At 41.8% G+C, this 144,179-nt stretch overlaps 1 protein-coding gene across 1 annotated transcript; it reads left to right on the top strand.

Moving 5' to 3' along the window:
- Window positions 1–60,931: 60,931 nt before the first annotated feature.
- LOC126474429 (trypsin-1-like) lies at window positions 60,932–127,383 on the top strand (the record flags this gene model as incomplete). Its single annotated transcript, XM_050101900.1, has 2 exons — window positions 60,932–61,240; window positions 127,012–127,383. Coding segments are annotated over 2 exons (681 nt in total), but the record flags the coding sequence as incomplete, so codon positions are not given.
- Window positions 127,384–144,179: the final 16,796 nt, after the last annotated feature.

Below are 144,179 nucleotides of genomic sequence, written 5' to 3'. Positions count from 1 at the left end.
GTACAGCATTTGAGAGCACAATAACCAATTTAATTACCTTAATCAGTATTGCTAACAATAGGCTCCTTACAATTTCAATTTTCTATCTTGCTGGCTGTTTCTTTAAATAAAGTCCTTTAACATCTTCGATATTTCATCTTAGATGTACACATTAATTCTTACGTAGCACTGAACAATAGTAATACTTTATAATAACTAATTAGTGAATGCGTACAGCGCCACATACACGTCCGTCGTCTTTAAAAAATATATCAGGACTGTGGTAATAGAAGAGGAGTGCAATCCTTCAGTTGTCAAAAAATTAGAAACAAAAAATGTCGCTATCGATACAATTTATGAACAATTCGTATTCTGCACCGTGGTGCGTAAGATATTCTTTGAAATATCAGGTGGTCGCTGCTCAGCGACGATCTAAGAAATATTTACACTAATTGTATCGCTTTTACGAGCCTGCATGGCTAGGTTATCAAATGCAAGTTGATTTAAGCTATCGAAGCAGATACTAATATTACACTGTTTCCCATGAGGAGGGGAGGAATACCGGAGGTATTACTTCCGTCCTCATGTCACTCGTAATATTACTGGCTTTTAATACATGTCTATTGCTGAAACTGGGTAGTCATATAGTAATATACACTTGGCGATTCATAAAGTTACCATAATAGAGAAAATATTCATTGTTAAGACCATTAGTAAAAGTTGTCTTTCTGCAGTTCATCTGCATCTGTGTTTTGGTCACAGGGTTTCTTAACATCTACAACAACACGGAAAGTATTACTATTCACAATAAAGTCCTATATACATTAAGTGGAGATGACAGGCATTGTCGCATAGAAAAATAAATACATGTACATAGAAGTACCTATAAAATCCTAAAATGCTTACAAACTATGAAATTGACACGACATTTTCATTATTCTTTTACATGTTTTACAAATTTTGAATGTCTCTACAAGCTCGATAGGCTCGTGTTTATTTCATCGTAACATTCCTTCTTATTTTACACACGTTGTACATTGGTTCGTGGACCACACTGTGCCGTCGAATTGTTTGTCAAGAACCGCTCACGATGGGAGTCCCTTTTCTAGCACTTCACTGAATGGAATTTGCCATTCTTCGTCAACGCATGGAATATGGAACATAAATAGGGAATACTCTGCATTAGAATTACTGAAATTATCGGTTTATTTACAATGGGTACAGGATGGGTAAGGTTCATTTCTTTCTTTCTTTCATTTCGCACTGATTTCTGCTCTCGTTTATTCCGGCCGAGCGGTTCTAGGCGTTTCAGTCTGGATGTCCTTAGGTTAGTTAGGTTTAAGTAGTTCTAAGTTCTAGGGGACTGATGACCTGAGATGTTAAGTCCCATAGTGCTCAGAGCCATTTTTTTGCTCTTGTTTACGACAGCGGTTAAGGCAAATATCAACCTCGTTCTGACCGTGACCGAAATTTGTTATAGTCGTGACCATTTTATTCTTTGCTTAATACAAATCCTACTCTTTCAGTCTCTAAAATATGACGTTTGAAGAACATTGTTCTATACGTACATAGCAAAGTAGTATGAAGTCACAATTATACTGTCGGAGCGCGCCACGCTGACCCGGCCATTAAAGTTTCAAATATTTATTATTCCGTCATACGCCGCTGCCTGGCCATGTTAGCAGACGAACACCGGCCAGTATCGCGCGCGCAGTCGTAGATTTCTTGTGTGTTTTGTTGTCCGCCGATAACGTGCTGCGTTTAAAGCACGTTGTTTGAGGACTGCTGCACCTGCGTCGCCGAGGAAGCCTGCACGAAGTCATCTCGTCATACCACTTATCAACTGTCCGTAAAGGACTCACAGGTAAGTGAAAAGAAGTTATTTTACTGACTTGCGAGGGCTGCATGGCGAGCGATACTTATTCACTTACCGTTGCACACGTTAAAAATAAAACTGATACACACAAGGTGTAGCATAAAGAGTCGTGACACAGACTCTCTTTTCGACGCATAAATTTTTCACTTTCACATTGACAGGCGTTCGTGAACTAAACGTTGTCCATCATCTCACTTTCTCTTTGAAAAAATAACACTTTCACAGAAGGATAACAAGATACCTTGACTAATAATATTTACATGGTTTGCTTATACATACATGTATATTCTTAATCTGATGGTCACGTCCGGTAAAGAACTGCTTTCGATCATTTTCTTTGTGGCTGTCTCTTGCCTACCAGTTAAAATTTACGTCTTCCACTTATGACTATTTTTCAATTTCCTCTTATAAACTCACCTAACAGTTTCATTTATTCTTTACCGTCAAATTCTTATTACATCTTTCACTGTCTCAAAGACAAACTAATTGACTGCCTCTTTGAGAACACGCCTCTTTCTATCACTCTTTTCATTTATGTGTCCATTAACTTGTGTTTACTGTGTTATTTTAATTGAGGACAGTCTCGAGACAGAGAGACTGCCTCCTTTACCATGCGGAATACTATTCGCTTAAAAATATACTTGCGATGATTAACTAACCGCTCGTTACAAAGACAACAAACTCAATTGCATGCCAAACAAGTGGCTTGACTCTAACTGGCATCAACAAGCAAAATTTAACTGATCTCATAGCGAACCTAAATGCTTTTCATATGAGTTGCTTCGTCCAGATAGTACAAGTAAAGCTCTACGAGCTGATCCTCGGAATAGGATGTTTGAAGGATTATCAAGGGTCGGTATTATGGATAAGATTTTATAAAGGAACACAAAAACCAGCATTTAAATAATCTGGCCATTACAAAAATTTTCATGCTAAACAAGAAACATTTATATGCGAGCACTTATGCTGCTGCAATTGCTCTTTACCTGTCATTCACTTATTAATCGCTACACTTAGTCTTGCGGCTGGTATTTCCATGGAACTTAAAATATGGCGTTATCTCTACCCCTTCTTTTACTTGCTACACCTTCGAATATGCGTCAGCACAACGTATCTGTCATAGACTTTAAAACTCTGTTCCTAATGAAGATTTTCACATACATTACTTCATCTAATCTTCGGATCTTACACATCATCCTTAGCAAATTATAATTTATTTATTTATTTTTGTTTGGTAATGTGTCTCTCTTATTACGATATCCTCTGTTATTCTTTGATTCTAGTCACGAAAAGTTATGAACTTTTATTTTACACAGGACTACAACCTGTCCTCTGAGAGACTTTAGTTTCTAAAAAAAAAAAAAAAAAATCCTTAATTATAAGACCTGAGAGAAAGGCACTGATCACTGCTTCCTCTTTGATTTATACATCTCGGATGCTGATTGCCAGGCGAGCATGCATCATATACTTATATACTAACTTAAAACTAGTGCTAAGTTCTCTCTTTGACATTTTCTTTTACCTGTATTCAATTAACAGATCGCTACAAACTTTCCTCATACAGTCAACAATGTATGATGACCTCCAGACGTATTAACTACTGGCTTGTCATTAGATTAGAGATTAGAACACATTCAACAATATATGATGACCTCCAGCCGTATTAACTACTGGCTTGTCATTAGATTAGAGATTAGATTAGAGTAGTACTTGTTCCATAGATCATGAATACGACACTTCGTAATGATGCGGAACGTGTCAGGTTAATAAAAGGTGTCTATACAAGATATTACATTACACAAAATATTACATGACACTTAATACTTCAATTTTTTTGTGGGTGTTGGGGAAATTACCCACTTACTACATCCAAAAATTCATCTAATGAGTAGAAGGAGTTGCCATTAAGAAATTCTTTTAATTTCCTTTTAAATGCCATATGGATTTCTGTCAGACTTTTGATGGTATTAGGTAAGTGACCAAAGACTTTTGTGGCAGCATAATTTACCCCCTTCTCAGCCAAAGTTAGATTTAAACTTGAGTAGTGAAGATCATCCTTTCTCCTAGTGTTGTAGCCATGTGCACTGCTATTACTTTTGAATTCGTTCGGATTGTTAATAACAAATTTCATAAGTGAATATATATATTGTGATACTACACTCAAGATCTCTAGCACTTTAAATAAGTGTCTGTAGGTTGAGCTCCAGTAATTATTCTGATTACACGTTTTTGCGCAATGAACACTCTTTTACTCAGTGATGAGTTACCTCAGAATATGATGCCACACGAAAGCAGAGAATGAGAATACGCGTGGTAAGGTAATTTACTCAGATGTATATCGCCAAAATTTGCAATGACCCTAATAGTATAAGTAGCTGAACTCAAACGTTTCAGCAGATCTTTTTTCCAGTTCAACCCCTCATCAATGCATAGACCTAGAAATTTGGAATATTCTGCCTTAGCTACCGATTTCTGATCGAAGTCTATATTTATTAATGGTGTCATTCCATTTACTGTGTGGAACTGTATATACTGTGTTTTGTCAAAGTTTAATGAGAGCCCATTTGCATAGAACCACTTAATGATTTTCTGAAAAACATCGTTTACAATTTCACCAGTAATATATATTAAGAACAGCAGACGACCCAAGACCGAGCCTTGCGGCACCTCATTCTTGATTGTTCCCAAGTTTGAGAAATCACCAGTTTTTTGCATATTATGTGAACTGCTTACTTCAACTTTCTGCACTCTTCCGGTTAGGTATGATTTAAACCATTTGAGCACTGTCCCATTCATAGCACAGTACTTCAGCTTATCTACAAATATTCCATGATTTACACACTCAAAAGCCTTTGATAGATCACAAAAAATCCCAACGGGTGACTTCCGGTTACTCAGAGTATTTAATATTTCATTAGTGAAAGTATATATAGCATTATCCGTTTTCTTGAGTTATCATTCGACGTCGAAGACTTACCTTGTTCTCTGATGATGCTTTGTAATGGCCTCGTACTACTAACACCTGTAAATTTTTTGTGTTACCATTGTGGAATTTTCTTAAGTCACTATGGTGGAAGAGACCTTTAATCCTTCCAGTCACGGGGTCGGCTAAGAAGTAACTTCCTGTGTGCTGCTTCCTGACAACAACATATGGGCCTTCGTAAACGGGCTGCCACTTACGATTTTTGTTTCGTAGCTTCGATGGCTCAAAATGAGTCCTTAGTAAGATTCTCTCACCTTCTTTATATTCAATAACCCTATTTACCTTTTTGTCAAATGCTTTCTTACGGAGGTTTGCACACGTTTCAGTGAAATCAACGCCTACCTGATTTTGGTGTATAAATTAGTTTCTTGGCCTTCCACATTAGGAAGAGGATTGATCCATTCATTTCGTTCTTTGTTGGATGACATGAGTTCATGCGGTGTGAAGCCTGTTGACAAGTGTGGGAGATTATTAATAATCTCTTCAAATGTAGTAACAAATTCGACCCACTTAGTCTGCCTGTTAGGAATATGGGTCCTGATGAATAGGTTAAATTCCTTGAATATTCTCTCAGTCGAATTCGATTGAGGTCGATAATAGGGTATCAAAATTTGCTGAATGCCGTGGCGTGCGAGAAATTCACACCAAGTACGACAAGGGAAGGTCGAGCCATTGTTGGACAGCATCGACTCGGGTACGCCGAATCGTAGGACATAATCACTTTCTAAACGCAGTACAATTGGCCTGACTCAAGAAGATTCTGCTGCATACAATCTAGTGTGTTTTGTGAAATTGTCGAGAGTGACTATTAGTTACTTTTCACCTCCTCGTCCAGACGGAAATGGTCCAGCCAAATCAATACTCAGCAGTTGGTTCGTTTTTCTTCGGAAGAATAGGATTGTGGGGAATCAACATAGAAATATTTAGTGCTTTTGCCTTCTAGCAGATGATACAATCTCTTAGTAACTTATGTACTTGGTGATGCAGATTTGGAACATTGCAATACAAAGAAGTTTTTCTTTTACATTTCTCCGGGCCATAGTGACCCAAGGAATTGTGTGTGTGCCACAATAGATGTTCAACAAAACCTTTTCGAATACATACTCACCATCTTTCGATCGGTCCGGAAGTTTTGCGAAATACAACCTGATTATGAAATTTCTAAAATCTCGATACTTTATGATTAGGCTTTTCTGTGAGGATTCGCTTAACTTTTCTCCATTTTGGATCAGTATCTTGGAAAACTCGGATATATTTACACAACCGAAGAAAATATTTTCTGTGCATCGGGTCTCTCATTAAGATTATCCGGAAACTAGAAATTTGTTCCACTAACTCGCTGGTTTCAGGCAATCCTTCTGGTAATTGGGATAAAGCATTTGAAAATCATAATCCTGTAGAAACATACACCACCTGGTTAAGCGGGGATGTTGAAGCTTACACGTTTGAAGAAAAGAGAGTACCTGATGATCAGAAAAGACTTTGATCTTCTTACCGTAGATGTAGTAGTTAAATCTTTTAAATGCCCAGATGGTGGCAAGGACTTCTAGCTCCGTAACAGAATACGACTTCTCACATTCTGATACGACTCGACTAGCGACGCTGATTACTTGAACTCGCTCACGTCCATCAACGATGTCGATTTGGAACAAATAGGATCCAATGCCCACAAGCGAATCATCGGACATAATACAAAATTATTTATCCATCTTAGGATGATGAAGGATATTGCTGTTAACAAGACTATTTTTAATTTGTTCAAACCCTTTCTGACACTCAGAATTCCAATTCCAATACACATTCTTTCTTAACAGATTATGAAGAGCTTCACTGTTCATTGCCTGACTCGATATGAAACGTCTGAAAAATGACGCAATGCCTAAAAAACCTTTCAGTTGTCTTTTTGTTGTTGGCGTGGGAAAATTCTTAATCGCTGCCAACTTCTCAGGCTCGGGCCTAGTCCCTTCTGTTGTGACCATATGTCCTAAGAACTTGATCTCACTCTTATGGAATTTTGACTTTTGAAGACTGGCCGTGACTCCATAATTTATAAATCTTTTAAATACTTTCTGCAGTATCTTCACATGGTCTTCCCATGTTTTCGAAGCTATTAGGACGTCATCCACATACACCGTTACTTCATCCAATAACTCTGGTCCTAAAACATAGTCTAACGCTGAGATAAAAACTCCCGGACTCACATTCAGTCCAAAGGGCATGACTGTTAAGTGATAAGATTGGCCTGCAGATATGAATGCGATATATTTTCTTGACTCAGGCGCTAATCTCGCCTGCCAATAACTGTTTTTAAGCCAATTGCGCTGAGGAATTTAACTCCATTAAACTTCTGCAAGTGTTCTTCCAGGGCTTCGGGTCTCGTTCGAATCGGCACTATTATTTTGTTTATCAGCCTTGCGTCTAAAACTAATCACACTTCCATCAGATTTTAAAACTGATAACAAGGGACTCAAATACGGAGAAAGTGATGGTTCAATCACATTCCAGAGTAACATTTTCCTAATCTCACGTTTGACAGCTTCACGTCGTGATTGGGGAACTGCGTAACTCGTTCTGCAGTAGGTCTTATGGGGAAGCACGTCTATACGATACTCATATCCCTTTATTACTCCAGGTTTGTTGGAGAATATCGGCACATGACTAATTAGCAAGTCAAGAAGCTTTGATCCTTAGTCAAACCAGTCGCTCCAAAAGCTTTGTTATCTAACTCAGTCTTGTCAGGTAGTAAGTCAACATATCCGTCTTCACAAATATCTGCAGGATTTGTTTCGTCATCTACCCGTCCGTAACTTTGTCTGTCAGTGAAGTACCACACCTTAAATTGACATTTGTTAATCACTGGTTTCACTTTTCTGTGTAACTATGTTATTGTTACCTCCTGCTGGTTCACCGTTAATCTACAAGTCCCATTTTCAATATCAATTTTTGCTTTTGTCCGTCTGAGACACTCCATTCCAAGGAGGCATAGTACCGATAGGTTCTTTACTACAAGAAAATTGCACGTAATAGAAATGAAGTCAATATTTACTTGAAGTTGCGCTTGCAAGATTACACACTGTGTCACAGGCTCCAGACACTGTACAGCCTTGTCTAGGGAGCGATAAAACTTTACTCGCTGAAGAAATTTGCTTAAACAAACATAAAACATTAATATTGGCTCCCTTATCAATAATAGCGATGATGGGCATGTTAACTATTGAAATCTTGGTAGAGGCCTGATTTTGTTCGTCCCATATGTCGTCATTGTCCTTATTGTCAGTCTCTTGCAATAAGTCATCACGTAAGTCGGTGCCTTTGTCGTATCTTATTGCATCTAATTGAAATGAGTTGATAGATTCCGTGCCCCCATCTCGTTCTGCAGCATTCTTGTGGAGGCTAAGAAATGCTGTTTCTAGTTTTCCTGATTGTGGAGGTTCTCCCTATCGGATATCGCCCTTAACGTCTCCTCCGTTTCGTGTTGGTGTTGTGACTGTGGCACGAAGGGTGGTGGACAAGGATCTTGTCCCGTGTACGATCCACTTTGCGCATAATAGATTTGTGCAGTCTTTTGCCGTTTCGGCTTCGGATTTCCTGCATAATCGTTTGAGTGGCCGGAAAAATTTATATTTGTCGGAGGTCGGAACGTGTTCTGGGTCATGTAGTGTATTGTGTTGTCATTATTAGCAAAGTAATGTTGTTCTCCACTCGTCCGATGGCATTTATTTGATTTCCACTCACGCGTCCTGTTAAAGGCTGGTGCGCTCTGATAATTTCCCTGCTGTGGGGGCTTGTTTCCGTACTGATTTTGTGGATAATCGTGTGTTGAGTTTCCGTACTGTGGCCGTTATGTATTATCCATTGGATTGTACCGTTGTTTATTATTGTCCTCAGGTCGAAATTGTCCATTTCCGTGCGACACCTGTTGATTCTTGTAGCCGCCGGACGATTAGCAGCAAACGTCGCTACCGCGCGCTCTTCCCTCATTGCAATTGTTGACCGCGTAACCTCCACTGCAGGGCCGGCACAAGACACGTGCGAAACGTGCGGCCGCACTGGGCGGCAGTTTCAGAGGGGCGGCAAATCTGCCGTCCTTCACTTTTTTTTTTTTTTTTTTTTTTTTTAAGGAGAAACTCAACATTCATGTCCAGGAGGGGATTCGAAACCAAACTTCGAAATCTCGGGAGGGAGCGGCTTCGAGAACTGTAGCATGGCGCCTCGACTACCTGCCGGCCGCCCCTGTTGAACAAGGGGAGGGAGGAGGACTAATTTCTTCCTCGCCACTGTGGCATCACCGTCGTGTTTACGCCGGAGGAACAGAGAGGTGGAAGCAGTCTGGCGTACACGCCAGTATTCTTATGAGTGGAGCGTTGCGAGCCTGTTACACGCTGTGCGTTTACTCACAACTAATTTTGCAGAAGACGAAATCTAATTTGGAAATTCGAATGTAATACTTGATAATGCGGTTACATGTTAAGCCTGAAGCAATTTTGCTAAGCACTTCAATGGCAGTTTCTGAGCGTTTCATTCTTCCCGCATTATGGAAAAAATGGTTTAAAATTACTACAGTCAAACATGTCCAACACCTACAATGACTAGAAGTATTCTGAATGGGTAAATACGCTGCGAGTAATTACAAGGGATAAACACATTGCTAATAAACCTGGTATAAGTTGGGTTTCGTCAAAGTTTTGAAAATTTTTGCTATCCTTTTCTGAGTGATAGTCGGACGTTTTGGTTTTTGAGCTATGAAACACCTGTCTCCGCCTGCATGAACAACAATTAAACTCTGACCAGCACCTCTGTTTGACAATACTACCCTCACACTTATCACTTTGCCAACATTTATTTGCTGCATATTGCGTGTGAATCCATGTTTCATCTTTGTAAACTACTGGTCGCTTTGATTCTGATGAAAACCTGAGAAAGTATGGTCTTTTAGCAACAATGCCGTCTCGTCCGCACAAAACAAAACGTTAATTTTGACACCTCCTAAAACGAAAATCCATAGACAGACATTGCTTCTAAGGGTTTCCGTGCTAGCCTTGAGGCTTATTTCTGTTTGACAAAAGTTGTGCTTTTTTCGGAAAGTTCGTATTTCTTTCTATTGTTCGTAATGCCATAGTAATTGCTGCATGATAATACATTTAACCATATCATTGGTCACATACTTATTGTGAGCTTCTTGCGTCTTCTTCTTGGGCGTTAGTTTAACAATAGCCTCGCTGTACCTCCTCATGTGACCTAGTTCCTGGCACTGCCGCGTCACCACTTTGCCCTTCCAGGCAATAGGTATTGTTGCGTTCTCTACAACGAAATCTATAGAATTCGTTTCGGTAGTTGGCTGAGGGAGTCAAGATTGGTCAGAAGCACTTACATTGCGTTTCGTAAGAACATAAGAATTAGTGCGTCCGAATTTGTTGCCACTTGGGATGTAATAGGCAAGTGCTTTTCATATAACGTACAATTAGTATTGCGCATGCATGTTACTCATAAGTTAGAATTTTTCTCCTTCAAGATTGCAGAATAGGAAAATTTATTTTTCTTACGATATGTCACTTCAAAAATTGGCAAGTTGGCAAATAGGCACGCGTCGTCCCAATAGCTAGACTCAAAATGGCTCAAATGGCTCTGAGCACTATGAGACTTAACTGCTGATGTCATCAGTCCCCTAGAATGTAGAACTACTTAAACCTATCTATCCTAAGGACATCACACACATCCATGCCCGAGGCAGGTTTCGAACCTGCGACCATAGCGGTAGCCTAATAGCTAGAACGAAAATAAAGCGAAGAAAAGTGAAGTGATTACGGCGATGACTAATTTGTTACCCCTTATTCCATAATCAGACACGAAAGAAGTGAGATATGGAAATTACGACAGATGTCGTGTGTCAGTTCCTTGAAATGAACATCCGCAGTGCAGTGAGTTAATATATTTCGACTAGCATTAGTACCCGTCGAGGCCCGGGTGTGTATTTATTGCATTATTATGTTACTCCATCTCCTTATTCTTCCTCTCTCCATTGTCTTCCGCCCCCCTCTTTGACCGTTTCACGTGCGTCTGTAGTGAAATTCGGCCTGAAATTCAATTTCACGCGGATCAATTCTTATGACTTCATCTCCTGATCAGTGTATCCTACAGTAACATAATTTTCCGTTTACGTGCAGTGGAATATCAGGAAGTTGCCTGCGAAATATGTTGCAAATAAAGTTGGTGCACTGACATTAACAGTTAGTTTCACGTAATCGTTCTTTACAGGCTGGATCGAATCATGTCCGACGGTGGAAAAACAGTGTCTGGCAGTGAATATAGGAAAAGACGGGCGCCGAAGGAAGATGACGATAAGAAGCAAAAGGATGCACTACAACGATATTTCAAGCCAAAGGGTCAACGACCTAGCAGCGGCAAGGGTGGAAAAACAGATCCTGAAAGTACAGAAACTAGTGGAGCTACTGCAGCTACATATTTATCTTCAGGACATGACCAGAGAGTTGACGAACACAGTACTGCGACCAGCGCATACAGTAGCAATGCTGACGGTGGACCATCCACAAAATGTTCAACAGACCTTTGTAACGAAAGCTCCGAGATTGAAACATCAGGCACAACTGAAACTAAGCGACCCGATTCGGAAAATACCGGAGGAACATCAGCCGAGGTACTCCCCACCGGAGAAGGGGCTGAAGGCGAGCCTAAACTGGAAGACGCAATTGACTCAGATCCCAGCAGATGGACGGAAATTATTACCGACTACATTCGAACGACTTTGGTCATGCGAGGTCCTCCCGAGCCCTTTAAGGAAGCTGGAGAATGTCCTAAAAAATCGGACAACCGGCGTTTCAGCCCTGTGCACTGCAGCTACTCTTTCAAGAATTTAGAAGAAGCAGATAGACATTGGTTGGTGTACTCAAAGAGCATGGATACTGTGTTCTGCTTTCGTTGCAAACTTTTTTCGTCATCTACAGTAAAAATTGCAAAGAATGGTATAAGCGACTGGCGACACCTTGCTTCGTATCTCGAAAGTCATGGGAAGTCTACCGAGCATTTGAATTCGCATAAAAAGTGGATCGTGTTTTCTGAGGAACTGAAAAAGTCACGAACTGTCGACGCCCATCATCAAAGGCTTCTGAATACTGAAAGCGAACATTGGAAAAATGTTCTTGACCGCTTAATAGCAATAATTCATTTCCTTGGTCGGCAATGTCTTCCTTTGAGAAGAAGTACAGACACTCTCTTTCTACAGATACTCCCTTTCAGCCTGAAAACGGAAACTTCTTGAAACTCGTTGAATTATTCGGAAAGTTCGACACTGTGATGATGGAGCACCTGTAAAGAACAAAGCAAGGTGAGAACAAGGGTCATCATTATCTTGGAAAAGAAACACAGAATGAAGTAATTCATCTTATTGGATCATCTATAACCGACAACATTCTATTACTGATGAAATCTGCGAAGTATTACAGTATCATTCTGGACTGCACATCATATATTTCAAAAGTTGAGCAGATGACAGTTGTGGTACGTTTCGTCCAGGAGACAAGACTCGACGGTTTATACGATGTCCGAATTCGGGAGCATTTCCTGGGATTTCTTCCAGTGCCAGATTCATTCAAGCTCCACTTTGACGCAGGTAGTGCTCAAGTTCTTGGAAGACAAAAAAATCCTATTGTGTCATATGAGAGGCCAGGGATACGACAATGGAGCAAACGTGAAAGGAAAAAGGTCTGGTCTCCAGAAAAGAATTTCAGATATGAAAAAGAGAGCATTTTATGTACCATGTAGCAGTCACGCATTGAATCTTATTGTAAACGATGCTGCTATGTCTTCTAAATATGCTGTTTTCATGTTTTCGACAGTGAAAAACTTGTATGACTTCTTCTCGTCCTCCGTTCGACGTTGGGATATCTTGAAGAAATATCGGCCTAACCTGTCGCTGAAGCCACTGAGTGATACTAGGTGGGGAAATCGCATCGATGCACTTACTCCCCTGAGGTTTCAAATTTAAGGCGTTTATGATGCACTGGTTCAGATATCAGAAGAATTCGATGGCATGACCGCTCACGAAGCAACGTCACTTGCGAATCAATTAAAAAAATTACACCTTCCTCACTTCTCTGGTAATCTGGTACGACGCTCTGCTTCACATCAGTGTAGTCAGTAAGACCCTCCAGACCACTGACATAAATGTTTCTGAGGACGTGGAAATGCTTGAAAAAACGAAAGCATATTTTGAGACCTGCAGAACAGAAGAAAAGTTTGTGTATTTCTTGTCGGATTCCAAAGAATTGGCTACAGAATTAGAGCTAGAAGATCTAACGTTACCACAGATAAGTGTTCCCCGGTGACGAAGTAAGAAGCCAATACACTTTACCTATGAAGGAAGGGATGAGACAATAGATGACCCAACAAAACGTTACAAGCTTGAATTCTACTATTTTCTTTTAGATATAGTAACCACATCTTTGGATGAGAGATTCTATCAACTGAACTCTCATTGTGATTATTTTGATTTTCTCTACGACATCGGCGAGCTGAAGAATGCACCTCCTGACAAACTGGACAGAAAGCGTAGAACCGTCGCACTCATTTTGCAAGATCATGAGTCAAGCGACATTGATCCACTGGAGTTGAGGAAAGATCAAAAAGTGCTTTCAACATTGTTGAAACCTGGAATAGTTCCAAAAGAGACTCTGAGGTTTATAGCAAGACATAATTTTTGCCCTAATGTTAACACGGCCCTGAGAATTCTCCTAACACTCCCAGTGACACTTGTGAGTAGAGAGAGGAGTTTCTCAAAACTGAAATTGATAAACACATGCCTCCGATCAACGGTGAGCCAAACTCGTTTCAATGATGTTGGAACAATATCGATTGAGCACGAGCTTGCAGAGGACTTAAATTACACAGATCGTGTGAAAGAGTTTGCACAAGCAAAAGCCAGGAAGGTTCGATTTGTCTAGTATTTTCTTAAATTTTTATATTATGATCAGTGTCCTGGTTATTTACTGTGTTGTTTCTTATTTTGTTCAACATTAAATAGTTATTGTAGATATTATTCTTCAAACCAAATTATCGTTAAATTGTAAATATATTTTGTTTTCCGTTGAATACATTATCTGTTCACAACCATTGAAAAATGTTTATTTACGGTAACTGTAGGTTCATGCTGCGCAGGATTAGCCGAGTGGTCTACGGCGCTGCAGTCATTGGCTGTGCGGCTGGTCCCGGCGGAGATTCGAGTCCTCACTCAGGCATGGGTGTGTGTGTTTGTCCTTATGATAGTTTAGGTTAAGTAGTGTGTAAGCTTAGGGACTGATGACCCTAGCAGTTAAGTCCCATAAGATTACACATTTTTGTAAATTCACGAGGCTTATTAAAATTAGCTAGATTTCTTCAGTCAGGTTTGACTCCATTTCTGAGCTGGTGGCCAGTGACTTTTTTTTCAAATCTGTAGACAATATCACCAATCAGTCGCAATTGTTGTTTTTATTTTCCAGATCTACATAGATCTCGGGCACAGTGTGGCTATTCTCAACGCTCTGAGTTATGTTTACATCTATACCGTCATGCTGAACGTAGCTGTCAACATGACGGTTTCGATGTAATGTAGGCTCCCCGGTGGTCCCGGTCGCCTACGGTGGACTGGATGGCCGAGCGGTGACCTCTCCAGTTGTCAGGATGCTAGGAAATGACTGTGGAAGCGTCAGAAACGCCAAAGGAACATTATTAATTCATAACAACTTTATTCCTGCCGAGTACAATGTGGCTTGGTGATATCAACGACCTTCCTCGAGTCCTCGCTGACTTGTAGCGATGACACCAGATCTGGGCCGCGCAGTCTTGCTAGCGCAGCGCCGCGTGCTGTGACGTAGCGGAGGAATGCCCTTACTTCGACCGCGCGTGGCTGGTGGCGTCCAGCTGACCAGCCGGCTCGGCGGCGGATAGCAGGCCGTTGCACATAGAGGCTCCGGGTTGGAGTCCTGGCGCTGTCGGCACGAGAAGGGTTCTTGTCGTGCGGAGTGTATCCCACCCCGTCTTCTTCCCTGCTCCTCCTGGTGGCTCGTCCGCGGTGGACGGGCGGAACGGGCTGCAGTCCCCCAGCGTCGTCGGTTCACCCGGTTGTGACGGCGGATGCGCAGGGCCTAGGCCCCGCACGATCTCGACGACGGCTCACTGATATGGTCAGCACTGGCGGCGAGCGAGTCTGCCGCGATGTCTGCTAATCCTGGGATGATGTTGACAGCGGCAGCAGAGAGGACCAGAGCTGGTACTGTCCCCTCACGTCTGCTGTTGGATGGGCCACCCTTACTACAACATCTCCTTAATTTAAGATTAACATGTCGATCACCGAGCTGAGCGCTACGCAGCGACCCAGTACACATCTAACTGCAAGTCTAACTGCGAGTGCGAGTGCGAGTTCCTTGTTGCTATCACAGCTGGCGTATTTAAAGGAAGCACGAGCGACATCCTGGCGTCATGCTCGTTTGTAATGACCGCATTCGTTCCACTTATACTGCTAATCATCTGTCGTACTCGCCCCTTAGGTGTTCTTGCGACAGAGTTACGCGTTGTTGTGGCAGACTTACGCGAAGTTGTGAAATGCAGTACAGATGACGCTATACCTCTGTCTTGCGCTCTGCGAAAGTCTCCGTCTAACACAAACCCGCGTGCTAAGCTATTCTCTCTCGCCTGTTGAGAGTAACCAGGCCATTTCCCCTGCGTGACGACACATTCCATACATGTGCAATCCTCTTAGCTCTTGGCTAACCTACTGCCTCTGGCTCTCGGCATAGGCAACGAAACTTTGACAATATTCCACGTTTCCAACTCTTTACTATTCCGCGCCGCTACAGTAAGCACATATTAAAAAAGCTTTGAGACTGGCCACTCAGTGGCCGAAACCTAGGTAGATCTGAAAATCAAAAACAAAAATTGCGATTGATTGCTGGCATTTCCTACAGATTTGTTTAAGTTAAATTCCACAAACGTTTCGGGAAAAAAACAAGGGGGGCGGGAGGGGGTGAGGCGGCAATTTAGCAGCTCGCACGGGGCGGCACTTAGGCTTGCGGCGGCCCTATTCCACTGTTTCGCCTGCTCACGTCATTTGGAGCACTACCAACATTTGCTACCGCGTCTTCGCGAATCAAATCCAGTAAGTCCAATATAGAGAGAAATGCATCGGTGTCGTCCTCGGAAACATTAATTAATTTCTCCCTTATAGAGATGGGCAATTAAGTTTTCAAAATCATGATCGCGTCTTTATTTGTAATTGCCTAATCCCAGAATTAAATAGTTGCTAGTTATTTTCCGAAATATCTTCTGAGACGGCCGCGTTTCCAATTGAACATTACAGCATTGAACACTTCTTTTCTTCAGGTCTGCTGAACACCATCACTCCAAAATTTGTTCAGAAACATCCTCTCGAACTCATTATACGTCCTGCACTTGTCTGTCATTCCTATTCCCCATAATGGGGCATCTCCTGTTATATACCCCGTTACAAACTCCATTCTATGCTTGTCTGTCCAACTGTTCGGAAATACTCCAGAGAAGTTTCGCAAAAATAGGATCGGATGTATGTCATGTCTTTGCGGGTGAAAGGTTGGAAATGTTTTGTGTTTCAATACACTTTCTTCCTGCATTTGGGTTATGAGTGTTGGTGGGCTGTTCACTTCAGCGTGGTTATGCACTGTGTCTGTCGGACTGTGGTATGACGTGTGATCAAGTGGAGTGCTGTAATGAATTTGCCTATTGCCGTTTGGGTATGGGGAGTGATTCCATTCGTTACCCATCGGATGTGAGGGACTTTCCTCTTTGTTCTTTAGTGTCTGCACCTCTTCAATGACCTGCTGCTTCCATTGAGAAAGGTCTTGTGCCAGAGTTTGCCTTATCTGTCCTAGCTCAGATAATTCGGGGTCTCCCGATTTTCCTGGTTCCGCCAAAAGATCATAAGTAACTTCCGTCACTGTTTCCTTCAGTTCTGTCTTTACCTTTTTTTCTATCAGATAGTCTTTGGTTTTTCTCCACTCCTTGTAGTGGTCGGATAACGCTTCGGCGTGAGCCTTTACCATAATTTTTCCTGCTCCTCTATGTCAAGTGATGCTACTTGTTTCGTCAAATCATCTATCTCCTTTCCCATATTAGTGACAACCAGTTTCACGGCGCTGATCTCCTTCGACATGGTTTCACAATGACCCTTTAATGCTACAGTTTCGCTGTGGTATGCTTCTACCGTGGCATTTGTTTAACCCATGGCAGCTCCTACTGCTGCATCAAATTTACTAGATACCTGCTTGATCGCAGCCTCAACCTGTTTACGGATCTCTCGCCCAAATGGGTATTCAGATCAGTTTTCAAGTCGGTAGTTATTTCAGTTTTTACTGTGTCAAATTTTCCATTTATCACTTCAAATTTTTCATTTAGCCTATCAAATTGTTTCTTTTCCCTACCATTACTTGCCATCCAAGTTTGGATTTGAAGGAGCGTTGCATTCGTATCTACAGTTGTGTTGCTACCCGCGGGAGTCGTTTGAATTGTTTGGTTTGTGTCAATCATAACCGGCGTTAGCATCCGCCTCCATTCCCATGCTAATTGCACGTGCGCGCAACGAATATTGAGTGATGTTCACCTCGTCACCATCACCTGCTGTCGGGATTGATTTCTGTTTACCCTCCACCATCTCGCGGTGTCTGTTTGTCAACAGTATTACGTCAGCTGCACGTGGTCTGCAACGCGGTTCGTCTGTTCTTTGGTTGTGACCGCAGGTCACGTGCTGTTTGTCCTGTTGCACTCGCCTAACAAACGGCTGTGAACTGAAGCGAAGAAGACAAGATGGAAGACGGGCACACTAAACAACTGAATTAGCACACAGAGCTAGCATTTTATATGTGACATGACGCCATATTCACACGTTGAAATCAAGACTCTACAATAGGATTTAGACACTACGTTGCAAATTCTACTAAATTTTTACTATTAAAATAATTTTAAACCGATTTTTTAAACGTGCAGATGGAAATAAAAGGAAGAATGGTAATGTAGCTCGAAACACAACTGTACTACTAAAGCGTCGCAACTGCATATGAAAATTTTTTCGTAACTTACGTTTGATATCTTGAAAGTCCTCAAATGGATATAAAATTTCTCCGTTTTCCGCCGTCGGATCTCTTCGCTCTTTGAAATTTTCGTCCACAATTTTTTAAGGTCGTACACATGAAAAATAAATATGGTCTTAGATACATCTATATTAGGAGCAAACACAAGAGGACTGATTTTCGTGATTTCAGTCAAGTCCCTATTCGGGCGCCAAGTATGGTGTTTTCTTAAGAAAAAATACTAAGATTTTGATTAAATTACTATTCTCATGTGAAGATTCTGAAATCTGTTGTCAGTTTTGCACCACCTCTTGGCGGGAAGAGCAAAGACTTTTCAAAAACTTAAGTACAGTATGTGATAGTTTATATGTCACTTGAAATCGTTTGCAGAAGGCGTAGCGTTCTCAAGATTAAGAACAGAGTTCGCATTGCCACTTAATTTATTTGTGTCGTGTTCATGTTCGATCACGACTGGATATGAAACATAGCACCTACGAACGGGGAAACCTAAGGGACCTGACAGAGCTGGAAATTATCTTTCCTATACTACACCACAAGTCAAACGAAATTGGATTTAAATCACAAACAAGGTAAATGGCAATGCGCCTTCTGCCTTAACTACGACGTTTGCCGACATGCAGTCGGTCCCTAGTAGCTGTATGAAAACTATAAAAACACCGTTACTTCTGTTGCCATTAATAGGAGATGGATAGCATGGAAATACTTTAACGAATATGCAGGCAGTACAGCATTTGAGAGCACAATAACCAATTTAATTACCTTAATCAGTATTGCTAACAAAAGGCTCCATACAATTTCAATTTTCTATCTTGCTGACTGTTTCTTTAAATAAAGTCCTTTAACACCTTCGATATTTCATCTTAGATGTACACATTAATTCTTACGCAGCACTGAACAATAGTAATATTTTATAATAACTAATTAGTGATTGCGGTCTGTGACGGTACGTCACATAAATGGACATTTGCTGAAAGGGGAAAGAAGCTTTTGTTGTGACACGTGTGAATTATTAATTATTTCAAGACTGTGCACGTGTTCGCTATGTATAACAAATAGTAAATAACGTAAGTTATTTTTATCAAAACGCAAATATCGATGTAATTAACAAAATACAGTTTTTTGGTACAATTTCTGTGTAACATAGGCCATGGGGATCAGAGACAATGCTTTGATTGAACTATTTCTCCTGTTTCTGTTTCGTCTAGCGGTAGGCCTCCATTGTAGTGCTGTCTGATAATTAACGTAAGTTTTATCTGAATGTTTGAAAAATATAATAGAAATTTTTATTAGTAAGAATGTATTATTGACTTAGTTGTCACCTCTCATGATTGCAACCATTAATTACAATTACCAAAGTTTTTACAGAACTTCGTAGTGCAGGGAGTTCATCTCCCCTAACAGGATTTAGTCGGCCATTACGCTGATTGTATTACTTAATTAAAATTTCAAGTCATAATATTAAATGTAAATGCGAGAGACTTCTCATCTTTCATTAATTTTGAAGTTAAAATTAATTTCAGTTACCGAAGTTCACAGCACTGAATGAGTTCAGTATGTTTCATTTTGACCGCCTAACGGCAGACGAGATTCTCTCAAGTTTTGCCTTGCAAATAATGAACAAGAAATATTGAAATTCATTACATTCCGCAATATCTCAGTTAATCTTTATGTAATTTGGTACATAAATAGCCAATATTAATAATTACATTACTTTTGAATACGTTATCGGAGTGGCAGGGATCAATGCCTAACAAATATTTATTATTAAAAACAGTCTTGATCACGATTTCTTTACCAAGGTGACCGGTTTCGACCACTACTGGGGTCATCTTCACACCTATAAGTTGTGTACAAAACTTTAGAGGGCTACATACATTAAAGAAAATGCATACAAATTATAAAGCTATATAACGATGAATTACCATTGAGTAGGAACCTCTTTCTGCTGTAGAATCACTACTGCAGTAACCAGAGCACGTCTTACTACATATAATGGAGGCTCCGCCCTCTTCTGACGGCATGATGTCATTACTAACCAATGAGTTACAAGTGGAATAACAATTCAAAATTTATTAGTTAAAAGAACATCGTCAAGAATTAAAAAAAATTACACACTAAACTTAGCTTATTAAATAGCTATCATCAATTAAGAAGCGTTAAAAATATTTAAGTATGTAGGATAAATTAACTTCGGTTTGGCAGTACCTGGTGTAACCTCCCCACAGGAAAATAATATGAATAATATTCACATTTAGTGTAACCTCCCAACAGAAAAGTTCCGAAACCTCCCAACAGTAAAAAATATAACTATAACATTGACATTTTGCGTAACCTCCCAATAAAGAAATTGCGTAACCTATCAATAATAAAATGTGACTAATCTCTCAATAAAAAAATTGTGGCTCACTTATAACCTTTCAATAATTGACTGTGAATTTAAACTGGTAAATTTTGGATGTCAGCTGGGCTGCATCATGGCCCTGAAAGATCATTCTGAATAAATTTAAAATTCTTACCTAAATAAGGTCGCCGGATAACGCATATATATCTGCTCCTATAAGAAATTTTTCTGGCACAGCCCAGTGCCATACTGGCTGATCGATTTGTTATGTATTAAAAGAAACAACTGATTTTTCTCTACAATAATCGGGATGACCATGGATTGGAGAAATTAGTAAATTTCTTAAATTGAGATGAGTGATTGTCAAAAGTTACTTTTTATAAGAAAGATTATTATTAAGAGAGTCATTTAGAAACATTTACATCGTACTTGATATAACAATACTTCATATGCGCGAGGCTGCTTTTACCTTATACTACAACGCTCAGGCTCCGCCATCACTCCCCGCGACCGGCCCAGTCAACTCGACACACACGACTGCTAGCTACTTACTCTTACTACCACACAGCTCCTGCAGCATACAAAACTGCTCTCTGGTCTGAGATTCTCTTACAGCTTACATATCGCAGGCAGCGTGTGCGCAATCCATCGAAATTACATCTGCTCGAGTGTGCTAGCAACAAATTCCTTAATCATGGACCTCTTACATAACCCTCCACTGGGGAGGGGGGGGGGCAAAAATTTGGCAGCGATGGTGAGTCAATTGGACTTGCCATGAGCAACAAATTTTTCTATAATCTATTTAGTATGCTAAGGCTACAGTCGCAGAGTATATACATTATTGATAAGTGCAGAACATATTAAGAAATGAAACAGGGTGCACATGCACTGAGTTCAGAACATATTAAGAAATGACAAAATGTATAAGCAATGAGTACAAAATATATTAACAAATGACATAAAGTGCACATGCACTGTATAAGTCCTCACCATTTTACAAGAATTTAAACATATTGAGAAATGAAATAAAGTGCACACATACTCAATAAGTCTTTAACATTTTAACATGAACTGATCACATTAAGAACTGAAATAAAGTGCACACGCACTGTAAAAGTCCTTAGCATATTTAGCAGAACTGATCATGTTAACAAATGAGATGAAGTGCACATGCACTGTATAAGTCTTCAGCATTTTATAAAAATTAAACACATTGATAAATGAAATAAAGTGCACACACACTGTATAAGTTTCTAACATTTTACAAGAACTGGGAAAGGAATGGGAAGGGTAGCATCATGCTTGTAGCACAGTGGGTTGCACGTAGCTACACTGAAAGTCCATATCTTTCTACAGAAGCACAACACCAAGTGAGACAATCTGAAGTTCTCTTCCCTGAAGTATTTATCAGTGTAGCCAAGACACTGAAATGTTGTATTAATATTCAATGTTATCATTTTGGAAGTACATTAGGTACACCAAACAATAGGACCATAGTAACATCTCCATCGTTCAAGGTGGTAGACAGCTTGATATGTCAACACCACATTCTTGCAGAATTCATACTCTTACATCAACGTAGAATTATTGCAAAAACCAAATATAGTGCTCCATGATCATGAGGATGGACAGGACATACGGATATTGCAGTAATTGCTTGTAATTAGGTCAGAAGGTGAAGGACATTAGGTCTTATGCTAGTCATCATTCAGAATTACACTAGTGTATCAACCAATTTGAATAATTATTGGCACTCATTGGCTAATTACTAAACATTTATGTGGTATGGATGGAGTATTACAAAACATAACTCATAAGTCAACTAATTACAGTAACTATTGGCATAGCATTTATGCGTAAGTCATCTCATTACAGTAATTATTGGCATTCATTTATACAGTAGAACAAAATATTATTTACAGAAATTATTGGCATAGTATTAATGCATAAATCATCTCATTACAGCAATCATTGGCATAGCATTTATAGAGTGTAACAAAATATTATTTACAGAAATTATTGGCAGAGCATTTATGGAATGTAACAGAACATTATTAATAAGTCATCTCATTACAGTAATCATTGGCATAGCATTTATGCATAAGTCATCTCATTACAGTAATCATTGGCATAGCATCTATGCATAAGTCATCTCATTACAGTAATTATTTGCATTCATCTATGCAGTGTTACAGAACTTCAATCATAAGTCATCTCTTTACAGTAATTATTGGCACAGCATTTATGCATAAGTCATCTCATTACAGTAATCATTGGCATCCATTTATGCATAAGTCATCTTGTTATAGTAATCATTGGCATAGCATTTATAGAGTATAAAAAAAATATTATTTACAGAAATTATTGGCATAGCATTTATGCATATGTCATCTCATTACAGTAACTATTACAGAACATTATTCATAAGTCATCTAAATACAGTAATTATTGGCATCATAAGCCTTCTCATTACAGTAATTATTGGCATAGCATTTATGCATTATTTCAAAACATAATTCAGTATTATTCATAAGTCATCATTCAAAACAAGAGTCATTGTGTGTAGCATCAAGCTGTTAGTCTTTATATATGATATCATGCAAGTGACATAAGACATATTTAAAATGTAACACATTGTAACTATTTCTCAAGGTCTGTAGTCTAATAATACATAGATATAATGGATTTAATACATCAGAGACATTTGCATTATATTTAGGACTAGAAATATATCTTAAACTGGTAGCATTATTTAGTTGTATACTGGTAATAGTTAGGACTGGCAATATTTTTTTTTTTTTTTTGTGCTAGCAATGCATTGCGTAGCGATCGATAGTCAATTGCTGGGGCATGAAAATTATTTAGTTTTGACTTATTGCTGGAAATAAGGATTAATAACGTCATTCATCATGAGTCAGCTGTAGGAAAGTTATGAAACAAGTGCAGTATATGTGATCACATTCATGAATGATGCACACAACTGGGTAAAAATGCAAGTATTAGAACAGGTTTCACAACTAAGTGCCTATGGCATATTAATATGATGAAAAGCTTCTCCTGCAAAAAATACAAAATGGATTATTGACCTGAAAGAAAAAAAATGTATATTATGCTGAAATGTAGTAAACTTCGAATTAACAAGTAGTGAAACGTGTACTCAATATGTATGTACTCTAGCTGTCTTTCCCAAAACATTCAGTCATTATACTATGTGACATAAGACATACTGTCAAAAGAAACTGCAACAAATACTTAAATAACTACATAGCATTTCTTAACTAATAGAAAATATATAAACTTCACCATTATCATCAGCTGCAAAGAAAAACTTCATTATTCATATAACCACATCCTTCATATAACTATTCATCCTCATTTATTATCATCTGCAAAAAAATAGACACTTCATTATCCATATTCAGATTACCATTTACTTCATACAACTATTCATTATCATTCTTTACTTCATATAGTATAGAGTTTCTTACTTCTAGCATATTTCATCACTAAAATTAACATGTGTAGTTCTGTCTGACAGCCTGCATCAATCGCCTCATATTCTGAAAGAAAAATAATTAGTTAAGACTGCTATTATACAGTGTGTATAGTATATTCTTGATAATGCTTGTTAATTCTCATCAATTTACTCTTCATGACAAGGTATTGCATTTTCTTTCGTTCATTCCGATGGTGAAATTTCCATTTCATAGTAAACAACTGTGGTTGTATAATTTATTTCTTTTACACGGTATTGCTTTCTGAAAACGATGAATATGGATTAATGTCTTGCATTTAAATCATATACCCACTAAATGAACATCTATTTCTAGTGATATGAGTGAGCATACAGCATTTCATGACAGAAAACGTATTAGGTCAAAACCATAGATAGTTTTCAAGTGCAAAAAATGTACACACGGTATCATAATGTAGTACCACAAAAAGTAGAACAGTCAAGATAATGGGATATCATAACGCAAAAATGTCAAAGTAAACTGGTGTTTGTTATATGTTGCAGATTTCATATGCATACAGACAAAGATTCTACTTTCGATAGGAAAACAATCAGTTATACACCAAAAAGTGGAAAATGTGCACGGTCTGATGTAAGACGACAACAAAAGCGACCTGATAACCTTACCTTGCCGGGCACTTGCCAGGAAAAAATATAATCATCATCAGTAAGCGGTCTTACGAATATCTGGGAATGGCATTACAGTGTGATAAATCATCAAGTATAATCATTCAATAAAGGGTTTAATATTGGAAATATGGTGATTGCCTTTGCTTTTTCTGGTTTTCAAAGTTTCGACGTGTACTACATTGGGGTGAGGAATGTTGCGAATTCTATATGGACCTGCGTGTAGAAGCTCAAATTTACTGCATCTACTCTTTCCTCTGTTAGATAAATAGTGTCTGCGTACTAATATCTTCTGTCCAATGTGAATGTCACGACGTGTACAAACCTGCTTTTGCTGTTTTTTCCGGCGCTCTGCGCCGCGTTTGATGTGGTGGAGCGCAATGTCAATTATTTCATGGTGGCGTAGTCGTCGAGATGTAGAAAAGATACTAATTCTTTAATTTTGTTAGGTGGTTCTACATTTTTCAATATAACAGTCGGAGATAGCATAGTAGATTCATTTGGTATGGAGTTAATTACATCCTGGAATGAGAGTATGCGTGAATCCCAATCAATATGTCTTTTATGGCGGTATATTCGATATAGTTTACCAATTTCTTTCTTTAGTCGTTCAGAAGGATTCGAAGAAGCGTGGTACCTGGATATATTTATCGGAGAAATGTTTCTTGGTCGTAACATACGTATCCATATAGTACATCGAAATTGTGGTCCATTGTCGGAAATTACTTTCAATACATGCCCTACAAGAAATAAAAAAATCTTTTACAAATACATTAGAAATAGATTTAGCAGTAGCTTTGCGTAGTGGAGTGAAGGTAACGAATTTCGAAGTGAGTTCAACAGCGACAAAGAGGTAAGAAAATCCTCTATTAGATCTGGAAATTGGACCAAAAATGTCTAAAGCGGCCAAGTGTCTCAATTTAACGGGTACAATGGGATGTAACTGAGGAATATGTGAAGTCATGTCTGATTTAGCTTTCTGGCAGATGCGTTTCTCCATGCTGGCAAAATAACAGTTCTGTCTCAGTATAAGAAAACATTTTCTGGCTCCATAATGTGCGTAACTTAAATGAGTATACCAAATTAATTTGCTAACAAGTTCGTCAGGAATACATAATAACCAGTTGTTGGTGTCAGGGTGAGAGCGGCGAAACAGACTATTATTGCGTACAGTATAATGGTTTCTAGTGCTAACATTATTCCTATCTTGCCAAAGGTGTTTAATTTCTTTCCATACGTTGTCTTTGCTCAGCTCTTGTGCTATGTCTCGTAATGACGACGAAATGAAATTTTCAAATGCAACTTGTTGAATATACATGACGCTAAAATTTGCTTGGCAGAAGTTGTTTGCGATGTCTTGCTGATTGTTGCTGAGAGAACGGGATAGTGCGTCTGCTACAACATTCTGTGTGCCGGGAATATGAACAATTGTAAAGTTAAATTCCTGCAGATAAAGTTTCCACCTGCTTAACCCGTCGAGTGTAAATTTAGCGGAAAGTAAAAACTGAATAGCTCTATGATCTGTGTAAACGGTAGTATGTATTCCATAAAGAAAATGCCTAAATCTGGTAAATGTCCATACAACACATAATGTTTCAAGTTCTGTAACAGAATAATTGCGTTCAGCAGGTGACAGAATGCGACTTGCAAAGGCGATGTTTTTAATTACTGTAGTACCGTCTTCTTAAATTTCCTGAAAAATATGTACGCCTAAAGCGGTGTTAGAACTGTCGCTGGCAATGGAAAAATTTCTAGTAAGATGTGGATGTGATAAAAGTGGTGGATTCAACAAGGCAAGTTTCAAATTAACAAACTCAGACTGCGCTTAGCTATCCCAGGACCAAATAGCATTTTGACCCGTCAATTGACATAATCTAGGAGTGTCTAAAGCAGAGTAATGAATAAATTTACGGAAAAAGTTAATTAAACCCAGAAAGCTGCGTAGTTGTTTCTTCGTCGTTGGAACCTTAATGTCACGTACAGCTTGAAGTTTTTCTAGAAGTTTTGCCAAAGTGCGATTTGCTAAGATTAACTGTGAGTCCTTGTGCACGAAAAGTTTGTAACAGTCGTTCAAGAATCAAATTGTGTTCAGTCCAGTTAGCTTCTGCATTAAAGACGTCGTCTACATACGTTGTGATTCTGTCTTTCAGTTCTGTCGGAAGTATGGTATTCAGACCGCGAATAAACGCTGCTGAAGAAATTGATAAACCGAACGGTAATTTGCAAAATTGATAACAATCAGCGAAACATACACTCCTGGAAATGGAAAAAAGAACACATTGACACCGGTGTGTCAGGCCCACCATACTTGCTCCGGACACTGCGAGAGGGCTGTACAAGCAATGATCACACGCACGGCACAGCGGACACACCAGGAACCGCGGTGTTGGCCGTCGAATGGCGCTAGCTGCGCAGCATTTGTGCACCGCCGCCGTCAGTGTCAGCCAGTTTATCGTGGCATACGGAGCTCCATCGCAGTCTTTAACACTAGTAGCATGCCGCGACAGCGTGGACGTGAACCGTATGTGCAGTTGACGGACTTTGAGCGAGGGCGTATAGTGGGCATGCGGGAGGCCGGGTGGACGTACCGCCGAATTGCTCAACACGTGGGGCGTGAGGTCTCCACAGTACATCGATGTTGTCGCCAGTGGTCGGCGGAAGGTGCACGTGCCCGTCGACCTGGGACCGGACCGCAGCGACGCACGGATGCACGCCAAGACCGTAGGATCCTACGCAGTGCCGTAGGGGACCGCACCGCCACTTCCCAGCAAATTAGGGACACTGTTGCTCCTGGGGTATCGGCGAGGACCATTCGCAACCGTCTCCATGAAGCTGGGCTACGGTCCCGCACACCGTTAGGCCGTCTTCCGCTCACGCCCCAACATCGTGCAGCCCGCCTCCAGTGGTGTCGCGACAGGCGTGAATGGAGGGACGAATGGAGACGTGTCGTCTTCAGCGATGAGAGTCGCTTCTGCCTTGGTGCCAATGATGGTCGTATGCGTGTTTGGCGCCGTGCAGGTGAGCGCCACAATCAGGACTGCATACGACCGAGGCACACAGGGCCAACACCCGGCATCATGGTGTGGGGAGCGATCTCCTACACTGGCCGTACACCACTGGTGATCGTCGAGGGGACACTGAATAGTGCACGGTACATCCAAACCGTCATCGAACCCATCGTTCTACCATTCCTAGACCGGCAAGGGAACTTGCTGTTCCAACAGGACAATGCACGTCCGCATGTATCCCGTGCCACCCAACGTGCTCTAGAAGGTGTAAGTCAACTACCCTGGCCAGCAAGATCTCCGGATCTGTCCCCCATTGAGCATGTTTGGGACTGGATGAAGCGTCGTCTCACGCGGTCTGCACGTCCAGCACGAACGCTGGTCCAACTGAGGCGCCAGGTGGAAATGGCATGGCAAGCCGCTCCACAGGACTACATCCAGCATCTCTACGATCGTCTCCATGGGAGAATAGCAGCCTGCATTGCTGCGAAAGGTGGATATACACTGTACTAGTGCCGACATTGTGCATGCTCTGTTGCCTGTGTCTATGTGCCTGTGGTTCTGTCAGTGTGATCATGTGATGTATCTGACCCCAGGAATGTGTCAATAAAGTTTCCCCTTCCTGGGACAATGAATTCACGGTGTTCTTATTTCAATTTCCAGGAGTGTAGAAATGCTGTGTACTTTCTGCAGTTCGGATGGAGCTGAATTTGCCAAAATCCCGATTTCAAATCTAATGTGGAATAAACAGCAGTACCATGAAATTTCTGTAAAGGTTCTTCTAGTGTCTGTGGGCAATCTGTTTCACTAAAAATAATGTCATTGACATGACGCGATTGAAGTATGAGGCGAAGTGATCCATCCTCTTTCTTAACAATATGGCGCGGGTTTATGTACGGACTAACTGCCGTTTCTATAATACCTTGGTCAAGCATAGCTTGCAATTCTTTCTCAACTTGTTCTCTGTGAATATAAGGAATTGGATAATGCTTGGCTTAAGACGTGTCGTGCTGTTTAACTTGAAATTCACACATGAAACCGGACATAGTACCAGGGATGTTGTAAAAGAATTTTGCGTAGCTCTGTACGTTCGTCGTCTGTATTTGCACTGCTTTGCTTTACTTTCTCAGAAATCGTTTGCATAACGTCATAGTCGGCTTCGCCTGGTGTATTGTAGTTGTGTACGTACGTATCTGTGAACAATGTTGAATGACAGTCTATATTACGCGATGTCGAAATGACCTCTGTTCGATTAATTGCTTGTTCTTCTGCAGATAAAGCGTGCTGAAATTCTAATGCCAGTTGTATATTTTCGTCCTTTAACATTAAACAGGAATTTTGAAAGTCAATAATTGCGTCATCTTGTACCAGAAAATTCGTACCTAAATTAACGTCTGTTGTCAATAAGGGAACAACCCAAAAATTTGAGTGGAACGTATGACCTGCAATACAAAATGTTAAGTGTGTCTGTATTTTTACATCTACTCCTTTACTAGATACCTCCTTTTACTTTAGTTTTGTCTAATGGTAACGTAGGGTAAATATTATCTTTGTTACATTCGTTGAAGGTTTCTTCATTTATAACTGACATAGGTGATCCAGAATCGATTACTGCTGAAAATAAGGATGATCCAATCTTCACTTCAATGACAGGGTGGGAAATGATTTTTTGAATAACTGGTTTTTCATGCAAAAGAGTGTCTCGGGTGTCGTCAAAAGTAATAACATTTTCGTGAACAAGAGTCTGTGTGTCAAAAGTATTGCTTACGTCCCTGGAAGATGCAACCTGTACTGTATCTAGTCAAATTCTTTCTGACGTGCTGTTATTTGCTGGAGGATGCTGTGGCCTTTCGACTATTTGTACTGTTGTGTTATTTCTTCCTGACGTATTAGGTTCGGGATGATACTGACCGTCTGGTTCATTCAGTATAATCTGTTGTTGTGGTTGATTATGCTGCCGGTAAGACCGACTGTTATTAAACGTGCGCTGAAAACTGTGCTCTTTATTTTTACTTCTGTTGTAGTAATCGTTACTATACGGCGCATTGCGATAGGAGTTGAAATGGTGTGTTTTGTGTGCGTAGTGATTTCCTTGTTGCTGTGCGTTACTATTTGGTGGAGCCGACGCTATACTTGTAGGCGGCGAAACATTAAAGCTTGGTTGACCTTGTTGGTTAGGTATGATAACCGACTGGTTTTGTTGCTATTGTGGGGAAAAGCCTCTATTGTTGCCAAACTGTCTTTGCTGTTGCTGATAACTATGAGGATACTGATAATTAAAATTTTGTCTGTTATTAAAGTTTTGGTGGTTGTCATTCCTGGACCGTCTATCACCTTTGTTATTAAAATAGCGTGGCTGATCGTAATTTACGTATGCTTGCTTGTTGGTCTTGGCAATGAAGTGAAAAGTTTTTGTTAATGACGGAATAGTCTGATTGCTGAACTTCCAAAAGCTGTAACAGATCTCTGAATGCCGAAATATTTTCTTTCTGCTGACCAGTCAAAAGTAATACTTTTAACGATCGTGGTAATTTAGAAATACATAATTGGATAAGTGCTGATTCACTGTATGGCTCACTTAAGTATTGGTTTTGTTGGACCATGTGCTCAAAAATTTGCATGACAGTGGGAAAATTTGAGTTCTCATAATTCGGCAAACTAATTAATTGATCCTTGATTCCGCGCTGTGTCGTCTTCGACCAATACGCTGACAGAAAAGCAATCTGAAATTCTTCTACCGAATAGCATTGTCTCGCGATCGGTCTCATTCGAGTTGCCAGTTCGACTTCCAAAAAACTGCAAATAGATTCAAGTTTGTGTGTTACGGGTCAAGTTGGTGGAAAAGCAAAGCTGAACTGTTGTATCCAATCCAAAGGGTGAATTTGTGTTCTGTCATTTTTAAATACCTTAAATTTCCTATCGGATAGAAAGTGCTTGTTATCAAAATTTTCGTCTCTGAATGTCTGAACAGGTTCTGAATTGTATGACAATCTGTTTATCTGTGACTGTTCGGAATTTAAGTCACGTACTCTCTGTAAATTACCTAAATTATACTGGCTGTGTGAGTATGAGAAATGTTCGGAGAGTGGCGTATGCTGTGTCGTGTTAGAGGCTGAGACATTTTTCGTCTCTGTCACTTCTTGCTGTAAAGATGATAATTTTCTACGTAATATATTATTGCACGAACCTATCTCACTGATTGTCTGCTGTATGTTTTGGAATTCGGGTGTTTGATTAAACGAAACTGGTGACGTATCGTCTGATTTGGTGTCATTGTTATTTTCGATAACGTCAATACGACTGGCCAATTCATCAAATTTTTCAGTCAGTGCTTTTACCTGATCGTCGTTTTTAGTGTCACAAGCATTAATTTGTTCCTACATTTTACGTGTGGTTTTGTTTAGTTTCTTAACGTCTGCTTTAATGGCATCGGGATCCTGTATTAATTCTAATTGTTCAAGTCTGTTGGTCATTGTCTGAAAGTCTATTGTATATTTATTTTCCCAAGTCTGAATATTAGTATCTGTTTTTGTTTTTAGATCGGATGTTTCACCATGCAGTTGAGTGTTCAACTGTTTAATAGTATTGATTTCGTCTAATACTGTAGCAACGATGTTGTCTACGTATGTTTTTGCTTTCGTAAATAACTTACGCTTATCTTCCTGTCTCTGTACAGTAATTGTTTCCATGACTTGTTTCTTTGTTCTGTTCCTGTATAAATTTACGGTAACGCGTTTCACTGTTTCGTAGATGGTGATTAAAACGTTCGTCAATTTGGCTGTTCTGTTGGTCAAATTTCGTGTCTACTTCGCATCCAGTGTGCGCGAAGGTTCTGATGACATTAATTTAAACTCGTCGCGTAACAGTGTTGCGTTTTCAAATGGTTCAAATGGTTCTGAGCACTATGGGACTCAACTGCTGAGGTCATTAGTCCCCTAGAACTTAGAACTAGTTAAACCTAACTAACCTAAGGACATCACAAACATCCATGCCCGAGGCAGGATTCGAACCTGCGACCGTAGCGGTCTTGCGGTTCCAGACTGCAGCGCCTTTAACCGCACGGCCACTTCGGCCGGCTGTTGCGTTTTCAGAACATTGTTTAACGACTGCACTGATTTCATCTCCAACTAATTTAGTTGTGGCAGCATGTGTATTGCGTATCTCTTCACTATTATTCCTGGCGCAGGCCTTAATTTCCTCACGTAATTGTTTTTTAGTTTCATTACATTGCTCCGCAACGGCTGTAATCTGTTCAGTAAGCTGTTCAATAGATGTGTCAAGTTTTTCATTAATTTGTTTGAACGACCTGTCGTATTTTTTATACAACTGTTTGAAACTTTCGTTAAGGTTGTCGTGTTTTCCATTCAACTGTTTGAGATTTTCATTAAGTTTTTGGAAATTGTTGTCTTGTTTTTCATTCGACTGTTTGAGGTTTTCATTAAGTTGTTGTTTGAGATTTTCGTTATTTTCATTAAGTCGGTTTTTGATATTTTCATTAAGTTGTAGCAATAATGCCATAACTCTATCCATGCCAAAATTAGCTGCTGTATTCTCTGTGCTGTGTGATGGCGTATCTGCATGGGTCACGTTTTGTGTAACCATTTGGTCATTGTCTGATTCACAAAGAGGTTTGCCAATCGGATGTGCACTGTTGGTCACTACATCGGAATCAAATAAATCTCACATATTTTGACTACATAGTTCATCTTCGTTAGAAACAATTGTCTGTTCGCTACGTAAATTTTGCAAATCAGGTGTGTAAAACTGGGCAGCGTTCATTGTAACGGAACGTGCCGCGTCATCAATTGTCGTTAAATTTAGTGCGAACATAACTGAATTAGTTTGTCCATCATTAGGATTAAAATCATTACTAGTGGCCGGTACGCACTGATTATCTATAATTAGAGGATTATCACTATTACACTGAGTGTCGCTAGTATTATCGGTCAAATTATTCGAGTCGGCGTTTTCACTCATTGTACATCGCTATGTACTGTTAGCAGTTTTTCGCAGCATTTTCACAAATCAAAGTTAAGCACAAAATCAAACAAAGACAAAGCAAAAATGGAACAAATACAATTACAACAAAGAGCAATAAATTGCCCATGATCTGTGAAAGAAAGAGTGACAAGTTAGTAAATACGTTGCGCCAGATGCAAACTCAGTGTAACATTAAGTAAGTAAGAGCAGATATATAACTGACCACTTCTCAGAAATTCACAAAAAAAATACGATCCTGGCCGGCTGTCGACAAGTGTAACCTCCCCACAGATAAATTCTATAATAATCTCCCAACAGCAAAAAATACAATTATATAATTCACATTCAGTGTAACTGCCCAACAGATAAATTCCGTCACCTACCAATAATACAATGTGACTAACCTCTCAATAAAATTGTCGCTCACTTATAACCTTTCAGTAACTGAGCGTGAATTTAAACTGGTAAGTTTTGAACGTCAAAAGTGCTGCGTCATGGCCCTGAAAGATCATTCTGAATAAATTGAAAATTCTTACCTCAATAAGGTCGCCGAATAACGCATATACATCTACTCCTAGAAGAAATTTTTCTGGCACAGCCGAGTACAATGTTGGCCGATAGATTTGTCATGTATAAAAAGAAACAACAGATTTTTCTTTTCAGTAATTGCGATGACCAAGGATTGGAGAAATTAGTAAATTCTTTAAATTGAAATGAATGATTGTCAAAAGTTACTTTTTATGAGAGAGATTATTATTAAGAGATTTTTTAAAACATTTACATGGGACTTGATATAACAATAGTATACATGCGCGAGGCTGCTTTTACCTTATACTACAACGCTCAGGCTTCGCCAACGCTCCCCGCGACCGGCCCAGTCAACTCGACACACACGACTGCTAGCTACTTACTCCTACTACCGCACAGTTCCTACAGCATACAACACTGCTCTCTGGTCTGAGATTCTCTTACAGCTTACATATCGCAGGCAGCGCGTGCGCAATCCATCGAAATTGCATCTGCTCTAGTGCGCTAGCAACAAATTCCTTAATCATGGACCTCTTACAATGGGTTGCCCTCTCAACGCGTGTTAGTGAACCATTTGGAACCACTGGATGCCATGGTGAAATTGGACGCCGTACCAAAGATGAGACAGCAGGCTTCTTTCCACTGAAGTTGCTGTAAAGTCGATAGGAGAACTAGTGGTTGCCATGGTGAGGACAAACGCCAGTGCAAAGATGTGGCAGCAGGCTTCTTTCTAACGAAGTTGTTGCGAAAGTGGAATGGCAAAGACTGTCACGTCAGACGATGTATTATTGAGCAGCAACATGTCTTTATTGAAACGATTTTTCAATGAGTAGGCTGCAAAAATCTTTAGCTGACATGTATACTACATCATGGAGGAGGAGGTGTTGGTGGAGCTCAAGGTGCATCCCACGCTGGAGGTGCAATCGGTCCGCCGTTCCCCTCCTCAATCCCTGTGCTGCCAGAGGTGTCTGTGCAATAACGCACACCCAACAGCCGAGTGCCGCGAGGCCCCCACCTGCCCGCATTGAAGGTAAGCGCACTTCCTCCGGCAGTGCCCTAACCTTCAATCGCCTCCCTCCTGCAATACCTGCAATCTCCCCATCCCACCTACTCCCAAAAGTCTAAAGCCCGACCCCCTCCGACCACTCCTGAACTCACCATCCCTGTCCGTCCTCTGGACGCCCCACTCCTCCTGGCAATTCCCTTCTCCCCCCCCCCCCCCACCGCTGAGGACATCATCAGGTTCTTCACCATTCTCCTACAAAACATCCACCCTTTCCAGCGCCTTCACACCCTCCAACAGGTCTCCCTCGCTGCCCGTTCCATTTTCTACTTAAAAATGTATGCCACCTACTCCAACAACCAGGTCCATTTCTCCTTCTCCCGTCTTGACACCCTTGTCTAATTCCCTGTCATGGCGCGACAGCACCGTATCCTTTTCAACAACATCCACTCCCTTCCCCCCAACAAGAACCTCTTCCTGCACACCCTTGCCACAAACCGCATGGATGTCTTCCTCCTCAATGAACCTTCCTCCAACCCCACCACACCGTCCACACGTCGCCCTACCTCCTTCATCGCTGCAATAATCCCCTCCCGACGGCGCGTGGCGGAGTTGCCATTGGTCACCACCGCCAGATCCCAGTTCGTCTCCAACCTCTCCTTCCCGACCCCATCGAACACTTGATCCTTAGTTTCTTCTTTCCCGGCTTTACCGTCACCTGCGCCACCATCTATGTCCACCCTAACGTCCCTATTCCCTTCAATTTCCTCTCCCACATTGACGGTACCTTCTCCTCCTATGTGATTGCCACTGACCTCAACATCCATAGTCGTTCCGCCGCCCAGTTATGGCGGTGGCATCGGTTCCTCTCCTCCCTTCAAGGCGACCTCATCCTCATCCCCCAGCACACCCGTCCTGAATCCAATTCCACTCCCGATGTTATCCTTTCCTCCCCTAACCTCCTTGGCTGCATAACTGTGGATGTCCTAGAGCCTATTGGTAGCGACCATCTCCCTTTCCTCCTCACCATCTCAGACGGTCGTCGCCCCTGCCCTGACCCTCGTAATGACCCTCCGCCAAAGTTCATCCATGACTATTCCCATGCCAACTGGAATGCCTACTGGGATACCCCCTCCACCCAGGTCGATAGCCACCCCTTCACCTACCACCACCCTGACGATGTAGCCCATGCTGCATCCTTTCTACAGCAGACCTTGTCTGAGGCCTCGAGGCCCACGTCCCTACTGTCGCCATCCACCCCCACCGTCCTACCTTACCCCCACAGGCCGTCCTCCTCCTCTGTGAATCCCGCCATCTCTACCATGCCTTCCTCCACACGCATGACCCGGACACACTCCGATGCCACCTGCAACTCCAGCGACACATTCGAAATTTGCTCGCGGCTTAGAAACGCTGGGACTGGCGACAGACATGCACCCGTTTAAATGCTACTCTACCCATAAACTCGTCCAAGTTCTGGTCAGCCTTCCATCGCCTTACCGGAACTAAACCCTCCCCCTACTACCCTCTTCTCCATGATGATCACCCCCTTCCCCGACACCCTTAGTAAGGCCAATTACTTTGCCTCTAACCTCTCTAATGTCTTTACCAACCCGATGATCCCCAGTTCGATTACTTCCTCTTCCCAGATGTCCGCGATTGAAGTGACACCTCTGTCCCTCCCCCTGCACCTGGTTTCCAGTACTTGGACATCATAGCACACACAGAGCTCAATGCCCCTATCACTACACAGGATCTCATTGCTACACTCCGCACAAAACGCAACACCACTCCTGGTCATGATCGTGTCACCTACCGTCACCTTCGTGAAGCTCCTGTCTCTTTCCTCTCCACCCTGGCCAGGCTCTACAATGTAGTCCTGTCCACCGGCTACTACCCCGACCCTTGGAAAACCTCCCATATCCTGACATTCCTTAAACCTGGTAAACTGCCATCCGCCGTCTCCTCCTGCCATCCCATCAGCCTTGTGTCGGTCTTCAGCAAGGTCCTGGAAACTATCCTCACCCGCCGCATCCACCAGCATCTCTGCCAGCACCGCTTCCTTCCCGTTATCCAGTGTGGCTTTCGGCTGTCCTTCTCTTCTGACGACCTTCTCCTTCACCTCACTCATCTCCTTTCTGAACAGCTTAATTCCTGTTGCTCCGCAGTCTTCCTCTCACTGGACCTCGAACATGCTTATGACCGCGTCTGGCATTCTGGTCTTCTCTTCAAGCTCCAAACCTTCGCCCTTCCCATTACCTACGTCCGTCTGATCGGCTCATTTCTCTCCCACCGTCCTTCCTACGTCACCATCCATAACACGGATTCGTACACCTTTTTTCCCTCCACCGGTGTGCCCCAAGGCTCCGTCCTCTATCCCCTTCTGTACCTTTTATATACGGCGGACATGCCGCTGCCATCACCCCCCATCCACCTTCTCCAGTTTGCCAATGACACCGCCTTCCTTGCCCTTGTCCCCACCCTGCAGCGCTCCCAACACCTTCTCCAATCCCATCTTGACCGGTTCACCGCTTGGTGCAACCAGTGGTTGCTCAAGGTCAATCCCTCCAAAACTCAGGCGATCATTGTAGGCAAAACCACCCCTTCCTTCCGCCTCCTTGATTTCTATCTCACCATCTACGGCTGTCCTGTCGCCCTGACCCCCACCCTTAAGTACCTTGGCGTCACCCCTGATCGTCGACTCTCCTGGCCACCCATCTCTGGACAATCCAAGCCAAGGCACGCTCCCAACTCCATCTTCTCAAGCTCCTTTCCGGTGGACCTCTCCACCATACTCCACACCTATAAATCCCTCATCCGCCCTATCCTTTGTTACGCCCATCCGACCTGGATCTCCGCCCCCCCCCCCCAACCTTTTATAAATCCCTTCAAATCCTTGAGCGCCATGCGCTCTGCCTCGCCTATCGCATCCGTCTCCCCTCCCCCATGTGCATCCTGTACGATCTCATTCCGTTCCCCCACCTCCTCCTTTTCCTTGAAAGGATACGGATCCTGTACACCTCCTGCAAACTCGATCCTCCTCACCCGCTTGTCTCGCCTATCCTCTCCTGCCCCCGCCCACTGCCACGCCTGTATTCCCACGTCCCACCCGGTCTCCATCTCTCCACCCTCCTTACCCTCTCCCAAGGTGGCTTCTGCCAGCGCCCTCTCCCTAATGATACCCTCCTCCCCTCCATCTACCCCTCCTACCAACTTTGATCCTCCCTCCCTCTTCCTTTGCTCCTTTGGGCACCCTCCCACCCTTCTCTCCCTCTCCCTCTTCCCTCCCTCCTCCATTACTCCCCACTCCTCCCCAGGGCTCTCCCTCCCCTGTCCCTCTCCTCCTCCACCCATCTCCTCGGCCATTGGCATCTTTGTTCACCCTTCTCCCCCACCTCACCCTTCTTCCCCTCTTGGCAGGTCCCCGGACTCGGACACGCTAAGTGGACATTCGCGCGCCAGAGATCATCGCCATCAGTGTCTCGTGTGTGCCGTCGTGTTAAGTGTTCAGTGTTCACCGTCACACTCCATCTTTCACCCGTTCCATCGCCATCTTCAGTGTTAGTGCGTCGTGACAACAGTTCGTAGTGTGGATTATCGTCGAGTGTGAACGGCTCCGTGTTTGTCTTTCTGTGTCTACTGTTTTATTACCCACCGTTATGTCACATCTGTGTATTCTTTCTACTCTTTGGCTGAAGAGCGGCGTAACATGCTGCTGACAGCCTGCCTGTTTGTACGGGTTTGAAAATAACAATAAAGAAAAGAAAAGCATTGGTTACTGCAGTAGTGATTCTCCAACAGAAAGAGGTTCTTAGTCAATGGTAATTCATCGTTTCATAGCTTTATAACTTTCGTGTATTTTCTTTAATGTATGTAGCCCTTTAATTAAAGCTTTGTATACGACTTACAGGTCTGCAGATAACCACAGTAGTGGTCGAAACCGGTCACCTTGACAAATAAATCGTGATCAAGACTGTTTTTAATAGTAAATATTAATAGTTACTGATTGCGTAAAAATACGCATCTTTTCTTTTCTAAATAGCAGCGGTCACGCAAACTGTTTATTAGAAGGCGGTGAGTCGCGCGCTATGCGATGCCCGTACTAGTGTTATCGCTGTATAAGTTAATTAAAAGTCTCATGCTAGCCAACAATATTTAAAGCCACACCAACCAAAATGATAAAATATATAATTATAAAAATAAAAATATACACTTATACCGTGGTAGGACCGCACCAGATAAACATCCGCCGTCTTTAAAGAATGTATCAGGACTGTGGAAACAGAATAGGATTACAATTATTCAGCTGTCAAAAAATAAGAAACACAAAATATCGCTGTCGATACAATTTATGAAAAATTTGTGTTCTGCGCCGTGGCGCGTAAGATATTCTTTGAAATATCAGGTGGTCGCTACTCTGCGACGATCTGAGAACTTTTTACACAAATTGTATGGCTTTTATGAGCCTGCATGGTTAGATTGTCGGATGTAAGTTTATTTCAGCTGCCGCAACAGTACTAAATTCTCTTACCATCTACAGATGAAACTCTGCTATCGACATTTTACGACCTGTTAGTGACCTATGTAGGACATGAGCATTTAAAACACACAGATCGAGAACTTGAAAAAGGAGTTTCTTGTCCCATGTCATTGCTTTTCGTATTCATCCGACAGAGTTAAGCAGCATATCAGAACGGTCAACTGCTCCATATTCAAGATGTAATCTACAATACTTATAGGTTTATTAATTTCCTCTCCAGTATTCCCGTCAGCCTTTCCCGTGTCAATCATTTTTGTGGTGTTACATGTGGCCAACATCAACACTTCCCTTTTGTCACACCGCTTGCTAGCAAGAATTGTATTAGTGCACATAAACTGAATATCTCCTCATTACACTTTCTAAAGTTTCACCATGTTGCGTCTGTTCTTATGGACAGTACTATTTGCGTTCGTCCCATGTCTCTGAAGCTAGGAAAGTCTGGGCTTGAGTACCAGTTACCGAGGTAGATGGTGCGTCCACGCTCTAGACAGGGCTTTATTAGTGTATCCACTACGTCACTACTCTTCCCCACATTTTGAAACTCAGTTTCTGTTGCTGTCCCTGTATAAAAATAAACCTTAGTCTTAGCTGGTCTTAAGATCACACAATTCAAATGTTTTTATTCCGAATCCACTCCGTTTCAATGATATGAACTGTCTGAAATATTAGCGTCCTTTGAAAATAACAAACTTTTATCAATGCAGTGTTTCTGATGTGGATTAAGTGCGCAACGGAAAGCTGTACGAACTTTATCTGCAATGTTCCTAATATTGAATAATCTGTCTCCTCCAGTATTTCCAGAGTTGTCACTGAAATGTAACATTCCCATAAGTAATGAAAAGCGGTCTTTTTGACATCAGTTCACTAAGTGTTTGACTATTCTGAAGAACATCTTTGGGCCAGTATTCGATAATTTTCAGTTTTTTCACGCGAGGCATCAGAAGATAAACAGCTATGAAACAATACATATCATCAAATGCAGTATCTTTCCACTTTGATATTTGAGACTGCACTTATTCTAGAGTATTCTCCTTGGTGAATAAATAAAACCGATTCGTTTCGTCAGCTATGTATTTCATCAGTACTTCTGTAAAGAATAACATGAAAACTGACAGAATACTTGCCTCATTCCCTATTTGGCGCACATGTGCCGGTAGGTTATCATCAAATGCGTGATTAGCTGTCCGAAAATCATTTTTTTCCAGTCTAATTTATCGCTAAGATGTGATTTCTTCGTAGACGTTTCACTGTCACTTTCTGAGTCTTCAGATTAAGAACAACTAACATCTCTTGTTGAAACATGATACTGCATTGACAAGCATGCCGATGTGGACGGGTTATGACTACAGCTTTCCGATTCTGTGGAAGAGCTACCATTTCCGTAAGATCGAGTAGTTCATCTTCACTGTCGCTTCGTGTAAGAACATCCATGATTTCCCTCAGTGCACCCACGACGTCTTGCCATTTTCTTTGTAAAATACAGGACGGTAAGACTACTGAAGTAAATTCCGATGAACAGTGAACTGTAGTGCGAATCCTAGGCACATAACATACAGAGAATCGGAGGACAAGTTAGCAGCCAGAACTGCAAAAGGCTACTAAGGAATGCGGCTAAGTTGCGCTGTGCGAATTGTCTCGTCATCAGCACTCTGGTAGCAGCGCGTTCATGCTTATCATTGGCGCCGGCAAACGGGAAGCCGGCGGCTGCGACTTAACTTGTCATCAGCACCCATGGAGCGGCAGGCAGCATGCCGAGTGAACTCGTCAACAGCAATCAAAGGGAGAGGCCTAGGTATGTAACCCATGCAACACAATACTAACGTCGTATTCGAAATCCGAGGGATTGTTTTTCCTACTCATCTGATTTAAATTACATTTCTCTACCATTAGAACCAGCTGCCGTTCATCATACCAACCAGACATTTTGTCCAAGTCATCTTGTAGCCTCCTACACTCATTTACTGTAGACACCTTGTACTGGCTGCCCTGGGGAGAACAATATTTATTCATATGGAATGACGAGCAGCGTTATGAATTCAGATTTTTATGCTTGTTGAAAGACGTACAAAAAGTGTACAGAAAAACATTTATCATTCAATGTAATTGTATTTAAAAAGAATATCGATTTATTATGCACATTATTCTTTGTTAAAAATGTTAATAGCTGTGAAACAGTCGAATGATTTTATGTAATTAACTACTCTGGTCTTGAGAAACATTGTAAGTGTACGTACGTTGCATTTCGGTTACATATCTGTGTTTATTTGCTCTTAAAACCTTTGTTTGTGTATTTTAGCATCTCTACATGTTAGAAAACTAATGTCTTATTTTTTCAGACTATCAGAACGTGCAATACAGCGCGAGCCTATGACTGATTGTAGTCGGCCTTTTGCACGACCACAAAGTCTTATTCGAATATTGCCAACATTAAACAGCACACAGCCGAGGCAATAACTGACAAAGTTTGCATTTTAATTACATTGTTTAACATTAGTGTGTTTTTAAATTATTTGCAAAGATTAATAGCGGTTTTAATTAAATTCTTGTGGTTGTCGCGTAACGACTATCTTTTAACTCAGCTACGTAAATCCACAGAAATTAACTTACTCCGAAATGATTAGCGATAAATACACCACACAGTAATATTTCTCTACGAGTACCCATGACATTAAACCAATATTAATTTCAATGAAATTGCAGTCGAAAAAGAACCTGAAATGTTGTGTTAACGGACGAGCTAGTACTGTGCTTCACACTGCTCTTTACATGTTTCATGTTTCAGGCATTAAACCTTCAAATAATATTTCCATAAAAAAATGTGTAATTTGCCCGAGATAATTTGTGTTGTCACTTTAGTATGTGTTGCGTAATTTGATGTGTAACTATATGTATATGTACCTACAAATCAAACAGTTTAATGAACTTCACATGTACACACAATTAAAGCGCACCACTTGACATGCAGAACGAAACACCCGGAACGCAAAACACATAAAACAATTGGCACTCTGCCGCGTGGCCAGAAATATTTAGGTGGTTAGTTTATACAAGATTTGTTCTTCCTTGTAATACGCGTTATATATTTTTTTTCGTGTAGTACGTCGAATACAACGAGATAAACATTGACTGGCAATGATTCTACAAGGGAGAGGAGGCATTGGTAACACAGATTCTGAGAAAGTTTGCTATACGATAGAACATTCAAGGTAAGGAGACGTTTGTAGACCCACCAAGCTTCAATCACATACTTATTCAGACAGTGCGTTGGTGACATACAGTAAATGATTAGCGTTTGTACATGTTTTCTAAAAGTATTTGTTGTTGTTGCACATATTGCAGCGCTATGGGAGACAGTTTCACCCACAGATTTCTTTCAGTAGATTGTTAGAGAGTAGGTTTAGTAAAGGGGAAACATTTTTTATTCAGTTTATAGCAACATTTTCAGTGTCATATTATTTTTTGTGTTTTGTGTGTTATATTTGTGTATATCTAGTGTGTACATAATACTTAGTCATCAAGGATGGGTAGGCCAAAGAGAAAGAACAGAGCGGAAGATGACAATACAGGGTGTATGAAAAAGAATCATCCGATGTAATAACATCATAACTAGTATGTTATTTGAGATACATGTGTGAAAGCCGTACTGTTTGAAAGAGAAAACTCTCGAGTTTAGCATGGTTCCCGCTAGGAAGGACTCTCCAAAATTTAATGTGTTTTGCGTAGTTTCACGGGAAAAGGTGTATGGTCCAATTTTCTTTGCTGAGAACACTGTTACAGAAACTCATACCTCTATATGCTTGAGAACTTTCTTTTCCCACAGTTGCAGACTGACTCGAAAGCCTTCATTTACCAAAAGGATGGAACAGCGCCACACTGTCATCGGGAAATGCGGATGTGATTATTTCTTGTGGAAGTTTGATTATTCTGTGCCTCTGTTGCCAACAACAATGAATGAACTAAGACATCGGATAACAACAACTGTGGAAGATTTACAAATCTTTAAAATATTGCAGCGTGTCAGCAACTGTGAAATGTACAGCAAATAAACAATTTTTTCAGCCTTCAGTTGCAAGGTAATTTTACTCGTTTACCTAGGTTTCGATTCCAGTAATGGGATCTTCTTCAGAACCTATAAATTAAACAACATACGGACATATATTATTCACTAAAATGCATTATCTGTCTAATGATTGAATATTAAAGAAATTGTGTTTCTTACAAAAAATTAAATTATTTTGTGAGCCAAACACTGGCCATGTCACAGATTAAAAATTTAAAACAGTAAAGACGCATAATCATAAGATTATGTCAGTCAAAATTAAAACCATTAAGGCGAACGTAGACGGAGCAACGCCGGCCAGAAATCAGGACCACACGTAAGCGGCTCGAAAACTAGGCGTTGTGAGCAGTTACGCGGCGAGGCTCGGCCGCGGCCAAGCGCATGCGCAAGCGCAGGGGCGAGAGACAAGCTGTCTCAAAATTACTTAGAGCAAATATACATATAAACAAAATGTGACTAAAGCCGTCCTACAATTGGACAAACCTATCTATTGGTATAGCAACATTAAACAATTTACCTGAAAACAAACTACAAAGCCATGGTATAATTTTTTTTATTTTTTTTCCTTTAAATATTATAGTAAGAGGGCGTAGCCCCGCTACAGTAACTAAAAATTAATGTCAAAACCATGCGTGCTAAGCATAAAATGTCTTCAACATAAAAACGCCTTAGCAACTATGTGTCATTACCAAGCATATAACTAAATACAAAGACACACATGTACAATCGCATTATAATAAAGAGACAAAGCAGATAGGGAAACAGCATCGGCCATTCGAGGCGGACTGTTGGTCAACTCCACTGGAGTAAAGGTTGAAATCCTTCGAAATAACTTCTATTTTTTAATTGCAGCTGATCATTAAGTAAGTTGTCTCTATCAATACTAAGATGTTTAAAAATTTGCAATTCTTCGAGGGTGTCTAGCCTACATCCCTTTACTTCATTATGCAACAGCTCTGCGTCTTTTAGAGGCTTGGGAGCATGCGTCTTTTGGACCAGATGTTCAGCAAATGTAGATCCTCGAGTTCCATCACCGCTTTTTGTCGGCAGATGCTCTTTAAACCTAACAGACAGGGCCCTTCCTGTCTGGCCAATGTAAAAAGAAGGACATTTAGCACAGGTGATTTTATACACACCTGACAGCGATGATTTATCATTACCTTTATCCAGGGAATGAACTAAGTTCTCTTTGAGGTTGTTGGTGGTAGAGTATGAAACTTTAGACCCTAGGTTTTTTAATAAACGACCTACCTTATAGGATATGTTACCTATAAAGGGAACTGATATGTATTTCGTTGCCTGGTGTTGATTGTGAATATCTGAACTGGAAAGGGTGGTAGTCTTCTTTCGTGTTTTTTTATTGAACAACTGTCTCACTATACTGGGATTATATCCATTATTCTGAGCGACGTTTTCGAGGACTTTTAATTCGTTCTGTAAGTTGACTGGCGAAAGTGGAATGGAAAGAGCTCGATGGATACTCGAGTGAAAAAAGGCCATTTTTTGGGCCTGAGGATGGGTGGAATCAGCTGGGATGATGATGTCAGAATAGGTTGCTTTCCGAAAAATTTTGAAATCTATTTTGTTGCCAATAATGGATAGAGTCAGATCGAGATAGTCTGTCCTATCAGCTGTCTGATTTCCTTGCGTGAAACAGATTTTTTCATGTAGGTTATTGAAAGTGGTAAATAACAGTTCTAGCTCTTCATGGGAACCTTCAAACACAAACAGCAAGTCACCTACATATCTCGCATAGAATATTATATTATTTGCTATACCAATAGATAGGTTTGTCCAATTGTAGGACGGCTTTAGTCACATTTTGTTTATATGTATATTTGCTCTAAGTAATTTTGAGACAGCTTGTCTCTCGCCCCTGCGCTTGCGCATGCGCTTGGCCGCGGCCGAGCCTCGCCGCGTAACTGCTCACAACGCCTAGTTTTCGAGCCGCTTACGTGTGGTCCTGATTTCTGGCCGGCGTTGCTCCGTCTACGTTCGCCTTAATGGTTTTAATTTTGACTGACATAATCTTATGATTATGCGTCTTTATTGTTTTAAATTTTTAATCTGTGACATGGCCAGTGTTTGGCTCACAAAATAATTTAATTTTTTGTAAGAAACACAATTTCTTTAATATTCAATCATTAGACAGATAATGCATTTTAGTGAATAATATATGTCCGTATGTGGTTTAATTTATAGGTTCTGAAGAAGATTCCATTACTGGAATCGAAACCTAGGTAAACGAGTAAAATTACCTTGCAACTGAAGGCTGAAAAAATTGTTTATTAACTGTGGAAGACGTGACTCAAGACATGCTCACTGCAGTGTGAGAACAATCTGAATACCACATTGACATATGCCGTGCACCTCAAGGAGTCATATTGAACACTTATGGAACGGTATGAAAAAAAGTTTTTGAGTTTCCCGTTCATCAAAAAACAAAATTTATTGTATATGCTTAATAGTCTCAGAAACATAGACGTTCCAAATCGGATGATTGTTTTTGATACAGCCTGTATTACAGATTTAGAGGAGACCGAGAACACCAGAGAGTTACCGTGTACTGATGCAGATGAATTCTGTCCTGAATTCCAAGCTTTGGAAACCGAAGAGTCTGAATTAAGGAAGTTAATGTCTGGTTCTAAAGTGGAGACGTTAGAACCACAGACAGATCAACGATGGCCAAAGTACGTACCGAACACGCAATAACGACAGGAAACGTGATACTCCCTAAGGACGTAGGAAATGACTTTCTCTCTGCATGAATCCATTGTATAAAGGAAATGTTAAGGGGCTATAACACGAGGACAAAGAGAAGGCGAAAGAAAGAGAAGAGAGGGAAACGATTAAGGAGCTGGTACCTGAAGCAAAATAAAGGCTAAGAGAAACCGAAAGAGACAAGAGGTTAGCAGAACAGCTCAATAAGTACCTCGAGGCGTGAGGTAGTGGATCGTTACCATGTTAAAGATGAAATAAATAAAATGCGCTCCCAGGTCGAAGAACTCAGCGCGTAAGATAAAGATTTGGTTAACAAAGTGAGCGGACTAGACTCACGAGTCACTCACTACCTTAGGAAAAGCGCTTCAAGCACTTGAAGAACAGGTTAAAATATTACGACGACTGTAGACGGTTTGAAACCGAAGTAACGGCGACTCTGCAGCGTATGAATATTGTAGAGCGAGTTGGGAGGAAAACGAACATAATAGACGATTGCCGCAGGATGGGCATGAAGAACCGCAGCCTATACCTTGGACAGAGCGTCAGAATAACGACAACAGGTATCGAAAAATTACTGAGACTCCAACTACAAGTTATCATATGGAAATAGTCCAACCAACGCTACGAGTTGTGAGAGTTTGAATCACAGTGCCGGTGTTAGGTATAGCACATGTAGCGAAGAACGGATTGTTGGCGCAGGGAGCGCTGGAGCTGCGGTGCCAACGTTGGCACACAGAAAACGTGAGGAGTCTTTAATAAAACACCACCAGTTCGAAACCTTCTCGGAAAAGAAGAAAACTGTGCATCCGGTGATATTTATTAAGAGTTTCCGGAATGTAATGGCTACGTCATTGACTGAAAGACGAAAGATCCAGTTCGTGATATCATTTATGACTGGCGACGCAGCTCTGTGGGAGATGGAGATCGCTGATAGCTGCCAAACATTTTTCGAATTTGAGAAGGCGTTCTTGGGTCGCTTTTACTTGAATTGTGCACAAGAACGCGTAAGTAAACAAATTTATAAACCTGAGTCGTGCACTCAAAGCCGGGAAATGTGCGAAAGTACTTTGAAAAGTACTTGAACAAAACGGTGTAGTGGGATGAACCCATGTCTTCGCGCGACTTGTTAAGAATTTTAAAAGGTAGATTACCGATCGCTATACGAGAGAAACTATTCCACATCCCTGATACACACATTTATGGTCACAGATTACTCGCTCGATCTTATCCAAGAGGATGCGAAGCAGAGCGGAGCAGTGAACAGTGGTCAAAACAACAATTAAAAGAAAAAAACCAGGACAGCATCAGTGCACATAACAGCGGTCTAAAGAGAGCTAATCTACATCTAGTACTGTTTTTACTATTTCTGTCATAACTGATTCCAAGTGTTAGATTCCATTCTAAATCTAAGAACTTTCGTAACACGTATGTCGTACAATAACGCAGTAATGAAGTACTAAAAAATGCCTATTAGATGTAACTTGCCACGATTAATAAACGGCCGGCCGGAGTGGCCGTGCGGTTCTAGGCGCTACAGTTTGGAGCCGAGCGACCGCTACGGGCGCAGGGTCGAATCCTGCCGTGGGCATGGATGTGTGTGATGTCCTTAGGTTAGTTAGGTTTAATTAGTTCGAAGTACTAGGCGACTGATGACCTCAGAAGTTAAGTCGCATATTGCTTAGAGCCATTTGAACCATTTGATTAATAAACAAAATACCAGTTACTGTTATTATCAACAATCACAGAAATAAATAGTTTTACAACCAAACAAAGTAGGCCTACGTAGTGCAAAAGATATGCCTGACATTCTCCTGGCGCTATTTTTCAGAAAACTACCCATGTTAGCCTACGTGGCTGTTAGGCTCGTTTCATAACTACGATACGCTTATTCGGCACATATATTTAGTGCCGAAAGGCATCTCCAAAGATACACGCGGTAGTCGAGCCTAGCTCACGATGGACATTGCTCCTTCAGTCTACACGCTGCCACGCGACGCTAATATCTTCGGAATGTCTCACTGTGAACCTTCCTCTTTGCCGTGAACAGGCTGGTTGGTTGATTAGGTTCCAAGCACTACGGGACCCAACATCCGAGGCCACCAGTCCCCCAGACCTAGAACCACCCAAACCCTACCTACCCAAGGACATCATACAAACCCACGCCCGAGGCAGGACTCGAACCCGCGACAGCAGAAGCCGCGCAGCCCCGGACCGAAGCGCCCAGAACCTCCCGACCACAGCGGCCGGCGGTTGATTTGGGGGAGGGGACCAAACAACGAGGTCATCGATCCCATCGGATTAGGGAAAGGTGGGGAATGATTACTGTACATGGAATAACAGTAATCAAGCAAACGGGCATGTAAATCAGCAAACCTGTAACAAAAATCATAACAACCGATTGAACAGTTACCAGTTTCGCAATGGAAACAGTAATATTAATAGGAAAAGGGGGAATGAAGATGGTTATAATGCCCAGTTCCAACCTAGATACTTGCGTGACATGAGTGAGCCTGGACGAAGAACATGTCCAGTAACCTGACAGTCGAATCCACCACAGGATAGACACTAGTCTGTAAATAATGTCAATGTAATACCAACGCTAACTCCTCCCCAGCAACAAAGGTGGATACCGACACAAAATGAGATCCGGCCGCACATGCAGCAGCAGTCTCATGGCGTTAGGATTGTTGAGGTTGTTGGCGAACCCAGCGTAGCGCGTCACAAGCGTCAAACTCCACACCACACCCATGTAAGCTCTCCGGGTGTGGTCGTGGAGGCACAGCGGGGAGGGGGTGGCGGAGGGGGGGAGGGGGAGTTGTCAAATACATCCAGCCAGAGGCTGGACCTGAAGGAGGAATTGTGCACTGATACGCGCAAATAAGGGCAATGGAAGAGTGAACTGGAGCAATCTGCGATTAAGAGAACTGCCCATGGAATGCCCGTGAATATTACTGACACTGGTCCAAGTGTATCCGTGATGATTATGATTCATTCAGGTCCACAAACCAGGTACGTAAGTTACTGTCATTGTCGGTGCAAGACAGCAAAATTGTCGACATCGTACGTGTGGGAATGCAACGAATCAAGAACCTGGTGCAGGCCATTATACAAGTGAAAACGAAGCGATTACATTCTCATTCCCACTTGTAAAGAATTTGGCAGTTGCCTCAATGCTGGAATGAGAATTTTTGAGAGAGAGAGGGATGCAAAAACAAAACTTTTACGCCTCTCTGTTCACTATGGAATGAAGGCAGAATTGTAGAACTGGCAATGATATAACCTCCCTGCACGCACAGTATTTAGAGGGTTAAAGATTACTTATGACCGGCCGGACTTACTGTACATTTCCTGCGAGTATACGCGTGAAGACTACCCACTTATATGTAGGTACGACGAGAATGAGATAGTCGTCATAAAAAGGGACGTCGATACTATGGTTACCGAGTCAAATTTTCTCGACGGAAGCCAGCAGCATCAACACCCACAGCTGCTAGAATATTATGCAGCGGTATTCTAGGAGAAATTGGGCATAATACAATTGCCAGCCTGTATGGCCGAGCGGTTTTAGGCGCTTCAGTCTGGAACTGCGCGACCACTACGGTCGCAGGTTCGAATCGTGCCTCGGGCAAGGGTGAGTGTGATATCCTTAGGTTAGTTAGGTTTAAGTAGTTCAAGTTACAGGGGACTGTTGACCTCAGATGTTAAGTCCCATAGTTCTCAGAACCATTTGAACCATAATACAATTATACATTTATGACAGGCAAGTTTAACCGCATGAAACATACTGCCGACTAGCTACTCTGTTCCTTGAACCAAGCAAGACGTTGTATCCAAAAAGCGAGGGATAATAGAGACTCCTTATCCTTTTACAGGAGCCCTTTGGTCACAGTCCGAAAGTCGGACGATAGCATTCACCTTGTGATTGACGCTCATGACACGAACGAGATAATCATTCCTGTGCGAACACGACCGGAAAACATGGGGGAACAAACATCAAAGTCCCAGAGAGTGAGATACCTTACGAGCATGGAGATACCAAGACAGATGACGATAGACGAAAAAAACGAGCAAGGTTAATATCATTACGCGAATATGGGCAAATCGGAAGTCACCAACGCAAGAAACAACGGAGCGCTACTCATGAGCACCGAGAGGGCAATCTTGTCTTCCTGTGGACTCACCCAATAAAAAGTGGCGGTTTTTACACACAGGGCCACACTTGATTGTAAAGATACGGTACGAAGGTTGCTGCGTCCTCGCAAACCCAAAAACTTTAACGTTGAATGAATTATAATTGCACCGTGATTTGAAACCTTTCACTACTGCAGAATAACTGAACATTAGTACGCCATGTCGTATGACAGAAAAAACAAAATTTTTGCTCAAGAAAATAGCACTTTAAATACGATTCCTATGTTTTATTAATTGATGTCTATGTATGTATGGCAGTGGTTTTAAATTTTTCTGTTTGTGTATATGTACGTTTGTAACGTTTTGTTTGATTTTGAGATGGTAACGAAAGTCACTGACATTTGAACATTTTTGACCACAACGGTATGGGAAACATGTTAACAGTTTTAAGTCAAAGTGTGCCCTCAGTAAGCAACTATCGCATGCTCCGGAAACACTTTTATGATTTCGATTTACTATACAGACCTTTCTGATTTTTACTTGCTCGTAATTGCGTCTCACCCAGGATGAGACATGCCCTTATTGTGGAGATTTGTACGCTTTATACGTATGTTCTTAACTGTTCATTCACGCGCGAGAGGATTCTACACGTTATAGCGAAGCTTGGCAGGATGCAGCCGTGTTCTGTAGGTAACAGTATTTGGCAAAATGCATCAGTTTGAATGAATGTAAAACCACAAGAATTAGTCCAAAATGACCAAATGGTCAAATTTTCGGCGTGAAGGGATGTTAAGTTACTTCTGATGTGGTCATAAGGAATGAAATATCGAAGTATTGTTAATGAAAAAATGTAACACGTAAATCTATGTCACATTTTGTGTCTATGCTCATGAACTGCACGAATTTATAAGCTTATAGCGCTTCTATCTCATCACCTGCAATGTATGGAATGAATGATGTGAAAGAGAGTCTGAGTATGAATTTGTGAATATAAATTGTGCTTTAAGTCCAAGAACGCTCTATTCTAGCTCTAAACTGTGTGTGACGCAAATAGACAAAAACTGCGCAGTCACAGTTATCATACGACTGATATAATTATCAGTAATCATCAGTAATGTACTTGAAAATGGGCTTATAACCCGAAACCTAAGTTGTGCAGTAACATTAATAATAAAATTGTGAAACAAGACAAAACAACAGTGTATGTCTAATTACAAAAATATTATCAGTGAACTCAATGATTCAGTAAAATATTTAGTTGAGTGACGCTTCACTCACACTTGTATATCTCTAGAATTGTACAGTAAGAAAAAGAGACCGTTACTGTGTCATGCGAGTGGAAGGCAGCTGTGTTTACTCGCGAGGCGGACGTTGTCAGTTAAAAAGAACGTATCTGAACGCTGCAACACAAGTTGCACCAACCAAGAAAACAATAAACACTTGAAACCGACAAAACTGTTACGAACGCTCACCATAGTGTGTACAGACGATGCGGGATGTCAGAAGTGCTGTGCCATAATAAAAAGTGATTCTTTGTGTAGGATCTTGAAAACATTGAGTTCATACGATCCAAACGTGTACGAAACCTGGAATGATATACATCTTTATATAACGTACGCGAGCATTTATCCACACTCAAGAAAAACTGTGGAAGGAATGCAGAGTAATATAACTTCCTTACATCTAAATCACCATTCCTGTGCTGCCTCGTGATGACTGGGTGTTGTGTGATGTCCTTAGGTTAGTTAGGTTTAAGTAGTTCTAAGTTCTATGGGACTGATGACCATAGATGTTAAGTCCCATAGTGCTCAGAGCCATTTGAACCATTTTGAACCATTCCTGTGTCTCTGTGATCGGGGCCATTTCGTGTACTCTCGAGCCGTCGCACCGCACCGGCCAACCACACGTAGAACCATGAACTTCTGTTCCAGTGCAGCGCACGCACACCGCCGCTACCAATGCAACTAACGAAGAATTATATATTTATTCATCAACTAAAACAGTAAAAATATTATCAGTATGAACTGTTTACCAAACCTTTTTTGGCAAAGACTTTTGAATTCATTCCTGTTTCTGATATGCAAATGACAATCTTGCAAACGAATGTTGTAATTTTCTTTATATTACAAATATGTTTTTGTAAATTTCGTAACCATAACGAAATTATTCATATTTCTTACTGCATTCTTAATCATTGGAAGAACGTGACCCGTAAAGGATTTGGCAATTATTATGTAAAGTCCAGTCATTCCCAGTCTGAAGACTCCAGGCAGAGTTTTAGTAGTACGAGGTTTTCCCGTTACCTCTAACCCAAATGGACGAGTCAGTCAATATCTTTACGGGGAATGCAAATTTGCCACACTGTATTCAATTACTGTAATGTATAAGGCGGCCAAATAACTATGCAAAGAATGTATAAACCAAACAATCAAATTTCATCTGACATCTAAGAAATTTTAAAAACTTTGAACACACGATCAGTATAACCATTATTAACTAATGATGAACGTGCTGAAAAGGAGATGATGCAAACTGCAATAATGAACTCAAACTAATTTAAAGTGTCTCGAGGGCAGTGGACAATAGGCGCACGGATACCAAAACAGGAAACAATACTATGGTCATTTCCTCGCTCGAAGAACGTTTCCAGGAACTTAAACCAAACAGCAGTTACGGTAATCAAGATCGTTTACCCCGTGACCGTGGCGAACAACAAAACCACAACGTGCCTCCGGGAGCTGACATTGAAGTAAGGTCAGCCGATCCCTGCCACAATCGGGCGAACAACAGACCGCACGCGCCTCAATGATACTTGCCAAATGCGAAGAGCGTCGTCACTAGCCACAACATACTGGAAATCTGCAATGTGTAGCTTATTGCTAAGGAAGATATGAGGTAAGAATTACTGCGCGAAACAACCAGTATGATGGTCCCACACGTTAATCCGGTGGTTATCATCTCAATTTAAGAAGTGTCTCTTACGTGCGTAATCAACACTGAAAGTCCCTTCAGCATCCTGACCGAAATGACGTTTCTAAGATGTGAGAAGACGGGGGCTTAACCCACCCTTCCGTTGCATGGAGCAATCTATGGAAAGAGTATTGAAATCAGGAAGCAGACTCGCATTATATTTATGTGTCAAGGTAGAGAATTCGAATAAAATTTCCTAATCGTGCCCCTGCTAAATGTAGAAGCAATCTTGGAGACCGATTTTCTGCATACCCACCAGGCAGTAATTGACCCGACGATGACCGTTAAAATTGGGGAAGGGACCGCTGTACTTGGTTTTGCTGAGTGCGTACTGTGGGACGAGTCGGAGGTGAGCTGCTTAAAATTTCGTACTCGATCCCGATTGCGACCCGAACTGCAGTTCCTCGTGAACTACGTTAGTGAGATGAGCTATCCGTCTGATGAGCGTCAAAAAGATGCCATTCTCACAAAGACTGCGAAGCACTGTAAGCAGACCGGCAGAGATTGTACCATATTTTGCGGAGCCATGCGCGGGTATTTTCGGACGCGCCCGGCGCGATCCAAGGTTTCATCTATCAATTTCGGTTGCATGAGAACCACCCATTTATTGTAAAGCCATACCCGATTCCCCTCACATGTAAAACTCAAGTTGAAAAAGAAATCAACGACATGCTGGACAAAGGTGTGATTGAACGGGCAGTGATATCGTACAGTTCACTACTCCTTGTAGTTCCTAAAGGTGATGGGTCTGCGCGGTTAGTGTTACACTCAAGACAGGTGAACACCATTATTATTCCGGAAACAGATAGACCCCAGAGACTGAACGAGCTTCTACAACGTTTCCATGGAATAAAAGTATTGTCGTCGATCGATTTATACGAAAGCTTCTGGCAGATAATTTTCACCTCTCATGTTTGCAGACTTACGATCACGTGTAACACCCTATGTGGATGACATTCTCGTGGCAGAGAAGTCGTGGGTAGACCACAATGAAGTGGTGCATCGTTTATTGTAAGCCTATGAACATGCTGCAGTGACTGTGAACTTAGACAAGTCACAATTCGGCAGAAAGAAAAGAAAAGATTCGTGGTACACATCGACCTGGACATAATTAGTGCGATTGCGGAATGCGCAACTCCAACCAGTTTTCTTGGACAACGTAATTCCTACAAGCGCTTTGTGAATCTAAACTTGACCTCCACACCACATCTTTGTGCCCTGACTGGAAGAAACGCTCCGTGGATCTGGGACCAGCGAGCACAAGAAGAATTCACGAAAGTTAAAAAGGCATTAGTCAAGGCACCGCTTTTTGCACACCCCTACCTCTGTCAAGATTTCTGTTTAATCACTGACTGCTCATTGTCAGGTTTGGGTGTCATTTTATTCCAAACAAAGAACTTCATCGATCCATTCTCTTGGAAAACGATTTCCTTCGCAAGCTGGGTGCTCACTCACTGTGAATGAAATTACTCGGTCGCGTAATTGCATGCGCTCACATGGTGTGGGCATTTATCACATTCCATTAGTACCATTTTGGTCGAACGAAAAGGGTATTCACCGATCATCGAGCTGTGCAATTCTTAATAACCAGGAAGTTATCCCACAAAACACTGATGCGGTTGGTATTTTACCTCCAAGAATTCCGGTTTACTGTGGAGTCCATTCCCAGGCACAAAAACATCATTACAGATGCCCTGTCGTGTGTACTTGTAGGATTACTAAGTCCAGAAGATGGTTATCATGGAGAAAACAACTTCAGCACCCTGTATCTAAAAGGAGTGGCTGGAGAAAATGCTGTTACAGCCTCTCTCAGGAACAGGACAGAGCAGGCCAGAGATGAGGTGTTGAGAGCCATTAGACGAAAAGGGGACGATTGCGACGATGTGGCATTCGTCATTTCTACTTCTTAAAGGACGGCGTTCTTTTTAAAAGACATGGTCCAGACGATACAAGCTGGCTACTCGCAATTCCGGATTTACTCGTAGACAAAACTGTGAAGAAATGGAGAAAGAAATGATTACTGATAGAACGTTACAACAGGAGGAATTGCATGATGGCGTGATAGCTGAAGGAATTGGGAGACAAGATAGAAAACAAAGGGGATCAAGTATTAGAGGTAAATATAGATTTTGAAGGCTAGCCGGCCGGTGTGGCCGTGCGGTTCTAGGCGCTTCAGTCTGGAATCGCGTGACCACTACAGTCGCAGGTTCGAATCCTGCCTCGGGCATGGATGTGTGTGATGTCCTTAGGTTAGTTAGGTTTAAGTAGTTCTAAGTTCTAGGGGACTGATGACCACCGATGTTAAGTCACATAGTGCTCAGAGCCATTTAAACCATTTTTGGGAGGCTTACGACCAAATAAAACAAAAAGAAAAGATTTTGTACGATATCTTTAATCATTTTAAGATTGTTCAAGTTGGTGTTGTGGAGTCTTTGAGATCGGAGACGTACATCAGTCTTCCAGAAAAATATCATCCACACAGTTGTGTAGCGCGAGGAGGCAGACAAGTGTGAGAATTAGCACATAGGCCGGCTGCGGTGGCCGAGCGGTTCTAGGCGCTTCAATCCGGAGCCGCGTGACTGCTATAGTCGCAGGTTCGAATCCCACCTCGGCAATGGATGTGTGTGATGTCCTTAGGTTAGTTAGGTTTAAGTAGTTCTAAGTTCTAGGGGTGTGATGACCTCTGATGTTAAGTCCCGTAGTGCTCAGAGCCATTTAAACCATTTTTGAATTATCACGTAATCAACTACTCATGCTTGAACTGGCCGACAGGAATGATATATGTAAACATGGAAATGAAAACTGAGGAGCTGTCACATGACGATCAGCGTGACATTCGTAAAGGGAGGAACTCTGACATTGTGCTTGATAAGGGAAGAAAGGATTAAAAAGAAAAAAAAACATATATAAGAAAAGGATAGGAAAAGTTTATTACTGTCGTTAGCCGAGAAAAATATTTAGGCAAAGAAACCTTTAGGGAGAAGGCGGGTCATGAACAATATTTTGAAGGAAAAAAGAGGAATGAACGAAGTATGTGGGTTGGTTCAAATGGCTCTGAGCACTCTGGGACTTAACATCTATGGTCATCAGTCCCCTAGAACTTAGAACTACTTAAACCTAACTAACCTAAGGACAGCACACAATTCCCAGCCATCACGAGTATGTGGGTTAGAAAGGATTGAGGACAGGAATGCACTCTCCCACTCCCCCTCCCCCCCCCCCCCCCCCTACTTTTCAGACTGCTGGCTATTTAGACTTTCGCTACCTGACACTGTATAGACAGAAAGTTGTTTAGCGTATGTTAATCATATAGCATAAATAACGTCCAGACTGCGCTGCTGGTTGTGTGTTGTTAGTAGTGTTAGTGTCATGACCTGCGATTAGACACCTGTTACGGTACGGCGACTTAAGGCCGAAAAAAAAAAATTAACATCAGTGTGCAACTTATTTCCAACCAGCATGGGTCTTGACAAGATGAACAAACATTTACTAGTAAAGCTTTGTTATCAAAACGACAGCAACAGCTCTACAGCGCTCCACGAGTATCGACTCATTAAAGGAAAACGAATTGGTCATCTTTTCGTACCGTGGTTGAAGAAACCAAGACGATTTGGGGATTGCACCAGGAAGACTCCGATGGCATGGCCAGTTGTGCCACAATATTTTGACGAAATTACAGCTGACATGGCTGAGAATGCTGAACGCAATGTGTGATCTTCAATCAGTGTACGAATTGTGTCACGACAGCTATAGATTCCATGGTTCACAGTTCGAAAAGTGCTGCGAAACATTAGGAAATGGTATCTGTAGTGTGGATGCAACGGTCGCCTCAATGAGAAACGTTTGTAGCCAGGAACGTAAACATTGTGTGAAATTGTGAAATATTGCCCTCTCATGTGGAAATTATGAAGCCTTTCATTCAATGGTTAATTTGTTATTTCTTTTCCATGTGTCCATACAAATGTCTCCTTTGAGTTTCGTTGACCTAAGATCCTTCGTCCTTTATGGGGGCTATCTCAAGCAGCTTAATTATAACCACTCAGCATATTTCGACGAAGCAATGCCGAAATTCACAGAAATTTTAGGAGTGGAATTAGAATAGAGGGTGGAAAGATGTCACTGTTAAGATTCGCTAATGACGTTTTTAACTTCAGTGAACGTGAAGAATTGCGGAATCTGTTGAATGGAATGAACACTGTAGTGAGTCCCTTTTATGTATTAAGAGTAAACTCGAAGAAGGTGAAAGTAATGAGATGTACCAGAAATGAGATTGGCGATAAACTATACGATGTGTGGATGTAAAACAATGGGTCTGCGAAAGTGACAGAGTAAGGACGCATGCGCCAACGGTGAACAACGAATAACTGTGCAGCGTTAAACCATCACAGTCAAATGCAGCATCTCTGGTGTCTGCAGACAAATCAGTGTGGCCGTGGCCTTCGTTTACGTAAGATATGTTGTTCTGTTTTCCCGGAAAGATCATAAGTATTATAGTAGAGCAAATAATTGGTATGAAGTTTCACACAAAACTTGGAAAAACTGCCACTGAAACCTATCTTTTATTGAAAGAAGTGTACAGCGACAATTTTTTATCACTTTCTTGAATTGTTGAGAGTTTCATTTCCAAGATGACCGAGAGTATGCTGGAAGATGATTCACGCACGGGACGCGCTTCAACATCAAACAGGGATGAAATATCGGAAAAGTAGATAATCTGATTCGATGTAACAGTCGGTCGAGCATTAGCTTGTTTCCTGGAACTGTAGGACTTGACAAAGAATGCGTAAGACAAATTTTACGTAACCAGTTTAACATGGGAATATTACGTCCAGAACTGGTGGCAAAAATTCTCACGGTCGAACAGAAATAATCTGGTGAAGACGTTTTAGTGACACTTTTAGTACGACGGAAAGTGATTCTAATATCTTGGAAAGAGTGATGAATCTTGGTTTTTCACTTATGATCAAGAAACTCCACTGGAAGGGCCCCAAGTTCAGCGAGACCGCAAAAAGCTGGAAAGAGCAAATTAAGATTAAAAGCGATTATGATTATTGTCCCGAAATTAATGGAGTTGTGTATCTTCACTGGGTTCCTGAAGCTCAGCCTATTAATCAACATTACTACCTTGACGTTCCTGCTCAAATCCGTGAACAAATGAGGAGAAAACAACCTGCATCACGACAACGCACCGGCTCACACCGAATGTCTGTTAAGAAGTTTACTGCGATGTACAGCATCACCGCGTTAGACAACACAGCTCATTTGCCTGACTTAGCACAATGTGACTTTTATCTGCTCCTCAAGGTCAAATCTGCATCAAAAATAACAACGTTGCAGTCAGCTGATGCAGTGAAAGCAAAAGCGGTAGGCGTCACAGAGGGAGACTTCCAGCATTGATTCCATCAAAGGAAAATTCGCATGAAACGTTGAATGGCTAGACGAGGGAGTGTATTGGGAGTAACAGTAAGTAAATAAATATGTTATTGAAATAAAATCTTTTATAAGAATAGTTCCGTTATTTTATAGCCACACCTTTCACATCAGAGTTGGTGCCCATGCTGTTGACGAGGTCAAGGAATTGTACTGCCTTGGAAGCGAGTTATCACATGATGGACGCAGGAAAAAGGACTTAGAAAGCAGTCTATTACAGGCGAAGAGGGCATTAATGATCAAAATAAGTCAACTATTATGAAACATGGCCCTTAATTTGAGGAAGAAATTTATGACCATCTAGCATTGCAGCTCAACGTTGTTTGCAAGTGAATCATGGGCAATAGGAAAACCGGAAATGAAGAGAATCGAAACGATTGAGATGTGGTGCCGTAGGAGGATTTATAAATTAGTTGGACCGATAAGAGAACGAACAAGGACATTCTCTGCAGAATTGGCAAAGAAATGAAAACATGGAAAAGACGTCACAGGGTGACAGAACATGTGTTGAGACATCAGAGAGTTACTTCCAAGGTACTTGGGGGAGCTGCAGAGGATAAAAGCTGCAAACTAACGACTTTGGAGGTAAGTACAAAAGCAAAAAAAAAAAAAACCGAGGATTGTTAGATGACGATCAGTTTGGCTTTAGGAAAGGTAAAGGCATCAGAGAGGCAGTTCTGGCTTTGATACTGAAAACAGGAGTGAAGAAAAATCGAGATACGTTCATAGGATTTTTCGACTTGGAAAAGACGTTCGATAATGTAAAATGGTGCAAGATGTTCGAAATTCCGAGAAAAATATGCCAAGAGGCAACAACAAGACTGGAAGACCAAGAGCGAAGTACTCCAACACAAAAAGGTGTGAAGCAAGGACGTAATGTTTCAACCCTACTGTTCAATATGAACATCGAAGAAGCAATGATACAAATAAAAGACAGGTTCAAGGATGGGATTAAAATTCAGGTGGCAGGACATCAGTGGCAAGATTCGCTGATGAGATTGCGATCCTGAGTGAAAGTGAAGAATGTGTTGAATGGTTCAAATGGCTCTGAGTACTATGGGACTTAACTTCTGAGGTCATCAGTGCCCTATAACTTAGAACTACTTAAACCTAACTAACCTAAGGACATCACACACATCCATGCCCGAGGCAGGATTCGAACCTGCGACCGTAGCGGTCACGCGGTTCCAAACTGACGCGCTTAGAACCGCACGGCCACACCGGCCGGCCTTGTTGAATGGAATGAACAGTCTAATGAATACAGAATGTGCAAGAGAGTAAATCGATAAATACGGAAGAAATGAGAAGTAGCAGGAATAAGAACAGCGAGCAACTCAATATTAGAATAGTGGAACAATAAGTCGACGAAGTTAAGGAGTTCTGTTGCCTAGGTAGGAATAAAATCATAATGGACGGAGCAAGGAGGACTTAAAACGTAGAATAGTACTGACAAATAGGGCATTTCTGGCCAAGAGAAGTCCGCTAGTAACAAACATAGGTCTTAATCTGAGGAAGAAATTTCTGAGAATGTACGTTTGGTATCACAGCACTGTACGGCAATCAAGCATTGATTATGGGGAAACCAGAGCAGGAAACAATCGAAGCATTTGGGAAGTGGTGCTAGCAAAGAATTATGAAAGTAATGTGTACTGGTATGGTAAGGAATGAGGAACTTCTCCACTGGATTGGCAAAAGAGGAAATATACCGGGTGATCGAAAAGTCAGTATAAATTTGAAAACTTAATAAACCACGGAATAATGTAGATAGAGAGGTAAAAATTAACACACATGTTTGGAATGACATGGGGTTTTATTAGAACAAAAAAAAACAAAGTTCACAAAATGTCCGACAGATGCGCTTGGCCTCCCAGGTCCCCAGACCTCAGTCCGTGCGATTATTGGCTTTAGGGTTACCTGAAGACGCAAGTGTATCGTGATCGACCGACATCTCTGGGGATGCTGAAAGACAACATCGGACGCCAATGCCTCACCATAACTCCGCACATGCTTTATAGTGCTGTTCACAACATTATTCATCGACTACAGCTATTGCTGAGGAACGATGGTGGACATATTGAGCATTTCCTGTAAAGAACATCATCTTTGCTTTGTCTTACTTTGTTATGCTAATTATTGCTATTCGGATCAGATGAAGCACCATCTGTCGGACATTTTTTGGACTTTTGTATTTTTATGGTTCTAATAAAACTCCATGTCATTCCAAGCATGTGTGTCAATTTGTACCTCTCTATCTACATTATTCCGTAATTTATTGAGTTTTCAAATTTGTACTGACTTTTTGATCACCCGGTATATACTGACAAGAAGAAGGGACAGGACGATAGGGCACCTATTAACCCATCAGGGATTAACTTCTGTGGTACCAGACGGAGGTGTAGACAGCAAAAACTGTAGAGGAGACAGAGATTTGAACACATCCAGCGTATAATTGAGGACGCAGTTTGCAAGGGATACTCTGAGATGAAGCGTTTGACTGAGGAGAGGAATTCGTCGCGGGCAGCATCAAATCAGTCAGAAGAATGACCACTCAAAATAAGAAAAAGGCAGCATTGCTTTTCTTAGATGAAGAGGTTGGCACAAGAGAGGAATTTATGGCTCGCTTCATGTAGTTAGCAAAATTTAAAAAAATAAATTAAAAAAATTAAAAAACCACGATGCAGAGCTCTTGGAGCGGCAGCTAATGACCCATGTAAGAAATCAATGCAAGCACGTAATCTGTATGAAAGCATTCCTGTGGTGTTTCCTAATCGGACCATACATTTGTGGTCTTGCAACAGCAGAAACAGATGTTACATCAACTCTAAAAGGAGAACGGCTCAGAGTTATGTAAGAATAAAAGAAAGTGTCAACATCAGAGTAAGAAAGGCTTGCGTTACAGGACACCACATTTGAAGAGGTAAATAATGTTATCTCGCACAGGTGAACCGCCGTGAGGTTACTGGGTCAGTAACGAGTGCCCCAAAACTCGTAAATGAAGGCCGCAGGGGAAGACACCGTAACATAAATGGACTGGTCGAGTGGCTGCCGGCACTCGCAGAGCGATGGCTGGAGTGGTGGGCCTTCTGCTGGTGGTGGGCGCGGCGGCCGGCGGCGCCGAGGCGGGCGCGCGCGTGGTGGGCGGGCAGGCGGCGGCCGTGGAGCGCTTCCCGTGGCAGGTGTCTCTGCAGCAGCGCGGCCGCCACCACTGCGGCGGCGCCCTGGTCAGGCCACAGTGGGCGCTGACGGCGGCGCACTGCGTCGCCTCCTACTTTGGGCTCGGCCTCAGCGTCCGCGCCGGCACCTCCACCAGGGGCAGCGGCGGCGTCGTGCGCGCCGCCTCCAGTGTCCACCCCCACCCCGGCTTCTCCTGGACCTCTTTCGACTGCGACGTCGGCCTCGTGAAGGTCGCGGACCCCTTTGTCTTCGGTGCAACAATTCAGGTAAACTGACCGTCACGTGCATCTTTCTCTGCGTATAAACAGGCGGGAAAAAGTCGCAACACCAAAAGGGAGTTGTGCGACATAAACGAAACTTGGTAGATGTGTTTTTTCATCAGAAACTTGATGTCACTTCCAATTCCGCGCCAATCGCACAACATTAGCGCTAGTAGCGCCACTATGAGCATGCAGATCAGGTTCACTTTAAATAACGCTATAACCATCGTGAGCGTTAATTATCTTTGAGACGGGACTTGGTGCTAGACGGGAGTTGATGCTAGTCACGAATGCCTTTAAGGCAACAGACACCATTATCAACACCTCGCTCAGTATTAATGAGGTCGTGTAATGCTATGATAAGCTAGCTGCTCCTTCTGCACTATTGCAAAAAGAATTGCCGAGAATATACTTACTGTACATCACTGCTATCAGCGGTGGTTACGAGTATGTACGGTCGTAAGAAGACCGGTCTCCGATTGGCCACGTGGCATTATCGCGAAGGAAGACCATCGTGTTCAGCGTATGGCTCTGTCGCATCACACCGCATCTGCAGCAGAGTCTGAGCAGAGTCTGAGCAGCAGTTGCACCAAAGTGACACAACGAAGTGTTGAAAATCGTTTACTTCTAGGACAGCCCCGAGCCGGACGCCGTGTAGAGTGCATTCCATTGATCCCAAACAACCGCTATTTGCGACTTCAGTGGAGTCAAGCGAGAGCTAATTGGATGATGATGATGTTTGGTTTGTGCGATTATCAGCGCCCGTACAAATTCCCAACCTTTGCACAGTCCAAACTCGCCACTTTCATGAACGATGATAAAATGAAGAGGACAACGTAAACACCCAATCATCTCGCGGCAGGTGAAAATCCCTGACCCCGCCGGGAATCGAGAACGCAGCCACGAGACCACGAGCTGCAGACATAGTTAATTGGAGGGCAGAGTAGAGGTCTGCTGCGTTTTCTGACGAAAACTAACTCTGCCTTGGTGCAATTTAGGGCCTTGTGTTGGTTAGTAGGCCAGCTGAGGGCCTGCAACCGGCGTGTTTGCGTATTAGACGTACTGGACCTACACCTGGAATTATGGTCTGGGGAGCGATTACGTATGACAGCAGAAGCACTCTTGTTGTTATCCCCCGCAAAGTGATTGCAAATTTGTACTTTAGGCTGGTGTTTCGACCTGCTGTGCTGCCAGCTTTCCAGGGGTGTTTCCAACAGGATAACGCTCGACCACATATCGCTGTTGTAACGAAACACGCTCTACGGAGTGTCGATATGTAAGCTTGGCCTCCTTGGTCACTGAATCTGCCTCGTGGACATCATCGTACAAAAACTCCAGCGTAATTAAGAAACTGTATTGACTGACCAAGTGCAACGGGCATGGAACTCCAACCCACTAAATGGCGTCCTGTATCTGAACAACACAGTGCATGCACGTTTGCATGCTTGCATTCAACATTCTAGTGGTAACAAGGATTGTTAATGTACCAACATTTCACACTTGTAATGGCTTATCTCGCGCGTACATTAACCTGTGATCTTGCAATGTTAGTCAATTTAATATGTTACCTGAGTGAAAGTATTCCTAAAATTTCCTTATTTTACATTAACTCCTATTTGATGTTGCGATGTTTTTCCGTCAGTACAGCTTACACGAGGGATTGTTATGAAGTCTTCATATTTTTTGTTTCGGTCACTTAGTTACTTACATGTTCCATAGATCATTTGAACGATTGTTTTATCTAAACGGTGTGGGACGAACCAGCTCACATTATATATGTGTATATTGAACACTGTTAAAATTAATGAACACATTATCATTTTATTTCTAATCATGAAAGTGAACAAAAATTTTTTGTACTAGTTATCAGTTTTTAACCAAAAATTCGTCAGTGGAATAGAAGGAATTGTTCAGGAGAAATAATATATTAGATTTAAAATTTTGCTTCGCTACCAGTCAGACTTTTATGTTATTGGGCTAGTAAACAAAAATTTGATTGCTACACTCTGAACTCCTCTCTCACCCACTGACAGCATTAACAATGCGTAATAAATGTCATTCCCCCTCTAATGTTGTAGGTATGTACTTTCTTTATAAGAAATTTCATTAGCTAAATTATGTGTTGCCACAGCGCATTTAAAATACCTACTTCCTTGAAGATTTACTGTACCTACATGACATCCGTGCAATCAGTAGCTTCTTTCCAAGCGATGAAAAGTGATTAAAATTATTCCGTAAGACATTATCGGATGCAAAAAATTATTCCGTAAGACATTATCGGATGCAAGTCTGCAAAAAATGTCAGGAGGCAGATATGTTCGTTTCCAGGATAAGCAAGAATGTGGATAGCAAAAGTAGCTGAACTTAATTGTTTGAGAAGCTCAGTAACATCCTTCTTCCAGCCCAAGTTTTCATCAATATGTACAGCCAAAAATGTGGAGCATTCTATTCGATTTACTGACTCCTACTCATGTGCTACATCAGTTATTGGTTTGACACTATTTGTTGTACATAAATGAACGTAGCGCGCTTTTTCAAAATTTAGGGAGATTCCGTTTTCAGGGAATAACTTAATAATGCTTTGGAAAATATCATTTAGCTTTCCCTCCCATGTGATTTTTTATAACACTGGTATCGTCTGCAAAAGTAGCAATTTGGCTTGCTGACTATTAAGTGGAAGGTCATTCACACTTATAAAGAATAGTGTAGGGACTCCATTTATGATTTTTTTCCAAGTTACAAAAATTTTCTACTTTCCCGACATTGTCTGAATTATTCAGCACGTTATTTTGTGTTCCCATTGAAAATATGATTCAAACAAGCTGTGTCTAACGCCACCAGTTCCATAAAACATGAGTTTTTCTAAGAGACTAACGTGATCTATATAATAAGATGCCTTGGAAACATCACAAAATATGCCAACTGGTGATATACGAGTATTGTTATTTCAGGCTTGTACTGTTTGAAGAGTGTACGTATAAGTAGCATTCTCAGTTGAGCAACCCTTCTTGAACCCAAACTATGAAATTCTAAGTAAGGGCTTTCCACTTAAGTGTTCGACTATTCTTGAGTACATTACATTCTCGAATACTTATGATAAAGATGTCAGTATGGAAACTGAATGATAACTGCATAAGTCTGTCTCGTTACCTTTTTTAGCAAACGGTTTAACAACTGCATATTTTTTAAACATTCTGCGTGGTGTCTGTTTGTTCTATATCGTGTCTCCATACCACTTTCGCGCAACGACGCTCTGTGCGTGTTTTTAAGGGAACTGACTAGTTTGAACCTGGGACCTGTTGCTGGTAAGGAGACGCCAGGCCACACATGACTTGTAGAATTCAGAAGAGTTCAGTGAGACTAGCGATGATATAACCAAATACTTAATGATTTCAGCGTCAGCTCCACTGCACTCCCTGTAAAAGAATCTTAATACTGACTAAATTTAGTGGAAGGGGTCCAAGGCTTTCCTATTTTTAGTTAGCTGGTAAAATAACGTCGAAAAAGCAGTTAAGTTTACCATTGGAAATTTTATTCTACTCACAAAACATTGTTTATAAATTGCACTATTGCTAAAAGGAAATGTTTTAATACAGGATGGTAAAAACCTTCTGCGTTCAACAAAAATGTGAACGAATATTCCCTGAATGTGTTTCCAAGTTATACAATGGATCGAAGGATGACCTATGCCATATCACATCTATAATCTAGGTATAAATTAAGTTTCACAAGAGAGAAAACTATCAAAATGGTCTACAGTGACACTCAATTATCTTTAATTACTTATCTAACTTGTCGTAAATTACAGTGGCTGATGTGGCTTCTCAATAACTATATAACAGAAAAATCATCGCGTTTCAGATTTTTACTTCAAGTGGCAAATGTGAACACCATGAGCTTTAATTGACGATCGACACTAGTATTACGCAAAAAGGGGGTGTAACAGATGAGACTTCTGCAGTTCTGAGTGAAGCTTTATGCGCTGTTATGCGGCATCGCGTGCGTTCATTACCTTGTCGGTGTTCGTCAGGGGGCGGCAGGCAGCACAGCTCCGCTCACCTCGCTGTCTCCGAAGCAACTCGCTTCTAACTTCTCCTTACTACAATTTACCGAAGTTGGTTTAAAAAAACTATCTGGCTGTGTTTTCATCTGACCAATCAGGGTCTCAATGTTAACCTTAAGCTCCGTCTACAAAAATTCTGTCTATCCAATGAGAAGCGTTATACTTTTCGTGGTGGGGCAATGTTTTTAAAGTTTGCAACGTAACAGAGACGCGAAAAAGTCTCACGCTAAAACTTGCAGCTGGTGTGGTCCTTTTAGCGTTATCGTAAGATCTATACTGTTCTTCTGGAGGGCTCTATCTTTTAACAAGGGCTGGGGGGTGGTCCTAACGTATCAGAGACGCGAAAAAGTCTCACGCTAAAACTTGCGGGTGGTGTAGCCCTTTTTGTGTTATCGTAAGATCTATACTGTTCTTCTGGAGGGCTCTAGCTTTTAACAAGGGCTGGGGGGGGGAGGGTCTCTGTTACATCGAGACGCGAAAAAGTCTCACGCTAAGACTTGCGGGTGGTGTGGTACTAGCAGTCAGCTGGCGACGTGGGTGTCCGTCCGTCCCTTATCGTAGGGCCTTCCAGCTTAACACGGTTCTACTCTCGGCTTCTGTTCTCGTTTCTCCCCTCGGAACTGCGTCTGTCTCACGGTGGGAAGGTATGACATGCATTTAGGCATTCTTGTGTTAGTCTGTGGTATTCCATTTGCTCACTCGTTACTCGTATTACTTTGGTTTATTTAATGTCACGATTTATTCGGACCTATGTGACATACTACTGGATTTGCTTATCATGTCAGGGTTTTCATGGAAGGTGTTGGATTTGCCTGACACCTTACAATTTTAACCTTTCTCGATAACTTTCATGTGAAGTGATTCATTGCATATATAAGATCGCTCCTTGTTATGTTGGGGCAACTTTTCGAAACGCTATGTGAAATCCTCCTCAGTCCGAAATGGGTTTTTGTCAGTCTTCTGACTGGTCTGGTGCGTCCCTCCACGAATTCCAATCTTGTGATAATTTCTTCATCTCACAATAGCACTGCTATCCAACGCCCTCTATTATTTGTTTGATGTATTCCAATCTCTGCCTTCTCCTACAGTTGTCACCCTCTACAGCTGCCACTAGTACCATGTAAGTTGTTCCCAGATCTCGTAACGTTTGTCCGATCATCCTCTTCCTTTCTGTTGTCAGTATTTTCCATTAGCTCCTTACTTCGCCGATACGGCGGAAAACCTCCTCATTCTTTATTTTATCAGTGCACATAACTGTGGCCATTCTTCCGTGCGCCACGACTCAAACATTAGTAATTCATAATCTAGATTAGATATTTTGTGGTTACATGAAGACAGTTTGATTTATTCTGTGGTATACATGGTTTAATTGCTAAATCACGAGCAAATGTTTTCCTGTTGTTAATTCTGACGTCATTTACGTGCCTAAACTCTCTGCCACAGCATTTATTTCCAAGGAAATGGAATCCCGCAACCGAGCGACCGCTACGGTCGCAGGTTCGAATCCTGCCTCGGCAATGAATGTGTGTGATGTCCTTAGGTTAGTCAGGTTTAACTAGTTCTAAGTTCTAGGCGACTGATGACCTCAGAAGTTAATTCGCATAGTACTCAGAGCCATTTTTTTTTTTTTTTTTTTTTTGGAATCCCGCAATAACAGACTCCTTAGGCATTGTTCAGACCGAGAATGACGAAGTTAAGGGTAGAGATTTTGTGAAGGAGATTAAGAGTGAGAGAGAATGAAAGAGAGAGAATGATAGAGCGAGGAGAGGAAGAAAGAAGAGAGAGAGAGAGAGAGAGAGAGAGAGAGAGAAAGGAGAAACAGAAATGGAGATGAATTTGGACTGATGGGAGGAAAATAAGAACAAACCAAAGAGAGAGCAGAATAAGAGGAGTGGACCTGAACAAAATTTACCAAATAATATTAACAGGACAGAAACCCGCCGTTGTCAAGGTACAGCTGCATAACGTCCGCCGATCAGTGGAGAGCTTTCGTAAGTGAAGACTCGTAAACAGCTGCTCGCAAGAATTTTTTAAGCTATGACAGTCATTCGTAATGTGCCGGGAATTTCCTAAACGGTGCAGTAGTCATTTCTTCGACAATGCCAGTTTTGTAGCAGTTGCAGGCAGGAATTTCGAGACTTTGTTGAAAACATGGGATTTAAGGTAAATGAGTGTTTATTTTTCATCTCCTTCTTCGTTAACTGATAGGCCTATACTCTGCTTGTTAGAATAAGATTGCATTCGCGCTCTCTTTACATTAGTAAAATTGTAGCATGTAACTGTTAAATTTAATAATTAATAACATGGCACTTTAAAAAGAACACAGGCCGGCTATGTTACTAAACTGTCGTTTGTGCAATACAGCTTACATATTAAGAGTATCAGGGTACTTTTAGCGACGTTGATTTATCTAGTAAACGCCACGCATAAATCGAGACTATTGTAGCCAGCTATGGCTAGGATTCTAATGTTTGCCTACTTTTGACTGTTATGGTGAAACAGAATCCTTCAGCCAGTTTAATTGGTAACTGTGTTGTTTATTATATCAGGTATTAGTTGGGTGAGTTAGTTTAAATGTGCACATTTCAACGTTCTCGCCGGACGTAGTTTTATGGCCCTTGTTAAACAACATTGCAATCCCTGTGTACTATCATCTGGAAAATTCCGCTCTATTCGACATCTCCTGCCCTGCTATGTCGTTGTTATCAGGTTATTTTTTGTGTACAATGTAAATAGAAACAGGGAGGAAGTGACAAATGCTCAGAAAAGGCAAGAGATAGAGGGGGGGGGGGGGAGATGTTGTAACAGGAGAAGTTCAGAGGTAACAATTCGTCTAAATAAACGGAGGAGTTTGAATGTACACGTGATTAAAATCATGTAAATAACAATTACTTGTGGACACAGCCTGAACAGCGTTCCATGCTGCTTGGCTCCAACGGTTATATGCCTGACTACCTGCCTAAATAACACTGAAATACTGAATATAGATATCAACATAGATATGAAGGAGTGCCTAATGGTATGCTAACTGTCATTATTGATTAACGACACCCGAAATGCTACTTTCGTGGCTGATAACGTTTCATCAAAATAGATCAGTACTACAGAGATTGCTTTCGCTAAGCTGTTCTTGGCTACCTCTCACTTCTGCTCATGATTATGACAGATGTCTTAATTCAACACAAGCAAAAGCATAGTCATACTTTCAGAACAAACACAAATGTAAAATCACAAAAGTATTTGTACAATTATTTACAAATAAGTTTCGTTCTCCTTTTCTTAAACTGCTATTTATGGATGTAGCTGGAGTGATCTTTTTAATGTGAAATTAAAAATGTTTAACCTCTTATAAATTTTAATTTTAATCTTAATAATGAGGAGCCTCAGTTGCACGTTTACCTAGAATTTACCTAGGTTTCAGCCGGGGTAACCCAGCCTTCTTCAGAATAACAGTATCTATCGTTTGTCCATAGTGGACATCGTCAAGCTAAAACTACAAATCCATAAATTATCGTCAGACTGTAAAACGTATCTGGCACTGCGTCGGATCCACTTCGCGACCGCGATGCGGCAGCCACTAGTGCAGTACAGCACTATGGACAGACGATAGATACTGTTATTCTGAAGAAGGTTGTCTTACCCCTACTGAAACCTAGGTAAATTCTAGGTAAACGGTGCGACTGAGGCTGTTCTTTATTAAAATTTAAATTAATATTTATACAGTTGCTGACAGGGCCGCGAAATGTTGAAGATCTTATAAATTTATCGAATGTTTTGGTCAAGCTAAATATAAAAGTTATGACCAGACAGAATCTGTCACGTGAAATGTCTACTGGGAGTTTACTACCGCTGTGTGAGATTGCATACAAGGTGTCCGGAAATGCCAGTTACTAACTTCTATGACTTGTAGAGGGCACTGAGTATATTATGGTTTCAATAGGAACCCATGTCAGGAAACGTACCGTTTACGTTCTACGACGGTTTCAGTTCAGGTGTATAGCGCGTCCACGTCTGCTAAGGGAAAGAGGAAAGAGTCAGTGTTGCTTGTCCTGGTGTGCAATATGGTAGAGAGGATGACGTGTACTGTATCAGATGGTCACCTAAGGTCACTTTACGACTGCCTTACTGCGAAACCTATTCAGTGCCTGTGCATTTCCGACACAGTAAAAATGCATCGGTACACGTTTTTGGAATACACAGACATGATTCTTACGCGCTGTGAAGCTCGAGGAAACGGTACAGGTGCCAGTCGGCTGTATCACGAACGTTTTCCGCAACGTAGCATGCCATCGCACATACAATTTGCCCAAGTTACGCGGTGGCTCCGAGAAACAGGTACCTTCACCGTGAGGAGAGAGGACTTCGCTGCTCCACGGCAACGCCGCACGCCCGAATCTGAAGGAAATGTACTGCATCGCCTTCATGAAAACCCATCAACGAGCACTCGAACAATTTTACGCGAAATGGGTGTTAATATCGCCTGGAACATTACCAGTTAAAAAGGATCCTCGCTACGGGTCCAGCCGATTTTCTACAACGTGTTGCCTACTGAACGTGTTTCCTGCACTGCTGCATCGCTACACCGCTGTGTCGATGCACCTCCGTTCCCACATCGAGTTCTGTTCACAGAAGAATATAATTTCACTAGAGATTTTGTTGTAAGTTCGCGAAACAACCATGTCTCGGCACACGAAAACCCTCGTGTCACGCATGGTCAGGGATTTTAGTATCGGTTTGGCATTAACGTTTGGCCATATATTCTGGATGGTCATGCGATTGAGTCGTACCTCCTTCCTGCATACTTGATCTCCCTGCAGAACGTATTGGATCTGTTCTTGAAAACTGTGTCACTGAATGTCCGTCAGCAAATATGGTCTCATCAGGATGGTGCACAACCTCACTTCTCACCTGCCGTTCAGAGAAACAGGCGATGTGGTGAATGCTGGACAGGCCGAAGTGGCCGTCGGGATCGCCAGATTTAACACCTATGGACTTCTTCTAGTAGGGTCCTACCCAATGTTTAATTTACGAGACTTGTGTAGAGACTGAGAAAGACCTGCTGGCAAGAGTTCTAACCGCTGCACTAGAAATTAAAAAGACACCAGGTGGGATGGAGAGTGTGTACCAGAATATGTTTCGTAGGTACAAAGTCTGAAAGAACGATGGTGGTCGTCTCATCGAACTGCTGTTGTAATGCATCAGTACCGTCCTGTACGCACAGTATGCTGGGTTCTTTTTTGTTTTGGAATTATGTAAATACTTAATGTTTAAGTCTTAATACAAACAAATGTGCTTAAGTAATGAATGGACGTTTCGTTATGTTTCCTTTCGAATTGTTACTTATAACTGTAGTGCGTCACGCCTAATTCAGTTCCTCAAGCAAAAGTAGATGAGTTAAACATCTGAACTGAAACCGTCATAGAACGGTAACTATGCGTTTCCGGAGATGGATTCCCATTCAAAATTTTAGGTACTCACTACCTTCTATAAGTCCTAGAAGTATATGTCATGTTGTTTGGCATGAATGTCACTGTGAAGTTCGCTGTCAATAAGTTAAATTATAAAGAAGTTGAAAGCAGTTTCCAATGATTTGACGCTCATCCTTCAGAACATCAAATTTCTCTTCAGCCAAACATTCGACGGCGAATAAGTCTGTGTTTGAATAAAAATTAATATAGCTTCATATTTAGGTTTGTAATTATTATTTTGAAATAACTAACGGAAAGTCAACATTCTTCTATGGTTACCTATATATATAGACTGCTGTATAACATTCGGTTTCAGTGTCGGAGATAATCGCTGCGTCTAAAGAAGTATCAATACGATTCCTCTTTGCCTCACCTGAAATTTAACAGCTGCTGCAGATGACGGCTGGAGTAGCTGTAGTGCGACAGATGTTCTGCAGTCCATACGAATCTCCTAATATGAGGACATGCTATTTCCTAAATGAACACATTAACACCAGAAATGTTAATAACACCAAGCACCGCTCTACAACACCGTCTGACTGATAAACTCTTTAAACCTCGTTAGGAAGGATATTGGAATGGGATGTGCTGGCATGATCTACGAAAACGTTTTTAATGCACAACAATGGATAGTCACGTAATGACGGATATGAGTAGTGTAGGGACACATTATAATGAATAACTTTGGCTTCACAGTAAATAGCAGTTAATTCATTCACAGTCTCTTTCGCAGACACAAATGCTCGATAACTTTTTTTACAAAAGGAATCACATTTTCATTGTAATTTTAGGGTCACTCATTAACTTATGTGAAATAATGCCTTTGTCTCCTTCGTACACAGTCCATGCAGGTATAACAGATATACTCTTTCTTGTAATGAAAACTACGTATGATCCCCTTCTTATGATGTGTTGAAATCTTCGGTCGTCGTTTGTCTTCTGTGCATATATTTTCAATATATTTCAGTCTTGCGTCTTGTCTCCTGAATCTTCTCTCTTATATTCTTGTTTCTAGAGTCTTCTATGTTGATAATTTCAAACATCGTTACCTCTTCCGGTAACCTGGTGATTCCTTGCGAAATGGTGTCGTAATAAGTGTCTAGGAACATCCTCACTTGTTCGTCTCTGCACTCAAAAATTGATTTCACTGTCACACTACTCTCACTGTTCCATTTTACACCATCCGACTGATGCCACAAAGAATTACTGATTCCTGCAAAAATACAAGTCCTTTCCCACTATTAAACCGACATGGGCCTACCGTCAGTCTTTACGCTTCAGCATCCTAATTTCACCTGGTGTTCTTCATTTCTTGGTTCCGTCTTAAGAAAATTACAGATGTTAAGATATATACGGTACACATATCACATAAAACATGGGACACAACATTGGCGTGACGTTTTCATTACATATGAGTAGAGGCGTACACACACAAATATATAAAGAACAGAAATTTGTTTATGTGACACAGGTTTGACGGAAATACACGGTAGTGATTAGCTGTGGAGGACACCTCCGTCGTACGCTGTTCGGTGTGAAATTCCTACGAGAGAAAAGTGATATCATGTAGTTATTCCGGTAACTGTTGCTACATATTAAGTCTGCAATATGTAGTTGATTTTTGGTATCGTCATTTCATCGTCGTCTTGTTGGTCTGGGAAGATAATCCGGTGAAAATGGACTTGTTAACTGCCTCCAGAACAGCTCAGTGTTACACAAAGTAAGGGTTACCTTGCATACCACTTGATCCATCTCTGCCTTGCTGAAGAAGGAAAATCGCATATATATATATCAAACGCAACGAACTGAAAGGAACTTGCAGAAGTACTGAAAAACACTCTGAAACTTGGCAAACTCCCAAGAAAGAGAAAACACAGATGGTGGAACAGCCCATGTGATCAAGCAACAGAAGAAAGAATACAAGCTTGGAAAACTTTCAGTAGTAATAAAACTACAGAAAAATGACAGGAATTTTTGAGAATACAGAAGAGTTCATCCAAGGCAATTTGAAGAGAAAAACGTATATATTATATAAGCCGGCTTAAAGAAATTGAACAAGACTTTATCAAGAACAACACCAGAAACTCTTACAAAATTTTCAGAGAAAACCTAATAGGCTATTAACCACCTAATCTGTGCTTTCGCTGGCTTGATGTATCACTGGAAACCAACCCTAAAAAGAACTGTCAAATTTTAGCTAAATATTTTCACTCACTTCTCAACTACAAGCCTCCGACAGAACAACTAGATTTCGAAAAACCCACATTCAGTCCCGATTCAAATCCACCATCAATTAAAGAGGTAAATTAAATGAAATAATCAATTCTTTGAAGAACAAAAGTCTCCAGGGGAATACGGAATCATAGCAGAAGTACGTAAATTAAATGACTATAATCACAAGCAACCCACAGAATCATATCAAACTTTTGGGAAACTGAACAAATACCTCGAGAGAGGAAATGTGCATTAATTCTCCCTCTCCACAAAAAAGGTGCAAAAACCGATCCAAATGATTACAGGGAGAATTTCGCTGCTCCCTGTAACACAAAAAATTCTTTCAAAGGCCCTTTTTAAACAGATTTGAAAAATCAGCGGACCAGTTAATAGGGGAGTATCAGACAGGGTTTCGCAAAGGTCGATCTTGCATCGTACAGATATCAAACATAAAAACAATTTTGCAAATGAGAAGATGTAGAAATAATGTGGTAACTTTTCTCGATTTTAAAAAGGCCTACGATTCAATACATAGACAAACATTATTCCACAGGTTAGAGGAGTTCAGGATTTACAGGAAAACAAGGTCAATTATTCAATAGACATCAACAGATACAGCCTCAAAAGTTAAATTCATGGGAGAAATATCAGAAGCATTTCACATCCATACTGGTGTTCGCCAAGGAGATGGAATGTCCCCCCTACTATTCAACATGATTCTGCAAAAATTGTGAGGACATGAGAAAAGGAAATAAAAGGAATTCAGCTTGGGATTTAAAAGGGGCAGAGAATGAGGGTTAAGTGTCCGGCTTTCGCGGACGATCTTGCCATTCTAACGAACAATAGAGAGGAAGCCAAACTTGCATTGGAGAAACTATACCAAATCTCACAGAAAACTGGGCTACAAATCTCTTACGAGAAAATACAGTACATGGAAAACAAACCTGCATATAATCTCCTTGTTACTACTCAATACGGGAAAGTGGCACAAGTTTCCCACTTCAGATACCTGAGAGTGATAATCCTACCATCAGGACTGAACTCAATAGCCAATAAAGACAGAATCTCCTGATTACAAAAAGCATATAAGCTCACTTGGAATCACTATAATAAGAAATCTATTTCTGTCAATGCGAAACTAAGGCATTACAACACAGTAGTCCTACCAGTAGCACATTATGCTGCAAAAACTACAGTGATTCGTGGTCACACGAAGTTCAGAGAGACTGAAAAGCAGGAAAGAAAAATTCTGAGGAAAATACATGGAGCAGTGTTTCGGGGAGGAATTTGGATGAAGAGGCCAACTAGAGATATTTACAAAGACATAGAAACAATAACAGACACTATTAGAAAGAGGCTTAACATCACACCGACGACACCGTCATTGCAAACGAAGCAAAAGCTGTGATTGGGGAAGGATGAGGAAAACACCAGCTGCTCCTTTTCAAAGAAACTATTCCGGTATATCCCTTAAGTAGTTTGGTGAAGCCATGGAAAAAGTAATTTGGCTGCCCGCCGGGTGTGTCTGTCAGTGTCTTTGCCAAAACAAGTCCGGTGCTTTGCCACCGCACCATCTCGACTGGTTTAAGCTAGGAGTGGCCCAGATTTTAGCTCGCGGGCTGTGCCATGGCACGAGCGCCATAGCGCTCAGCTTCGCCGCGCGTTTCCCCCAACACCAAGCCAATCTGTCTGAGTGGGAGAAGGGGTTAAAGGGGGAACTGCGTACTTTTAAGTGGCAGTGCAGTCGCATACGACTCCGTTTTATATTTCACATGTCTCAACAACACAGATCACAGGCTAACAAACTTTCAGCATTATTTAGTTACTTTTGGTGCGCTGAAAACATTATTTTTAACTGGTACAAACTGTCGGCATACGGACAGACTCAGACAATTTCACAGATTTTCACATTCAGTCTGCTACGTAAACGTGACTTATTTAGTTTCATAACCAAAAAAAAAAAATCTTTCGCACAAATATGTCACTCGAAGTATTGTATCACTTTTGCATCCTCATTATGGAGACATGGGAACTTTATCTGAAGTAAGCAAATGTGGACGTCCTGGATAGTTTTAACGTAAAGGGTTTGTCATTAAAAAGTGAATTACCTTACAAATCAGTTAGTTACATGTGCACATGCACAGGAGCGCTTTCAACAGAAACGGCAAACGGTCTCGAAAACAAATGTAGGATTGACAGCGTCCTTAGAAAGTTTAGGAAATTATCGTTGTAGTTCTTTTAAGGTCACAGTGAATTCTTGAAACCTCACGTTTTCTTTAACGATGGTGAAGTTCGGGAACTACACTGTGTTTGTAAAAAATATGTGCCTTCTACAATGCTGTTTTCTTTTAAATGTATCCTCATCGAAACTGAAAGAAATTCTTCCTTATTTTGCAATGTGCATTCAAGTCCACTTAAAACGCAAGGTCTGCGATCCATTCTGGATGCTCTAAATTTATTTATTGGACTCCTTTTTCCTTCATAAATTCAGTAAAAGCGAGTTTAAATCAAAAAATCGTTCCAGTCTTGCCCCTTGACTTAAACAAAGTACTCGGCAATAAATATATAGTTTCGATACTCTTCATTCATTTGCATCGAAAACAGTTGCAACCGACAGTGAAATAATGCGTATGACACCAGGAAATTTAGTATTCATATCACCAATATCTTCACGAGCTGCATGCCTGCAAATTTAGTACAAAGTTCTTCTTGATGTACTGGACAATGAATCCCGCCTGCCGATTGCTGTAATTCTTCGCTCTTTCATTGTCAACTAAATCTTTAATTTGTTTGTGCATGGTGTTGTAATTTCGTTTCCTAGCAACTTTGCAGTACCCGTAACTTTCGTGACTGTATAATATGTGTTGAGAATTCTCATCCCTGCGTCTTCTTGTGCAAACATCCACTGAACCTGTGAATGTCTTTCGTACAACGAACAAATAGCGTAGGGTAAACAGCGCTGACATCTCGATTTTGCCGAACTGAAGAGAGTTGCGCCAACCGAAAAAGTCACACCGCAATACTAAATGAAATGTCGTGCTCTACCGAGTTCTTCGGGTAAGACACGAGTAAAGGCGACCCAGGCAGAGCCTTGGACCACCCGTGGCCCGCACATTCAATCCGCGTGAAGTTTGCCACGACGTGGTCGGCCCAGCTTTAAACGGTCAGCTAAGGCCATGCTTCGGCGTTGATTCTCAGTGGCGGGTAAAATTCGAGAAGCAGTATGCGCCAAATGAGTAATCCGTAGCAATCAAGGTCCCTGTGTCTATCGTGGCTGCTCTTCAACTCGCTGCAGAATATTGAACTGTATTGTTGTGTGTAGAGAACGCTTGATTGGGGAAAAAAGGTAACTCACCTCTTTTACAGATATAAAGTGACTTATTACTCGCTGCAGCAAAATTCAGGAAAGATTCAACAATTTAAACGTCGACCTGAACTCTCCAATATCAGCACACCACGCAGGTTGAAAACTGAGAACAAAGGTCCGAATTGTAGACTGGTGAGCCAATACATGAATCAGTATAGTGTGATAGAGTAAAATTTAACCTCTCGATGTCAGTGGTCCCTTGTGGTAGGCTTAAGTTTTCAAATGTTGTGTACGACTTCTACTCACAACGGTGTGGGGAGGTGGGTTACGGTGTGTTGTGGCAGTTGCTGTAGGGAAGCTGGACATGAGCAGAAATGATCAGCGGACAAGGTAACACAGTAAACAGAAGATTTACTTACTTGTATTTCTCCTAGTGAACGAAGAGTCATTACACATATTGCAGCAAGAGATAGAGTTCAAGTGTCAACAAGGATGAGGCTCTCTCAACTAGAGCATGAACGATGGTGTCAGAGCTATGATTAGGCGGCGTCTGCGTAGTGTCACGTAGCAAAGTGCCCTCAAGTGCGAGTGTCTGGGTGGCTGCTGAAGGCCATCATATATTGCGGCGGCAGAAGACGCTCCTGGAGCCGTGGCTCCGCAGGAATGCACCAATGGGTCCGCTAGATCCTGCATGACTGCTTTCGGCGTCTGACGGAACTTGTAATTCCGTTTCCAGCTTTGACGCCCATAAGGTGGTATCGATAAGAGATACCAGAATTTTTCTCTTTCAGTCGTCATATGACAGGTTTGTTTGACCTGTGGTAGAGTTTCACAGAGATGATGAAGAAAGTGAACAGAGAGAATCTTATAGGCGAAAAGTACCCCAAGAAAGCATACTTATTAATTTTGAAGAACCGATTTAAATGGTGATTTTAGGAATGCACTACATACACGTCTGTATAGGTTACATAGGGATCGTGAGGACAATAGTAGATTAATTACAGCAATCAAACAGTCATTTAAACAATCATTCTTCCCTCGCTCCATACGTGAAGCGAACGAGAAGGAACCCTAATAAGTAGTACAGTGGCATGTACCCACTGCCATGCACTACACAGTTGTTTTCAGAGTACAGATGTAGATCAGCTGTAGATGTAGATTCCCACAGCCTGTACCTTCTCCAGTCCCTTTAGTGTGAGAACTTTTCGTGTAGTTATTGTCTCTTGCCCAGTGAAGATTTATTTACGATATGGCTATGATAATGGAGTAACATCAGAATAATGTTTTACTTCCGTTGTTTTTGACACATCCTGCTTTTACTTTAATACCAAACTATCGGCAGTGCCTGTTAGGAAAGAAAATTTATCACTGTCTAATCTTGCGGCACCAGCTGACCCGCTTAACTGGAAATTGCGTCATTCTTCGCGAACGTTGGTCACTTTTCCTTCGGAAAAAGTGGACATAGTGCCGTACGTATACAGGTCGAGAGTAGGTGACTATTGAAAGTACACGCTTAGCTTTTATTGTCACGCTGGATGTCCTTAATGAGGGTGTGAAAGAGAAGGGGAGAGGTCCTGAACCGGATTCGATTCCCAGTCAGGTTGGTGGCTGTGTGTTGTGTTGTCCTTATCATAATCGACCGCAAGTTGCCAAAGTAGCGCTTTTACTTTAATACCAATCTATCGGCAGTGTCTGTTAGAAAAGAAAAGTTCGCACTATCTAATCTCGCGGCCCCAGCTGACCCGCTTAACTGGAAATTACGTCATTCTTCGCGAACGTTGGTTACTTTTCCTTCGGAAAAAGTGGACAGTGTGCCCTACACATACGGGTCGAGAGTAGCTGACTATTGAAAGTGCATGCTTAGCTTTTATTGTCACGTTGGATGTCCTTAATGAGGGTGTGAAAGAGAGGGGGAGAGGTCCTGAACCGGATTCGATCCCCAGCTAGGTTGGTGGCTATGTGTTGTGTTGTGCTTATCATCATCGAACCGCAAGTTGCCAAAGTAACGACTAGAAAAAAGACTTGCAATGGTCGGCTGAACAATCCCAGATGGAGTCTCCCAGCCAATAATGTGATACGTTCATTTCACTTTATAAGTTTAATTTTTCTACGATTAAACCAAACCTTTCAGTTTTATGGGCTCACACAAGACGTTCTGTTCATAAAATATATCCCTTTATAAACAAACTATGCTTTTGAGTATTTTTTCTTGCGTTTGATGCATGTTTGTCCACATTTTATGTTTAATCTTTATGCGCACACAGAACATCAATTTTTTTTATGGTCATCCAACTCACGCATTCTCCGCTGTTGGCGAGTAACTCCATCATGTGCCTTGGCTTGTAGGGCATTCTTTTGCAGCCGGCCGCTGTGACCGAGCGGTTCTAGGCACTTCAGTCTGAAACCGTGCGATCGCTAGCTACTGTCGCAGGTTCGAATCCTGCGTCGGGCATGGATGTGTGTGACATCCTTAAGTTAGTTAGGTTTAAGTAGTTCTAAGTTCTAGGGGACTGATGACCTCAGATGTTAATTCCCACAGTGCTCAGAGCCATCTGAACCAATCTTTTGCAGCTGCGGGTAACTGATTCTCTTCTCCACTTGAGGATTTATCATTTACTGCTATTAATTCCACGAAGAAAACTCCCCTTTTATCAGCTCTGTATTGCTCTTAGTTAGGATGTTGCTATGAAATTAAACACAGAATATTCTTTTTACGTCCGTCATCTCTGTGGCAATGCGATGCAGAGAACTGAGTATTATGAGTGGTTTATAATCTTTTGTTTCGTAACCTGAAATTGTTAAATTGCCTTCCAAAACCATTCGTTGAGGATAAAGCTTTTCGTGACTTGGAAACCTTCATTTCTGGTGGCATGTAATTGTCGTTTTTTCTCTACGTTGTTTTGTCTAAAACAACTGAACACTTGTGAAAAAATTATCTATTTGTTTTTTGAGGTCCCTCCTATTGTCCTTGTCAGCGTCCTAACTGTAGCAGAAGTAACACTACCTTGTTTCGTCTGATCATGGTCCAAAAATACTATCATTTCTTCAGAATTAAAAATGTGTTCATTTTATCAACTGGCTTTATATAAATACACTCCTGGAAATTGAAATAAGAACACCGTGAATTCATTGTCCCAGGAAGGGGAAACTTTATTGACACATTCCTGGGGTCAGATACATCACATGATCACACTGACAGAACCACAGGCACATAGACACAGGCAACAGAGCATGCACAATCTCGGCACTAGTACAGTGTATATCCACCTTTCGCAGCAATGCAGGCTGCTATTCTCCCATGGAGACGATCTTAGAGATGCTGGACGTAGTCCTGTTGAACGGCTTGCCATGCCATTTCCACCTGGCGCCTCAGTTGGACCAGCGTTCGTGCTGGACGTGCAGACCGCGTGAGACGACGCTTCATCCAGTCCCAAACATGCTCAATGGGGGGCAGATCCGGAGATCTTGCTGGCCAGGGTAGTTGACTTACACCTTCTAGAGCACGTTGGGTGGCACGGGGTACATGCGGACGTGCATTGTCCTGTTGGAACAGCAAGTTCCCTTGCCGGTCTAGGAATGGTAGAACGATGGGTTCGATGACGGTTTGGATGTACCGTGCACTATTCAGTGTCCCCTCGACGATCACCAGTGGTGTACGGCCAGTGTAGGAGATCGCTCCCCACATCATGATGCCGGGTGTTGGCCCTGTGTGCCTCGGTCGTATGCAGTCCCGATTGTGGCGCTCACCTACACGGCGCCAAACACGCATACGACCATCATTGGCACCAAGGCAGAAGCGACTCTCATCGCTGAAGACGACACGTCTCCATTCGTCCCTCCATTCACGCCTGTCGCGACACCACTGGAGGCGGGCTGCACGATGTTGGGGCGTGAGCGGAAGACGGCCTAACGGTGTGCGGGACCGTAGCCCAGCTTCATGGAGATGGTTGCGAATGGTCCTCGCCGATACCCCAGGAGCAACAGTGTCCCTAATTTGCTGGGAAGTGGCGGTGCGGTCCCCTACGGCACTGCGTAGGATCCTACGGTCTTGGCGTGCATCCGTGCGTCGCTGCGGTCCGGTCCCAGGTCGACGGGCACGTGCACCTTCCGCCGACTACTGGCGACAACATCGATGTACTGTGGAGACCTCACGCCCCACGTGTTGAGCAATTCAGCGGTACGTCCACCCGGCCTTCCGCATGCCCACTATACGCCCTCGCTCAAAGTCCGTCAACTGCACATACGGTTCACGTCCACGCTGTCGCGGCATGCTACCAGTGTTAAAGACTGCTCCGTATGCCACGGCAAACTGGCTGACACTGACGGCGGCGGTGCACAAATGCTGCGCAGCTAGCGCCATTCGACGGCCAACACCGCGGTTCCTGGTGTGTCCGCTGTGCCGTGCGTGTGATCATTGCTTGTACAGCCCTCTCGCAGTGTCCGGAGCAAGTATGGTGGGTCTGACACACCGGTGTCAATGTGTTCTTTTTTCCATTTCCAGGAGTGTATATATATTCATGGTGAGTAACTTTTATGCTTTTGCTTCATATAATCTAACATGGCAGTATTATAACAAATTCCGCAAGAAGAGATGATGGCAACGTAAGACTGTTGAAACCGATCATCTTGGAACAATACAAGTGTCTACACTATTGCTGAGAGGTTTTGAACTGGTGTAAATTATCTTATTACACCTGCCAAATCAATAAAGTATTACTAAAATGTACGGTCGTAGCGAAATAGAAGAACTACATCTTAAAATATGAATATTCAACTGCGAAATACTGACTTTTGCTAGGTGTAGGAGTTCCCGAGTTGCAGAATTTGTTCAAAGATGCTTACCTAAGAAACAATTTCTATATCCTAAACTTGATTATCACAAAAGTGAATTTAAATTATTTATATATATTGTTCTATTATCTTTGGATGATACTGGCAACAATATCGATTTAATATCGATGTTAATCCACTGTTGATTAATCTGGAAAACTATTCTGTAAAAGCCATAAGTAGAGGTTTCCTCCCAGACGGACTGTTAACAGGTCCCAAAGTTACTGTCACAGAATTATGGAGACTCATAGAGGAATTGTAGTGCCGGAGAACAAACGAGACGAATGTTATGGAACTACAGTAAAGCTAAAGGTGGGGGACCAACCGAGACTTAGGAAGCATTTGTCAAATAAAGCTGCTAAGAAGCTTCTGTTGTTACCACACACCGAGTAATGCTGAAGAAAATGAAATGATGAACAATATTCTGGGTCTTCGAAACAGATGAATCACTATTTCGTGACGCTATCAAATTACTGTGATTACGGAGACAGCGAACAGCGGAGATAAAGACTGAACTTGCAGCGGCATACAAAATACAGTAGGCAACATTCCTTATTCTCCTCTTATTCATACTATCTACTCTTTGAAATAGTAAATATTGCAATAAGATACTTATGATTTGTATCCTACATTAGCTATTTAGATAATACCGGCTGTTTACGTAACTGACGCTCAAAGAAAGGAGTGTACGTAACACACAAGTAGGTGATAGCTATCTAATCTCTAGCTGTACAAGTGCGTCGCTTCGAAAGCGAACGACATTTCGGAATCTTTATCTCTAGCGGGCTACGTTCCGTAGTTTCTGGAGTGTGGAGCAAGGGCAGGCTGCGCAATCACAAATCCAGTTAAACGAAAGTTTACCGTAAACAGTTCTACTCAAAATTTATCTGATTAAAGATATACGCAATCCATATAACTAAGAACATATATTTCTCCAGTTAATTAATTACATAGCTGATCAACTGCCGATTTATATTTTTAGACCTGACTTAGGTTTCGATGCTACTAAGGGTACCTTTTTCTTGAGAGTTACTTGGATTGCACAACGTGAAACAAGCTACATCCCTCACTAGCTGAGGTGCTCAAGTGACATACGGACGTATTAAAGAAAATCAACAGGTTAGAAAATACGTGGGACTGTGTACGCTTATGTCATTACAGCAGTGCATATGGCTACATACCCAGTATGACAGTTGCAAATCAATAGTATGTCGTTTATCGTCATAGTTTACGACACACTGAACCTGAAATCATTCTCTTCAAATAAAAGTAATGATTATTTGCCATTATTTTACCCGTGGCAAGAATGTCTCTTTATAAGAAAAGGCAAAGACATACGGCAAAATGTCTATTTTAAGCAAAACAATTTGAACGTGTCGTAACAACGCAGTCTGAGCTGCTGCGAAATAATGTTTCCCTGATAAACATTACCTCATACTCACAACGTTATACAGGAGCAAACTATAGTATGCATCCATGTTGCTTGAATCAAATTTTATGATGTATGCACCTGGATAAATATCAACGTTCTATGTGAACTCGTCCACTGGATGCTTGGAAGCATCAAAGAAATTCTGTTACCGAAAGGGGACATTGAACCCAACGTGAGCATCGGGAATGAAAGACTCTTGTAATGGGCATTACAAAAATCTGAATTGAGATGACAGTCCCTATAATGGCACGTACGTTACCTAAGACGTGTACAGAAGGTTGTTTGGTGACAGCAGAGTAGATACAAACGTAGGGAACTCGATAGGACAAATATTCACGATCCAGTCACTTTAATGTCACACCGTTTACCTTCGACGTCGAGGTGCAATAATCACTCACAGGCTGCAGATGGCGACACTAGCAGTGGAGAGCATATAAAGTGTGTCGTGGAAGGGTGGCGGTGGTAGGGGGGGGGGGGGGGGGAGAGAGAGAGAGAGAGAGGGACGTGGGAAACAGTGTAGTCATCATCGTAAAGTGGAAGCGGAGCGATTTATCTGACGTCTAAAAGAGCATGGTCGTTCATTTTCGGGTCAAAGCTGGAAGCATTCCCGAAACGGATAGGTTTTTAAATTGTTTGAGTGCCCCAGTTGTTAATGTATGGCGTTCATGGCAAAATGACGCTATCCACAACCGGCGCCTAGGCATCTGTGGTGCACAACGGGCCATAGACAACAGCGGTGAACGACGGACGCATAGAAGTGTACCAGCGAATAGACATAAACTGTTGAGCAACTGACCACCCAAATGATCCAAGGGAATACTAGCAACGTCTCCTCAACGACCATTCAGAAAACGTTGCTACGTATGGACCTCGGCAGCAGGTGCCCGGTTCGTGCATTCAGGCTGACTGCTGATCGTCGGCTAAGAAACTGGAAATCGCAGGCCAGCAAAGCAAATGGATATCCACTGAGTGGCGAAAGGTAGTTTTTTTTAGATGAATCACATTTTCTGCTCCATCGGACTGAAAGCAAATTCCACCGAACAATCGTCGGAAGTGACCATTCTGGAGGAGGAAGCATTATCGTCTGAAAATGTTTTCTTGGCATTTCCTGGGTGATATCATTCCGGAAGGCACCGTTGCAGGACATGTCCACCCCTACATGCAGTTTGCCTTTCCTCGCACGCTGACTTCTACAGGCAGGATAGTGAAACATGTCACAGAGCTCGCATTGTAGGTGCGCAGTTCGAAAAATGTAGAAGACCTTACTGTACTCCACAGTCCACCATACTCCTCGCATGCAACGAATCTGTGTTACTTCATCGATCGGATTGTTCGCGCCATCAGTCCTCAACCAAGAAACCTGGCGCACATGGCCACCGGACTCGAGTCGCCATTGCTCCACATCCCTGCGGGTACCTTCCAGAACCTCATTGACCACCAACGTAGAAACTGAAGCTCCATTTGAGATTGTTTGGGCAACACTCAGTATCAGGGGTGGGTACAAAATGATAACTGAATCCTTCTAACGCCCACCAGACTCACCTCCTGATGTAACCGAAAACCACGGTTCACTTGCACGTAAGTTCCCCAATCATAATGTAATCGTTTTGGAGACTTCATTCATCCAACAATGAACTGGGGAGATTACAGTATTGTTAGTAGTGGGCGTGGTAATACATTCTGTGGAACATTACTAAATGCCTTCTCTGACAACTACTTAGAAAATATTGTTCTGATCTCCACTCATGATATATTGGATCTAATGGGACCAAATAGACCGGACCTCTATGAGAATGTCCGCATCGAATATAGTATCAGTGACCATTATGCGGTTGTGGCAACAATGATTACCAAAGTTCAAAGGCCAACTAAAACAAACTGAAAGATATAGACATCCAGTAAACTATATAAAAAATCAGTAGTGTCATATCTCAATGAGGAACTTGAAACTTCAGCACAGGGCAGGAGCGTGCAAAGGTGCTGTGGCTCAAGTTTAAAACAATAAGTGACTATGAACTGGTTAGGTATGTACCCAGTAGAACAGCTCATAATGGGTGGGACCCTCCGTGGGATATAGTCACTGTAAACAAACACCTAAAGAACCAGAGATTTCTGCGTAATAGGTATAACACAAGCTGTAGGACTGTAGATAGAGAGATGCTGAATGAAACGCATTTGGTTGGCAAGAGAGTAATGCGTGATAGCCTTAGTGAATACCGTAGCAGACAATGTCAAATGATCTTTTACAAAACCAAAGAAATTCTAGTCGAATGTAAAGGCCAATAGTGGCACCAAAATCAGTGTCTAGTCCCTATCAAATGAGACAGGAACTGAAATTGAGGATATCAAAGAAAAAGCTGAAATTCTTAACTCCATTTTCAAATGTTCCTTTACAAAGCAAAACTCAGGAAATTGCCCCGTTTTAATTCTCGTACCACTGAAAAGATGGGCGAAGTAAGTATTAGTGTCAGTGGCACTGAGAAACAGTCAAATCATTACAGTAAATCTGCGGCTGAATTAGCCCCTCTTCTAACTACAATCTATCGTAGATCCTCCGAACAAAAAACCATTCCCTGTTCTTGGAAAAATGAACGGGTCACACCCGTCTACCAGAAGGATAGTAAAATAATCCACAATCCACCGTCCAATGTCACTGACATCGATTTTTTGTAGAATCTTAGAACATATTCTGAGCTCAAACTTAGTGAGGTATCTCGAACAGATTGACCTTCTCCATGTCACCCAGCATGCATTCCGGAAACATCGATCACGTGAAACCTAACTCGCACCTTTCTCTCATGACACACAGGTACTGAAAACTTTGGATTGAGTCAGTTAAGTAAATGTAGTATTTCTTGATTTCCGAAAAACGTTTGACTCAGTTTCAAACCTGCGCTTATTGTCAAAAGTACGATCATATTGTGTATCAAGTGAAATTATGGACTGGAATGAGGACTTTCTGGTAGGGAGAACGCAGCATGTAATATTGGTTGGAGAATCACCGAAACTTCAGATGTGCCCAAAGGAAGTGTGTTGGGACCCTACTATTCATATTACATATCAAAGACCTTGCAGACAATATTAATAGTAACCTCAGGGTTTTCTATGTACTGTGTGAGTCTTAAGATTTCAAAATGGTGCAAAGACTACCAACTTATTTTAATTTAAAATTTTCACGAAACAAAAGAATGTAGCATTGTAGTGTAATAAATATGTAATTTACTGAATCGGCTGTGAGAAAGCTAAGTGGCAAAGACGTTATCTGAGAGACTCTCTGATTATTATATCGTTGACTCGGAATATTACTTTCTCTGTGGTTTACTCGTAACTAAGGGTAACTAGAGTTTTCTGTTCGGTTCTTTTGATGTCATGTGGAGAATTGTACAAGAGACACAATAAACAGTTACTATTTCATGAGAACAAAGGTGAGCGTCACGACCTTTATTAGTATTTTTGGAAGTATTGAAATAGCAGAATTGTTTCAGATTGAATGCGACGTGGACGGGAAGAGACGAGGACAACAGCACTCGAACCTGCAATCTCATGTATGAATAGTTGCTAAAAATATCTCCCAAGACTCTTGATACGCGCAACAAACAGTAATTCTTTTAACAGCACTATCAGAGACAATTTTATCACGTTGTTACGACCTTTTACTGCGAGCATAATACATCGACAACAGACAAACAAACAGACTAGATAAATAGCGGAGATATGCCAGTCTATATCGCAGTTACCTACAAGGAGTAAGTGTACGTTGTCATATTCTATTCTGCTGATTCGTCTATGGGTAGTAGCAAAGAGTTAAGTGTAGATAGGTACATACTTGCTTTGTAGATTAGCGGTAGTTTGTGTTACAAATTGTGTGTGAGTTCAGTACGACTATTTGTCACAAAACTGTCATCTGCATAACCATTAGCACGTCATTAGCAACTGAGTAAACAGTATATGTTACACACGTTTTTAACGGATCATTTAGTATTAATTAATGTGTGATTATATGGTTAAGACACGATCTTAGACCAAGATGGTCTAAGACGTTGCTTTCATTTGGAGTTATTAGTAGAACAAAAAAATGGTTCAAATGGCTCTGAGCACTATGGGACTCAACTGCTGAGGTCATTAGTCCCCTAGAACTTAGAACTAGTTAAACCTAACTAACCTAAGGACATCACAAACATCCATGCCCGAGGCAGGATTCGAACCTGCGACCGTAGCGGTCTTGCGGTTCCAGACTGCAGCGCCTTTAACCGCACGGCCACTTCGGCCGGCTTAGTAGAACACTTATGCTACACCATTTTGGTGCGGGTGCTGAAATCTTGCTCTTCCAGGCGAGACAATTTGAAAGTCATTCGCCACCAAATTGCTGCCAGCGCCTAGCCTGTCTTGTGAGCTGTGAAACAACAGGTGCTCAATCTCTGTGAGAAAGTACACCCCCATCATTACTTGCGCACTTCCAACTTTACTCGATAGATATTTATTAGGTAATTGTATAATGTCTGTGTTGACAACTCACGTGAAACAATGTTCCTTCAGACATGCGTGCATGTCTGAAGCATCAGATACTGCATGACGACCACAGCTGTTCATTAATTATAAAGAAATTTGATTCACAGATTGTGAATCTAAATTGATTCCAGCTGTACTATTTATTGGTAATAATTGAAAATTTGTGCCAGACCGGGACTCGAACGGCGGATTTTCCACATTACGCGAGCACGTCTCCAGGATTGACCCAGTCTTCCGTATGTCACACTTGTTCACATCTCGTAAGACACACACACACACACACACACACACACACACACACACACACACACGCACACACACACACACACAAACTACATGATTCCTAACAAGAAGGGACATTCAATACGATCGGCTTTTTAACCCATGAAGGCAATATATTACTTATTAGGTATTGCATAATCTTACAGTGTCTCTGTTGACAATTCACGTACTACAAAGTTCCTTCAGACATTGTACGATTACATAATAAGTATTGTAATTAAAACGATGATCATATCGAGTATCCCTTTCTGTTGGGAACCACACTGTGTGTGTGTGTGTGTGTATGTGTGTGTGCGTGTAAGCATGCAAGATGTGGACAAGTGTAACAAATGAAAATTTGGCTCGGTCCTGAAGGCGATGTGAGCAAGTGTTACATACGAAAGTTCAGGTAGTTTGGGGAGGAGATGTGGACAAATGTAACTTGTGGGAGTTTTGATAAGCTCTGGAGGAGACGTGGACAAGTGTAACATGTGGAAGTTTTGGTTGGTCCTCGAGGAGATGTGGACAAGTGTAATATATGGAAGTTTGGACAGTTCCTGGGGGATATGTGAACAAATGTAACATATACAAGTTTGGGTGGTTCCTGGAGGAGATGTGGACAAGTGTAGTATGTGGTATTTCGGGACGGTTCTAGAGGAAATGTGGACAAGTGTAATCTATTGAATTTCGGGTCGGTCCTGGAGGTGTACTCGCATAGCCGACGCACTTAAAGCGACAGCTCACATAAGTCGGGACATCCAGGTTAGAGTCCCAGTCCAGCATAAATTTTCGATTGATACCAATAAATAGTACAGCTGGAGTAATTTACCAATCAGATTTCGTAATATTACTCGATAGAGCTACTAATATGTTCCACAAGCTGGCTAAAAATTAAGTGCAAAATCTAGAGCGATGTAAAAGAAAATAAGTAATAGCATATGACCGGATCCTGTCACCAACTGGTTGTTGATGTTTGGACACTTGAAAGTCTATTTGTAACATTCCCTAGGCCGATGTATTACTTGGTAACATCCCCTCTGCGGAATGACAAACCCTAACATGTAATGCACGAGACCCCTTGGACTGTCTGGTACGGTAAGCGGTAGATTTACAGGGGTTCGTGGCAGGTCCTCTTTGTGACTTACCTGCATGGTAGCAGCGTAGTCAGCCTCTGCACTTTCTTGACCTGCAGTTCAGCCGCTCGTACGTTACTCTGCCTTCTGGTCTTCGTAAATACGTAGAACTAAGGGTTTGGAGAGGAATTCCGGTGCGACTAAATAATGCAACACACCTCTGATAAAAGCAGTTATATTGGACTCAAAATCCTCTGACACACTTTATTCACGCCAGAATCCAGCCAGATAGCGGACAGACGGATATGCCCCTCTAAGTGAGTTTAAGACCACTGTCGAATACCGATTGCATTTTGTCTCAATCAGGCTAATCCCAATTGTGATCTTATATTAATATAAATCACTCAGCTGGTCTTTTAGTGCACAAGGCCAGGATCTTGTATTAACGGATACCACGGAACGCACTCTTTACTTACACTTGATACCCCACATAAAAATAAGCATGATCATAACCAATGGGACATAATGATCGTTATCAGAAAACAAAAACAGAATTTGCAACAGCAGGAGCGAGCACAGCAGCTGATTTACCGTGTTGAATGACTCTCGTGTTGTTGCATGAACTAAGCTTTGCTCAGTTAACTATTGGCGTCTATACCTCAGTAATTGTCAGATATTAAAATAAACGTTCCTTCACAATCAACATAACTTCACCACTGACACAAAAGTTACTTTGACACCATCTTAAGCAGATAAACCACAAAGCAAAGCTTTGTTGGTAATCTTGCGGCAGCGCAACCGCTGGCCCTGCGTACTGCCCCCCGGTCTAATCGCTAGTCCCTAACAATGGCGAACTGTGCGCTCCTTCTCCCCCACTAAACCGCTTGTGACGTCAGCCACCATCTCTGCCCTTAAAACAGACGCATTTTACTTTGTACTTTCCCTGTTGCTTACTGCGCAAATACATTTTCGATTTTCATTCTTCTGCAAATTTTACTCTGGCCCTTTGCTCTAATTTAAAGTTTTTACCAACGAACTATTATTTTTACACTTCAGCAGCCTCTAGTCGGACCACTGCAGCTTCTGCATCCCCAAGGGGTGCCCGCCTGTGGATGCTGCGTCGTATTTCTAAGCTACCCCTTGCTTTTTTATGTCCTTCCGCCTTCACATTCTTGCAACTCAGCGTGCTGACCTACCGCGCCCGACTCGGCTCTTATCGTAAACCTTCGGCACGCTACCTCCACTCTGGCCGGCCGTCCGTCTGCCATTCCGCGGAATTCTAATCGACACTCGCTTAATTAAAAAGGCTTAAAACTATTGCTTATCTGAAGCATGGTCAACGTGCACAGCACATTGCCACGTTTCGTATTGATCCATTTTAGTGAAAGTACGTCTGTCGAGTATCTAATATGTTTAAAGTAGCTTCGCATAGGTTAAATTAAATGGAACATTAAACTTATGCATGAACTTCTAACCTATCTTCCCTCCCTACCGCTATAGAAATTAGGATGAGCGGTTAAACTGCCGTCCAGATAATAATCATGGAGCGTCACACAGTGGAAAAGAATTCTGCCAGGCAGGTGGTAGAAGATGGACTGGAGGAAGTTGGTGTTTCGCTTAAGCATCATTGAGGGGAGATTTGGCTGTGTTACAAAAGACCGTTATTTCATAAGACCTGATCAGCTAGTCGAAAAAAACATTATCCCCAGGACGTACAAACAATGAATGCCTGCCAAAACGTTGCACAACAAGGTATGATTCACTTAACACAACTCTGTAAAGACATCAGGAATACACTCATGTATGGAGGAAACTTGGGGCTATTGTTACGTATGAGGAGGGAAAACTGTTTTTCTCTCAGATATCTTGCAGACACACCCGAGAATAATCCGCCTCGGCTAACTTTAGATCCATATTTCAAACACTGGTGTCATAAAAAGGAAAAATTGCGGCCTAGCGCGGAACGGGCCACTATGGATACTGTAGTTTTATCCTAAGACATTATGAGACGTAAGAAAAACGCTAAACGATTATCTGATGTGACAGAATCAGTTAATCATAAAGAAACGAAGAGGCACGTTACCTGACATGGCCTAAATTTGGTACTCCAAAGAAGAGCACCGAGTGAAGTGGAGTAGTGGTTAACACACTTGACTCGCATTCGGGAGGGCGACGGTTCACTCCCGCGTCTGGCCATCCTGATTTAGGTTTTCCGTGATTTCCCTTAACCGCTCCAAACAAATGCCGGGATGGTTCCTTTGAAATGGGATGGCCGACTTCCTTCCCTAATCCGAAGAGACCGATGACCTCGCTGTCTGGTCTCATCCCCCAATCAACCCAACCCAAACCAAGAACAGCAGGAGATACTGCACACCCGTTTGGACGGACTCACGACAACAGTCAGACGCCCATCAGCGCCCCAGACGGCTCCGCTCCTTGCTTGTTTCTCACTCTACATACTTTGCCCCGATTAACTGTGCGCAAGTGAAGTCATCCCGTGATCGATAAATCTGCAGAAAAGCAAAATCTGTTAATTTGAAAATGACAAAAGAGAGAAGGTAAAAGTTCGCTAAATTTTAAAACGTCCAATAATTTCAAGGCTTACAATTCTGTGTCCCTCTTTCTGTCTCACATTTGTCCATCTGTGTCGCCCCTAGAACGGAATTCGGTCGCAGGTAGAGAAGGTGAGATGCCGGGTGGCTCTGAAACTCTCCTACATGGGTCGTGCGACGGTACTCGGTTTTCTCCATTTTCCGTCCTATACCTCCCTCTCATCATTCGAACTAACTCCAGCATGAAGTGAGGAGAAGTTTCCATTAGAACGTACACACACCAATCGTTCCCACGTTTTCGGTTCAGCACTTGCCCATCTTCCTTACACAAGCACCTACTTGTCACATTTAGAGCAACACATTCATTCAGGTGGTGGGCAAAAGTCTACATTAAACACTGCCCTCTTTCTCATACAAGACAAGTCTTTGTCAAGTCCCAAGTAGGTGGAATGTTATCGTTTGCATTTGAAAAATCAAATCGACATTCCCGCTCGTGCTTCATGATACTTCCTGTACCACGATGATGCGTTAATTTCCAACAACCCGCATTGTCACCGAACTCCATTGCACATGAAATAGACAATGAAGGAATGTAGACAAAATGAAACAGATAACTTAACCCATCTTTCTCCCAGCAGGCTTTGATGCAGACTCGCCGAGGCAAAATTTACCAGGGCAGAGAGTATCCTGCACCATAGGCTTACACACAACGACACATTTCGCCAGTCTTTATTTGAGGAACTACACACATCAAAAAAAGTATTGCATCACCCCAGTTCCCAGAACTCCTGAAGATAGATGTTGACTGTGGATACTGTATCACAGACACAGACCTTTTGACTGATCAGAGAAGTCACTAAACCCGCCAAAAGATGTAACAAGCCACGCATGAGCAGCGCCTATTAGACGGATGGGGTGCGACAGCTGTTCAGTTCCAGTCATTCCACCAGGACGGAGGTACACGGCTACTGTTGTCTGTAGTTCAACCATGTCTAGCCGGTCAATACCGCGGTTCGATCTCGTCCGTATTGTTACTTTGGGCCAGGAAGGTCTCTTAATGAGGGAAGTGTCCAGGCGTCTCGGAGTGAACCAAAGCGATGTTGTTCGGACATGGAGGAGATACGGAGACACAGGAACTGTCGATGACATGCCTCGCTCACACCAGTTTTAATAATGCTTTTCGTGCAGCCACAGGACGTCTTGTTACGACTCAAACTGTGCGGAATAGGCTGCATGATGTGCAACTTCACACCCGACGTCCATGGCGATGTTCATCTTTGCAACCACGATACCATGCAGCGCGGTACAGATGGAGCCAACAACATGCCGAATGCACCGCTCAAAACTGGCATCACGTTCTCTTCACCGATGAGTGTCGCATATGCCTCCAACCAGACAATAGTCGGAAACGTGTTTGGAGTTCTATTCCTAGTTTTGCTGAGGATTTTTCATTGTTTGTAGGATTGGAATGCGATGCACTCGATCACGTGATGCCACCTGAGTTGAGAAGAATCAGCTACAACGTCTAGCAAACTGACAATGGCCGGGAGAGCGGTTTCCTGACACCATGACACTTCATAACAATCCGAAATGACGCAACTGCAGAAGATGTGACGGCATCCAGTCTTTACTGCACCGCCAGTTGACCGAGCTTTAGATTTTAGTACTGAAAGACGTCGTAATAGTCGGCAGCAAAGTAGGTAATGCGTTGATACGGAATGGCCTTTCTTACAAAAGAAATCTGAACGGCGAAAAGTATAATTGTAAGTGCTCCGATGAAGAAAAAGTGGATTATAAGTATTAATTCAACTAAACGACGAAACAAGGAATTACAGAATTTCAGGGGATCAAAGGAATACATCAGGGTAATCAACTTAAACTTTAAATTAATAAAGAGTGACAGGCCGATAGAGGGAAATCGATAGAAATGAAGTGATAGAAACGAAATGGTAGCCAGAATAACACTCAGAAAACAGAGGACTCAAAATACGTTCTCGTAGAACTAAAAAGCAAAGACGCCAACATTAACGGTACTGATGGGATTCCATTGTTACTACAGAGGAGAGAGAGAGAGTAGATATCAAGGAGATATTCAAGACCTCTATGAGGGGGATATATTTGATATTTGTCCGCCCCGGTAGCTGAGTGGTCAGCGTGACAGACTGTCAATCCTAAGGGCCCGGGTTCGATTCCCGGCTGGGTCGGAAATTTTCTCCGCTCAGGGACTGGGTGTTGTATTGTCCTAATCATCATCATTCCATCCCCATCGACGCGCAGGTCGCCGAAGTGGCGTCAAATCAAAACACCTGCATCAGGCGAACGGTCTACCCGACGGGAGGCCCTAGCCACACGACATTTCCATTTCCATTTGATATTTGACTACACAATATAAGAAAGAAAAAATATCGATTAACAGCACATAATGGCGCTAGTACTATGGATTGAAAGTGGCCATACTCATATAAATGCAGGATTTCAAGGGTCCAAAGATGCTACCATCCGATAGGACAAGTACATTAATTGCTCCGCTGTACAGGATTGTTTCCAGCGTACAAATATCCACACGCGCAGAACAACGATGTCTGCAGCACCGAAGACTGGCAGTGGGATGTGCATTGTTGCGGCTTTCCTTTATGCGGATACAAAGACAAGCACGAACGTTATTGCGCATAGTGACAGCAAAGAAGCACGAGTGGCGCCATACCATCTCTTCACATGGGTCTCAGTTACGCTCTATGCACGTATTCTAGTGTGGAAGCTCCGAGGAGAAAGAATGTCTCCAGATAGCGTTCCTGATCTCCATACGGGTCCAGCACTTGGTATGATGGTGCAGAGTGCCACTGAGTCCCAACAAAATCACCTGCGGTTGCAAAAACATGTAATTTGGACAGCATGCATTACATTTCTGGTGTGTTAAGGCCGGTGACTGAGCTCTGTCTTCGATATATTTGTGTCATTATCTTCCAACAAGATAATGCCAGACTGCAAATTGCTGTCCAGAACTCCCTCGATGGCCGGCCGCGGTGGTCTCGCGGTTCTAGGCGCGCAGTCCGGAACCGTGCGACTGCTACGGTCGCAGGTTCGAATCCTGCCTCGGGCATGGATGTGTGTGATGTCCTTAGGTTAGTTAGGTTTAAGTAGTTCTGAGTTCTAGGGGACTGATAACCACAGCAGTTGAGTCCCATAGTACTCAGAGCCATTTGAACCAACTCCCTCGATGCAAAGTGTCTTCTATTGTTACCTCAGCCATTAGATTCTCCAGTTCTTTCACCCACTGAAAACATCTGGTCATGTGTTGCTGCGAAATGGGAGTGCCACCACTCGCTAAGCACTGCAATCGATGAAAATTGGCACATACGTGAAGCAATATGAAATGGCATATCTATGCATGCCATCCTAGCTAAGTACGAGTCAATACCTAGTTGTGTATGAGCTGTTGTTGCTACTTACAAGGTGATTCAGCTGCCCATGTCTATCAGTTCATGCGACCCCCAACGCCTCTAAAATCCACTTGCCAGATTGTCTTACTCTCTGTCTCACTAAGTGCAAATTATTAGTCCCAGAGAACCATATTAGTAAGACCTTTTTGTAGGGGATAAATTTTTGTACTGGTATACGTCTTCATTGGAGGCCATAGTTCTCGAATTATTCAAGAAAAACGCATTTGGAGGTATTTTTGTACATTTTTTCAGGAATAATTCCAAAACTATGATCTCTAGTGAAAACGTATCCCAGTAAAAAATTTAACAACGTTCATTTCTTCTGTAGGACTAACATTCTGCGCTCAGCGAGGGAGAGAATATAAAACTCTTGCTATGGTTTTTAAAGGTTTTGCGGGTTATATAAATCTCAGAGGTAGGGGCAGCTGAATCACCCCGTATAGGAGCTCCGTTTTCTATTTCTCGGACTCTCTATGGCCCTATATCAGCAACAAATTTAATCATGTAGCGCAGACAGCAGACAGCAAAGCACAGTTATTGGATACCCTTCCTGACGCTGCAGTTTTTATGATCAGCTGTGAAGAAGAAATAGCAAAATGACAGGGAATGTGCTAAGACGTTATACATGGTTTTTGTAGCGAGAACTGGAATTTGGGAAAAGGTAGTGGTGGGTTGAGAGATGTGTATACACCTTAAAATCAGTTATTTCTTCAAACAACTGAAATTCCCACTCAGAGAAAATGTATAGGTAGTTTCCAGTTATGAACACACAATTATTGCACAAAATATTAAAACATCGTGTTAAGAAAATTATAGATCTTCACAGTTCGTAAAAGATCGAATATGAAAATAGTAAATTAGACGGACGATTTTACAATTTTCATAACACAGATCTGACTGAATGAGGCTGGTCAAGCTCCAGCTACAGCACTCTCAAATTAACGTCTTTAAATGATTAAACAAACTATCTGTCCAAGTTTCTCAACCTACACAACTGACAGTTGCAAAACACAAGGTCCGTTCAAGTTCAGGCTCCAATTACGCTTTCAGTAACCTGAAAGATTTATATCAAAAATTAACATGCGCTTAACTTTGTTAATGGTTAATGCCACAGAATTAAGGACGAACAGTACTCTGTCAGGCACGCCGGAATGACGCGTGAGTAGAGAATAGTCAAGACGAAATACCAACGGGCCACAACAGATTACACAAATGACCATTTACAGCCCAAGGGGAGGGCACCAAGACATGTGGTACATAAATGACGTTATGCTCAGCTATTCGACAAGACAATAAACAGCTCACAGGACTTTCTCCCTTATAATTAAGAACCAATAGCACACATGTGTGGCCGGCCGGAGTGGCCGTGCGGTTCTAGACGCTACAGTCTGGAACCGAGCGACCGCTACGGTCGCAGGTTCGAATCCTGCCTCGGGTATGGATGTGTGTGCTGTCCTTAGGTTAGGTAGGTTTAATTAGTTTTAAGTTCTAGGCTACTGATGACCAAGAAGTTAAGTCGCATAGTGCTCAGAGCCATTTGAACCACACATGTGTACAGAACTGAAATCCGTCGATGGACGGTCGCTTATGCATGAAGCAAAAGTTGCGTATTTAACTACCCACAACAATAAGAACACTGTTTTGTAATCTGCTCATCGGATATGAAACGCTGCTACAAAAACATCTCGCTGGTTAACAAAGGAGCAAATTTCACAGCACAGGGCGAGAGAGAACAGAAATATCGATAGCTGCAGACATCCTTTGAGTTTGACTCACTTGACCAAGGCACGAACCATCAGGACTTAGGACCACGGGATTGGAGGATATGATCTTGTTACTCCGAGTCCTCTCTCGCACCAACTCAGTCAGATTGGTACCTACCGTGAAATGATGGATGGTTGCTAGTCCAGTAGGACAAGTCCACGCCCCAGGCTGCCTCACGTAAGCTCCGTCTTCGCAGATGGCGTTGACCTGTCGGTCGCTAACTCCTCAAGAGATGATCAACTTCCAACGCCTGTCGCGCAGACCGGCTCGAGACGGCGGGGGGACGTCCCCGGTCATTACGGTATCCCAGGTGTTTCCTATAACGATGCGTTCTTCCTACGCATGCTGCCGGCAGCTGGAGTTTCAAATGGTAGCGCGCATGGCAACGACTAGTGCCATTACAGTTCTTGTAGGTAGTTTCCCTATTTGAAAGACTGCAAGTGCCCATATCGAATTGTTCGTCTCGATTTGCACTACACCATCGTGGTATGTTCCAAACAGTTATCGTTTAAACCACACAAATACACAGGTCGGCAAAAGTTAAGCACGAAATAAATTTCGCAGAATGTGTCACTGTCAAATAACATAGCTCGATGAAACCGTACATAGAAAAAAACTGCTACAGTATAGTACACTCCTGGAAATTGAAATAAGAACACCGTGAATTCATTGTCCCAGGAAGGGGAAACTTTATTGACACATTCCTGGGGTCAGATACATCACATGATCACACTGACAGAACCACAGGCACATAGACACAGGCAACAGACCATGCACAATGTCGGCACTAGTACAGTGTATATCCACCTTTCGCAGCAATGCAGGCTGCTATTCTCCCATGGAGACGATCGTGGAGATGCTGGATGTAGTCCTGTGGAACGGCTTGCCATGCCATTTCCACCTGGCGCCTCAGTTGGACCAGCGTTCGTGCTGGACGTGCAGACCGCGTGAGACGACGCTTCATCCAGTCCCAAACATGCTCAATGGGGGACAGATCCGGAGATCTTGCTGGCCAGGGTAGTTGACTTACACCTTCTAGAGCACGTTGGGTGGCACGGGATACATGCAGACGTGCATTGTCCTGTTGGAACAGCAAGTTCCCTTGCCGGTCTAGGAATGGTAGAACGATGGGTTTGATGACGGTTTGGATGTACCGTGCACTATTCAGTGTCCCCTCGACGATCACCAGTGGTGTACGGCCAGTGTAGGAGATCGCTTCCCACACCATGATGCCGGGTGTTGGCCCTGTGTGCCTCGGTCGTATGCAGTCCTGATTGTGGCGCTCACCTGCACGGCGCCAAACACGCATACGACCATCATTGGCACCAAGGCAGAAGCGACTCTCATCGCTGAAGACGACACGTCTCCATTCGTCCCTCCATTCACGCCTGTCGCGACACCACTGGAGGCGGGCTGCACGATGTCGGGGCGTGAGCGGAAGACGGCCTAACGGTGTGCGGGACCGTAGCCCAGCTTCATGGAGACGGTTGCGAATGGTCCTCGCCGATACCCCAGGAGCAACAGTGTCCCTAATTTGCTGGGAAGTGGCGGTGCGGTCCCCTACGGCACTGCGTAGGATCCTACGGTCTTGGCGTGCATCCGTGCGTCGCTGCGGTCCGGTCCCAGGTCGACGGGCACGTGCACCTTCCGCCGACCACTGGCGACAACATCGATGTACTGTGGAGACCTCACGCCCCACGTGTTGAGCAATTCGGCGGTACGTCCACCCGGCCTCCCGCATGCCCACTATACGCCCTCGCTCAAAGTCCGTCAACTGCACATACTGTTCACGTCCACGCTGTCGCGGCATGCTACCAGTGTTAAAGACTGCGATGGAGCTCCGTATGCCACGGCAAACTGGCTGACACTGACGGCGGCTGTGCACAAATGCTGCGCAGCTAGCGCCATTCGACGGCCAACACCGCGGTTCCTGGTGTGTCCGCTGTGCCGTGCGTGTGATCATTGCTTGAACAGCCCTCTCGCAGTGTCCGGAGCAAGTATGGTGGGTCTGACACACCGGTGTCAATGTGTTCTTTTTTCCATTTCCAGGAGTGTAGAAAGATAACTGAAAGACATACGTAATGAGACGAACGGAAATGAAATTTTTATTCAAAGAAAATAATTATATTAAAATTACTGTGATTTATATTTGTCTCTTGGACATTACAAAAGGCGATGCATGGCTCTTAATAGGGTGTGTATACAGTGCACCGTGCTCCTCCGCTGGCTTGAAGGTTGGTAGGGAATTTTTGTTATAGGACGCTCCACTCTCGCTGGCTCCACTGTAGCTGGTTGTTGGTGGATGTCAACAAGCTGCAACATGTCTCTCCAATGAAGATGATGATGTTTGGTTTCTGGGGCGCTCAACTGCGCGATCATCAGCGTCCGTACAAAGTCCCAACTTTTTCGCAGTCCAATTTCTTACACAGTCCAACCTAGCAATTGTCACGAATGACGATGATGATGAAGATGAAATGATGAGGGCAGCAAAAAACACCCAGTCCCCGGTCAGAGAAACTCCCCAACCCGGCCGGGAGTCGAATCCAGGACCCCATGACCCAGAGGCAGCAACGCTAGCCACTAGCCCACGAGCAGCAGACATGTCTCCCCAATGCATGCTACGCGTGCTCGATGGGATTTAGGCAGGGAGAATGGGCAGGCCAGTCCATTCGCCAAATATCGTCTAGTTCCAAGAGTTACTTTACCTTTACTGTTCGATGAGGTCGCGCATTGTCATCCATGAAAATGAGGTCAGGGTCGAATGAAGCTCTGAAAAAGACGCACGTGAGGAAGGAGTGGAGTGCCTCAATAACGTAGACCATCAAGTGTAAATTTACAATCATTTGAAGATGAGTACACCCTTGTAAAATCAGGCATTCCTACAGCACAGCACCTGCACCATCAAAATGATCATGTTCGACAAGATTACTGGGTGCATTAAAAGTGCCAACTCCACGCCATATGACTAGCGAATACATGGTTTTACAGTAGTCAAAATAAACTTTGCATAATGCTTTATTGTCAGTACTGGAGATAACAGGCAATAAAACTTATTTTATAAATACCTGTCATTGCCATCTGGAGAGCGATCAGTTAATTCATTGTAAAGGACGCTTCTGAAACGAGGGGTTTTGCTACCTTGATCTAGATTACTAGTTTCAACAGGACTAGCCACCATCTTCAGATCTGCAAGGTTTCAAAAATTACAAAAATATTTACACTGTAGTAGCTGTAATAGTAAAATAACATCTATTTGAGGTACCCACAGGGTACAGGCTATGAATTCATTCTGTGTGATAAACTACTCCTCTGTTTTCTTGCTATCTAAACGGACAGTGAATTTCAAACCAAACAAACTGCGTTTACATATTATAATAAATATACAAATTGCAATCTGTTCCTAAGATAACATTACCTCGAAATAAAAATAGAGAAGAACATTAAAAAGTATAGCCTGTCTACATGGAAAGAAGAGACTTACAGATGTGCCACTCGTGTCTGGGTTGGCTACCACCAACATAATGCCAGAAGTAGTGGGACAAAGCGAAAGCTGGGACAGTCTGCATTTTTGTCAGATCGATTCAGGATAGCGTCAGTAGATGTGGCAACATTGCTCTGACAACGTCACTGGATGATTTCATGAGTTCACTCACCCCCACCCCTTCCCTTCCCTTCACCACCCCTCCCTCCCCCTTCCCAAACCCAACCCCAACCTGAGAATTGGCAGGAACCACTCTGTCTGTGCTGGGCTGTAGGTGTGAAAGGATCTCTTTCTTTGATCATTTTTTCGGACATGCAGGTATTATCTTGTTGGAGAAATTTTCTTGACTTCACAAAGCCACACGAAACTGGCAGGAAAAGCTCAGGAGGATACAAAAAGTACCCTGTTGGGTCGAACAACAGCAGCATGTCCTAATTACGCTGCTACAGATCTTCAATCTAGATCTTGTTTTTTAAAAAAGTACATCAACACTACTAAAAACTCTCCTAAACGTCACCTACAGATCATAAAAGATCATAAACATCTACATGTGCAGCTACAAACTCAAACACATTGCAAATATCGTGTTATACAGTACACCAATTGTGGTGTCACAGCCATACACCACACTTGCTTGGTGGTAGCCTTTAAATCGGCCGCGGTCCGTTAGTATACGTCGGACCCGCGTATCGCCACTATCAGTGATTGCAGACCGAGCGCCGTCACACGGTAGGTCTAGTCTATAGAGACTCGCTAGCAGTCGCCCCAGTTGTACAGCCGACTTTGCTAGCGATGGTTCACTGCTTACATACGCTCTCATTTGCACAGACGACAGTTTAGCATAGCCTTCAGCTAGGTCATTTGCTACGACCTAGCAAGGCGCAATATTCAGTTACTATTGATATTGATATTGTGAATCATGTACCTTCAAGAGCGATGTTCTCATTAACGGATTAGAGTTAAGTATCAAACAAGCTACGTCCACTTTCTGAATACTAATTCCTTGTCATGTTCCAGACCTCACGTCAGTATAGCCCTTTGTAGGGAAGCAGCCTACTCACGCCGTAATAAATTCGCATCATTCTTTCCATTGTGTGGATTCTTTTTTTTTTTTTTTTCATCTGTGACTTTCAGAATATACTGAACTATTTTAATCAAAATCGTTTTTGATTATGAATCCCAGACAATGTCCTAATTTCTCAGAGCTTTAAGTTGTAGCTATAAGTGTATTTCTCAGATGAAGTGGGCACTAGGAATTCTAATTACAGGCTTCACGTTTTGCTAATCACTTTCTGGTTGCCAATATTGTAGTTAGAGAGCCAGTGTTGAGAATGGCAAAAAGACAGCATAAATAATAGGAACATCATAAACAACAATAATTCCAACCAGCCAGCCCACATATGGTTAAACGACCGGGAAGTGTTTCAACAATCAAACATTTATACAATAGTAAATTTTCTAACCACCGCCCCACATATGGTGCATCGGCCGGGAAATAACTCAGTAAAAGTGAAAGTGATTTTCAAATATTCGGATTCGTGAGTGAAATGCGGCGCGCAACTGAGTAATAGAACAGTGAATGTGTTACGTGTGTATGTGGACGACACAATTGAATTAACAACGCATCTGCACTAACAGAGCTGGCACTGAGTCTAGCGGTGCTGCCAGCATCGCGAGAAGCCAGTTTCGCCTCACCGCAGTCGTCCGCTGAAGCAGCCGGAGCCGCGCCTGCAGTTGCGGGCCACGCTAACACAACAGCCGTCGGAGCGCCGTCTGCAGTTCAGCGCTCTGCGTCGCATCAGTAATCCTGGTACGCCGCGCCGGCAACGCCATACGTCGTGCAGAAGGAACTAAGTTAAGTGAAAAGCTGTTAAAAATCTTACTAACCTGCACTAAAAGACTGTCGGAGATGGAACCACCAAAAGAAACTGAGGTTAAACTTAAATCAGAACCTATGTCTGTTCAAGGAACTGTAAATCCAGACAACGGTTCAAGTGTAAATATGCATGAAAGTAGTAATGTTAAAGTGAAATATGAAGTATTGTCTCCTGGCAGTAGTGTAAAAAGGGGCAATGATTCAATAATAGAGACCCCTGTAGTAAAGCAGAAATCAGAAATTGTTGATTCATTGGATGATAGTTTATCTGATGAGTTAAAAACGAAACAGCCATCAGAGGTGGTACAGTTTAAACAGGAGAAGTTAGATATGACTGATCAAACAGAAGTTTCATTTAGTCTTGATGATTCTGGTATTGGAGCTAGGTTTTCGTCACCTGAGTGTGATAAAAAGCCAGCTAGTGAGCAACCCAAAGACACTGGGCTATTGATTTAAATGTTATATTACAAGCAATAGCTGCCAGTAATGCAAAAATGTCAGCCAGTAATGCTAGAATGACAGCTGAATTAAAATCTGATATAATTGAGGTAAATAACAAAATTGTGGCCAGCCAAACCAATTTTAATAAACGATTGGAGGTAATGGACGATACCTTCAAGGCTGGTTGCAGTAAGTTGAAAAAGGATCTGGACAGTTTGAATTATTAAATTAATTACAACCATGAGGATATTAAGAAAAAGGTTGCTCAACAATTTTCTGAAATGTATAAAACAGTAAAATCCGAAGTTGCTGAGGTTCGCAAAGACTTCCAAATGGAAGATGCGAAGCTGGAGCACAAGTTAACAGAAAAGATCGAGGCGGAATCTGAACTGTGCTCAGATAGGTTCAAAGATGTTAATATGAAAGTAAACATACGTCAAGCAGACGTAGATGCAATCAAAACTGATACTACTCATATTGTGCAAAGAGTAGATAATGTTCAAATGAGAGTAGAAAATATTAGTACTAACATTGCTAACACTGAAGTAAAGTAGCTTCAGTAACTTCTGGTAATGGTTGTATACAACAAGTTGTAGCAGCAAACGCCGCTTTAATCGGGTGTCGGCAGTTCTTGCGGTTCGATCCAGATAAAAATATCCACCCGCTAGATTTCTGGAACGATTTTGAAGATGTGATTCCACCAACTTGGTCAGAACAAGAGAAAATCTCATTTATTAGAAGCCATTTAGCAGGTGACGCTATGCGTTGGTCAGCTGATGTTATGTTGAAGTGTAAAACATTAGCGGAATTTAAAACAGCTTTCATTAATGAGTATTGGTCTAGTAATAAGCAAAATGAAGTGTTGAGAGAATTTTGGAGTGGAAAACGCTTCAATGCAGGCAAGGAATCTATTAAAGAATTTGCTAGGTCATGGATTTCACGTTTGTCACATTTGGCGGAAAAGCTAAAACCTGAAATAATAATACTAGGTCTTGAAGCCAAACTGCCATGGTATTGGCAAACTAGAATTATATCTGCCCCTAGAGACAATCTGGATCGTTTCATTGAGTATTTGGAACGTGTAGAACGTGTTGCTGCCAATGAGTAGCAAGTACGTAATAACAGAAATGCTATTAACAATAGTAGTAATTTTAAGAACGAGCAGAATGGCAACGTAAACATCAGAACAGTAGGTGTGCGCCATCCTAAGAGAGGTAGGAATTGGAGAAGTAATTATCAGAACCATCAATGGCATCCAAATGATAGTAATTTTGTTCCAAACAAAATTATGCAGGTAAACAACAGTACGGAAAGCAATGCTGTACCAGTTAACTATAATGGAAATAAAGGAAACAGTAGTACAAACTAGAATAAGCCACCCTATAATAATAGTGAATATGTTGGGTATCAATGTACGTTGTCTCTTAGACAGTGGAAGTGAGGTGAGTGCAATATCTCAGTCCTTCTTTGATGCATTACCTTGTAAAGACAAGCTTACAGTAATGAGGGTATCAGGACTGAGAATAATTGGTGCTACTGGCAAGGTGTCAAAAACGGTAAAGCAAGAAGCTTTGCTGCCCTTTAACATTAATGGTAATTTAATTGATCATCCATGCTTAATTGTAAATAATCTCAGTATTGAGGTTTTAATTGGCATAGATTTCTTGCCAAAATATCAGAGTGTTGTTGACTTGGAAAGAAGCCAGTTAAAAATGGTCGTGCCAATAACCGGAGTAATTACAGTACCTTTTAGTGATAAACATGTAGTAACTAATGATGAAACTTGGGAGCTGCCTATACGAGTTCTGAAAAATAGGAGATATTGGGACGAAGGTGTTAATCTTTGTACAAGTAAGCTAAACACAGAAGAAGAAGAAGCAATTATTTTGGACAAAATAGAAGCTAAATTGCAGAAAATCGATAAAATTTCAGCTAATAAGATGTAAGAACTGGGACAGGTTCAAAAAGGCATCATAAGGTATTTTCAGATCGACGTGGCGTGGTCAAAAGTTATGAATGAATGCTGTAGGGAGGAGGTTGTTCTCTATCCTCCACACAGTGTGGCAGCTGTGCAGTGCCAGCTGTGTGAGACCTTCCTTCCCATTTCAGATCTCACTCACTCTCTTCATCTTTCCTATCCACAAAAATTTCGACCCCTTCTTTCCAATATGAAAATTTTCTGAAACCAATGAAATCTGTAGGGAGGAGGTTGTTCTGCAACCTCTACACAGTGTGACAGCTGTGCAGTCCCAGCTGTGTGAGATCTTCTTTCCTTTTCAGATCTCACTTACTCTCTTCATCTTTCCTATCCACAAAAATTTCGACCCCTTCTTTCCAATATGAAACATTTTCTGAAACCAATGAATTCTATAGCGAGGAGATTGTTCTGTAACCTCTACACAGTGTGGCAGCTGTGCAGTCCCAGCTGTGTTAGATCTTCTTTCCCATTTCAGGTCTCACTCATTCTTCATCTTTTCTATCCATCTAAAATTTCGACCTCTTCTTTCCATAACGAAAATTTTCCGTCATGGCTATCAAGCCATGAGGTCTGTAACCATTCTATCCACCGATTAGTGAAGAAAAATACCTAATGTGACAAACCTAACAGTGACGTAAACAATATAGAAGTATGACGTAATTAAGATACAAATGTATTTGAGTAACAAGTATGTATAGAGCCCTGGTAATATTGTAAGCACAAAGTGTTGTTTTATTGGAAATGGTTCCACAATAATATTTAAAAAAGACATACAAGTTCGTGTATAAGCATGATCTGAAGTGGCAGTGAAACCTAGTGTATGCATTAGAGCTAACTAATTAATAGTAGAAGAGAGTGCTTAGTGTTACGAAAATATGCAGATAAGTTGTAAAAATGAACTCACCTTGTGTAGCAAGCAATGGCAGTGTAATAGAATTGAACAGTGTTTGTGGTTGAGACGTGAAGGACACGTCCCTGAAATATTTATAAGATTGGAGCTGGCCGTTATTTGGTGTTGGGTGTGACAGGACACACCTACATGTATTGAGGTTATGAGTTGGAGGCGTGAATGCGACCATAGGTACCCTTATGTTAGATGAGACAGAGCAGCTCATGGTGTCCTATAGGTTTAAGGAATTTAGCATTACGGTCGTCCATAATTACTTAATGCACTTTAGTGGTAGGTCGAGAGAGACTACCTGTGGTTTCAGCGTCCGATCGAGTGGAAATGGATTGCCACGTGAACAAATTGATCAGCCGCAATACACTATAGATACGAAATAAATGTTCTATCCTGTGCTTTAAATGTTAATAGAGTGAGTGTTAAATAAGTACATACACTAGCAACATAATTGAGTAACATAATGGCAGACGTGAAACATTATTTATAGTTCAGCATAAATACACTTCGATGAAGTAAGTACATAATTGCAAATCTGGAACTGACACAGCAGCATTGGACCAACAAGTGGAGTAGTAGACAACTAAACATGGTGTGTTTTGAACACTCAGAACTGTACTATTACCACAAGTTACTCACATGTACAAAGAAGCTGAGAAGACAATTACTAATCAAATATACTCATACTATCTCTAAGAATAAGGTAATCAAAGATGAGTCAGCTAAGTGAATAAAATACAAATGTATCAGGAATGTACCGAGCATTGGTTCAGTGTTCCGGCCCAGAAATAATAAATTGAAATTAAATAGGATTCATGATTGTATGCCTTGAGCATAAATTTTCTCTAGTACGTGACTAACGGCGTTTTGAGCCATTTGTTTACCGATTTCATGACACTCAAGTAACCGCGAGAGTAAAATTAAAAAGGTTCTGTTAACTTTGTTCCAGCAACATATTGAAAGATAAAATGTGTATATCCCCATTTCATTGTGACCCACCCTTAGATATTAAGTGAACAGGGGCTGAGGCACTCTTTTTGTTTGTTCTACAGGACAAACCAGATAATGGCAGCCTGGTAGCTGCGTGAAAGCGTGGAGTGACTTGGACACAACTCACAGTGACCCCTCCCCTTTCCCCATGTAAATTAGAGTGAACATGAAGGACGCACACCATAGCAACTTCCCCTCCTCTACCCTTGTGAATGGAAGTGTAGGACGCCAGCCAAAGCGGCTACAACCACGTGTGTAAAAATTATTTGTGAAATTTTTTTTCAGGTTTAGAAAAGACTGCTAAGAGATAATCATCTGTTTATGTATCATGTTATTTTCTTTGAATTTGTGTATGTAAAAATGTAATTAATGGATTTAAGATTTTCATAATTTTACATATTTTATGTGTTTGTTTGTCTAAGGCAATATGTATGCCAAAGTGTTTAATTGATTTTGCCTATATTTTGAGGGATAATGTTGCTTAAGAGGCAGTGAACACGCCAACAATTTAAATAATTAATGTAGGTAATCAGCTTTCTTTTAATATTTCTACATGTTTACATTTCAAATTAAATTTTCATAGGGAGTTAAGCTGTACTCTTGCTTCCCTCTTTGTAATTAAATTTTTTTTCGTTCATTAACATTCAAAAACAAAAAAATTTAAGTAGAGGGTGATGTAGGGAAGCAGCCTACTCACGCCGTAATAAATTCGCATCATTCTTTCCATTGTGTGCCAGCCAGTCCGCTGTAACTAGCTCTGACGTATACATGTTGCGCAACACTTTAAAAGTCAATTAAATAACCTAAAACGGTTCTAGCATGTCAGGAGTAATACTAAATTAATATGTGTTGAATATCAGTTCGATAACTTTAACCATTTTCGAAATTTAGACGTTTTTCTGTAAAAATCATTGGCGTAACAGAAAAGAGCTAGAGACTTAAAAAATTATATTCAGATTCCTTTTTCATAATTATTTAATAGAAACAGTACTTTGGATCTCACAAATTCAGATTTTAGTTGAAATTCAATATTTTCTGGTTTTTGTCTTAAAAATTAAGGAAGCAAGATAGATTAAGTAGGCTAATAAATAAGGCTAGGATGTTTATATTTAAGTAAAATCGAGATCCGCTATAACCATGAAGATGTGAGAAGTTTCATTTGAATAACTATAAAACTATAGCGGTAGCGTATCTCCAAAGAGCAAGCTCAGAGCTCGTCTACTGCGTGCAGTGTAATTAAATTAATTCTCTCGCCCAAAATATTTAACTTAGCCACGTCAAACCTTTATTACCTGTGTGCTGAATGTACATTTAAATTGAGAGCTTCATCGGCCATCAGCAAAAGAAACTATGATTTATTCAATGACTTAAAGTGGTGCGTTACTAGCCCAGCGGCTAGTCGGGAGAGCCGATTTCATCAGGCGTTCCCTTAGCCGTCCGCACAGCGGCTTTATATATAAGAACGCTCCGCGAGGAAGCAAGGCCCCAGTTCTCTCCAGACGCTGAATAGCACACCATCTGTGTCGGAGGTCGCGTCGCACCGGTATCATTGCTATATACAACCTCGGATGCCGTATTAAGTTACTCGGGATACACGTAACCATGAAATCAGTTTCGAGTGACGTGTTAATTCTGGAATGACTTTAATTATCTATCTTCAGTTTGCGTATGTCGTATTTTCACGTGCCGCCGCGGGACAGACATTCTACCATTATTTAGCGTGGCATTTGATGAGCATATCATCAAATCATGGCGAGCATTCATTTAAACATTTATTTTGGACAGTTATAGTTGCATCAGCGCATTAGACTCTGAACTGCTCTGTTAGTCAGGTTGTGTGGATTCTTTTTTTTTCATCTGTGACTTTCAGAATATACTGAACTATTTTAATCAAAATCGTTTTTGATTATGAATCCCAGACAATGTCCTAATTTCTCAGAGCTTTAAGTTGTAGCTATAAGTGTATTTCTCAGATGAAGTGGGCACTAGGAATTCTAATTACAGGCTTCACGTTTTGCTAATCACTTTCTGGTTGCCAATATTGTAGTTAGAGAGCCAGTATAGAGAACGGCAAAAGACAGCATAAATAATAGGAACATCATAAACAACAATAATTCCAACCAGCTGCCCCACATATGGTTAAACGACCGGGAAGTGTTTCAACATTCAAACATTTATACAACAGTAAATTTGCTAACCGCCACCCCACACCTTCCCTCCTCACGCCAGCCTGCGTGAGCTAAAACGTGTGCATTTCGGGCTTCACTAGTAACACGGTGTTGGCTCTTCTGCCCACACAACACCAATACCCCTAAACTTTACCTACAGATCATACACATGGACCCTACATATTGCAAATGGAGTCTATATATCGTGAACGGATATCCACCTGTACCTACTGAAAGAGGGGCACAAAATACAATTGTGCGCATCTGAGTTAAATGCACGTAAGACCACAAGCAGTTGGCAGCTAGTGTGCAGACAGCACCCTAACGCGGCGTGCCCATTCAGTGCAGTGCCCGGAAGCCTTGTGCCGTGTGTCCGGGCAGGCAGACAGCAAGCAACTGAGCACAGCACCTCAAGCCCCTGAAACTCGAACTACCAATCCAAGCAAGGTGTCACAGTATGAGATTTTCACTCTGCACCGAAGTGTGCGCTGATATGAAACTTCCTGACAGATTAAAACCGTGTGCCGGACCGAGACTCGAACTCAGGACCTTTGCATTTCGCGGTCAAGTGCTCTGCCAACAGAGCTACCCAACCACAACTCACGACCCGTCCTCACAGCTTCAATTCTGCCAATACCTCCTCTCCTACCTTCCAAACTTCACCTCCTACCATTCAGCTTATTAATTGATGAATCTACTGATATTGCTGTAGATAAATACTTGAGATTGATTATAGTTTATTGCATTAAATTACACCAGAAAATAGTATCTACATATCTGAACCATGCTGCACTGCACGAGTGTAATGCTGAAGCTATTGTCTCTGCTCTAATGAAGACACTTCAACGATTCGATTTTCGACTTGAAAATTTAGTGGGCATTGGTACAGAAATGTCTCTGTCACGCTTGGAGTAAATAACGGAGTAATTACGAAATTGAAAGAAGAGGTACCATACCTCATTTTAGTACGTTGCTTGTGCCATTCATTGCAACTGGCTGTTTTAGCTGCTGCAAAAGAATTTTTACCGAGAAATTTGGAGTTTTGGATTAAAGAGACATATTATTGGTTTAGTCACTCCTCTTCCAGACAACCTCTTTCTAAGGAGCTACACAAAACCATCAACGATGGACAGAAATCGTCAAAAATAGTTCAAGCGTACTAGAAAAGGTGGTTATCAATTGAATCCGCTGTATCAAGAATATATACCCAATGGTCACAGCTATAAACACATTTTCCCGGAGCTAAAGTGCGTGAAAGGTGTTACATGGCAGAGGTATTGCACGCTATGTATACGAACGAGTATAATTACGCATATATTTAATTTCTATTTCCAATATTAATTGAAATAAACACAGGCAATAAAATGTTCGAGTTGAAAAATGCAGATCACACCAAACTCTTTAATGAGTTGACCAACCTGATAGATATGCTTGTCAACAGAATTACGTTACCTGTAAATAAAGCTAAAATTTTTACTCAAAATATTCGTCATTTCTAAGATCAAAGATGTTATCTGGGATTCCGCTTTGAAAAGCATTAGCTTGAAATGAGAGAAAAAGGATTACCACGAGAAGACGAAGAAATGTTGCGTAGTCGATTTTGTAGTAAGTCTGAGAGAAGAGATAAAAAAAAAGTTACAAAAAAATCGATGTTGATGAAAAAATTTCCAGAGTAAGTGCTGAACAACCACTTAATCACAACAAACAAAATATAATTGATATAATGGCTCAGTTCCACAAAATTTTATAATCTATAGCAAGAGTGGATGATCAGTGGCAACAAATTCATTTGCTGAACTAAGACGAGTCCAAAGACAAAATAAATTTTGGAATCAAGTACTGCATTTCAAAGATCTCAGGGGGAATCCAGATTTGAGGAATTAGCTACTTTTGCGATTACTCTCCTTATACTGCCTCATTCCAGTGCCGATGTTGAGAGACTATTTAACAGTACGAGTGTAATAAAAAAAAAAAACAAGCAGAGGAATAGAACGAAGTTAAATATTTTAACTGCCATATTAACAATACTCTGTGGTTTGAGGTTGGAAGGAAAATGCTGCAACGAATATGATATTCCAATAAACGTTGTAAAACAAATCGCTACCAAAGTATAGTATCAGTCTGAAACCGACGACGATGATAGTGCAGACAAAAATGATTTATGTGAAGCAGACGAATTCATTTAAATAATCAGCTGTTCTCATAGAACTTTTTGTATGTTCCTGACCTTGAATTGATGATTTATTTATTGTATGTTCATTTAATGATTGTGAATATTTTATTACTTGCTCATAAAGGAAACTAATTAATAATATACTTATTATTTTCTTTCATAATAATTTTAAAAAATTTGGTGGAAATTTTAGCGATTATGAGAGCAGGGGTATTTTTGTTAGTGGTTTTCTGGTGGTTTTTGCACTTTGGGGAACTCTCTTTAACTGTTGGCTACACTGGTTACCACATATAAATACCTCGGAGTAAAGCTGCTAAGCGATATGAGGGTTGTGGCAGGAGAGGTAAATGGTCGACTTCTGTTTATTGGGAGCGTTTTGAGAAAGTTTGGTTCATCTATTAAAGAGACTGCATAGAGGTCTTGAGTACTCCTCGAGTGATGGGGTTCCTTACCAGGTTGGATTAAAGAAGGACACCGATGCAGTTCAATGGCGGACTGCTAGATTTTTTACTGGCAGGTTCGAACAGCACAAAAGTGGTAATAAGTTCCTTCAGAACTCAAATGGGAAGGCGACGTTCTTTCCGAAAACTATATTGAGGAAATTTAGAAAACCAACGTCTGCAGGTGACTTCTGAACGTTCCTACTGCACCAACATAGTTTTCGTGTAAGGACAACGAAGATAAGACACAAGTAACTAGAGCTCATACGAAAGCATGTAGACAGTAGATTTTCTATCTCTTTATTTGCGAGTGGAACGGGAAAGGATATGACTACTACTGGTACACTGCACCATCCACCATGCACCATATGGTGGTACAGATGTGGATGTAAGTGAAGTCCACCTATTACGATGTCAATCAATCGATTTATGGAAACACAAAACTCACGGAAAACAAAAGACGTAACTTCCGTTGCCGGATTGTCTCTTTGGTAAAAAAAAAAAAAAAAAAAAAAAAAAAAAAAAAAAAAAAAAAAAAAAAAAAAAAAACATTCTAACGAATCTTCCAACTTTCGATAAATGTCAATTGTATCTAGCTGAGACTTACGAGTAAGTGATGTCTCTAGACAACTGTACCCTGATCTACAGCGGTGTATAGTGCGCATTTGTGTAGTTGTACAGCCGGCCGGAGTGGGCGAGCGGTTCTAGGCGCTACAGTTTGGGACCGCGCGACCGCTACGGTCGCAGTTTCGAATCCTGCCTTGGGCATGGATGTGTGTGATGTCTTTTGGTTAGCTGGGTTTAAGTAGTTCCAAGTTGTAGGGGACTGATGACCTCAGAAGTTAAGTCCCATAGTGCTCAGAGCCATTTGAACCATTTGTAGCTGTACATACTTTACTTATTTAGAAGCAAGCCCAGAAATTCCACGCTTTTCTGACATCGACAGCCAATTAACCGACACGTACAAGCCACAACAAATCAATGCCGATGTCTCCTCCAACAACAGAAATCATCCTAGTGCCTCCTACACATCTCGATTCGAATTGTAGCGCCACAGCCCCTAGGTGAAATGCCGACACAATTTGCGGCCTTTCGCCTCCTACACTGTCACTTCTTAGTGTGTCGATTATAATGTCTTAGAAATCCTTGCAGATGAATTTGAGCCTGACACATTCTTCTTTCTAGTGTTTGGGTTACTTCCCTTTATATTCCAGCAAATGGATATGAGCCCGACATATGCATTCTACTTCAGCTCGCCCCAGATGCTTACCGCTCCGTATTTTGCTGTAGTTAACGCTTCCTCTGGCAGTGCACGGGATTCTCAGTTCTATTAACGTGCAACAAATTCCGTTACCTTCGGATGAAGTACCAGTTCCTCCCACCTGGCTGCACACAACTTCATCAACTGCGAATATCCTACATCTAAAACAAATACGCCACAAGTGTCTGTATATTGCATGGTGGAGGGTACATCGCACCAGTATTCTCCATTACCCTTCGACCCCAAGATCACACGATGGTCTGGTGAAAACTATTGTCTCTATACTTTCATATGTTTCTGGGAAAAATACGTCGCCTTTCACTGGGATTTTTTTTTTCTTCGTCACATATTCGAATGAAATGTGACAACCTATTCATCCTAGCAGCATCCACATGTTGCTTTTGCTTCGTGGGTCAGTCGCATAACATGGACAGATGTGGGCTGTAAGCTCACAGCATTGGTGGACAGAGACTATGTAGTTCTGAGCTGTCGAATCGATGTTACTCTTCAGAAGTGTGTGTCACTCAACCACAAATGGGTCAATGCTTGTTGATGTCGGGATAGCAGCTGACAATTACCTCAAAATTATCTATAGTGAAGTATGAAGGTGGAGCTCTTTCAGACAGAGGGAAGAAAAAGTGTGGCACACTGACGTATACATTGAGCGGTAGTTAACGGCAGTACGACACCTTCTGTCTTGGCATTATAGTGTTCGACAGCAGCAGTGTTACTGCGTTAACGCACATTGTACTTCGTGTTTCTACGCTAAAATTTACAGCTCGAGGGTCACCACAAGATGCATTTCTATAGCATCAAAGAGCACTTAATCCACATGTTCTGCAAGAGACGGGATGTGTAGCGCTGAAGCGGGGTGTAGATCTGTGGTATTTTATTGCTTAATGTAGTGAGAGCATTGAGATGTGCTGTTAGTGATTTAGGTCACTCAGTCGTTGTAATATCAATGAAAGTGCACTGAAAAGAGGTATACCTACTGTAGCACGTTGTGCATGGAAAAAATGAGGAATTCAAAACAATTCTTTGCGAAATATTGTCTACAGTTTCCAAAAGACAGTCAGTACTGTATAAGTACAGTGATTCTGTGTGGGGTACTTTCTTTCATCATTAGCAAATGTTCCACTAAAAGTACTGTCTTCCACGCCACATACTTCTCATTCTGATTTTAGTAATGTGTTTTTATACCACTAGCATTTAGATAGGATCAAACTCGAACAATCCACCTCTATAGTTAGAACTTAAGACAAGTTCTTTTTAGCGAAGGAAGATGTAAAAGTTCCTCCTAAACATTATGTAGTCGCATGTATCCACTCTGATAAAAAAAAATCTAAGTTGTACCTAATCCAGAAAGTAGTAGTCATCTGTAGAAAGCAATTGCAATAGTATTGGCTGATGGCCATTTCAAAGTCAACCATTTCTGCTTTAGATGGATTCTTCATTTCCCATTCCACAGATACCAATTTCTCCTAATATACACCATGCTCATGACAATGGCATATATTACAATGACTGTAGAGTTCACAGTCTTCTCCCAATTAAAGTATTGATATATGGCACCAACCTTCCATCCAACATAAACAGCATCCATTAAGAAACCAAACACCTTCAACAAGCAATTCCGATTACGTCCACTGTGAAATGATTTATACTAAACTGATAAGATGTGTGGCCATTGGCAGCACTCAGATTTCGTTTTTCTTCCTGCTATACACCCCATTACAGAATCTAGTTGGTGCTAGCTTAGTGGCGTGTACATGTCATAAAGCACTTGTTACTGGATCATATGGAACTCTGTTGCACAAATCTTAACAATAGTACTATGCTGACGGAGAAAATGATGTTTCCTAACCCCACGGAAGACTGTATTCCACAAACCGATGCTATTATATATCAATCCCATTGCTTAGTACTAAAGAGTCACAATGTTTCAATGGAGCTAAGGAGGTGTTAAGAACATAGTGTTATCATATCTATCCGAATAAGAGAAAACCTAAGTGTGATTTATGTAGAAAAAAGTAATAAAAGAATGCATTTTAACGATAATTCTTCATTTTTCACAATATACATTAAGAAAGAATAAAAGTATAATATAAAACAATAGTATCTATAACACTATAGTTGTCTTCGTGATAAATGCTCTCGTTGTAGCTAGAACAGACCACTGAAACACAGCACACGAGGAGAGAGTATATCCACATATCATGGAAGCAGCAATTTCTCTGCAGGAAAAGAATAGTACTCACACCTCTAACTGGATCACATTTTTCTCAAGTGAACTTTGTCAGGAGCTCTCAAAATCACATTTTGTTTTGATACTGCTTCCATTAGGTTTGATGGGGGTTTAATATTAGCTGCAGCCTTTTCTGTAATTTTCCTCCTCTCTTCTGACAAATATTGCCCACAAAACCATACAGTATGTTCAACCCATCGGTTATTCTTTCATTTCAATATTTTGGTCCTGTAACACAATGGAAACACACGGTTTCAATTCCAAAGTGGCTTAAGGGAATTCAGCTTCACTTAGCTAAAGACCAGCCTTTGAAAGATGCCAGGCTCACATCGTACGTTCTGAATTTAGGGTGACCTAACCTAATTTCTCGCAAATCATACATTGAACTGCATAACGATGCTGATTTAGGAGATGAATGTGGTATTGTCTCCATTCTCCACAAGGTACAAAATTGTACAAAATAAACAGTTCGACCCACTGATATTACTCCCCAACACCCAACACCGTCAGACATCCCCTACATTAAAGAGAGACCTTTACATATAGCTTAATTTAAAGATTCAAGATTCTGACACTTCTGTTCACGTTATCATAACGTAACTTATAGCCATGTGTTCTAAATTTGCTTGTGAATATAACACAAGCATAAAAACCTCGAAAATTGCACTATTTTTCATACGTATGTATGTAAGTCTCTTGCAGGAGACCCTCATGGAACAAGTATGTCAGGGGCAGGACCAGGATACATCTTGTAAGGTACAGCCACCATCGTTGGATCCGGGATAGGGTTCGAAGGCGAACCCACCAGACATTACAGCTGGCTTAGGGTTCCACACGATACGGCCAGGATAGGGTACACAGGTGAAGACACACGCAATATGTCTGGGGTGGTGTCGGGATGTGGATTCATTAGCAATAGGGCCGTGGTAGGCTCTGGAGACCCCGAGGGAAACCGATACAGACACATACAGCAAAACAGGGCAATTACCCTAGGTGTTCACTGTTGCACCACATTCACAGCCAAAAATGGTTCAAATGGCTCTGAGCACTATGCGAGGTCATCAGTCGCCTAGAACTTAGAACTAATTAAACCTATCTAACCTAAGGACATCACACACACCTATACCCGAGGCAGGATTCGAACCTGCGACCGTAGCGTTCGCTCGGCTCCAGAGTGTAGCGCCTAGAACCGCATGGCCACTCCATCCGACCATTCACAGCCAGAATCAGAGTTTTGGCCAGAAGTGAATTCCTGACCACATGAGCGGAAGTGTAGGCATCTTGGATCCTTAGAGTAAACTATATATAAGGGGAGCGTTGAAAGCAGGTCACTCTCTAACATGGTGAATGTCTGAGGGTGTTGGTGAGATATATGTGGGTCTGTTTGTTTTCTACGGTACTCGTAACCCGTGCGGAATGAAGATACTCCCACATTCATCTCCTCAATTAGCATCATTATACAATTCAATTTGTGCTGTGGAGGAGATTAGATTAGCTCACTGAAAATGTAGAACATCTGATGTGAGGCTGACACCTTTCAAAGTTTGGTCTTGCTCTCTTAAGCATCGTCCTGATAAACCAGGTGAAACTGTATTCTTTTATACTGGTGATGGAGGTGAAACCATTTGTTTCCATTGTGGAAAACAGTTTGAAACACTGTGATGAAATGGTAACTATTGAGTTGAATACGGTGTGTGATTTTAGAAGAGCTTGTGCTGGATAATATGTCAGAAAAAAGTTGCAAAAATTACTATAAAGGTTGCAGCCAATATTAAACCTACAAAAAATCTTCTGTAAACACCACCGAACGTCACGTGACTGTGAGAGCTTCTGACAATGCTCGCCTGTGTAAAAATCTTCTTTCACCAAGTAATGGAAATAATATTCTTTCCGTGTGACGAATTGCTGCCCACATTAAATATAGACCTACCCTTTCCTCGTTTGCTGTGTGTCAGCTACAGTAAGAACATTTTCGACGAACGCAACGACGTTGCAACAGATACTGTCATTTTGGTATGTACTTCTTATACTCTGATAATTCACATTGTGAAGAATAACCATTGTGTTAAAATACGTTCTTTTTTTGTTTTTCCCTACATCGGTACACTTATTTGTACTCTTAATTAGCCCGCATCTCGTGGTCGTGCGGTAGCGTTCTCGCTTCCCACACACGGGTTCCCGGGTTCGATTCCCGGCGGGGTCAGGGATTTTCTCTGCCTCGTGATGGCTGGGTGTTGTGTGCTGTCCTTAGGTTAGTTAGGTTTAAGTAGTTCTAAGTTCTAGGGGACTGATGACCATAGCTGTTAAATCCCATGGTGCTCAGAGCCATTTACTCTTAATATAATAGCTATGATTCCGCTGTGATTTTTTCACCTTCTGACTTGTATTGCAGAATCGTGATTTTTTTTTTAGTGTCAAAGCATGGAACTGACAAAATACCACCGGTTCGTCAACGTATACATTCTTCCGTCGAACTAAGAACCACCATCTGCTTCTGCAGAAGACTACTATTGTTAAGATATGTACTATAGATTTCCATATTGTTAAGATATGTGCTATAGATTTCCATATGATCTGGTATCAAGAGCTTTGTGACATGAACACACCACAAAGCTTGAGGTGACTAGTTTCTTTATTAGGGTGTATTGCAGAGAGTAAAAGAAAATCTGAGTTCTGCCTACGACCAAGCGTAGTATTACTTTCGTGTAAAGCATTATATAACAGATATAATCGGAATTGGTGGTTGAAGGTGCTTGGTTTCTTAACGTGTGATATATATGCTGGATGGAAGCACGATGTCATATGTCAGTACTGCAGTAGGGAGAACTCTGTACAGTCTACAGGCATTGTAATATATGCCATAGTCAGGAGCATGGTGTATATTAGGAGAAATTGGTATGCATGTAGTGTGAAATGAAAAAGTTCATCATAAGCAAAGCTGGTTGACATTGAAATGAAACATCAGAATGTTCTATTGTAATGGTCTTATATAGATGACTATTAGGTTATGGATTAGGATAAACCGCTAGATATTTTTTGTCAGAGTGAATGTGTGCGACTACGTAACGTTTGGGAGATAATTCTATATTTTCCTCCGCTAAAAGAAACCTGTGTTAAGCTCCAACTACGGGGATGGAGTAGCACACACAATATCACCGTACTTATATAACACTGACTAACGTTTGGAAACTATGTGACAGTATTTCGCAAGTAACTGTTTCTTGTTTGCTTTAAATTCGACAGTTATTGCATGCAAAACCTGCTGGAGTGGGCGTACCATCCTGCAATGAACTTCTGTTGACACTAGAACGGTTGAGTGACCGAAATCACGAACAGCACATCTCTATCTAATGTTCATACAGAGCCGCGCGGAATTAGTCGAGCGGTCTCAGACGCTGCAGTCATGGACTGTGCGGCTGGTCCCGGCGGAGGTTCGAGTCCTCCCTCGGGCATTGGTGTGTGTGTTTGTCCTTAGGATAATTTAGTTTAAGTAGTGTGTAAGCTTAGGGACTGATGACCTTAGAAGTTAAGTCCCAAAAGATTTCACACACATTTGAACTTTTTTTTTGTTCCTACAGAAGATGGTGTCGTGCCGCCAACTACCACTTGATATATATGTCAGTTTTCTACAAAGCGTCTGCCACTCTATTTGACCGAGTAACCCCTTCGTACCTTATTATACATTATCAATTTCCACTATTGACATTGGGATCGGATAATCGATAACAATGGTGCGATATACCCCCACCTATAGAGCCATTTGCGGCGTAATTGTTTTACATGTTGAATGTTCGCATGAGACAGAGTTGTCTCCAAGCAGGTGGGAAGACAAGTGATGGAGTTGGTAGTTGACCAGAATTCAACTGAATCTATTAGACGATAACTGGACTAGAAATCCCGTACACTGAGTGGAAGCGCTAACTGCAGTAAAATGAGTAGTAGTAAGCATCTGGGGCGAGCTGAAGTAGAATACATATTCGGATTATTATTCATCTGCTGGAATCTTAAGTGAAGTAACGCAAAGACTAATAACTGATAGGTCGGTGCGCTAGAGCAGAAGAATGTCAGGCTCAAAATCATTTGCATGGATTATTAAGAGGGTGTAATCGACACACAAAGAAGTGGCAATGTAGAAGGAGAACGGCCGCAAATTCTGTCAGCATTTCACCTAGAGACTGTGGCGATAAAATTCGGACGATCGGGATGTAAAAGGCTCTAAGATGATTAATTGGCGACTCCATGTTGTCTTGTGCACTACGACCAGGTAACAGGTATACTTGAAAAAGAGACAGCATTGTTCGTATATTTTTTACTATTGCAAAATCGATTTTCTGTCACTGAGTGACCATCTTCAGTGCTATATTGTATAACTTAAATTGGGATGCACTGTTGTCACTAAACTTACGGCAATCATATAGAGTCTATGTGATTGCCGTAAGTTTAGTGACAACAGTGCATCCCAATTTAAGTTATACAATATAGCACTGAAGATGGTCACTCAGTGACAGAAAATCGATTTTGCAATAGTAAAAAATATACGAACAATGCTGTCTCTTTTTCAAGTATACCTCTAAGATGATTGCTGTTGCTGGAGGAGACATCGGCATTGATTTGGTCTGACTTGCACGTGTTGGTTGATTGGCTATCGATGTACGATAGTCAGATAAGCTTGGAATTCCTGGACCTGCTTCTAAATAAATAAAGTACAACTACACAAATGCGCACTATCCACCGCTCTAGGTGCAATGCGGTACCGTCGTCGGTCCACTATCGGATAACACGTGGGGGAGGGGGGGGGGGGATGAACAATGCTGTGATTATACCCCGAATCATTCCCTACTCTTGCAGTATGCCTCTGTAGGTGCGAGGTAGTTGCGCCAATGTAAATGATGCAAAGGATAGTGTGCATGTTGGAACCTCTGTCAAACTGTTAGAATCGTAGTATGGAGGTACATCGCAGTTGAAATACTTGTGATGTACTTCTCACGAATTACTATGCTGTTAGCGGAGACTCTGACACAACCACGATGTCGTAGTTCTATCGTAGCGATCATTGCAATACGATAAATGGGACTAGCGCACATACAGAGGCACGTTTATGAACAATCATTCGATGTCATTGACTGCAGATAAATCAGATTTTCTTCATACTACAGATGAATCAGTAAGGTTTCATTGGCCACTTTTTTTTTAACTATATGTGGCGTAGTGATAATAGATGACATTACAGTACGTACAGAGGCATGCAGACAATCACTTTTTGCTCGACAATTACATATGTGAGTGGAAAAGGAACGAAGAAATACTGCTACGGAATATTCGACACGCTGCAGTTGTTTGCGGAATGGGTATTTAGAAGTAAGCTCTGTCTATAGCACGGTTGTAGCACCGGCACCGGTTAGCTACAGAGGTTTGCATAGGCTTGAGGACTGGTGGGAGTTGGAGAACAGTATGGCTAAATGTAGCTATTGAATCTAAGATATTCGAAGAGACCTGCTACAGTTCTATGACGCCACTGACTAAAATTCACCAGAACGAGTACCAATCGAAAAAATATCTGGACGTAGCAACCCGCGTGATGGTGAACTTCTACCTGTACGTTGGTGTACTGTTTTCCTCGTTGTGGTAGCTCTCTACACAGCCAGCGATGGATGATTGAGGACTAGCCAGTCTTTTGACTAACGGAACACTGCTGTCACAACGTGATGGGATTTTGATAGAATTAGCAGGGTACAATTAGCTATAGGCATCACTTATTTGTAACTCAGGAAGATACAACTGCCATATCGGAACCTGGAAGAATTTTGAGAATGTAAGAGGGCTAGAAATACTCTGACAAAAGGGAGGCAGAGAGGTGAGTTCCATCTAAGTGTTATGAGGAACTATGTTACTCCCTCCCGCATCGTCTCGCGAAGTGACTGCAATGAAAAAATTAGGGGCAAAAAAAGTATTTTACCAAGAGACAATCATCAACTGGAGTTCCGTCTTTTGTTTTTTCTAAGAAATAAGAGACAACCTTCTTCCGTGAGTTTTGTGTGTCTGCTAATCGGTGGACTGACATCTTAATAGGTAGACTTAACTTACATCTACATCTACATACATAGTCTACAAGCAACCGAACAGTGTATGGCAGAGGGTATCCTGTACTACTACAAGTCATTTCCACTTGCCAGTAGAGCGATGGAGAATAAAAGCTAACTGTATACTTCGATATGAGATCTAATTTCTCGTCTCTTATCTTTGTGATCCTGACCCGAAAAGTACGTTGGTGCCTCAGCGTCATTCAGCAGCAAACTTTAAATGCTGGTTCTCTAAATTTTCTCAAGAGTGATCCTCTAAAAGAATGTCGCCTTCCCATTTAAGTTCCAAAGCATCTGATAATTCTCGTCTGTGATCGAACCTACAAGTAACAAATCTAACAGTCCATTTTGGAACTGGTACGCTGTCTTCCTTTAATCCAACCTGATACTGATCCCCTAAGGCTCAGGCTATACTCAAGAATAGGTCGCAGTCTCCTTTATAGATAAACCTCACTTTTTCAAAATTCTTCCAATAAACCCAAGTCCCAGTCCTTTGATGCTCATTTAATTTCATATCTTTTGCAACATTACGCCCAGATATTGGAATGTGGTGACTATAGTAAGCAGGAGGTTACTAATACTGGATATGAAGGTTACAGATTGGTTGTTGCTACTCTTCTGCGCCATTCATTATTCCAACTAGAAATTTTGTCTAAGTCATCTTGTATCCTACAGCCAATTAACTTCGACATCTTCCTGTACACCACAGCATTAGCGTTACCCGATGTGTCTCTAATGCACATCTTTAGAGAGGAAATATGTTTAACGATTTGCTGGTGGGAAGATGGGAAACATATTGCTCGTTGACAGTGAAATGTGGATGTCGGTGACATTTAAGAGGCCAGGCGCTTGCTCCTCCTCCAGGAAAGAACAGGATGGCTTTTACAAGTCTGGACAAACTGAGTAATGTTTCTGAAACATGTGCGTGATGACAGGAAACGCTGCCATTGCGAGGTCGCCGACAGACACAACGTTTCCATGCTTAACGATTTGCTGGTGGTCTTTGCTTGAAGACAGGAAGCTCAGCCTCAAAAGCACCTGCCCCACACATGGTATCTTGTCCCACCGGTGCCCCGAGAGCACTGTGAACCACTTGTGCAATTGCAATGGGCTTTACAATAAGTGGTTATCCAGATCAACAATGGGGACCACTGCAGGATGTGGGATCAAACGTCAGCGTGCACACGTCTCCACGAAGGGCAACAGGTTTCTTGCAACCTCCAGCTGGTGAGGGGGTTCGTTGAGATACAGCTGGCCACCGCTAGAGCGCTCTGGCGTGTGTTGTCACGTGGTGTCTAATGCAGTAGTTCCCCCAGCTGCCATGTGGTTTTAATTTGGTGGCCTCTGTGCCCAAGCACGCAGTCAGGGCCAGCGATACAGTACTTCTAGGCGAGGCAGCTTGAGGTTCTACATTTAATCATTTGCTCTCTGGTGAGCCAACGGCCATGCTGCAGTCATAACACCGGTTCCCGTCAGATCACCGAAGTTAAGCGCTGTCGAGCTCGGCTGACACTTGGGTGGGTGACTGTTCGGTCTGCCAAGTGCTGTTGGCAAGTGGGGTGCACTCGGCCCTTGTGAGGCAAACTGAGGAGCTACTTCATTGAGAAGTAGCTGCTCTGGTCACTAAAATTGACAAGGCCGGGAAAATGATGTGCTGACCACATACCTGCTGACCACATGCCCCTCCATATCCGCATCCAGTGACGCCTATAGGCTGAGGATGACACGGTGGCCGGTCGGTACCGTTAGCGTCTTTCGAGGCCTGTTCGGACGGAGTTTAATTTAGTAGTGGTAGTAGTAGTAGTAGCAGTAGTTAGGTCTCTAGTGACCCCTGCACATGCATTAGGCTTCTGGACACCGATGTTAATGGACATGCTGAGGCAGGGCGCTGGCAGCGTGTAAGCCTCAAACTACGCTTACTCTCACGCACCTTCGACGCTCATGTGCTTGCCTCTCTCTTAGAAGGTGCCGGTGGATATCCGTTTGTGATATCTAGAATACATTTTCGATATGTAAGGTGCATGTTTATGATCTGTGATGTTTAGGAGTGCTGGTATACTGTGATTCACAATATTTGCTATATGTTTGGATCTGTAGCTGTGCATATAGACGTTTATGATTTTTTATGATTTGTAGGTTGAGTTTAGGGAAGGTATTTAGCTGTTTTGGCATACTGATTTTCTCGATATTTATCGTATCGTATCGTTATATGATCTGTACATAAGATTTATAGCTGTACTGTTTTTGCAATATGTGATGGATCTCTGCAGCTGCTCAAATGAGTTTTATGTAACTGACTTAAACTGATGATCTGTAGCAGTGTACTTAGGGCACATAGTTGTTGTTGGACACAACAGGGTACTACTTACATTCTTGTGATTTCCCCCCACCCCCCTCCAATTTCAAGTGGTATTGTGAACTGAAGAAAATTCTTCAAACAGGATAACACCTGCACATGCCAAAAATGATGATATAAAGAGATCCTTCCACACTAACAGTTCAGCACAGACTGAACGTTTCCCTCCAATTCCTAGTTAGAAAATGTGAGTGGAGATAGATGGGGAGGGGACAGATACTGGATTGTGGAAAAACCCATGATGTCATCTGCTAATGTAATCATTGCAATGTTGCCGTATCTACTGACACCATCTTCAATAAATCTGTCAACAATTCTGACTTTTCCAGCTTCAGCTCTGCCTCACTACTGCCAGATACCAGTCAGGCTGTAGCAGTAACAGAAGGGATATGTATACCACAATAATTTCTGTAAATGTAGTTTTGTTTTATTTCAAGTTCACTGTCCATTTGGATAGTACGAAAACAATTATGCAGTATATCGCACAGTATGATTTCATAGCGTGTACTCTGTGTGTATGCCAAAGGAACTTATGTAAAATCGTTATTTTACGACTGCAGCTACTACAATGTAAATATTTTCTGTGGTTTTGTTTACCTTGAAGATCTAAAGATGTCAGCTGAGTCCTGTCGAAACTATTAATCCAGTGTACATACACACAAATAAATTGATAAAGAACTTCGTATCACAAACTTTCTTTATATTGAAAACTGATTCATGGACTGTGCGGCTGATCCCAGCGAACGTTCGACTCCTCCCTCGGGCATAGATGTGTGTGTTTGTCCTTAGGATAATTCAGGTTAAGTAGTGTGTAAACGTAGGGACTGATGACCTTAGCAGTTAAGTCCCATAAGATTTGACACACATTTTGAACATTTGAAAACTGTTTTTGTTGTGTTAGAGACAGTGATCAGGAACAATAAAGAAGGTAAACATATTTCAATTTGATAACACAAACAAAAAAATAACGAGAAGAAAACCTTACAGAAAACTCCACTATAGACCATACAGTTTCTTCTCACTTTCATACTGTATAACACACTGTTTATGAAGCAACTGAGCTCCATGTAACTGGGGACACTTTTGAAGGCGGCTAGGCCCACTACTTGTCAAACCGTCCAAATAAGCCTGCGGGGTATTGTCCTGTTCCTCAACAGCGGCCTCTGAGATGTCCTGTGAGGTCTCTGGTGGGACAGGGCGATTGCAGACCGCTGGTTTTCGCACGTCCCACGCGTTCTCTATGCAGCTGAGATCTGGAGAAAATTGCAGTCATTCCGTCTTACTGATTTATGCTCCAATAGGAACGTGTTCACTAGAGTGTGACGATGAAGGCGTGCATTGTCGTCCATCTGTTTTACTCCCACTCCAAACCCTCACAAAAAAGAGTTACATGGCATGCAAGAATGTCATCCTCATACTTCACACCAGATAACCACCCATGTACTGGCATAAGATATGTCCTGCAGTCATCATTATTCCACCCCAAAACATAACTGAACCGTCTTGAGAAGGGTGGTGGTCTGCGATACAGTTAGGGTGTAAACGTTGCCTCCACACGTTCATATAAGTGTGGAGACCGATAAGGGTCTCATCAGAAACGAAGGTTGTGTTGCAGTGCTTCTTAGTCTGCAAAGAGTGGTGCCATGCCCATATGATACCAGACCCTCTCTGAACCCAATTTAGAGGCGGAATCTTCAGATGTCTTCTGGCAAGTAATCGCTCCTTGTGGAGCCTATTTCGTATCGTTTGTGTTGACACCTACACCCCTACAGCCCTACAGCTGTTTGGAACTACCACTATAAACATGTAGCATTGTGTTGAGGATTTCTGCTTGTTTTTATATTCAGATATCAGTCCTGCGCACTCGTTTATTTCCGCGACCACTACTGAGACCATAATCAACTATTCCTATCGCTAGGAACTTGTTCCAGATTCTGGAGATATCATTTTGACTCAGAGTGACAAGTCCATCTGTCTCATTCCCTCTTTCGTTTGAATGACTGCAGGAAGCCCTTGATCATACGTTACTGTTGTCTGAAACGTTCTGAAGCGTAAGAAATCTACTGCAATGTTTACAGGTGACACGGTTGCAACAGACACAATGAACTGCCCCTCAAGGCAGAAACATAAACTGTTTCCGCTAGAATTACATTAAAACCTAACCAATGTGTTGATATCATAACATACACTCCTGGAAATGGAAAAAAGAACACATTGACACCGGTGTGTCAGACCCACCATACTTGCTCCGGACACTGCGAGAGGGCTGTACAAGCAATGATCACACGCACGGCACAGCGGACACACCAGGAACCGCGGTGTTGGCCGTCGAATGGCGCTAGCTGCGCAGCATTTGTGCACCGCCGCCGTCAGTGTCAGCCAGTTTGCCGTGGCATACGGAGCTCCATCGCAGTCTTTAACACTGGTAGCATGCCGCGACAGCGTGGACGTGAACCGTATGTGCAGTTGACGGACTTTGAGCGAGGGCGTATAGTGGGCATGCGGGAGGCCGGGTGGACGTACCGCCGAATTGCTCAACACGTGGGGCGTGAGGTCTCCACAGCACATCGATGTTGTCGCCAGTGGTCGGCGGAAGGTGCACGTGTCCGTCGACCTGGGAACGGACCGCAGCGACGCACGGATGCACGCCAAGACCGTAGGATCCTACGCTGTGCCGTAGGGGACCGCACCGCCACTTCCCAGCAAATTAGGGACACTGTTGCTCCTGGGGTATAGGCGAGGACCATTCGCAACCGTCTCCATGAAGCTGGGCTACGGTCCCGCACACCATTAGGCAGTCTTCCGCTCACGCCCCAACATCGTGCAGCCCGCCTCCAGTGGTGTCGCGACAGGCGTGAATGGAGGGACGAATGGAGACGTGTCGTCTTCAGCGATGAGAGTCGCTTCTGCCTTGGTGCCAATGATGGTCGTATGCGTGTTTGGCGCCGTGCAGGTGAGCGCCACAATCAGGACTGCATACGACCGAGGCACACAGGGCCAACACCCGGCATCATGATGTGGGGAGCGATCTCCTACACTGGCCGTACACCACTGGTGATCGTCGAGGGGACACTGAATAGTGCACGGTACATCCAAACCGTCATCGAACCCATCGTTCTACCATTCCTAGACCGGCAAGGGAACATGCTGTTCCAACAGGACAATGCACGTCCGCATGTATCCCGTGCCACCCAATGTGCTCTAGAAGGTGTAAGTCAACTACCCTGGCCAGCAAGATCTCCGGATCTGTCCCCCGTTGAGCATGTTTGGGACTGGATGAAGCGTCGTCTCACGCGGTCTGCACGTCCAGCACGAACGCTGGTCCAACTGAGGCGCCAGGTGGAAATGGCATGGCAAGCCGTTCCACAGGACTACATCCAGCATCTCTACGATCGTCTCCATGGGAGAATAGCAGCCTGCATTGCTGCGAAAGGTGGATATACACTGTACTAGTGCCGACATTGTGCATGCTCTGTTGCCTGTGTCTATGAGCCTGTGGTTCTGTCAGTGTGATCATGTGATGTATCTGACCCCAGGAATGTGTCAATAAAGTTTCCCCTTCCTGGGACAATGAATTCACAGTGTTCTTATTTCAATTTCCAGGAGTGTACTTATGGATCAAAAAGTTCAATATTAAAGTTTCCGCAATATGCAACATTTAGGTTAATTACTGTATGACGTCTGGTGTTTTCTGTGATTTGTTTGTAAACAAATATTCAGCAGCCAATATCACATAAAATAATTCTTTATTGAGGGCAACCTGTTTCAACAGACTTTGCTGTCAACTTCAGGTCTTTTAACCTTATGTTATAAAACATATTCATTTTAGTCTGGACTGACGCGCAATATGTCAAATGGAGAACAATCAGGACAGTATAAAAGGTTTCTCATCTCTAAAATATTTAAGAACATAAAGAACCTTATGCAAAAAGGCCATGTCTACATACCTATTGCTCACAAAATCTTGTTAAATCGTACGAACAAGGCACAGAGTAGCACATCTGTTTACATATGTAGGACATATTCTAAACATTGCGAATCCACTTTAAATGGAAAGGTACCTTCTACGCAATTGAAAGTGGACTCGCACAGTTTAGAATATGTCCAGATACGTAAAAAGATGTGTTTTTTATTCCACGCTTGAATGATGCAACAAGAATTTTTGAGCAATATGTACTCGTATATGGTGCTTTATGTTTTTAAAAAATTTAGCGATGATAAAGCTTTTATAATATGCTAATTTTATTCAACTGGCATCATGTGCTTGAGGCTCAGCGTAAAACTAACATGTTTTACAACTCAAGATTTTAAGACCTGAAGATGATGGCAACGTTTGTCGAAACCGGTTGTCTTCAATAAAGAGATATTTTATTCGTTCTTCGCTCTTGAATGATTTTTTACAATTAAAACAGATGGCCCTTCAGTTCTCTCACAGTGAGAAAATACAATATTTGTTCGTGTTTCGCACTTGCAGGCAGCGGGACTGCCATTAAAGGAGCCAGCCGTGGGGTCGCTGGTGACGGTGACCGGCTGGGGCAGGCTGTCGGAGCACGGGCCGCCGGCCACCCAGCTGCAGGCGCTCACCGAGCCCGTGCTGGACCCGCGGCGCTGCGGCGAGGCGTACGCCTTCCTGGGCGGCATCACGCAGCGCATGCTGTGCGCCGGCTTCCCCGAGGGCGGCCGGGACGCCTGCCATGGCGACAGCGGCGGCCCGCTGGTGCAGCGCCGCCTTCTCGTCGGCATCGTGTCCTGGGGCCTCGGCTGCGCGCGGCCCGGCCTGCCGGGCGTCTTCTCCAACGTCGCCGCCCTGCGGCCCTGGATCACTGAGCACATAGGCACCGCTTGACCTTTCTCGACCCTCTGTTCTGTCTGCAGCACACACTGTACCTGTAAAATCTTTAACTAATGCTGCACATATTTTTCCGTAGACATTTGGATGAAAAACCTCAGCAAGCTGCTACTTTTTTATTTATTACTCTACGACTCATTTTGACGTGAAAGTCGTCATCTGGCTAATATTTAATCTTCTGTTTCTGGTGTATAGCTTACCGTATGGAGTACAGCATAAGTAGAACACAGAAAAGTAATCACTTACACATCAACACTGGTCGCAGAAACAAAATTTTAAAAAATTCTGGTTTGCGTCGTATTTACATCAAACTTCCTACATCAAAAATATACTCTTTAGAGCCCTCACACATACACTGAAAAATGTAGAACAGAGTTTTTAAACACTTTTAAAGACTTGCACAAGTCGAATAATGAACTTTAAACAGAACTACTGATATTTGTTCCCATATATTTCAGTGGACAACAATTCGATGAAATCTCTGCACGTATATTGTGTAGTGCTGTCCTGCCCTAACAATTAAAATATTTGTCTATAAAATTGTAGAAATGGTTTTTAGATCATAAATGTAAGCATTTATTTATTTTTGAATAAAACGAAAAATCTAACTATACTGTGTTTGTTCAACTGAAACTCTAGTTGCGATCTTTCCATCTCTAGAAGTATATACGATGACGTTATCGTTATGTGGGATTTGATTTATTTTTTACAGGATGATTACTAGATACTTGTAAGATAATAGTCATAGGTTCTTTTCGAGAAAAGACTGGCACTTGCCATAATCGGGCATGAAAACAATTCGACAGTGACACTGGAAAATTTGTGCTGGACTGGGAACTGACTCCACGTCTGCCACTTAACATGCGTGGTTCCTTTAATTACCTCACTCATTTGGACACACGTCTTGTCGAGTCCAAATTCTCAATTTCTAACACTTGTAAATTCCATAGTCCATTCACTACTTGCACACAGAAAGTACTGTAATCCCACAAGAGGCACGGATCTTGTTGTGCATGGTCACTGAAGTTATCAAGGCAGTCACGCCTACACATATACTATTTGTTATATATATTTGATTTACTACATATATATATATATATATATATATATATATATATATATATATATATATATGTGTGTGTGTGTGTGTGTGTGTGTGTGTGTGTGTATTTGTGGTGTTGTTTTGCACTCGTCCAAAAGAGCAGACATCACACACACACACAGATATATATATATATATATATATATATATATATATATATACGTGTGTATAGTCCAACACACCACATACACACATATACATGTGGTAAATCAAGAGACACCTGTTTTAGACACATAATGCTAGCAACTACATTTCAATAATACTTCGACTATGTTTGGTAAATAGCTTGGTGTTCTGTATACTCTTTATCCAGAAATTTGACTATATATGCACGTTAACACGTAATCTCTCTTGAACCATAATTTGATGTACACCAGTAGGAATCTTTACACAATAAACATTATGACCAAATTATACCAAACAGATACTCCAGTATTTCCATATTTTTGTTATGTCTTGATTAAAATTCCATCCTTATCCTTGTTACTTTTACTACAGAAAAGAGGCATCCCTATTAACGAAAACTGGGGCAAGTACATGCTGGCTAATGGGTGCTGGTAATGTTACTCGAACATCTGATGTGGAGATCGCAATACAGCGTGCTAAGTGGACGTGCACGTCTTTCGGACTTAGACAAAAGTCGAACTATTGGCGTGAGCGTCATGGGACCATCAAACAGCACAGGTTGCACGACCTAACACAAGACAAATGCATGGCGAGAAACGTGGGTGCAGGCCCTTCCACAAGGATTACACAACGAGATGGCCAAAATGTTAATCGACTCTCTCTGACGAATAGGCGGAAGACAAAAGCTCAAATGCTGGCAGCTGCTGTAGGCAAAGTGACACCACATGCAGCTGGAAACTGATTACTGGAAGCTGGATTGCAATATTGAGTTGCCATGTGTCGCTTCCGTTGACACCATATTACAAATTACAGACAGTGGAAACTTGCGTAGTGCAACGCCAGAGTTCACTCGGAGCTTGACTGGCATTCTTTCAACGAAGACACTCACGTATTTCTGTGGCGATCAGTTAGCCTACGTGGCTGCCTTGGGTCCACAGGAAACAGTAAGGCCCATACCCCTCCATCTCCTGCTTTAGGTGCTATTGTACATGAGTATAAGGCTGATTTCGCAGATCTGAAGGTGGGCTGAAATCTCACCAGTACGTGGTAAGAATGATAAACCATTCCTGAACAGAAGATTAAATGGCATATTCCAGAAGGATAATGGGAAATCCCACAATTCAGTTCACACCACAGTCACTGTGAAGAATGTACAGCCTGCCCAGCTTCTTGATCAGCCACCCATGAATCATGCTTGAGATGTGATTGGAGGACATATACATTCATATCAACATCCAGTCAGAAATCTTCATGAATGGCACAACGTCTTTCTCAGGCAAGGCAAGAAATTCATCAAGATGACATTCGGAAGTTGCTTGCCTCCACGCCACAACGAGTATAACTGTGTGATCGTGAGTGTGGGAACTGCACTTAAACATGATCTGGGTGATGGACACATTTCTGAAAGGACTGAAAGTTTAATGATTTAATACTCATTATTTGATTAACGACCTAGCAAAATTTGATAAATATTGGAAAAGTGATCTACTATGTTTTATCGTCTTTCATCATTAATCAAAACAGTCTCGACATGGGTTCGGAATAAAAAAAAGTCACCCTCATTCAGCCCTTGTCAAAGACCACTCCCTTGCCCTTGGGGTGGGAATCTGCTCCAAAAGGTGGAAGAATCAACAATAAACAAAGGCGTTAGGACGCAAGAGGTGATGGAAACAACTGCATTAAAGACATATGAACATGTGGCCTGTAACAGAAAAAAGTGTCATGATATCTCTCCATTGGCAAAAGATTCCGGGCTAGATCCCATTTAGAGCTCCGCGATGGGACAGCCAAGTGGGCAGCTGACCATGAGAAAAATATTCAATAACCAACGAGCGAACAACGTTCAAAGAGTCGGGTCGTGGAATGTCAGAAGTCTGAAAGTTGTAGGGAAGAAAGAACATCTAAAAAGGGAAATGCTAAGGTTCAGTCTAGACACAGTGGGGGCAGTGAACTGAAGTAGAGCAACGATTCTTGGTTAGACGAGTATGGGGTAATATAAACAGTAGGAGAAAACGGTGTAACATGAGGAAGATTCGTTACTGTGAACAGCTCAGAATCGACAGCAAACCAACACCGACAAGGACAGTTTATGTATAGACGCCCAGGTCGCAAGCTGAAGATGAATGGATAGAGCATGTGTATAAGGATGTTGAATGAGTAATTCAGTACCTAAAGGGAGATGAAAACCTAATAGCCATGAGTGACTGGAATACAGTAACAGGGAAAGGAGTAAAGAAAGGGTAACAACAGAATATGGACTTGGTTGTAGGAATGAGAGAGGAGAAAGACTAATTGAATTCGGCAATAAACATCAGCTGGTCATAGCGAATGCTCAGTTTAGGGATCACAGGAGGAGTATGTATACTTGGATAGGGCGGGCGATATGGGAAGATTTCAGTTAGATTACATCATCGTCAGACAGAGATTCCGAAACCAGATACTGAATTGTAAGGCGTACCCAGGAGCACAAACAGACTCAGAGCGCAATTTAGTTGTGATGAAGAGTAGACTGCAATTTAAGAGACTAGTCACGAAGAATCAAGGAGCAAACAAGTGGGATACGGAAGTAATAAGGAATGCAGAAATATTCTGTGGCTATAGATACTACGATAAGAAATAGCTCAGTAAGCAGTCCGGCTGAAGAGGAATGGACGTCTCTGAATAGGGCAATCACAGAAGGTGGAAAGAAAAACATAGATACAAAGAAGGTAGCTGTGAAGAAACCATGAATAACAGAAAAGTACATCAGTTGATTGATGAAAGAAGGAAGTACAAAAATGTTTAGAGAGATTTAGGAACACAGAAATACAGGTCACTAGAAATGAAAGAAACAGGAAGAGCAGGCGAAATCGCGAACCGAATCAGCACACACCCTGCGGTGAAATTATAAACAAGGGTGGTAACATTAAGAGTGCAATGGAAATGCCACTGTTAATTGCAGAACAGAGAGCGGGTAAGTAGAAAGAGTAACGTGAAAGCCTCTATGAGGGGAATACTCGTCTAATGACGTGACAGAAGAAGAAACAGGAGTTGATAGGGGATCCAGTATTAGAATCAGGATTAAAAAGAGACGTGGAAATCTTAAGATAGAATAAGAATAAGGCAGAAAGAACTGATAATGTTAACCACTCAGGTCATCAGTCCCCTAGAACTTAGAACTACTTAAACCTAACTAATCTAAGGACATCACACACATCTATGCCCGAGGCAGGATTCGAACCTGTGACCGTAGCGGTCGCTCGGTTCCAGACTGAAGCGCCTAGAACCGCTCGGCCACACTGGCCAGCACCAATTTCAACCAAAGTTGATACATATATCTGAAAAGAATCGCTGTGGGAGTAAGAACTACATACGTATCAAATGGTTGTCGTGGGGGTGAAAAGAGTGTAGCTCATGTTGCGGAAGTACCCAGATTTTATTCATCCATTGTCTTTAAATGAGATGACTTGGTGACACGCAACAAACTTTTCGCATAATTTTAAACCCTTACATATTTTTCTCCCTAACCATTCCCAGAAAATGATGAAAGGAAAAAGTCTGTCACTGAGAACATTTTCCTGTTCATCCAGTAAAATTGACGCATAAGGCATGTTGTTTTAATTTATTAATTCTTCACTACTACAACAGTATTCATGACACATTTTGCATACAATATCCACGTATAGCGCTAAATGTACCTGCAAAATTTCGTCATTCCTTAACGCGTAGTTCAGGACGTATGACGACATAAATACTGAGATGATCGAAAAACTTTCTCATCATGCATGACGTTTTAATTTATTACGTTTTTTTGTAACACATACTGCAGACATTCCAAATATACCACTGAATTTATTTCCAAAAGTATGTCATTGTACAACTCTTTGGTAAAGAGATATGTCGTCGTAGAAATTCAGCTGCCTGAAAACGAAACTGAATAGTGAAATTCCCAACGGATACTTGTGCAATACGTATACAAATATGTGTGAAATATGTCGAAGATATATGAACTACATGTGATACGTCGGCTTTCTGCCAGAGCTGAGAGTTAAAAGCCCCTCCTAAACCCATGGTTCGATTTCAACCAAAGTTGATAAACATATTACATACTATCTGGTAATATGTACTGTGGGATAAGAATCACGAGACTGCTATAGCGGTGGGGGTGATACCTTGGTGATGGAGAGAGAAGGTGAGGGGAGCAGATGGAGAAGGAGGAGGAGAGAGACTCACAGAAAATCGAAATAAAAACATACAAGGACTGCGCCTGGTACTCAGCTAGTAACATTATATTCGTATCAGTTCTTACTAGCCAGTTGTTGTTGCTGAATTCTTAAATCACAACATAGTCTTCACGACAGCCCACCAAGTACCACCAACGACGACAGAGATTATGAAAAACTATAATTTGTGATCGAATGAAGGCTTATAGTCAGCACCTGTCTTACAAACAACAGACTTAGAAAAGACTAATAATTCATATTCATTTCTTGTACTGCAGACTTTTGGCTGCAAGTAGAATAAGTAGAATGAGATGTTCACATTTTGTACACAGCAATGTTCCCAAAAGTTACCTGTTGAAACAAACCGCTCAAAAACATTTTTGCAACAAAAAATGTGAATGGATGGCGTTTGCAGCTAAGTTGTGCGTGCTGAATTAATAACAAGTTTCTAGCCAATGATCTCAGTGTTCTTGAGGCACACTAATCTTCGTCTACGGAAATCTGTGAAAACATTGCATATTGGTTAGTATATTGTAGTTGAATTTAATTATTAATCATACGTAATACTGAAAAGTAATTGCAGTATGTAGAAGGAATATCATGCTCGAAGGCGTTTAATCGCAGTGCGTTGAGTTAACCGTCAATTAAATCCCAAGACTCAAAGTTATAACAACCATTTTTGCCAGTGTTTACATTTTTTTTAGGTACGTTAAGGTTTATGTTATGTTTTAAATCGTTAGGTGTCTAACGTTCATGTGTCATGTTGTAATTGTGTAAAATTTAAGTGTATAGTCCTAATGTGATTGCTGTGTAGTGTGCATACCAAGACACACATGTAATGTGGTGTGTTAGTAATGGAATCATCCTGTAATTTCTCTGAAATTATCTGTGCTGCAACGTTCCAAAAATGCAATGTGGTAAATGCATCACTCCGAACGTAACGTGCAGATTTTGTTTATATGCAGCGCTCTAAACGTAATATGGAATGTGACCTAGCATCTGTAAAAGATAACTTGTAGCTTTTGTTTTTTGGCAAGAAATCTTAGTAATGGTTAATACTTTGCAGCAATACTCTAAATGTAATGTAGATTGTAACCTAGCATCAGTGAACAATAGCTTGGTAGCTTTTGTTTGTTCACACGAAAACTTGGTAATGGTTGCTACTGCTTTGGTGTAATAATCTACGTGATAATAGTATATTGAAACTAATACTGCACAGATATAATCTATTTAACTGTGCTGTGAAACTTTATTACCTTAGATTGGAATCAGTAGCTTGCTAACTGTCCACTGGCTCTAATAATTTCTGATTTGAACATGAGAAGTAACTATCTGGGAAACACGATACGCTTCTGCGCTTTATCAACTTTTCGCGGCGTAATGAATAGTCCATTAAATTTCGGACATGCAGCCTCGCAAATAAAATTTATTCCACTGGCATTTAGGCCGCGTGTCGTCCGACCACCCTCACAGAGAGTCGCAAGGCTCACTGTGACGATGGGCGCGGCCGAAATACCTGTGGAATAAATTTTAATTGCGCGGCTGCGTGCCCGAAATTTAATCCACGCTACTGAACTAATTGGCCAGCAAACTTAGTAAGGTTAATTGTCGTTCATTTAATTCAAGTGCAGTTATTGATATTTATTTGCAATTATATATAGAAATAGAGAGAAGTACACTTTTCCCTAGACACGTAGAATAATTTTTCGACAGATCTTTACAACTCATGCTGACTTTTGCAGCTGTCCTAGGCTTTAATCAACAAAAGATGGGCTGATACAGATTTTTAAAACAATGTTGCTGCTAACAATTACTTGGACACATGCATAAACACATAAAACTATTTCGCGTGTAGTCTATTCACAAAGAGATGAACGAGGGCACCCTAGTTCTGCGTCGCCTATCAATTTCTGTCCGTTTATGTTATGTATCCGGCCGCGGTCAACCTCAGAACCTTGTGTAAGTAGACTTTGCGAACTGACTGTGTTGCGTCTTATAATAACACATCTCTTGATCAATGACGAAGGTACTTCTGACTCATTATGGACAGTGCCAGATACTTTTCCCATTCCTCCGAGAAGGATAAGGAATAGTAGATTACGGAGTGGAGGTAGAAAATAAGTAGTAATATCGCTGAACGTTAAGCGCGGAGGAGCAAAAATAAATGGACAGATTGAACCCCCTTCCGCTGCCTCGTGCTATGAGTCGGTGCGCAGAGCTTGCTTCTTCCGCTCTCCACACTCCGGTCAGAATGCATTCGTCTTCTTGCGAACAGACTATATATACTCCTTGAATAACGTTAAGAAGGGAATAGAACAATTTCTTGACACAAACCCCTCTGAATTCTGATAAAATAAATTCTTCATCACATACGTGACAATGGTGATTGACTACCAAGACATGATAAACAAAAATTTCGCCCGCAAATAAAAACTCGCGAAATGAATGATCTGCGTTAAGCATTATGCTCAAAAGTTATCGATAGCAGCGAATGAAAACTTTATACTTACTGCCTGACGCTGTATATACAGACACTAAAAGACAACATCCCAAAACCGAGTCTCCACACTGTGACCGCCATCAGAACATTGGAGTGACCCGTAACACCGGGTAAACCATATTCGCGTTTGAACGGGTTAGGAGAGTCTATTTTGTTCTTATACAGGGTCCGGCAAAGAGACCTCCCGTATTTGGAGAGGCCGCTGTGTGGGCTTTGGTGGAGATACAGAGATGGAGGGGGGTATCGATCCAGAGCGGTGTATATTCCATTTCTAGCAGGCGCAATGGCATGATTAGGTAAACATCATGAGTTTCCTGTGGACCAGTAAATTCATAGTAGTGGTTCTGTAATTACTACTCAGCGAGCACTTTGCATCGCTTCAAATTTGGCACACATAATTCTCTTCCTATTGGAAAGCACTTCGAGTTCAGGTATCAGACTTTCGAGCACCATGTTCTCCTCTAAAAAGAAAATCTGCTGGCCGACTTCGGATTGCAACAGCTTCGGAAAATGAGTCGAGTTTTAGGGCGTCCATTCTGCAGTCTCCAAAGCTTTCAGCACTTGAACATGCAGCTGCCCTAGGACTGTGTGACTGAATAATCCTGCACAGAGATCTTGAGATGCACGCACCTCAAATTTCCACAGGAAATGTCACGAAAAACTACCGTATTTTACGGGCCATAAAACGCACTTTTTTCTTCGAAAAATTGTCTCCAATATTCAGATGCGTCTTATACACGAAATTAATATAAAAACGTCTAGCGTTTGATTTCAGTTTTCCGCTACTCTAAAAAATGGCCATATACTCGGCACCGCGGGAAACCTGTCACTACCTGGTAACGTTGGATTCAACTGGCAGCAGAAGTGCACCGATGCGACGAACGTGAGTTGTCTGATTCACAAGCTTGCTATCACTGTCTCTCTCCCGCCCCGCTACCACAAAACCAGAACACTGCCCAGCCCATGATGCCTCATTGCGGTCTATGGCGCACGTACATGACAATGGTCGGATGGACGAGGCTGGTGTGCAGTTATGGATTAACAAAGGATGGGAGAGAAGGAAAGATGCTTTATTGAAGAATATTTCTCTTATTGTCCTAGATCAATTTAGTGGTCATTTGAAAAATTCCGTAAAAGAGCAATTAAGACAGGGAAATACAGACTTTGTGGCTATTCCTAGAGGACTTACTTCAAACTGCAACCTCTTGATGTCTCGATAAATAGATCACTTAATTCGTATATGAGAGAGGAGTGGAACAAGTGGATGATGGATGAAACCCAACATGAATTCATGCCGAGACGAGCTTTAAATCGACCTGCAATCAAACGAGTGTATCAGTGGATGAAACAGTCGTGGTCTACAGTGACAGAAGACATTATTGTTAAATCTTCCAAGAAGTGCGGCATACGTAAAGCTCTAGGTTGCAGTGAAGACCATCTTATATACGCAAAGGACGACGATGACGCAAAAAGGGAGAAGAAGAAGAAGGAAGGTGAGATGACGACTTCCAAGAATTTTAATGTCTCTCTTTGGAATCTAAAAATAAAATTGTGAAAACGCTCCTTTTAAAAATGAAATGGCTGAAAAATTAGGGTACATCTTACGGTCCGTAGCGTCTTATTGTCCGTAAAATACCGTTTGGACAACTTCTGCGGAGGTTTTTTTCAACGTCTCAACTACTGAGGATATCAGTTACCGGTCATAATTTTTGAAAGCAGCTAGTGAAAAATGGCATAGTATTTGTTGTTCACATTTCAAAGAATTTTCTTAGTATCTTTCACTGTTTGTTTGGAGTTACCTTTAGGAATACTGGAGAATCTTTTGGGGGACCCTGTAAAAAAAATGATAACAACCACATTTCATCCACCCAGAACACGTTGTACGTATCTACAGGAAATATAATTACCTACCTCAAATCCACAGCTAGAGCTGGAAAGGAAAAGGATAGGTGTCTCTGTGGCATAGATGCGTACGATCAACCTTGTTCTCAGGCAGCGTAAATAGTCATGTCATAGGACATAGTTGTCACTAAGCAGAAAGCTGACAGTCATAAATAAAATAAAAATTTCTCAGGTGATGAACTGAGAGGTGGCGTCATCTTGTCGCAACATTTCATTTAGTTTTGTACCCATTATTTTCAGGAGAATCGACTAACCAGACGAGAACATTATGTCACTGGAGGAAGCCGAGAAAGTCTGCAGTCATAGATTAACCATTGCTATTTCTTATCACAACTGTTATTTTATGGTCGGCACTGCAATAACAAATTTTGAGGTTTCAAAAGTGAAAATTCCGTATCCTTATTCAAATTATGAACACAGGTTCCATAAAATATGCAAAACCATTCATAGAGAGTGGAGCTCATTCAGTGTAATTGACAGGCAAGTTTTCAGTATCACCTTTGAGACAGTAATCAACATTAGGCAAACATAAAGACAGAGATGTACATCATAGCATTATCTTAGCTTCCAGATCACTGTACTAGTGAAGTTACACACTGTGGAGAACCTTACAAGTAATGCACAAGTACAATTACATAGCTAGTACTAACTCATAACATCTCTCTAAAAAAGGAAACAACATAGAATAAAAAAGCGTATCAAGCCATAATCATGGGACAGCTGAAAAAAATAACGTCACAAATATACACATCTTTTCCTCCCATCAATTTTTAATCTTACTTGATAATTAATATATATCATTACTTTATTCTAAAGGACCTTTTGTATTCAAATGCTTGAACTGTATTGTACTGAAGCAGTTGAAGTCAAATGTGTCAGAATAGGCAAACCATCACTTGAAAAGCAAATACAATCAAACCTTAGACTGATATAAAGTCAGTTACGAAGGAAAGATTAGCGATATTTATTACAATAACCTGATATATTCAGAAATAAATAAAAAAAATTTGAGTCGTCAGTCTTCTGACTGGTTTAGTGCAGCCCGCCACCAATTCCCCTCCTGTACCAACCTCTTCATCTCAGAGTAGCACTTGCAACCTACGTCCTCAATTATTTGCTGGATGTATTCCAATCGCTATCTTCCTCTACAGTTTTTGCCCTCTACAGCTCCCTCTACTACCATGGAAGTCATTCCCTGATGTCTTAACAGATGTTCTATCACCTTGTCCCTCCCCCTTGTCGGTGTTTTCCACATATTCTTTTCCTCTCTGATTCTGTGTAGAACCTCCTTATTCCTTACCCTATCAGTCCACCTTATTTTCAATATTTGTCTACAGCACCACGTCACAAATGATTCGATTTCCTTCTGTTCCGGTTTTCCCAGAGTCTATGTTTCATTACCTTACAATGCTGATCTCTAAACGTGCATTCTCAGACATTTCTTCCTCAAATTAAGCCCTATGTTTGACACTAGTATACTTCTCTAGGCCAGGAATGCCCTTTATGCCAGCGCTAGTCTGCTTTTGATGCCCTCCTTGCTCTGCCGTCATTGGTTATTTTGCTGCCCAGGTAGTAGAATTGTTTAACTTCATTTGCTTCGTGACCAGCAGTCCTGATGTTACGTTTCTCGTTGTTCTCATTTCTGCTACTTCTCATTACTTGCGTCTTTCTTCAGTTCACGCTCACTCCATATTCTGTACTAATTAGACTATTCATTCCGTTCTGCAAATCCTGTAATTCTTCTTCACTTTCACTCAGGATAGCAATGCCATCAGCGAACAGCATCATTGATCCCCGTTCACCTTGAATTTTAATCCCACTTCTGAACCTCACTACCATACAATGCTGTGCCCCAAACGTACATTCTCAGAAATTTCTTCCTCAGATTAAGACCTATGTTTGATAATAACAGAGTTCTCTTGGCCATAAATGCGGTTTTAGCCATTGCTCGTCTGTTTTTATGTCTTTTTTGCTCCGTCCGTCGTGGGTTATTTTGCTGGCTAGGTAGCAGAATTTCTTAATTTCATCTGCTTTTTTACTATCAATCCTGATGTTAAGTTTCTCGCTATTTTCATTTCTGTTACTTCTCATGACGTTCGTCTTTCTTCGATGTACTCTCAGTCCTTATTCTGTATTCATTACGCTGGTCATTCCATTCAGCAGATTGTGTAATTTTTGTTACCTTTGACTGAGGATAGCAATTTCATGGTCGCAGCTTATCATTTACGTTCGTTCACCTTCAATTTTAGTTCCACTGTTGAACCTTTCTTTTATTTCGGTCATTGCTTCTTCGGTATACAGATTGAAGTGCAGGGGCAAAGACTGCAACCCTGTCTTACATATTTTTAATCCGAGAACTTTATTCGTGCTCTTCCACTCTTATTATTCCCTCTAGGCTCTTGTACATATTGTATATTACCCTTCTTTTCGTATAGCTTACACCTATTTTTCTCAGAATTTCGAATATCTTGCTTCATTTGACGTTGTCAGATGCCTTTTACAGATCGACAAACCCTATGAACGTGTCTTGGTTTTTCTTTGGCCTTGCTTCCATTATCAACACTTTTCCTCTCTTGCAACCTTCAGAATAGTGTGGATGATGTTTTTCCGGAGGTGAGATGTTATATCTTCAATCTCTTTGTAAGGCGGTCATGTCATTTCGATTTTTAATGTCATCGGTGTGCACGTCAGAGAGAGAGCCAGTTACGCTACTGTTAAACAATCTTGTCATGGCAGCAGTCTTTGCCCTGCGCAGTCTGATACATTCGTAGTTGACGTGTGGTAGGCGATGGACGCATTCATTAGTGCTGTATGGACTTGTGATGGTGTCTGTTAGATGAAGAAAGCTTGAGTATAAAGCCCAGCAAGGATGAGTAAGACGAATACCTTAGAAAGCGAAGAGTATATTACTTCGAATAATGTTATTATTTTTGTAGAGAAGAAGTTTGACGTAAGACTGCAGCACTGCGCAGCTAGCAATGATTATTGACAGCTAGTTAACTTGCTCAGTGCTGAGAGAAAGGCCATCCCACTTCCCTGAGTAATTCATTATCATATTAACTGATTAAGTTGTTTGATTTTTAAATAAATTCTCTGTTAACGTTGTACTCTTTTTAAATCATTGTTCACATTGTTAAGCATACTATTATTCATACGTATGTTTTGTGTAAAGATCACACGAAGTTTAGCATAAGAGCTTTTGGATAACAGTTTGTGGGGACATAATTTTTGGTAATACGTAAATGTTATAGAGTGAAGGTAAAGTTGGGTAAATTCTGTACAGAATCAATTAAAGTACATCGTACCTGCTACACTCCAACGTCAACAGTCGTTTTGTTTTCACTTCCCCAAATAATTCTGGAAGTTCTGGTGGGATGTTATCTATTGCTTCTCACATTTTTGATCGTTAGTCTTCCAAAGCTTTTTTAATTTCGGATTCAAATGCTCGATGCCCTACCTCTTCCCTGTCGACACTCTACCATGTCATTAGACAAGTCTTCCCCCTGACAGAGGCCTTTAACGTACTCTTTCCACCCAATCCCTCTCTCCCCTGTAACAGAGAGATTCCCGTTGCACTATTAATGTTACCACTCTTGCTTTTTAATTACACCGATTGTTGTTTTGACTTTTCTATTCTCTCAGTCAGTCCTTTTGACAATCATTTTCTTTCTAATTTCTTGACATTTTTCATGCAGCCATTTTATCTACGTTTCCCCTGCACTTCCTATTTATTTCCTTCTAAATGACTTGTACTTCCGTATTCCTGAATTTCCCTGAACGTTTATGTGCTTCCTTCTTTCATCGATGAAATGAAATATTTTTTCTGTTACACATTGTTTCTTCGAAGTTACTTTCTTTGTACCTATGTTTTCCTTCCCAAATTCTGTGATTGCCTTTTCAGAGATTTCCATTCATCTTCAACTAAACAGCCTACTGAGCAATTTCTTATTGCAGTATCTATAGCCTCAGAGGCGTTCAAGTGCATTTCTTCATTCCTTAGTACTTCCGTATCCCTCTTCCTTGCACAATGATTTTTCTGACGTCTCTTAAATTTCAGCCTACCCGTCATCGTAACTGAACTGTTATCGGGGTCTATTTCTGCTCATGGGTACGTCTTCCAATCCAGTCTCTGATTTCGGAATCTCTGGCAGACCAAGATGTAATGTAACTGATATCTTCCATTATCTCCCGGCCTTTTTCGAGTAAACCTCCTCCACTTACGGTTTTTCAATAGAGTATTCGCAATTACTTCCTGAAATTTACTGAAGACCTCAGCCTTTCTCCTAACTCATTACTAGTACCAAGCCCATATTCCCTCGTAACCCTGTCTTCTACTCCTTCTCCTATAACCACATTCCAATTTCACACCACTATTAGATTTTCATCTCACTTTACGTACTGAATTACATGTTCAATATCCTCATATACTTTCTCTATCTCCTCATCTTCGACTTGTGACGTCGGCATGTGTACCTTGCAATGGGACACCCTCCTCTAACACTACTCTTTTTTTATAGAAATAACCGATACCATGTATACTGTCGAATCTGGTATAGGTGAACATTCTCAACTGTTTCTCTGAAAGAATTTCGTTTAATTTTGTTCACGATGTATTGTATTTCAGGCTAAAATGTATAAAAAGGAATTAAATTGTTACAATCGATACAGCTGAAGTTATTCTTCTTGCATGAATATTTGAAATTGTGAAATTTCTGGTATACTTAAAATTCGTATTATTAATTGCCCAATCTGACGCTAATCATTAAATTTGTTTCTGGATTCATTTATAAGATAATTATATAATGTGGTAAAGATTCTACTTTTGTGAGGAATTTTTGTGAACTCTTTTGCTTTGTAAACTCTTTGGAATATTGTGAGTGCCGCAGAATGTGGGGAGTAGTGATCATGCCTTTGATGGAAATACACGTGTTCTTTTTTATTTAGTCCACAATAGTATAATCGGTGGTTGCATGAAAATGGAGATCGAGAAGTCAGTGTGATACAGAAGAATGGGATAAAATAAAAGAAAATCACAGCAACAGATAGTTGTTCATGAGTTATTTAGTCATCAGGAACCCATAACGTTTTAGGTAAAAATTTCATTATCAAGAATGTATCCCCTAGACGCAAGATTTGGAGCCAGCAACAAGAAGAAGAAATGAAGGTACGTAAAACTTTTTCTTTTGTAAATGTTACACCTCTCGAAGATTTTGAAAGTAATGAAGACACTAACAAAAATTTAATGGTGATGTGTGGGAGGGTAAGATTACAACCTTGTCCGTATTGGTTTGCTATCGATTCTGATGAGAACAGTCCTATCATGGAACTGTGCACCGTAACTCACTCTCTGCCCTACCTTCCAGTTCATATCGAAACCTACTTTCGTTGTTTCATTTTCTGCTGCTGTTGATATTGCCCTATACTCATTTGACCAGAGGTCCTTTCCGACTCACTTCTCTGACTCCACACTGCATCGAGATTGAGCCATAGCATTTTCCCTTCTCAGGTTTTCTAGCTTCCCTACCACACCGTAACCGTGTAGAGAGTAGGGCGCTGTCGTCACACCAGGTACGTCTCTCGTATTCGCAACGTTACAAGACCATGGATGTTAGTGAAACAAATGGGCACTGGAAGAGTATAATTAAGTCTCGATTTTAGGTTGAAGATCATTTCTCATCGCCGGAAGCCAGCAGTACCACCACGATACAAGAGCAACATCAGATGGCGACACGACTGGGCTCCACCAGCAGCCATGGGTTCGAGACTTGAGACCGGGCTGCGCCTGCCGTCTGCGCTATGTCATTCACAGGACTTCGTGCCTCAGCCCTTCCGATCTAACGACCGCAGCAACTCCTATGCTGATTCGTAGTGGAACTTGGCGCTAGAACACTAACCTGTGCACAGTGGTCTTCACGTTCCGTGGCAGTGACACTCTCCCGAGTGGGGCACCATCACAGCACAAGGCGACACACCGCTAACATCAATGCCAGTGGCCTTAAGAGGCTGCCCGCCTCAGCAGCGCGATGTGTCAGCCCAACAACACCAATCAGGGTAATGTACATGCGAGATAAGACACTGCAAATGTGAAATGCTGGTACATTGATAACCGTTGCAACTGCCAGAATGTTGAATGCAAGCATGTAAACATTCATGCACTGTGTTGTAGAGGTACCGGCGGTCAGTTTGTTGGGTGGAGTTCCATCCGTGTTGCAAGTGGCCTGTCACTACAGGGACGGTTACTGCTGTTGTAGATGACGCTGGAGTTGTCGTCCGACGATGTCTCACGTGTTCTCGATTGGAGACAGATCTGGTGACCGAGCACGCAAGATAACATGTCAACACTATGAAGAGCAGGTTGGGCTGTAACAGCGTAAAGTAGGCGAGAGTTATCGTTACGCAAGATACCCCTGGGATGGAGTTCATGAATGGCAGCGCAACAGACCAAATCACCAGACTGACGTACTAATGTGTAATCACGATGCGTGAGATTACCACGAGAGTGCTCCTGATGTAATGCAAGACGTCACCCAACATCATAGCTCCAGGGTTGGGTTCAGTGTCTCTAGCATGAAGACAGGTTGGTTCGGGCCATCAATTAACCTCATTCTAACCAACAAATGGCCATTACTGCCACAGAAACAGAACCAGCTTTCACGAGACAACAGATCTCCATCATGTCCTCAAATGAGGTCTCGTTGACACCACAGATGTCGCAAATGGCGTTGGTTTGTGTCAGTGGCATGCGCGTTAAAAGGCGTGTGTCTCAGAGCTATCCTTGAGTTAATCAATTTACAACAGTTGGCTGTGTCACCATTGTACCAACTACTGCCCAGTTCGTTGCTGCAGATGCACTAAAATCACCAGAGCCACACACGGAACACAATGGTCTTCCCTCTCGCTAGTGCCAGGTGACCGTCCGGATACCGGTCTTCTTGCGACCATGTATTCCAGTGACTACAGA

Source organism: Schistocerca serialis, chromosome 4 (assembly GCF_023864345.2).
Source record: "Schistocerca serialis cubense isolate TAMUIC-IGC-003099 chromosome 4, iqSchSeri2.2, whole genome shotgun sequence".
Classification (NCBI taxonomy): Eukaryota; Metazoa; Arthropoda; class Insecta; order Orthoptera; family Acrididae; genus Schistocerca; species Schistocerca serialis.
This window is presented reverse-complemented; position numbering and strand designations above follow the sequence as displayed.